At 40.9% G+C, this 117,949-nt stretch overlaps 2 protein-coding genes and 1 long non-coding RNA gene across 13 annotated transcripts; 2 read left to right on the forward strand and 1 right to left on the reverse strand.

Annotated features, from left to right (window-relative positions):
* Positions 1–5,964: 5,964 nt before the first annotated feature.
* Positions 5,965–88,713, reverse strand: LOC124088645 (uncharacterized). Of its 10 annotated transcripts, none has more exons than XR_009226151.1 (6): positions 88,585–88,713; positions 54,264–54,344; positions 52,795–52,903; positions 21,856–21,996; positions 20,405–20,616; positions 5,965–8,066 (listed from the first exon to the last, which is right to left on the reverse strand). It is a non-coding gene; the product is annotated as an uncharacterized LOC124088645 (long non-coding RNA). The 10 variants fall into 10 exon arrangements; XR_009226153.1 differs by having other exon boundaries at positions 54,264–54,347; XR_009226154.1 differs by lacking the exon at positions 88,585–88,713 and adding an exon at positions 54,434–57,112.
* On the forward strand, positions 52,047–69,126 carry E2f8 (E2F transcription factor 8). 2 transcript variants are annotated; one of them, XM_046438381.2, is made up of 13 exons: positions 52,047–52,303; positions 53,481–53,608; positions 55,250–55,528; positions 55,905–56,061; positions 57,833–58,147; positions 58,373–58,534; positions 60,097–60,234; positions 62,026–62,229; positions 62,730–62,817; positions 63,072–63,600; positions 67,176–67,308; positions 67,422–67,822; positions 68,366–69,126. In XM_046438381.2, exons 2-13 carry the CDS (start codon positions 53,594–53,596, stop codon positions 68,546–68,548), a joined length of 2,604 nt encoding a protein of 867 aa, XP_046294337.1. In that variant the 5' UTR covers positions 52,047–52,303; positions 53,481–53,593; the 3' UTR covers positions 68,549–69,126. The 2 variants fall into 2 exon arrangements, with proteins under 2 accessions (XP_046294337.1, XP_046294335.1); XM_046438379.2 differs by lacking the exon at positions 52,047–52,303 and adding an exon at positions 53,025–53,154.
* A 6,949-nt stretch (positions 88,714–95,662) lies between the features above and the next one.
* Csrp3 (cysteine and glycine rich protein 3) lies at positions 95,663–114,299 on the forward strand. The gene is made up of 6 exons (XM_046438137.2): positions 95,663–95,752; positions 104,710–104,849; positions 108,901–109,069; positions 110,939–111,071; positions 112,468–112,561; positions 113,972–114,299. The coding sequence occupies exons 2-6, from the start codon at positions 104,738–104,740 to the stop codon at positions 114,046–114,048; spliced, it is 585 nt and encodes a 194-aa protein (XP_046294093.1). The 5' UTR covers positions 95,663–95,752; positions 104,710–104,737; the 3' UTR covers positions 114,049–114,299.
* Positions 114,300–117,949: the final 3,650 nt, after the last annotated feature.

Genomic DNA, 117,949 nt, shown 5'->3' on the forward strand with positions numbered 1-117,949 from the left:
GGGGAAGGATCCAGAGGCAGCAGAGTCTGCTGGGAAATCAAGACCTGGTGCTCTTTGCAGGGAGGAGAGCACGTATCACCAAATGGACTCTAACATGCCTTTTAGATTGCTTCTGACCCTACAGCTCCTGATTGAAAGTAGTTTGACTTCAGTGCTTATTTGTTCTTGTAAAAAAGTGTTCTGCAATTTCAACTGGAGGTGAAATAAAATGGAGTGATAAGTCTATAAGTAATTTTTAAAGACTTTTCACAACAACATTTTAATTTGCTTCCCAGGAAATCATCCTTGAGGGAAGGGCAAAAGAAATGTAGCTGATTTTTACAGAGGAGGAAAGAAACAGAGGTACATTTCCCTGCCTATGTCATATGGGTTGTTGTTTTTTTGTACAAAAAAAAAAAAACAACCTTAATTCTGCTGGTCCTGAGCAAGACCAGCCCTTCAAGACACAGAGCTTGGCCCCCTGACTTACAGAGAGGACCAGAGGACCACATTCAGGAAAGAGAAGGCTGTTCCAGAAGGGCCCTTTGCCTTCTCTTGGATCCACAGAATTCCCCAAGGACATCCTAAGGCCAACTCAGGACATCCTTGCAACCTCCTTCCTAACACAGGCCTAGGCAGACCAGAGTCTAAGTATAGCCCAGTGCCTCCTCAGTCATGTGGTCTTGGGCAAGGCCTTCTACCACTCCAGGATCCAGTATCCTCATCTGTAAACTGGGATTTTCAGATTCAGGTAGTCTTTGAGAAAATGCAAAGAAAGAGCATCCACAGAGGCACCTTAGAGGGGCCAGGGAATGGTAACCATTGCTCTTATTATTCTTTCTCCCCCTTCCTAGTCTCAGAGCAGCATGATATCCAACAAAGGCTTTCCTCCACCTGAATCTCAAAGAAAGTCTTTCTTCCTCTGGCCTTTCTTTCTGTGCCCTTGGACTACACCACTGTAAGGACAACAGTCTCAAGAGTGCATCCACAAGGATTTATTTCCTGGAGAAGAGTGGATATTTTCTGGATCCAGGGCTGCCCGAGCTGCTCTCTGCTGCCCCCTGTTGGCTCAGAGCCTGAAGCGTCAGGGGACCATTTTGCCCATAAGTTACATCTGTGGAAATGAAGGTGACTCAAGGCCGTTAAAAACAACTCTAAGCATGCTAAAAGCATCCTTCCTAGAGCCAGTCCTGCCCTGTCATGTGTGGCTTCTTTGAGATACTAATGCCTCAGGTGCCCCTCTGATCTGAGTTTTTTTGAGAAAAAAAAAGTGAAGAGCAGGCTTAGTTTTTACCCACTTGTGGAAGTTCAGGGGACTTTCTGGATTTCCAGAGAATGAATTTGATCAAGTTCTACAAGAACCTAGCAGGAGTCTTTTTATTTCCTCCATTCTCAGTGCTCTTCCAGGTATTATCAACCAATCATTTCTTTCCCATTGAGTCACACTCATCCTTGAAATCCTTCTTAATACAACAACACTCCAAGCAGCCAGTCCTAGTCATTGGTCAGGATGGTGCACAAGATGAAAACTGTTTTACTTCTTGGGGTTTCAAGTTCAACTGCTAGATGAGAGGATGTGGATCAAATTCCCTGTTCTGTGTCTGCTCCAGTGCTCACTATCTCCGAAGGGTCAGGATGCTTCCTGGTTGTGATGGCACAGCACTGGACAAGGTAATTTGAGGTTCTCGGTTTCTGAACTGAAATATATAAGCTATACCATTTAGGAAATGTACTAAAGATAAGTCTCACTCAACTGAGACTAAAAATCATCACTGAGCCACAGAGTGGACAGGTATTTTTGTTAGGGAGCAAACAATATTGTTGTTGGGCAGGCCTGGTGCCCAGGCTGAGTGTTCTGGAAATGGTAAATAAGAGGGTATCTGAATATCACCTGGTGTGTGTTCCTCCAATATTTCTTGTTTCCACTTTGGTGTGGCTGAACTGGATCATGCAGCATCCACTGCCTCCTGACTGAGTGATTGCAGCAGAAGAGAGAAGAAATGTGGGGCCAAATCCTGGGTGCTTAACCTTTTGAACTTTCAATGCTTTTTAAATAAGACCTGGGATTTTTAGTGTCAGAGTACTGAGATGGTAAATAACAGATCTGGAAGAAATTGTGACCACTCTGAGTCATTCCTTATCACTCCCCAGACTGATTCCACATGCTGTTTTGAGTAGAGGATGGGCAGGCAAAGCAGAGATCTCAGATGCGAGGAGACCCCAAGCAGGGGCCCTCCATCCTATCCACCTCCCACTGAGGCCCCAGGCCCCAGAGCAGGAGAAGTTGGGTGTCTAAGAGCAGACATGGCTGAGGATCTGTCCTGGGTAAAGCCTGGGCAGCTGAATGTCTGGCTGAATTTTCCCATCCTAGAACCCAGCAGGCAAAGGAAAAATAAGCAGAAATGGTTACAAGAAGTGTAACCTATATATTTTTTTGACATCAGAGTAGCAGATATCCAATCTCAGTCAAGTCAGTGAGATTTTATTCAGTCTGGGGTTTCACTAGCTCTTGTCCATCATGGGGTGGTTCTGTTTTATTCTGCTTGGGGGCACCAAGGCATGAAGGAAGGAGAAGCTGTTCTCTGTCACCATCTCTCCTGCCGTCATCTACAGAGCTTTCCTGGTCATGGCATCTCTGGGTTCAGTGACCCAAGGGCCCCCAGATCTCAGTGTCCTAGTGTGTGTGAAAACTTTCTGTTGCTTTCTGTGCTTTGTGGATGTGTGGGAGTCCTGGGAGATTTCCACTTAATATGAATTCACATGCAGTATAGGCAAATGATCTACATTAGCCCCTCTGTGACTCAGTTTCTTCATCTACAAAATAGGCATAATAATACAACCTACCTCTCAGGATTGCTGTGGGGATCAAATGAGTTAATGCAACAGTGTCTGGAACACTACAAATGTGTCTGCTCATATTTTTATTTGCTATTTACTTCTTTCAAAGGGGTGAGAGTCAGAAAGGCTGTACATAGAAATACCAAGCATTTTCTATTTAGCACAGGCATTTTGAAGTGGCTTTCTGGGTGGGAGAGGAAAGGGTAAGGTAACAGTCAGGGCTTAAGGGAAACACATAGTTAGTTCTTAGATGCACTGATGTTCAACATCAGACCCAAGAGAGCAATCCTGGAGATGCATCTGCGCCGGGCATACCCCTCCTTCAGTTGCTGGATGGTGAAGAGGAAGTCTTGGGATACAAGGGAAGGTGGCCAAGGCAGTAGGCAGAGTAGGAAGGACACAACCCTCCAGGAGCTCAAGACACTGGCTTTTTAACCAGTCAATGGTATGGCATTCTTGACTTTTTTTTAACAGTGTTTCTTCACCTACCTGGCCCTGGGTATCCCGCAGGAGGGCCCTATGCATGTGAAGGATTGTTGTCATGTCATTATGTCCCTGTCCCCCAGTGAGGGCAGGAAGAGCATCTGGCTGGGGTGTTTTGTTGGGCTACCCTTTGGCTGGGTGTCCATCCAAGTCACCAGGTAAAGAGGCATGACCTTGAATCCAGGGGGGATCAGATGTCCAGTCTGATTAAGCCCATTGAAGCCAGCTTACCTTCTCCTTCATGTAGGCCAACCTGAATGAGCTCCTAAAAATAGAATTTCGCGCTAGGCCTACCCTGAATCAGTTGGCCTTAGCTCACCTCTAGAGCTCCTGGACTCTGCAATTCTCAGGCCTTCTTCTTGGACTGAAGCCTGAGGTGCATCACTGGCTGAGCATTACCTTCTGTACTGTAGCTTCTATTTGCAATTGTCCAGGGGTCACATCAGCTTCTCGAGCAATGTCCCAGCCCAAAGATGACAACCAAGTCTTACCTCCTATGCCAACTTGTATCAGTGCCTGCCTGGAATGTAGTGTTTGGAAGGCGGATACTCGGAGGCGGGGAACAATCATGCAGCACTATCTGCCAAAGGGTCAGGGAGCAGAAAAGGCAACAAATATATGTCAACCCTGCCCCAGGCCCATGAGCTTGAGTGGATTCGTTATCTGAGGGGTACAAGAAGTTTCCAGGGGTGGATTTACCAAAATCTGGAAGCAATCACCAGAGCCTTTTGGTGACTATTAACAATTTACAGGTGGCGGCCAAGGACTGTAAATTGTTAAAAACAGGTAACTAACAGTCCCAGTTGACCTGGGACTGTTTCCTTTTAAGCACTGCAAGTTCCATATCCCAGGAACCCACAGCACCAGGCGAATCAGAACTGCTGCTTATCTCACTGACAAGGCCTTGCCTGCCCCTGCTGAGGGCTGACGCTGCAGCTCAGTCACCAGGAACACACACACTCCCCTTCAGAGGTCAGGGGATGCCCAGTGCCCCTCAGCTGACTCTCACCATGCCTTCAGTGGCTTTTATATGAAATATATGACCAAGATCCCGAGGACTTTTGGTTCCCCTGATTCTTCCACATGCATGAAGATTAAGTATTGTTGACAGAGCCATCTGGAGCCAGGGTACTTCATGGCCCTTACCTGCTCAGGAAATGAGACCTATGAGACTGTGTCCACACAGCACATCTGCTAGCAACTGGCTGACCACAGGGACACGCGTGGACTTGCTTGGAGTCAGGCTAGTTTATTCATCCAACACTCACCTTTCTTCAGATCAGCAGATCCGTTGAGTGCCACCCTTAAATTCCTGGTCAACAGCTTGTACCCAATAAAGCCAAGCCACCTGCACCCAAGAACCCTTTTAAGGTACCCAACTGACACCTGTTTGGCACCCCAGGAAAGAAGACACTCCTCCTTGGTTTTCTCTAGAAATTTACTTTCCACAGCTAGAAAAAAAAGGTGTGTGTGGTGGGGGCGGGGTGGGGGGCGGTGGACAAAAGCAAGACACAGAGCGAAATCATTTGCATCAGTCAAACGTTCAAAGCTAACCATCCAAAGGAAGTCAGGAAATTGAAATTAAATGCAGCTCCTTGGCTTGTGTCCTTTCCATTTCCAACTTGCGAAGAAAATCCTCCACTTGCCCTCACTCAGCTATGTCTGCGCCTGGTGACATCTGTCAGCCAAGGAGTTTAATTGTTGGTAATAGTATTTCCCTGTTATTCGACCACCACACAAATAGCATAAATACAACTTAACCACCCTTGCCAGAAATCGCAAATTTATGCCGTGCCTGCTGAACACCAAGGCTGATTAGCACAAAATTTAATTTTCGTTAATATCAGCCCAAGACAAGTAGAGCATGAAATTAACCTGATGTGTTAATATTGTGCTTCACAGTTCCAACTGTATCCTGTAGACGCTGTCGCTGGAGACAGGTGCCGCTCTGCATGGGGAAGAACTCCCATGCACACTGAGAGGCAGGATGAGGCCCAGGAGGTTGGTGTTCCTGAAGCCGTGAGTGTTCCAAGGAGGCATTGGGTGACAGCTCCTGGAGATGAGTGGCAATCAGAGGTGGTGGTGGGAATTGAGGACCAGTAGCCGTTGAGGTCTTTTCTGTTCCTGGGGCTGAGGGATTTTAAATCTTAAAACAACTTCCGCAGGCCAGATGCTGTTATCTAAGAGTGGTTGGCCAAATACCACCCGAAAACTGAATCCAGGCCACCGTTTAGCCCTTGAGCTAAGAATTTTTTTCACATCTTTAAATGGTAAGGAAAAAAATCATATGAAGATTATTTTGTAATGTGAAAATTATATGAAATTCAAAGTTTAGTGTCCACAAATTTTCCTGGGACTCAGTCATGCCCATTCATTCTGTTCTTATCCACCTTCTCTCTACAACAGCAGCCCTGTGTGGTTGCAACAGAAACCTTACAAACTGGAAAGCCCTAAATATTAACTATCTGGCTCATTGCTAGAAATGATTGCCAACCTCTGATCTAAGACAATAATAGTTTTCAAATGAGTTCTTTGGAGAAGCGAGGAGGACAGGACTTCATGCTTTTGCCAAAGCAGCTGTCTTTGTGTCAGTTATACACAGTGTGTTTTTATTTGGAAAAGAAGAAATTATACCTAAACAAGATCCAGGAGATGTACAAGAAGTTAAAAATACTTTCCCTTTTGAGGTGATTTTTGTGATTTGTGAATGGTGGGCTGCAAGGTGGCTCCAGGAAATCTCCAGAGACCTAAGACTCGACCAAAATGCAGTTCAAACAAAAGTTTTGTGTGTGTGTGTGTGTGTGTGTGTGTCCACAGGTGCGCCTCCAACCAAGGGTCTTAGCTCCAGGGCAAGTGTATAGGGAAATACAATCCTCATGGAGCACATTACAGGGATTTTCCTGTGTGTTCAAACTTCCCTTCCCTCTCTGGCAACACATACTTAGTCATGTTCAAATAAATTTGCTTAATTATTAATTAAGCCATTCATAATAGCTTACGACGAATATTTATGACAAATCCTTATGACATATATTTATGACAAATCCTGGGAAACTGTAAGTGTGACTGTGTTGGGGGAAGGTCCTTGCAGAAGTGATTAAATTAAGGCTCTTAAAATCAGGAGATGATCCTGGATTATCTGGGTAGGCTCTAAATGCCATCACAAGCTTCCTAATAAGATACACACAAAGAGCAGAAGCCATATAGAGGAGAAGGTAATGTGACAATGAGGCAGAGACTGAAATGATGTGACTTCCAACCCAAGAATACCAGGATAACCACCAGGAGCTGGAAGAGGCAGGAAGTGGATTTTCCTCTAGAAACTGTCATACATTGGACTTCTGGTCTCCACAACTGTGAGAGAATGAATTTCTGATGCAGTAAGCCACTAGATTTCTAATAAACTTGTTCCAGCTGCCTCTAGAAACTAAGACACAATCACAAAAGGGTTTTCTCATGAATAGTATCCACAATGCTGATGTAATTTTCATTACTTTGTGTTGAATACCTATGTATCACTCAAAAGCCTATTCATGGGTTTCATCTCATAAATTATGCTATAGGGAAAGCACAAAGTAATTTTAAGTCCCTGGCACATATTATGTTCCCAATAAACCAGAGCTCTGTGCATACTTTTCTCAAGGCAGAATCAGTCACCCCATCCTTTGAGGTCACAGGGCTCTTCAGACATGTTTTAATTAGCACTTCCCTCTAAACTAGGCATCTGTGTTTTTGATGTCCGTCACCCCTCGTGGGTAAGCTATGAAATTCTTGGGAGCAATGAATATCTCTCATTTTTTAAATACTTTTTATTGAAATTTAACATATACAATAAGGAGCCTGTATCTTAAGAGTATCAAAGAACATTTTCAAATGTTACGTCTAGGCAGCCACTACCCAAATCAAGATATAAAGCATTTCTAACACCCTGAAGCCTCTTCCATGCCCCACTCCCAGCCAATACCTTCTCCAAAGAGTAGCTACCATTCTGACTTAATGCAGTTAGTTTTGCCTGTTTTCGAATATCATAAAAATGAAATCAGATAGTATATACTCTTTTGAATATGGCCTCTCTCAGACAGCATAATGTTTTTGAGATTTATCCATGCTATTGTGTGTAGCAATAATGAGTTCTCTATTGTATGAAATTACCACAACTCCTCAGATGGACTCTGAGGAGTTTCCCATTTGGCATTATTACAATGTGTGCTGCTAGGAAGATTCTTGAACATAGTTAGCCAGGTAGGAAAGCCCTCTTCCCTGTTAGAGACTGACAGGGGTAGAACTTCTAGATCACAAAGGAGGTATGTAAGCAACTTCAGTAGATACTACTGAATACCTCTTTCTACACCTTATGCTGTACAAATTTGTATTTACTCCATCAGTGGATGAAATTTGCAGCAATGTACCAAATCCTTACCAAACTGAGTCATTTTATTTATTTATTTATTTATTTATTTAGCTATTTTAGTTGTTGATGGACTTTTATTTTATTTATTTATTTATATGCAGTGCTGAGGTTCAAACCCAGTGCCTCACACACGCCATGCTAGGCAAGCACTCTACCACTGAGCTTCAATCCCAGCTCCTCTAGTTACCTTTTAAGTTTAGTCATTTCGGTAGTAACTGATTCATCTTTGTATTCCTCTGTACTAGACCAAAATTTGTACTAACATGATTCCACATTTTTCTTGCTGGCTCTAGTGGGCAGGTAGACATCTGGCCAAAAGCCAGGTAAACCTAGGGCAGCTTCCAACTGATCCTGCCTGGAAAAAAAAAAAAAAAAAAGAGAGAGATGGGTCAATTTGAGTCCCTTCTCTCAGAGATTAAAGCAACAAAAATAAAGAGAGTAATACAACCTTCAACAGGAGCAAATAATGAAAACAGTAATGGCTATGATTAATCAATACAAGACAAAGGCATGAGAAATTGTAAGGAGGCAGACATTATAACAGAAACAATGCAGAGCAGAGGGGAAGGAAACCAGCTGGGACCAGGACAGACAGAAGCAGATACCATAAGAATAGCAATGAACCACAGCAGAGAGCCCAAGGCCCTGTTCTAAGGTCACTATAGTGTCCTTGGATTCAGAACAACCTCCAGCCCCTCCCCTCTGCTCCATATAGCCCTGGATAGGCCTGTTCTTGAGTCTCCCTGGTAGCCTCCACACCTTTCTCTCAGTAAGTACCCTTACCAGGAGCCCTTCCTCACTTCAGTTGTAATACTTTGGAGCCTTTTTTTCTTGCAAATAAAAAAGTTCAACTTCCATGCCTGATATGCAGTATCAGTAATATGCCAGCAAATAGTTAATAATCAACCACCTAGGAATTAAAAGCCCTGATTAGAAAAGTTTGCCAAAATCTTGATGTAAATACTCCCACCATGGCCAATTTCAAGCTATCATGTGACATCATTAAACACAAGCAACTGGAAATAGCACCCCATCATATAATATTTTCACCACATTGGTGCAATAAATGGAAATATAATCTCAAGAGCATAGATAGTTGTAAGATAATTAGTTGAGTATTCCTACTCAATCTGGATGTAACTGAATATTTAATACCTTTGTTTTTTATTGGTGCATCTCAATTATACAGAATGGTGGGTTTCATTGTGACATATTCTATTACCTTTATTTTTTAATATAATTTATTTAAGTTTATATAATCTAATTTTTTATAATGGTGATGCTTAATAACTAGCTCACAAAAAATCCTGAAAATTTAACAATCAGCTGGCAGGGCCAGCTCTGACATGCCACTGAAGTAGATGCCCACCAAATGTTTGAATCCTTTCTGGCCTTCTCTATGTTATGACAAGCTCCTCATTGTGCAGAACCCACCTGCCTGGCTCCTAAGCCAACGGCACATCCATGTATGAGTAAAACCAATCATATGATGACAATGTTATACACAATTTTCCACAGTAGATTACTATTGGTGACATTCAAAACCATGGAAATGGGCACGACATATCTCTATTTACCAAGTCATAGGGCCTGGACCTTTCTGGTTTGGAAGTTTGTTTTGCTTTGTTTTTATTTCATCCAACAGCTCAGAAAACACAAGCAGGTATGCAGGATGTTAAGTGTTCACAGAAAACCTTGACTTGCTCAAGTGGCTCCTGGATCAAAAACTCCAACACATCTGATCTCCTTCCATGTGCCCACCACCCTGCTAGCACACACACATACACACAAAAGTCAATCATGGGTGTAGTAAAAGTTGCAGTTTTTGCCCTTAAAAAGTTTTTAAATACTGATAACTGACATTTAATGCTTTTCTGTGTAACAAGATGCTTCTTTTATGTTGGTAAACCGAGTTAATCCTCACAAGGATTCTTTGTGGTAGGCACTACATTGTCTTCCTAATTTTACTGATATGGAAAATAGGGCACAGATAGGTTAAATAGGAGCCCAAGTTTAACTACACGAATACAAGTTTTTGAACCCAAGAATCCAGGCTGATAGCCACTGGACTACCTCACCGCAGAAGGCTAGAAGATGAAGATAATGAGAGAGTGTGTGTAAATACATTAAGATCAGAGAAGAAAGTAGAAAATATGGGGTGAATTATTCTCAAATGATAACTTGCAAATAGCCTTTAGCCTAAACTTAGACATATATAAAGACATGAATGGTATGACCCTATTTTGTGTACAACCAGAGACATGAAAAATTGTGTACTATGAATCGAAATGCATTATGCTGTCAAATATAGCAAATTAGGATAAATAAATAATTGTTTTAAAAAGATGAGCAGGATTTGGATAGACTTCAAGGATGAGCTGGGTAGCTTTAGGGGAAGAGAGCTGGGTACATGAAGGCCTAAGAGCAGGAATAAGCACTAGGCATATCAGGATGAGTGTAGGGAAATGTGTTCGCGGAAGAGGTAGAGGACACCTTAAGGGTGACGGGTTCATGCACTATATTGATTGTGGTGATATCACAAACGTGTCCATGCACGATGGCTTATCAGATTGCATACTTTATATAGATACAGTATATCATATTTGACTTAGACCTTGGGGATGCTGTTTTTTAAAACTGAAAATATAAAGTTGACATATAGCATGATTCAATTTATATGCCATCCTCTAGACCAAAACAAAAACAAAACAACAACAACAAAAACACCCTAGATCAATAGTTAACAGGAATGGGGTATGAGGGAAAAGAGAATTTGGGGATAAAGGAGTAATAGACATATTCTATATCTTAATTGTGGTGTTGATTACATATTTACATTCTTTTTGTCAAAAACACTTAGAACTGTATGCTTAGCAAGGATGAATTTTACTACATATATCTATATATCAATAAACCTGACTTTAAAAAAAGATTACATGCAAACAGATACACATCTGCAAGTATTTGTAAATGGGGGTCAATAAATAAATCTTTCTCCTCCTGCTGGGGCTGAAATGCTGAAAACCCCAGTGCAGACTTCAAAGACGGACTTCCCCCATGTGTGTATTGCTTTTTATATTTTTAAAGTCTTCTCATATCCATGTGTCATTTGATCCAGTCACCAACTATAGGAGGAAGCGAGGGGACAGGTTTGTGTACTCATAGGGGAATAAGGATACTGTGGCCAGGGCGGTTAAATAATCCTCACACAGTTCAGAAGGGATGGAGTTAGGCCTGGTACTGGCAGACCTTCTCGTTTTTAGCCTGCTGCTCTTCCCATACACTCACCAACCATTCCCAACCCACTCCCAGCTTTGAGGTCCTTCCTCATTGCAATCCATGGCCTTTTTTTGGTACTGGGGATTTAACCCAGGGGTGCTTTACCACTGAGCTACATCTCTAGCCATTTTTGTTTTTTATTTTGAGACAAGGTCTCACTAAGTTGCTGAGGCTGACCTTGAACTTGTGATTTTCCTCCCTCAGCCTCCCAAGCCACTGGGAATAGAGGATGTGGCCACTACACCCAGCACAGTCTATGATCTTGTGTGTCCAGAAAGAAGAAATCCAAACCAAGACCCCCATCCTAGGGTCCCTCCACATTCAACTCACAGTGGCATGACTGATAATTGATACCGATAGCATCTGGGCTCATCACTCAACATGTCCACTCCTTAGAGGGACCAAAGCAGTCTTCCTTCCCCATTCATAACCCCAATCTAGCCATGAGAAAAACAGCAGACAAAACCAAAGCCAGGGTGACTCGGGAAGCTGAGACAGGAGGATCGCAAGTTCAAATCCAGCCTCAGCAAAGGTGAAGGGCGCTAAGCGATTCAGTGAGACCCTGTCTCTAAATAAAATACAAAATAGGGCTGGGGATGTGGCTCAGCATCAAGTACCCCGAGTTCAATCCCTGGTACCAAAAAAAAAAAAAAAAAAAACCAGAGCCAGAGAAAGCCTATAAATTCCTGATTGATACTTCTCAAAACTTTCAAGGTTATCAAAAACAAGTAAAGGTTAAGAAACTGTCACAGCAGAGGAGACTAAGTAGATGTACCAACTAAGTGTAATACATACGGTGGGTGCCCTGAGGGGATCCTGGGACAGAAAAGGGGCATTAGTAGAAAAGCCAGTGAAATCGGAATCAAGACTGGAGTTCAGTTCGTAATAGTCATGTGCCAGTGTTTGTTCCTTAGTTTTGATGAAGGAGCCAGGGTAACATAAGCTGTTAACAACAAGGAAGATGAGGAGATGGGCATATGAGAACACTGTGCTGCCTTTATCTTTCCTGTAAAACTCAAATCATTCCAAAATAAAGAGTTTATTTAAAAGAATCTTGGTGGAGGCCCTAGATGCTTTTGTCCTTCACTGTTGAATCTTTTCTCAACAAACAAAGGGCATATTTTATTTTTAGCCTGGATAATTAATTTTCAGGCCAAGGACAGGAGCTTCTGTCCCAAGGACCCTCCAGGCTCCCAAAGCAGCCTGAAGATGGAGTCATCCAGCACCCCCACCCCCTAGCCCTTAACTTTCTGCCCAGGGGTAGCAACACCTGGCTCTTTGAACACAATAAAATCATCATGGAAACGTATAGATCTGGACTGCTGAGGTCAGAGGGCAAGGGCGGCCTCAAGGCTGCTCTCTTGAAGTCTTGCTTGCTGGTTGGATCTGCTCTGGGCAGGATCACTGCTGGAGGTCGCTAGGGACAGGTGTCCCATCTGAGGCCAGGAGACTACAGTGCTCCCTGTGAATAAAGAAGTGTGTGAGAAAGAGAGACCGACAGGCAGACAGGCAGACAGAGACGGAGAGGGGAACTGAATGCTGAATGCGGAGGTCATGGTGAGTGACCTGAGACAGGCTCCTGGAAATAATCCCTCAGCAGGGAAGTGGCTAGTCCTTTTGGAAACCAATGAAGCAAGAAAGTGGTGTTGACCAACCTATTGTGCAGGCCATTTTTATTATCAGCAAATAAATGAGAGGCTGAAACTGTCCTTTAGTACCAAGACTAATAGTCTTCGTGATTCCTTCCCTCTCCTGACTCCATCCAGCTTCTCACCCTGCATTCTGCCCATCTTGCCTGCACATAATTGTTTTTTTTTTTTTTTTGGTTGCAATAATCACTGTAGCTCTCCATCTTTCTGCAATGGGCTTTCCCCCTTTCCTCTTCTCCTCTCATCCTCTCTTAAAGAATTATTCTGTTTCTCAAATGTGGCCACTCACTTGAGACCTTAACCCTGCTTGCGCCCTTGGTGGCAGCCCGTAGCCCACAAAGCAGCCACACCAAGCCATGCCCCTGGCACAGCTTCAAGGGCCGGTAGTTTGCTCCAACAGGTACTGCTGAATGAGCCTGCCCAGGCAGCATGATAAAGACAAAGCTCCTGACAGCCCTTCTTCAGATCAAGTTCAACACATTTGCTCATAAAATGAATGTTTCCTTCTCAACTGTCTTATTTAGGGAAAGTGAAGTTTTAGATGTGGTATCAGAGAAGATCCAGTCAGGAAACAGAAACCACATCAGTAATGTTAACAGAGATAACTTAGTATAAATAAATGGCTGTTCACCAGAAATTAGAGAACTGAGAAGACAAAAAGGGAATAATGAAGTTTCTCCAAGAAAACTGCAGGAAGCACTATTGTGCCCTGGCTGGAGGACTAAAGGCAGAAGCAAGAAGGAAGCCCCTACAAAAATGGAACCAGACCTCTGAAGAAGGTGTGCTAACTTGCCGGGGCTGGGTCCGTAAGTGTGAGAGAAAGAATGAAGGCCAGAGCCAGTTGCTCTCTGGAAATCAACTGCCACTGCCAAAGTGAGAAAGTGGCGCTGGGGTGATGCTGGCAGGAACTGGAAGTAAATGGGAAAGCACTTGCCCTCTTCCTGCTTCCAGTCACCATGTAGCGCCCCCTAGTGACAGAGCCTAACATGGGTCCCGCTGACAAAGGAAAGGGGTTAGCAGAATCCCAGCTGCAGCACCACAAAAGCTGAGCATGAAAAAAGTAGGTGGGAATTTGAGACATGGTAGCTCATTAACCAGGAAGGAGTCCATGGAAATGGAAGGAACTAAAGACATAAATTTACAATTTCTCAAATGATAGATAAGCTGTGTAAGTGTATGTGCATGCACTGTATATTTTAATGGTAACTCCCAGTTTCTAATAATAACATCTAATGTATACTGAGACTTGGCAAAGAACCAGGCAAATGTCCTAATTCAGCCTTCACAAGACCCTGAGGGGTTAGATACCAAAAGAATCTTAATTTTTCAGATACAAACATTAAGACTTAGGTTAAGTGATTTGCTTATGATGCTCAGAAAGTAGTAGATCCAAATCAAGACTTCATAAAGTTCATGTGTAGTCATAGCATCATCTCTTATCTGCTGAGCACCACAGCTAAGTCTGCTCCTTTTTCCTATGAATATTTTCAGGACTTCTTACAGTAAGAAAGTATTAACAGATTCCTCCACATTCTCTGCTCAGATGTAACATACAGTTCCAACTCCATGGTATATCAAAAAATAATAGCAGAGCATGCATTAAATGAATACACACATACACCATAACACCAAAGGAAAGCAGAAAAGGATGCTTTCAATAAGTGTGACAGTATAATATGCAGCCAATAAAATTATGATATAGATACATATGCATTAACATGTAGAAATTATAATAGCTAAAATTTAATAAGCAGTTCACATAGGCTTAACTTATTTTATCCTCACAACAACCTAATTTAGTAGATCCCATTATTATCATCTCCATTTTACAGATGAGGAAACTGAGGTAACATAAAGGTTAAAAATAACTTAATTAAAGTCATAGAGCTAGTAATTGATAGGGTCAGGATTTGAAACAGGTGATCAGTTTCAGAGCACATGATGTTAACCGTCACACTATTCTGATTACAGAAGAACAGAAAAATTATCATGACATCCTATTCAGTTAAAAAGAAAGCATTTCAGAAAGTGTGTATAGTGTTGTGCCCTGTCTAAAATATTAATATATTTGTGTTCGCATATACATGTGTATGCATATGTATGTTTAATTTTAGTCCATAGGGCAATGTCTGGAAAGAGTCTATAACAAAATATTAACAACAGCTATTACATAGAGACTTTTTCCTTTTTTATTTTTAAATAACTGTGGCTTTCTATAAAAAAAATCTTTATAAGAAAATTTTAAGGATTTCATTAAAGAAATGATTGTCATCTTGGGGGAAATGATCTGGCAATTTGAACAGCTTTGTAATATTTGGTATGGGGAAAAAAAGGAGGAAACTTGTGTCTGCAATAGATATGAACAACAGAAAAGAGATTCAACAGCATCTCCTTCAGCCAGACAAGGTAACAAAACAGTTGTTGACAACCTCTCCCCTACCTGGAGAAGGCAGGAGCCAAGTCCTGTGTGTAGTTTTAAGTGTGTTCCCTTCTCCATTGTGCCACAAGGAGGGCTTGCAAATTTACTGAACATATGTGTAATCATTTCCCTTTGAAACTCATGCCTCCCAGATCCTGATCACGAGGACGGGTCCCTCTGAACAGGGACGTCAGTGTGCTGGAGAACATTGTTGTGGTAGCGGTGATGTTATCCCTGTGCACCGGGAGTATTCGCTCAATCTCCCCAAGCCATGTGTTGCCTTGGAAACATCATGATTCTCACAGAGATCTAAGCAAAGGGAAATAATAAAAATAATACAATCTTACACTTTAAGACTATCTTTTATGCCACCAAAGCACCCTGTTAAATCCTTCCTCTGAATAAAAAGACAGACAGGCAGAGTGGCTTATGCCATGTGTTGTCCCGATAATTAATAATTAGAGATAATTAATAATTAGAGAAAACACATTGATCTCTGTTCTTGGGATAATTTGGGTCAAAGTAGTTTTGCCATCTGAATTAAGTAGATCACCAAAGTCAACATTTTCATCATCGTAAGATTCTGTCCCATATCTAAACGCACAGACATGAAAGAGGCCTCCATGGGAAGAAGCCATGAAACATCTTGTCATCGTGGTATCAACTCACATGAAAGCAACGTCTGACGTAACACAGGGGATCTTCTCTCTGGAGCAATGAAGGGCAAACTTGTTCTGTTAAAGGCCAGATACTAAATCTTTTCAGCTCTGCTGGCCATGTGGGCTTGGTCATAATTACTCAACTTTGCCCTTGCAGGGTGAAAGCAGTCACAGATAATAATATACACAGATACATAAGAGGAATGAGTACGACCGTGTTCTAATAAACTTTGCAGAAACAGGTCATGGGCTAAATTGGACCCATGAGCTGTAGTTGCTATCCTTGCTCTAGAGCATGGGCTGCGTATCCCCAGCCTGCAGTCTTCAAGGACTACCCTCAAGAAAATTGGAAAGTTGGCAAAGTTGTTCTTGCTGGTTCCCTCAAGCCAGACTCCGGAGGAAACCTTGGGAATCAAAAGTAGAAAAACAAATAAAGTCTAGAGTTTATGTTTGAGGGAGGAGGGCATAATAAGCATGTAAGCAAGGAAATAACCTAGAAAATTCTGGTAAAGACAAGGAATTCCAAGATGATAATGCTCTGGGGGAGGGGAGGTCACTTTAGATTGGGTGGTCAGGGTAGACTCCTGAGCAAGGGCCTTTGAACTCACTTGAGAGTGAAGAGGAGCTGTGAATAAAAAGAGCTGGACAAAGAGTAGCTTATCAGAATGCAAAGAGCCTGAGGCAGCAAAGGGCAGGGCGTAGTGAGTTTGAGGAACAGAGACCAGTCCAGCTGGAACTGACCACATAATAAACAAGGAGAGCAGGATTTGAGGGAGGGTAATAAGAGGTGGTCAAGGGTCACTGCAGGCAGCACCTTCTGAGCCACAGAGCTTCACCTTGACCTCTCCTTTCCCCTGTGCTGTAGTCCTGGCTCTTACATTACCTGCACACTCAGGCCCTAGAACTGCCCCAGCTCTTCCTGTATCCACCAAGTGTGGCCCCTCCTTGAGCAGGTCTAAAGGTACTTAAGTAGAATAGGCTCCCTTCTCAAGTACACATAGTGGTTTTGCTTGCAGTGATAGACTTCAGTAAAATAAATTGTTGCAGGAGGAGTAAGATTTTAGACACTAAATCAAGTATCTTCTTAGCATGTACCTTTTTTTTTAATCTATGTTTTAGTTGTAGGAGGACACGATATCTTTATTTTTATGTGGTGCTGAGGATCGAACCCAGTGGCTCACACGTGCTAGGCAAGCGCGCTACCACTGAGCCACAATCCCAGCCCGCTCCTTTCTTAAAATCAATGTTTAAACCAAGAAGAATAAGGAATAAACTAGCTGAGTGATTCAGGGCCATGTTCACTGAATGAAAAAAAAAAAAAAAAGAAAGTAAAACATACTTAACTCCTTTAGCTTCTGCATTCTCTGTCAAGGACAATTAATTTCAAACTAGAAGGCACAGAACATACATGGAAAAGCAGACATCTAAACTCAAGGTAAAGAGAGCTCATGAATGTTAGGGTCTGTAAACAAGTCAGGATGGCGCCTGGCATTTTGCCAGAGGGAGTGGTTTGTGAAGTAACGCCAGTGAGCCATTAAGTGTGGAGATTCCTTATTGGTTGACTGCTGTATCTAGTTTATGTTAATTAAGATAAGCTGTGTGGAATGTATAAATACCCCTCCTGTCCTACAACAAACGGCTCCCACTCCTGCTGTATCAATGTACACAAGTTGTTCGTCACCCCCCGGTTATTTTGCTGCAGCCGGACTGCGGCACATGAACTGGGTTTAAACTATTTCGAATAAGATGTATGGGCCAGGCCCACACCAATGATAACCCAGTGTAGGGAGGACAGGGCGTCCCCAACATGTGTGTGTGAACTGTGAGACCAGGAGAGGAGCCAGAAAAGGCCATGTTCTCTTTTTTTCCTTCATATTAGGGATTGAATCCAGGGGTATTTCATCACTAAGCCACTTCCCCAGCCCTTATTTATACTTTATTTAGAGACAGGGTCTCACTGAGTTGCTTAGGGCCTCACTAAGTTAGTAAGGCTGGTTTAGAACTTGCAATCCTCCACCCTCAGCCTCCTGGGCCTCTGAGATTACATAGTATGCCATCACGCCCAGCAGCAATGTTCATTTTAGAAAGAGTGATGAGTAAAATAAAAAAAAAAAAAAGGGTGATGCGGCAGATTCCGAAACTATAACTCACAAGTTGAATACCAATTCTCTGAAAAATCAAAAAAGAGATAATTAAATAATAATAGCAGTTCAAGAACAAAGGGAAGTGGTTGGTACACACTACAACCAGTGTGGTTCACTAGGAACAGATCTCACAAGATCACCTGCATTTCTCTTGGGAGAGTGTGGTCACATTCATGGAAGCGTATTATACAACTAAGCTCCAGTGCCATGCTAGAGCAGTGCCAGACAGACAGAATTCCAGCCTTCATTAGTGGAGGTCTCTAGTAACATGCCACTGGGCACTGTCCTTCCCCCTCTCCTGTTCAACACTCTTATCAATATGTTAATGAATATGTGGAAGGCATGCCTATCAAATTATGCATCACGCAATGAGGCCCTAATTGGGCTGGAGCTAATGAAAAGAAATCGAATATTAATAAGTCTTCAATCTTTCACAAGCCAACTCTAGAAGTACAGGATGTAGTCTTCTGCTTAAAAATAGTCCATTGACACAGATATTTATCTTTGTTCCCTCCCAGGTAAAGAGAATTGGTAAGGGACATCAGTGGATGTGAGATTTTAATAAATTTTTGCAACATGCCCTACTGATCCTTAGAGAAGCTTAAGACTTAACCAGAACGGCCGTGGGGGAAGAGCCCAGCAGTGCAGAGCTGAGGTCTGTCTGTGTGTGAAATTGGATCTGCTCATCAGTCTTTCCAGGAGACATGCAGAGCACTTCAGCTAGATAAGTACACTGCCCACCACTACCACCTCCCCAGAGAGGAGCTCAGGAAACAGAATCACCCCATATAAAAGACTCATATAGTGATGTTTGGGTTGTCCCTATATCAGTCTCCTTCCCAATCACCCAAGAGCAAAACCTGCTAATTTACATCCCCCCATACCTATATACAGAAGTATCCATCAGATTATTAGATAAAAATGGACACCCATGATCTTTGAAAAGGACCATCAATGTAAAGAGAGGGGAAGTACACTAGGAAAACAAAAGGTAAAGGAAACAGATATAATGCAGGAAGCAAAGACTTGAAAGAAATGCATCCAATCAGCTTCCTTAAAAACGATACTGCATAGCCAGATGTGGTGGTACACGCCTGTAATCCCACTGGCTCTGGAGGCTGAGGCAGGAGGATTGCGAGTTCAAAGCCAGCCTCAGCAATGGCGAGGTACTCTCTAAGCACCTTAGTGAGACGCTGTCTCTAAATAAAATACAAAATACGGCTGGGGATGTGGCTCAGTGATTGAGTGCCCCTGAGTTCAATCCCTGGTACCCACCCCCACCCCCACCCCCAAAAAAGATACTGCACACAAAGTAGGACAGAATATTAAAAAGAATTAGAAGAAAGATTGTAAAATAAAATATATATATATGTATATATATATATATATATATATATATATATATACATATATATAGTCTATTTTAAAGAATAAAGAGTTGAGAGATAAAGTTGATAAAATCTTGAGAAGTGAAACAAAAAGAGAAAAAGGAATGGAAATAAGAAGACAATGCTAAAGATTCAACAGCTGAAACCTGAGGACCAATGCCCAACCAACCATTGGGTGATAATTCCTGAAAAAAGGGAACAGAGGGGAAAAAAAAAGAGAGGAGAAATCACTATGAATAAATGAGCGAATGAATGAATCTCCAGGAGGAAGGACTCATGTGAGCCTTGCACAGTAATGACAAAAGACCACCAAATCCCAGGGATAAAAAGAAAACCTTAACACCTTCAGAGAGAAAAAATGAGCTATTCATAAAACACCACAATCACACCGACAAAGGACTCCTTAAGGTCAAAGCCATATCTTACGAACAGTGCTTCTCACACTATCTGTAACACCCAGTGACTTAGAGAACAAAATAAAACTTAGAATAGAGTAGGAAACAATTATTAGAAAAAAGTAAATTCAAAAAAACATACAAATTAAATGCCCCCAAGTTTTATTCTCAATTTCACCACACACAAAATAACTCAAATCAGGATCAAAATTTCAAAATGCTTACTCTCAACTTCTGTACTTCTTTTCACAAACGGATGATGAATAGTTTGCAGACTGACCCTGGGCCACAACCACACTTTGAGTAGCAATGTGTCTGTAGAAGTGTTTGAAAGAAATGCCTTCAAGATTCTAGCTCTCAGCCGAGGATTCTGTATCCAAACTACTTTTTGAGTATGATGAAGAAAGAAACGTGGAATGTTGAGTCTTGAAAAAGTGAAGAAAATGTATCTTCTTGAATTCTTCCATAGGAAGCTACTAAGAGGTGCTCAAGCACAGAGAGGAAAAATTCATGAAAGTCTAAGATAAGTCCAGGTCCAGGGAGCTAAGAGCCGGAGCTCTTGGGCCTCCAAGTCTACAACCTGGACTATAGGTGTGAGTGTGGCTTCCTGCCCTGAGACATCTATCTTGTAGCCCATGCCTCCTGCAGCGCTCCTTCAAACCCACAGATGTGACCCTGCACTGGGCTTAGGTTACCTGCAGAGAAAGCTAAGGCAGCCAGGCAAGGAAGGTGCAGGGAAAGAGGAAGGGCTTGACTGCACCTTTGCTGGGCTCTTCTTATCTTCTTGAGTCCCAGGGATTCCAACGGGCTTCAGCCTTCCTCTCTGATCAGGCTCCAGTCTCATGGCTGGTTTCTCACAGTCTGTCAGAGGGCATGTGCAAAAGTGGCGTCAGGTTCCCAGCTGGGTCCTGCTCTCTCCTAAGGTCTACTGAATGCAGCTTATTTCACTCTTTTCTTCCCACACTGGCAGTCCTGGAGAACAATAAAAAATCTAAAATATTTGTATTCCACTCAAGTTAACACCACATTTTCTGTAATTATCCCTGCTGCTAAAATCATTTTGTTGTGTGCTTTTTGAGAAAGAGGAGGGGGTAGGGGACCAAATTAATTCCTTGGCAACAAAAATCTAATTAATCAAAAAATGGTTCTTAGTCATTCAGAGCTCAGTGCATGGAAATAGCAGCCAAAAGGGAACAGAACATTTAGCTTAATAATCAAGAAAAAATACTTCAGGTGCTTCTTAAGGTGCCAGTTTCTGTGAATGTGCAGAGGGAGGCAGAGCAGTGTATGGAGACAGGGTCATTAGCATCAGCCTGAGCTGGGCTTCAAGCACACCTCTGCATTTCCTGTCTGCATGACCTTGAGCAAGTTACTTTGTCCATCAGATCCTCACTTTTCCCCTTCTATATATGAGAATAACAATACCCTCTCATATGGTCAATGGAGAGGTTGCAGTGATGTCTGTAAAATCTTCACAATTTTTTGTCACTTGGAAAGCATCATGTTATGATGATTTTTTTTAGCATACCCAAAAACTGCTATAAGTATATAAACTTCAAGTTTTTGGGAGACTATATTTTGGTTTAGTTTTTTTTTTCTTCCCAAAAGCTGTTAAAAAAATTAACTATGTTTTTAGGAATAAATATTGAGGACACAGTAAGAGATGTATGAAGAGATTGAGCTGTAGGAATGTTTATCATGCTATTGATTCTAATTGAAACAATAAAACGATTTAAATGTCCTCAACAGGGCTTAGTAAGCTGCATCATGGTGCACTCATGCAACAAATAATCACTCTTTCAATCACTGCCAAAGGGAAATGTCTATTGACGAAATATGTTAAGTGGAGGAAAGCATAGGAAGCCATGTTCTGATTTCTGAAGTATAAACCATATTTATTTTGTAGAAAATATTTTGTATTGGGGGTGGAAAGAACTTTCTGAAAATACAACCAAGAAATTTTTAGGGGTTTTGTCTTTAAGTATTTTCTTTTTTAGTCCACTTGTACTTTTAAATTCCCTTATAGTAAGCATACTATTTGGGATTTAAACTTTTTGAAATTTTACTTTGATTTTTTTTTTCTTGCAGTGCTAGAGATCAAGCCCAGGGATTTGTGCATGCTAGGCAAGCACTCTACTGCTGAGCCTCACTGCCTTACTTTATTTTTTATAAACAGAACCATAGATACTCTAACTCTGCTCAACTTCATACCTTTTTAAATGTGAATGTGATCCAGAGAGGAGGTGTGCAGGTCTTCAGCGTAGGTCTGATGGTGCTCAATGCCAGACTCTTGCCATCTGTCCAGGGTGCCATATCTGAATTCCTTCTGTAGCAACTCTCAGCAGCAGCACACTCAACAGCAAGGTAAAGAAAGAATTGTGAATCTCCACAGAACTAGAGATCAGGTGGGAGAGTACTGAGCTACAAACAAAACCAAAAATGCATGTGGAAAAGTACAGGAGGAGGAAGGGAAGGAGGGAGACAAAAAAAAAAAAAAAAAACAGACAAAAAAAAATCACTATGCAGGTCCTACCTCTATTCTCTCTACATGATTGGAGCTTAAATTAATCCCACAATAAGCCTGTGTTTTACAGTTTCAGAATCTCTGAACTCCCATGCACAGTCCAGGAAAGCCTGAGAGGAAAAAAATTAAAGGCTTTGAGATGCTGATGTAGGAGAGGGGTGATGCTGACCTAAGAGCTGTGGCTCTGATGGAAGTGTGAAGTCATGCCTGTGAGGCTTTCAAGCACTTTCCTACAGAGACTATTTCAAGACGTAGAGCAGATGTTCATAATAAAATGGCATCCTGTTGCGTCTCTGATGGGAGAAACAAAGATGGGAGCAGCACCACCTTTACAGGAGATGGAACGCTCCATCTACAGAGGTGCAAGAGAAAGTAGTAAAGGGGAAATTTGAAGAATGATTTTGAAACTCTCAACTTGACTTGGATATTCTGTATTTATTTGTTTTTATTCAAATTAGTAATGCTAATTTTATTTCAATGTGCTGGATCTATAAGAGCTACAAAGAAGATTAGGACAAGGCTGATCCCCTTGAGCCCTTCATCCAAAAGATGTGTCCCTCCAGGTTCCTTCCTGTGTTCTATTGCATTTTCCACCTTGCTGCATGGTCTGTTTCCTCTTCCTGCAGGTCTGGATGGCTTTGGGACTGCCTTGACAAGGAGCATCCAGCAGAATGGGTGTGTTCCATTCTCCAAAGCTAAGCCTTAAAGGATGATAGACTTCTACCTGCTTCTCTTTTTCTGGGGGGACCCATACTCCTAGGTTGGGGGAGGCAGTACCTCCATGCCATGTGGAATCCCAGAGGAGTCCATGCAGACAGGCCTTTTGGACTGGCCTATGTAGAGAGGAACTTAGGCACCCAGCCTCAAGCCAGCCGCAAGTGGAAGATCTGGGTGTGAATAAGCCATCAGATGAGTAAGGCCTCCAGCCTTCTAAGACACTGCAGAGGATCTAGACATCATGGAAAAGACCCAAGTCAGGGCTGCTGTACCCTGTCTGAATTTATGACCCACAGAATCAGGGCTTAATCAATGGTTGGTCTTATGCCACTAAAACTCAGTGTAATTTGTTATTCAGCCAAAGGAACTGAAACACCTTAGGTTTTGCTTAGAATGTAGGGTTTTAGAGTCAGGAAGACCAGTCCCAGCCCTGTCAGTTTTAGGGTCCTGGCCAAGGTTCTTAATCTGTGTGAGCCTTGCTCTTTGTTGAATAGGAACAGCATCTACTTCATATGCCTGCATTGTAGGGGAAAAACCCGTTGATGTATAAAGCAGCTAGCCAAGAACTGTGGAAACATGGAGAAACTCCTGGGGTAGTTGGGGAGACTCTAGTCATCAGTAACACCTGGAAATGTCAGACAAGCATCCTTGGATAGGTAAGATGAGCATGTTCTTGAAGTCTGATCAGGACATCTTGTCCTGGTAAGAGACTGTCAGATGCTCTCAGAGGGTGATCTCTGGGCCAGGTCTGGATGGGCTACCTGGCTTCCTGCCCCATAGCCCTGCTATCCCTGTTCTAGGGGCCACTTAGAGTCATCTTTAGCATCTGCTTTGGTGTGAAAACAATTCTAGCCCAGCAAACCAGTGTCTGCATACTCTGTCCAACTTCCCCAGAGCTGCTGAGAATCCAGAAAAATCCTGGCACTGCCTGGGCATGCTCTGACCCTCCCTCCACCTGCTCTAACCTGAGCTTCACCTCTCTTCCCTCCTTGCACCTGCTCTTTTTATTTGTGGAAGTCTCTTGGTTGCCTCTGCCTGAACTTAAATGTTCCCTGAGGCTTTTAGCTTCTTGCCATCTGCTAGAACTTTCTGCCCAACCCCAACTTCAATACCAGGTTAATCAAAACAATAATAAATAACTACCGTTTATTGACTCCCAAGAGCTTCTTTATATTATCTCATGTAAACTCTAGCAATCTCTAAGATTGGTATGACTGTCCCATTTAAGATGAAGAAATAGATGCCACTCAGAGAAACTAAATCGCTTGCCCAAGAACATCGTCAAGCTGATGGTCAATGCACTAAAATCAGCACATCCTTAACCCTGATTCATAATCTAACTTGGCCTATTTAGCACAAGCATATCTACATCATGCAGTTGTCCCAGGTCATTCCCTACAGCCTCTCCACTTCCCTCTGGCCTTAAGTCTTTTCCTGACAGTCATCCAGCAGCTGGCTGAACACAACCCTCTCTGTTGCTGCCTGCTTGTCTTGGCTCCCTCCACAGCAGCCAGGACACCCCTCTCTCAAAGGCCAGTATGCCTGGGATGCTGCAGGTGCTTGAAGTGAGTCAGCTACAGGTGACAGAAAGAAGATGGGCCAGAATGGGGGAATTCACAGTATCTAATGAATGTGGAGGCAAGTCCCAGTTCTGACCTGAGATGTCACTCTGGGGCTTCTGGTAGTCTGTTAGATCTGTAGTCCAGAAACTCCCTGAACTTTGACCTTCTGGGGTGGAGAATGAAAGTGGGGCCTGACTTTCCAGGCAGTCCTTCTCACTGCTGCAAATTATCGAAGCAATTGTCAAGCTGTTTATTGCAAACTTCCCACTCAGTACAACTAAGTTGGAAAGGAAGTCAGCTTCAACATCAGTATTTTTTATTTAACCAGAAAAAGTAAACAAGGTTGGTGCTCAATAAATATTCAATAAACGTTTGTGAATGCATGCACACACAAGCCAGCACCATCCCTTGCAATAAAAACCTTTTGTGAGGTGGGGACTATTATAGGGCAGGGAAAAGCTGATGAGGACCTAGCCCTAGAGGTGACAGAAGGAAGGGGCAGATGAAAGAGTCCCTGGGTTTGGGGGAGCTTGGCAGACTAGGTGTCAGATTTAGTATGAATGGTGGAGGAAAGATAGATTCTGGGATGTCCCAGGATTTAGATCCTGAGATGTGAGAAGATGCTGGGGACTCTGGCCCACCAGTTAAAGGAAAATATGGGATGGTGACTGGAAAGGGCACACACCCAATGTCAATGGACACTTGTTAGACAGGAAGAAAGAGGAAGGAAGGGAGGAAGGAAGGAAGGGAGGAAGGAAGGAAAGCAGGCAGGCAAGCATGCTGAGCTCCAGGAACTGGCAGGATTGTGACAGGACAATGTCTAGCAGGTAACTGGCTAGAGAGGAGCCATCCTCCAGGGAGTCCTCTATGGAGGTGATAATTGAGTCAGGTGGAAGAGGAAGAAGGGTTGGAGGTCCCTGGAGAGGAGATGGAGTGCCAAGGAGGTGGGCATGCTTAACTTGCAGATAAAAATGCTCAGCTGGCATATGGTGGCTACTTTCAGCCAACACAGGGGCTTGCTATGCAAGTGAGGGCATGGTACACTGGGTATAGTCAACCAACCCAGGGTTGCCAATTTTTCTTTTACAGGTACAGGGACACCAGGATGTGCAGAACACATTGAAGCTGCATCTGGGGTGGAGGAGTAAGCAGAGACTTGAGAGGGACCCAATGGATCAAGGAATTTGAAAGGCAGCCAAGTCATAAAGGCCAAGATCAATATGAAAAGAGAGAATGACAGGCCAGGCACAGTGGCACATGCCTATTATCCCAGTGGCTTGGGAGGCTGCGACAAGAGGATCATGAGTTCAAAGCCAGCCTCAGCAAAAGCGAGGCACTAAGCAACTCAGTGAGATCCTGTCTCTAAAATAGGGCTGGGGATGTGGCTCAGTGATCAAGTGACCCTGAGTTCAATCTCTGGTACCCAAGAAAAGAAAAAAAAAAGGAAGAGAGAGAGAGAGAGATAAAGCCAGGGGTCTGAGAAAGACGGCAGAGTTAGGCCAGGGAACTAGGGTCAACTGGGAATGTTAAACCTCTCTCTGGGGTAGAGGGCTCAACAGCCTAGACAGGCAATGTGGCCTCAAAGGGAAGAACCAGGACCAGGGAGATTAGACCACAGCAAACTTCAGCCCAGCAGCACATATTTTTTTTTACTCCCCCAGTGGGACAGAGGTACAGGGAAAATGAATTTCCCATCACTGAGCATATTCTACCCAGCCCTTGGAAGAGACATGCAAAACACATCAAAGCTGCACCTGGAAGACCACGGGAGCTGTAGGATCTGTCCTACCCTGGGACACCAACTCCCATCATCCAGCTTGCCACTCTTGTTTATCTGTCACCCTTCATTAATACTCAGCAAGACCTTATGACCTGCTAATATTTTTTAATATAGTATAACCCTTCCATAATATTATTATCCATTTATTGCAAAACAAATTGTCTAGGGTTGCATGTTGATGTCTTCCAAAAATGCAAATTGAAGCCCCAATCCCCAAGGGGATGGTATTTGGAGGTGGGGTCTTTGGGAGGTGATTATCAGGTTCAGATGAGGTCAGGAGAGTAGAGCCCCCACAGTGGGATTAGCATCCTATAAGACGAGAAAGAGGCGAGGGCTCTCTGTCTACCTGGTTCACCTCCCCACCACAGTGCCTCACACAGTGGGTGTCTAAGACACCATATTTAAAGGAATAAACACAGTAACTACAAGCTCCAGAGCTCCCAGTATTGAACCCTAAAATACATGCTTGGTGCTTTAATTTTATTTTTAACTGCCAAATAATTACATATATTTATGGGATACAATTTCAAGTCCAATATATGTATACATTACGAAATGATTAAAATATCCATAACCTCACATACTTATCATTTTGGGGAAAGTTAGAACATTTAAAAATCTATTCTTTTGGCAATTTTTCCTCCTGTGTGGATAACAAGTTTGTGGTCAGCCTGAGCAACTTAGTAAGACCCTTCCCAAAATAAAAATGTTTTGTTTCATTTTTTATTTTAGTGGGGCAGGGTACCAGGGATTGAACTAGGGGCAGAAGAGAGTGGGAGAGGAAAGCAGCTGAGGGAATGGCACTATGAGACAGAGAGACTAATTTCAGTTCACAAAATAAATGTGCCAAAGGCGCACCTAACCACTGAGTCACATGCCCAGGCCTTAAATTTTTTTTTTTTACACAGCAGTGTGTGAGTTCCCCTTTCTCCATATCCTTGCCAACATTTGTCATTTTTTTTTGTCATTTTGCTTGAGTCCTTCTTTTTCCCCCCATTTTTAAGTTGGTGCATTATAACTATACATAATGGTGGGATTTGCTTTTGCCTATTCATACATGCACACAATATAACAACGTAATTTGGTCAGTGGCATTCCCTATTACTTCTCCTTTCTCTCTCCCTGGTCCCTTTCTCTACTCTACTGATCTCCCTCCAATTTTCATGAGATTCCCCTCCCCCACCTTGCTTTTCATTTTTCCTTTCTAGCTTCCACATATTGGAGAAAACATACTACTCTTGACTGAATTTGGCTTATTTTGATTAACATAATGTTCTCAAGTTCCATTCATTTTCTTGCAAATGATATAATTTCATTCTTTTATTTTTGGTGGGGGGTACTGGGGATTCAACCCAGGGGCACTCAACCACTGAGCCACATCCCCAGCTCTTTTGTATTTTATTTAGAGAAAGGGTCTCACTGAGTTGTTTAGGGCCTCACTAAGTTGCTGAGGCTGGCTTTCAACTCATGATCCTCCTGCCTCAGCCTCCCTAGCTGCTGGGACGCACTCAACCATAATTTCATTCTTCATGGCTGAATAGAACTCCATTGCTTATAGCCATTCTTACAGGAATGAGATGATGTCTCATTGTGCTTTTGATTTTTTTTTTGGGGGGGGGGTACTAGGGATTTTTAAAAACTTATTTATTCTAATTTGTTATACATGATAGCAGAATGCATTTTAATTCATAGGACACATATAGAGCACAATTTTTCATTTCTCTGGTTGTATATAAAGTAGAGCCACACCATTCACTCAGGGGTACTTGACCACTGAGCCACATCCCAGCCCTATTTTGTATTTTATTTAGAGACAGGGTCTCACTGAGTTGCTTAGCAACTCACCATTACTGAGGCTGGCTTTGAACTTGCAATCCTCCTGCCTCAGCCTCCTGAGCTACTGGGATTACAGGTGTGCACCACCATGCCTGTCTGTGCTTTCGATTTGAGAAAACTTCACTGATAAACATTGACAGACAAGATGATGTTCAGATGGCATGTGGGAGCCTCTGGCACTCAATTTCTTCCCTATTTTTATCTCTAGTTCTCTCTAGTTTTCTCTTTTTCACCTCTGAGACACCAAATACACACACACACACACACACACACACACACGAGGCAAATATTAAAGCTCTGAAGAGACTAGATTTATCAGTTAAATCTCAGATAGAGAAGAAAGGCAATCACTCCTGTTCCAAGTATTGCATTCCAACTTTGAAAAAAAAAAAGTTGGGGAGGGAGAGGGGAAGATAATCCCCCCATCAGCCTCTTTATTATATTTATTTAGATGGAAAAAATAATTTTAAACTCTCAGTATTAGTTTATGATTCCTATTAATCATATGTTAATAACTCTCCCAATTATTAAATTATAGAGACATGCATTCACCCAGCCTAACAGAATAATTATTTACTAAAATGAATTAACATATAGAAAAGCCTCCATTCTATGGAAGCTGAAACTTAGCATAATGAGTTTATCAGGCTTAAAAGAAGCCCAGACAGGCTTTTTAGGGGGTGAAATAAATACACTGATTACAGCAAAGCTTATCCATGTTGGCACCGTGCCATTTGCTGTTTCTTTAATAAACACAGCTCCAGTTGTTTATCTGTTTAATATACTTTATCGAGGCTCTGCTTTGCAATTAACAGCAGAGTGGGGTTGGGGGTGGGGAGGACATGTTCTTGCCCATCTCCCCCTTCAGGTCTCCAAAGTTGCTCATTTTTGGTCCTCTTTGTATTTTAATAGGCCTGCCAATCAGTGTGCTGCAGTGCACAGATCTGATCTGCGTTGACAATATATTTGTCACTCGGAAATGCATTTCTAGGACATCAGCCTTAGCAGGGTGGAGGGGGAGCCAGTCAAGGGGAAATAATTATGTAAATTTAAAATTTAAACTCTCCAGAGCCTTCGCCACAACCTGGTAAGAGGATAGAAGTCTGTCTCTGTCTCTCTCTGTCTCTCTCTCTCTCTCTGGGGACAACAAGCTCCTTTGCCACACATCTTCTACACAGAAGGTTTCCTAAGTTATTTAAGCATTTAAAAATGGCCCCATAGACACATGGTTGGGAAATAGGAATTACAGTAGTTATGCCTGGAAATTTTCATTCTTCATGGCACTCATAAAGTCACTCAGTCTCCTAAATTAATTAACTAATTAAATACTTAATCAATTACTTAATTAAGCCCAAGGCCTGTAGCATATTAGGCAAGAGCTCTACCCCCAGTCCCTTTTAAAAAAATGTTTATGTTTGGGAACTGTGGCTCATGCCTATAATCCCAGCAGTTCATGTGTCTGAGGCAGGAGGATTACAAGTTCAAAGCCAGCTTCAGCAACTTAGTGAGGCCCTAAGCAACGTGGCAAAACCCTGTTTCAAAAAAAAAAGAAAAGAAAAATAAGGACTACAAGCAAAATGACAAAAAAAAATGAAAATGTTGGCAAGGATATGGAGAAAGGGGAACTCACACACTGTTGGTGGGAATGCAAATAAGTACTGCTATCAGGGGAAACAATATGGGGTTCCTCGAAAGAATAAAACATACACCTGCCATGTGATCCAGTAATCCTACCACTGCGTATGTATATCAAAGGAAATAAACTCAGTGTATCAAAGAGATCCTGCACTCCCATGTTTACTGCAGCACTATTCATAATAGTGAAGATAAAGAATCAACCAAGGTATCCATTGATGGATGAATGGAGTGAAAAAAGCATTATTGGTACACATGCACACACACACACACATGGAATAGCATTCAGCCATAAAAAAGACAAAATCCTATCATCTATGGCAGTAAAGGTAGACCTGAAGATCATAATTTTAGGTGAATAAACCAGGTTACAACACATAAATACCACATTATTCACTCATACATAGAATATTGAAAAGTTGAACTCAAGAGAGCAGAATAATGGTCACCAGAAGCTGGACAGGGAAGGAATGTCAGATGGGCAGGGAGAGATTTGTTAACTGACATAAAGTAACAGTCACATAGGAGAAACAAGTTTGGGTGTTCCAACACTGGGTAGGATAATTCGAAATAGCTAGGAAAAGGATTTTGAATGTTCTCATTAGAAAGAAATTATAAGTGTTTGAGACAATGAACCAAAATATTATTCTGTATGCCATAGGATGTAGAACTATTACATCAATAAAAAAATTAATAGATAAGAAACATAAGAACAATGTAGTGACTTTTCTAGAGCTCTAAAACACCCAGATTTTAAAAATTCAGGCATCATGTTTCATACAATTGGAATGTTAAAAAATCTTCTTGTGAAATAACAGTAATATCTTGCTTCATCTTCCAACTTGGAAAAGTTAAAAGCTGGCAATGTGTGACCTCTCTCCCCAATTTTTTTTTTTGGAATTTTCAGTTTAGAAATTTACCAGTCTGCAAAAACTCCAGAGTCTCAGAAACTCAGCTTCATACCAGAGCCATCTGGCCTCAAAAGTGCCATGCTGAACCAGAATTCCAGAGCTGGTTTTCTTGGGCGATATTCTGATTTGTTAGGTGGGGAAATGATTGGCCTGCATATTAATCCAGCCACTCAAACCTCTTAGTGAGCATCTGCTCTGTGCCATGAAGTCCTCTTAGCACCAAAGGTAAAGTGACGGACATATTCAAATAGATGATCATCCACTGAGTTGATGCGTGCTCCTCAGAGCCCACGTTGGTGGAGACTTGCTGGGGATGACTGAGGCATGACCTTAATCCCTGGTCCTTGCAAGGGGAAAGGAATATTTGTTGGTTGAATGATGGATGCACTGCAGATGGTTGTTGTGAACTAGCAGAGACGAAGCTTCTCTATAAACTTTTGTGTTGCTGTTGTCATTGTTCCTGCCAGGAAATGGACCTTTCTGGCCCAAATGAGGACAGCCGGAAAGCCCTGAGGTATCCTTGGCCTACCAAGAGCCACATGAACTGGCTGCCCATTATCATATCAGACATGCTGGCTGCCCAGCTCAACCGTAAATGCCCCACCCATATCTACTCTCCAACCCCAGAACCCCTATCTCAGCCATTCTATCTAGACCTGCCCACCCACCCTCCTCCCCTAGTCAGGATGAGCTTCTAGTCCGATGGTCTGCTATCTAGCCTCAGGCAGCTTCCCTCACTGTCCAACTAGAATCTGCTTCTCAGTCTGGTACAAGTTGGGTCTGGGCAGAGGCTAGGCATATACAGGGAGCATCCACCTTCATTCATGCCTTCTTCATCCATTTATTCCCTCAACAAATATTTTCAAAACTCCTACTGTGCTTGGCCTTCTCCCTAAGGCTGGGAAGATGAAGATAATTAAGACTTAGTCTCTGATCTCAAGCCTGAAGAGAACTGGATTACAGTGTAAGATGTTGAGTTATAGTCAAGGCTTACACAAGGAGCAGCACAAGGACAAAGAAAGCCCAAGCTGCAGGGCACGCTAGGGAAAGCGTCCCAGAGGGAGTCTTCATAGGGAACCTCACAAGAGGAGAAGAGGGTCACCAGCTAAGTGAGACTTACTGCATTCTCAGGCTCATTTTTTTTTTTAACCAGTAGATGTATTTGCTTCTGCCTGTGCATGTGATTGCACACACACAGAAACACACACAGAAACAAACACACCTACGCACATATAACAAAAATATACATGCACAAACATACATACACACACAAACATGCACACATAAACATAAACACATATATACACAAACACATACACACACACAGAGGCCATTAACTGTCTTGTTCACTGTTAAAAGAGACAACGAGAAAAAACAGAGCAAAAACAGACCATTGACACTGCACATAATCCTTTCTCCCCTGACAGGTCAAGGCCCTGGAATGGGCTAAAGTGACAGATATGGAACTGGGGAGGCCATTTTTATAGACTTGCTGCTTTGGATAGTAGGGAAGTGAGAAAATAAAGTTCATTTCAAATTCTATAGGCTTAGGCTTGTGACAACCAAATATCCACACTTTTGAAGAAAAGCAAGAAGTCTAAACCTAAATACCACACTCATTACATGGCCAAAAAGTGATCAGGACATTTGGCCTGCAAGTATCAAATAGCAGAGTGATGTTTGACCTTGCTAAAGGGTAGGAATTATAGCCCAAGAATATGCTGTCTAGGTGGGCTTGATGCACTGACTTGGCTAAAAGGAAGAGGAGGGGGAGGAGGAACTTAATTCTCCTCACTGGAGCTAGGGGACAAGGGAGGACAGTCAGTTGCCCAGGTGGCTGAAGACAAAAAGATCAGACTTGCCTAACTGTTCAAAGCTCAGAACAGCTCCCAAGGATGAGTGAGTCATTTACTACAGCTTCAGAGAAGCCAGAAAGAATGAGCAAAGAGGAAAATGCATGTGTTGATTCTGCTCACATCAATAGGCCAAAGGACGTCCAGGCAGAAAGAAGTCTGAAAGTCACTTTCTCCATGGGAACTGAAAGGTGACATTCAGAAGCGGCAAAGCATCCAGCAACAGCATCAAGATGCATTTGTAGATTTAACCAACCATGAAGATGTGCCCACTGAGTAACTTGGTTCCTTACCCCACCCCTCTTCCTGTCCAATCCTCATAGACTTCTGCCTGGCACGGGCTGGACAGCCCTCCAAATCAAACTCCTCATTTTATACCAGAGTCAATAGTGATATGGCAGGAGTACTTTCTTGGGACCAAAATTCTTCCTCTCAGCAGTAACAGGATCCTAGAGTGCCCTCAGCCTCTAAGCTACCGTATCCTCATGGGGAAAATGGGATCACTTGGAGTGATGTTGCGCAGATATTGTGAAGAGGCGTGAGACATTGAACCCAGGATGCTTAACCACCGGGCCACATCCCTAGACCTTTTTTTATTTTGAGACCAGGGTAGCTTAGAGCCTAAGTTGCTGAGGCTGGTTTCAAACCTGTGGTCCTCCTGCATTAGCCTCCAGAGCTGCTGGGATTACAGGTATGTGCCACCACGCTCAGTAGGGGCTCACTTCTCTTGTAGACACTAAGGTCCCAGGAGGTGAAGTGACTAAAGCCCGAGAACCCAGCAAAAGGAAAAAAAAAACTAGAATTCCTGACTCCCTGTTCTGTGTTTTTTCCTACCAAACCATGACTACCAATCTGGAAAGAGCTTTGTTTATGAGTATAAATCTTATTTTCTCAACAAGTTTCCAAGGACAAAGATTACGTACTCTCCTCTCTGGTTCATGGCACTTAGTAACATCTGATATACACAGGGTCCTTTCGTCTGTAGGGCTCGGTTCTAAGAGGTTTTCATGTACAAACTCATTTTATTCACCTGTCAAATTGAAAAACTAAGATATTATTATTATCATCTCCATCATTACAGGGGAGGAAACCGAGCAACCTATTTTAAAAGCAACTCAAGTTCACATAGGAATTGGTGACATTTCTTTCCCAGCTGCGGCAGTCTGACCTGAAGGCTCCGCTGTCACTACTGCTAGTGGTGGTAATGGTGTCACATGGAGCTGGCTGTTGCCCCAGGGGAGTGGTAACCTGCTGGGATGCAGAGGAAGCCTGGCACAGTGCTTCTACATGCCAGGGACTCCATCAATTGCAGTTTCCCTCAGCTTGAAGAAAACCCTGTGATCAATTGTGGGATCCCTAATAGCACTTCGATCTTTTCTTACAAATGACTCAAGCAAGTTTGTCCTGAAAGGTGACAGACAGTCATGAAGGGGCACAGACATTAAGGAGAAACTTCCAACCTCACTGGAAGTAAAAAAAAAAAAAACATATTTGAGAACTAGATTCTCTTTAAATCTTTCAAATTATAAAGTTTTTGTGTTGTTGTTAACAATGGTACCTTGTACTTGTCAGTGTGGAGTGATCTGGTTTTGGTATGTGCTGCTAGTACAGTATAAACTGATTAGACTTCTCTGGAAAACAGTTAGGCTATATGCAGTCGATTCTCGTTATTCACCATAGTTATGTTCTATGAAGTCACCGTTAACACTGAATTAGAGAATTTGGAAACTTTGCTTCCAGGGAAAATACATGGTCAGGTTCTTGTGAGACTCTGGTCACTACATTTTCTTCAGCTCATGGATACATAACCTTGTTTGATGTGCATTTCTGTTTAAAGACAACATATTTAATAGTGGGAAGCCACTCGTGAATTACTTGCAGGTCTTCTCTCTCGGTATGGCAGGCAAGGAGATTTCAGGTTTAACCTTGGGAACTATCTGTGGCTCTCTCACAAAATAGATTTCCCAAGGCACATGACCTTTATCTCTGTTCTACTCTTAGTGGTTCTGGAGATAGGTGTAACCCATTGGGAACTGGACAGCCCACTTTCAAACTTCTGTGGTGAAGAACATTCTATGGAAGGCCTTTGATGTTCCCTGATATAAATAAAGCAAGCATGGGTTCCATTCTGCCTTTTTAGTATAGAAGCTCAATTCATATGATTGGCTAGCCCGTCCTGTCCCTGTTTTTGAAAATATGTTCTGTGTCCTGTGGGGTTTTTTTGTGGTTGTATTTTTCTTAGCTTTTATTTCACAGCCAAACCATTCCACCAAGGGGAACCCCATTCCCAAGGCCTGCGCAGGATGCAGGCGAGAGTAGATTGCTGTTTTAGTTAGCTTTTTCGCTGCTGTGATTAGAAGACCCGACCACAATAATTGTAGAGGAGGAAAAGTCTATTTGGGGGCTCATGGATTCAGAGGTCTCAGTCCACAGAGAGCTGGCTCCATTCCTTGGGGTTCAAGGCAAGGCAGGATATCCTGGTCGAACAGTGTGGTGAAGGAAAGCAGCTTTGGACATGGCCAGCATGAAACAAAGAGAGATTAAGTTCAATTCACCACCAAAATTATATATATATATGCCCAAGGCAAGCCCTCAATGACCCACCTCCTCTAGCCACACCCTACCTGCCTCCAGTCACCACCCCCTCAATCCCTCTCAGGGGATTAATGCACTGATTAGGTTAAGGGTCTCATAACCCAATAATTTCACCTCTAAACCCTCTTTCATTGTTCCACACATGAGCTTTTGGGAGTCACCTCACATCTAACCCATAATAACTGAACATTGCTGATTCATAACTCTGAACTCCAGCCAACCCAGCACTAGAACTCAGGCCTGAACAAAGCCTTTCACACACATGGATTTTCTCCTTAAGGCACACAGCAAACTTACACATAGAGACTCTAGCCAGCACTTCAGCGCAGCACCTGGGTAACATTTCAAATAGCAAAAAAAAAAAAAGAAAGAAAGCACAAAATGCCAAAAATATGGTACTACATAGACCACGAGGACATTGGCTTTCTATGTAACTGAAACAAGAACACAGAACGCCACCTGGATTTGCCTTAGCTGGGAATATACAGACAGGTGATCTGAATTGTCCTACTCTTCTCATGCCCAAAAATGACTGTATTAATTTAGGGGTTACAAATAAACTTTAGTAAGTAGATGAATTCACAAATTCAGAAACCACGAAAAATTCAGATCCACTGTGGACACATAAAGAAAGAAGCAGCCTGTGTACACTGAGAGGCCCAGGTGTGGGCTTGGGTAGAGCTGAGCAGTGGAGAACTGCTCCATCCACAGCACTGTAAGAAAAGCACAGGTGGCAGAAATGGAGACTGTTTTACTAAACTGATCCTATTTTAGCTGAAGCCCATCCATCTGAAGCTCAGGTGGGCCCTATATAGAAGTACTACTGTGCACGCAGGTTAAGCACTACAGCAGGACAGTTAATGACCCTACATGTGGGTTTGGGGTGGGGAACAGCACAAAACCAGACCCAGGCCTCAGACTCAAGGCCCTGCTACCTCCAGAGAGGAAGCGCCATCAAGATCAAGCCTTTTTCAGGGGTCTGCTGAACCCATAGTTCTGGGCATGGCCAAAGGACAGAGCCCCTTCTCCTATTCTAACTCTACTCCTGCCTCCCTTCCCCCTCTAGATTTCTGACACACTGACCTTCTTCCTGTTCCCTTGAACACTGAAGGCTGGGGACAGTCCCACCTTAGGGCCTTTGCATGTGCTGTCTAAACCACCCAGAACACTCTCCAGACATCTGATTGACTCCCTCTCTCACTTCTTTCCTCTCTTCTTAGGGAGGCCCATCCCCACTCATTTAACCCTAACCCTCCCCCTCCTAAGTTTTGTCTCCATAGCAATTATCACCATCTGATAGATTAGTTATTTTGCTTGTTCATTTATTGCTCTCCCTGCCCCCATGAAAACTAGGGGGAGGTTGGGTCTTGTGGGTTTTTTATTGTATCTGCTATTCCAATAAGAAATCCTAGCACATAGTAGGCACTCAATAAATGTTTATTGATGGAATGAATGACACTAGTAATCATAATAGGGGGAATTAACATTTTTGTATCACTGTGTTAGGTGTTTTACATAGGTTACCTCACTGGAATCACAAAGACTTAACAGGTGGCTTTGATGGGCTTTTAGGTCCATTTCATAGGTACAGGTATCAAAGCACAGAGAGATTATGCAACTTAATTAGGGTTAACCAGCTAGAAAGAGACTTAACTGCAATGTAGTCAAGCTTGTTCTCAGTTTAAAGCCACTATGCCAAAACCTCTCAATCTATCTGTGGCAAAGGACAGTGGGTATTTTTGTGTGTGTGGTCCATTGAGATTGATAACAGACACACAAAGTCGGGAAAACATTACAGAATACAGAATGCACTGGGACGTTTGCACTGACCTCCCCAAGGACAGTGGGAACTACTGGGCCCACAGGCTGTGCTCTGAGCAGAACTGCACTGAACCCAAAGAATCAAATGGTCCCAAGTTTCCAGGTCATCAGGAGACTGGAGTTGAAGCACTATGAGAAAAGTTTGTGCTCTGTTTTACTTGTGGAAACATGAAAATTTCACAAATCAATTTTCTTCCTTTTAACTTATGGGAGTGTGTTGTCTCACATTTAGTTTTCAGGGAAGAAAACCTGCTTTTCTTCTGCCCCAAACACTGTTCCCTGGGCTCCTTATGGGGAGGACTCCTTGCCCTTCTTGGGGTCACCTCCTTAGAGTGACCTTTCCCAGTCACCCCATCATCTAGCACAACTGAGCTTCTCTATTACCACGTGCTATTTATTTCCACCATTGCACTCGTCATTACTAGGAATGACTTATTTATTTGCTTACTTGTTCAGTTTCTCTCTGCCCTTTTTATAATAACAAACTCCAGGAGGGCTGAAACCCAGCTCACCAAGCCTCTTCCCAACACCTGGCACAAAAGTAGGCCCCTGCATGACTTGTTGAATGAATGCAGTAAGCAAACAGAAATAGAGTGACTAAATAGCTTACCTAAGGTCAGAAGCAGGTAAGTGCCCCATCAGGGAACCAGTTCCACTGCCATTCAACAGATATGTGCAAGTTTGTCTGGGAGTCATCCTCAGAGTTGGGCACTGGGGTTGTGGTTACCCTGCTAAGTCCTGTGTGTCCTGGTGGGGCTCACAGGACTTAGCTCCAAACCCAGGGTCCTTCCCCTGATTTTCTGGCTCTCTCCATTTTTTTTTTCATCTGCACATACTGTTTTACCTACAAATACTCTCTCACAAGCAATTGTGCTATCATGCAAGCAAGGGTGATATTTGCTTTTAAGTTGCCCATAAATGCCATTACATTTGAATTGCAAAAAACAGTGAGTAATTTTTCAGTATGAGTATGTCCTGTGTAAGACTCAGGATATACTTATACTAAGATATTAACTCCCTGTGTATCTGAAATTAAAATTTAACTAGGTATCTTGGGTTTTTATTTCTTCTTCTCTTTTTTCTCCTAATTATGGCAACTTTATATGTTTTACAGATAAGAAACTGGGACTTACTGAGAATAGGAACTTCAATAACTTGCTCCAAAAGTACACAACCAGTTGGAGAGCTAGAAACTAGAACACTTGACCCCTCATCACTCTCATTACTCCTTTTCTCAAAGACTCTGTGATTCTGAGCCCAATTCCTGTGTGGCAATCTATTTGATGTCTCCTGAGAGGTTTGTCTTGCTGTTGAAATGTCTCCTTGACCACCAATATGGAACAGTTTCCATATATTTAATCACTTTTAGTAATTTTTTTACAATTAAAAAATACCTATTTGCAATATATTCACATAACGGAATACCATACATCAATTAAAAAGAACAGACTCTAATATACATAACCACATTACATCTTGGTTAGTTTTTGTGTATTTGTATTCATCAACTTATATAAATAATATTGAGCCAGAGTGCAGACACAAAGAAGAACATCCTGTATGATTCCGTATACTTTAAGTTTAAAAATAGTCAAAGCTAATCTATGGTAATAGACGTCATAATATGGGGTGAGTGTCATTGGGAAGGCACATGAGGGAACTTTCTGGGGTTTTGGTAATATTCTGTATCTTGATCTGGGTGATGATTATACACGCGCATGAATTTATAAAAATTCAACAAGCTATTTACATAATATTTGTGTACTTTTCCATTTGTAGGTAAAACTTCAATGAAACAAGCAAAGTAAAGCATGTCATCATAACAACAACTAAAGCCAAGATGAGTATAAAACAATTTTTTAAAATCATCTGTATTTCCACCACTGGAAAATATGACAACTAACATTACAGTGAGTATCCTTCCAGATCGTTTCCCAATAGGTTCCTAAGAAAGGAATCCAAAGCCTAACAAATCACCAGAGGTGCTAAGTTAGTTAGGGTCTAATTTCCTGGACGGGTCTTTCACTTATCCAGGAAGCTGTGACCCAACTAGATTTAATTTGACCATTTTTAGAAGAGCATGGAACAATTAATGGCAAATAAATGGAATTAAAATCAAATTGAATACAGCCTTTCAATATGTCTTAGAATTTGATTTTAAGCACAATAATGAATATGAAATGAAAGCTTGGCTTGGAAGGACTCTTGACTCCTGGGACCCCGAGTGCCACCTACTGGTCAGAATCTGCCATGACGCCCCCATCATATGAATCTGTGGCCTTCCCACTAAAAAAAGCGGCAACTCTGGTGCCTCCTTTACCCCTCTGATCTTATACAATTCCCCCAAAAGCTTTCAAGACATTTTTGCTTCTAGGTGCATTTCACAATTCCTAGAACACAGAATCATCTTAATAAATAGCTGATGAATGGATGAAAGATGGTTGGCTGGCTGGATGGACACACAATTTTGTGCCTCATTGTGAAATCCCTGCCCTACCTGCCTCACAGTTCTTTTTGAAAATATGGATAAGACCACTTGTAGAGAACTTATGGATGTAGCAGAAAATTATGACAACCCAATGCCAGGGTTGGAGTCACTGGTGACCAGGACAGACAGTGAGGCTACAGAGACAGGTCCTATGCTACAACTTTTAACTTAAATAAAAGTAAACTATCTTGAGCCAGGGACTTAATAGACACCTGGAAAATGTTAGCTCTTTCCCACTTAAGAGCCCCAGCTCACAAATCCTTTCCAAAATGTCAAAAGACTTGAGATTGGAGGTCTGTCCTTTCCTGGGCTCAGAAGTAAAGTGGTGATCAATGTTCATCTGTTATCAGCTCTGAAACAAGCCAGGGTCACTGTGCTTGTGGATGCGAGCTTGCCCATCAAAGCTCCCCACGCACACCCTCAAGTTAAGAAAGGCGGTTTCTGAACCATAACTGTCAGACTGGCTGATGGTGAGGTGCCCATCTGAGCGTGTCCACTGTTGACAGCGTTTGACAAGCGTCACGCAGGCCTTGCTTTTAGATGCTGCCAGCAGGGGCTCTAGTCTGCATAAAGAGAGCATGATGTGGCAAAAAGTATGAACAAGGGGTCAGAGGCTGAGCTCCACCACTCACTGCCTGGGTGACCTTGAGCAAGTCAATCTTATTAGGACAATGTAACAGAGTAGTGCCAGGAAAATACTATGTAAACTCAAGTGCTGGATCCAGGGTAAAGTATAGCTATTAACAGAACTCAACTGAACATCATGCCCCAGACATGACCTGACCCGGCCCAAAACTACAGAGAGCATCACTGGCATTGATGTGACTCTGGCTTCTACTTATGGAGCCCGATCCCATTTTAGCAGCTACATGAAAAATTGTATTTCACGTTGAGCTTATGACCTACTAAGACCTACCCCTACTGGCTTTTTAAAGCAGACTGTATCCCTTCAAATTTCACTCACTTTTGGTTTGGGTAATTAAAATTTTAAAAAAAAGCAGGCTTTGTATTATATTTCCACTAGATAAATTTAATCCTACTGTTTTGGTCTGTCAAAATAGGCTATTAAAAATATTTTTAATACTATTTTGTCCATTCCATATGTTATCTCACACTGCAGACTTGGTGAGAGCTGAACAATATATTCAACAGGTTTTCATTCATTCCCTACCCATTTATTGAGTACATTTCCGAGATACTGTGTTAGGAGTCAGGAGATACAGAGGGTGTATCTGATGGAGGATGGCAAACACCATGGCAGAGGTCTGCCCTGGCTGCTATGGTCTAAGAGAGCAGGGCACAGCTATTACTGCCAGCGGCAGTGGGAAGGTTTCCAGCTCAGCAAATGTGGCAGAGGCTAACATCTACTTTCCACTTCTTTCCAAACACACCACTGGACCATATTTTCTGGCCATGGCAATTCTCAGTGCTTCCACATTAGTGATCACATCCTTCTTCGTGGGTAGATGAGAAGATGATGTCATTATGAGGGAACTTTCATGATTCCTTGCCCCTTCCAAGCAAAGAAACTGCAAGTAGGAACAGCTAGTCCGTCCTTATCTTTCTGACCTCATCACCCCATCCTCAGCCCTTTGCCAGTGCCCAAGTTCATCCAGTAACTATCAGTAGCATCCCTTCCAAGGGCCAGGCACTATGCTGGGCTCCTCTGCCTTCTCTTAAATCCTGAGTTCAAAATCTCCACACTGGGGAGTGGGGTCTCCTCCGTCTTGGCAAATCCCCCTTCTCTGGCTCACTAATCCCTGCCTACATCCATGTCTGAGTGTCTGTATCCCTAATACCTCTAGCCTAGGACTGGACACTCCAGGGCACTATGTGAGGTACCACGTCACACACAGGAGAGGAGGAACACCTTGGCCACTTGGTCTCTCCATTAGCAAAGCACTGTGGTGAGAAAAATATGGACTGTAAGTCAAGGGCACTGATTTCAGTCCCAGATCTGCAGCTAAACAACTATGTGACTTCAGATACAGCCTTCTGATCTTCATTGTTAAAAAAAAGAAAAAGAAAAAGAAAAAAAAAACCTGAGTAAACTAGAAGATCTTGGAATTTTCTTTTAGTTCAAATACTGTTTTCCATGCTAAACCTTAATTCCTGAATGAAGCCTCTACTCTCTTCTAATCTAGCTTTATAAAGAAACAAAAAGTTTTACAAAAAGAGGCAGAAGGAAGAGAAAACTATATAAGCATTCTTCCTTATAATGACACATCTGCTGGCAATAAGCAGCCTGAAGCTAAAAAGCAATTGCTAAGGGCTATGATTTCAGAATATCCTAAGAGTCTTCCTTGCCCGTCACCTGATTTCTTTTAGGCTCAGACTAATCTTGTCCAGACTCAAGCTCATTGTTATTTGTCAGAACCAGCTTGAATTATTCATGGAATTTCTAGGCTGAGATGGTCTGGGTGATATTCTTTGCAGATGTGTTCATTCTTTCACATCTTCAGGAACTGTTAATAATGGCTTCGTGAATAGGCAAGTCCCTTAATGTCCTTGGGCCTGCTTCTTCACACCTGTACACAAGGAAGATGATTTTTCACTTGTCTTTGTCTCTAGCCATATCTCTGGTTCTGTGACTGTAAATGTCTCAACCTGAGATTCCACAAGCAATTCACAACCAATAGCAAACCACATAGTCATTTAAAAAAAAAAAAATGAAGGATGCCATCTGATGATTAAACTCAAAAGGAATTATGCAATTAGCAAAGGACGTTGATCACACAACATGTGAGTCTAATTGCAGTGCATGCAAATGTTTGCTAAATTAGATAAATATGGGTTTGCAGTCACTCTGGTGCACAGATTGAGTTGTAAAGTTAAGGAAAATATAAAAATTAATTATAAGACAGGAGTGATAAACATAGGGTGCGTGCACTAGACCGATTAGGATTATTAACCAGGTAATCATTTCATGCCAAAGGTGGAGCATTACAGGAGTCCCAGGCCCATAGTCTGACTACTGGGTAATGAAGTTACATTTTATGGGACATGGAAAACATGCTTCATTTTTACACAGCACCTGTCATCTGGAAACATCAGCACTTGGAAGCTGGTTATACTGGCTCAACAATATGCCAGGTGCAAGTTGCTGAAGAGCATCTCTGGTTGACTGGTATGCCTATATATCCTCTTGGTTATAGTCTTATCCATTTGTCCCAATATCCCAAATTGCCTGATGCACATTACTAAATCTATAAGTCCATGAAGCCATGAAGTAGCTCTTTTAAGAGTATGCCTATGAGCCTGCCAGGACCTCCTAAGTGGGAAAAAAAAATTATGGAGAGGTGGCTATCATGGAAACCTGGGTGCTGGAAGCAGACTGCTTAGATTTGAATACTGGGTCCATCACTAATTATTTGACAAGTTAGTTCAAATACATGTGCCTAGATTTCCTCACCTCTGTCATTAAGACATAATATCAACTACCATCCAGGGTTGTTGCAAGGCTTAAAAGAATTACTTTTAATAGCACCAAGAACACTGTCTGATTGGACATAACTTCCTATATTCATGTATGAATGCATGGCCAGTAAAACTCTACATTTTGTACAATGGCAAGAATGGGATCCTAACTAGATTAACTTATACTCCATATATATGTCAAAATATGCTGAACTGTCATGTGTATCTAAAAAGAACAATTAAAAAAAAACACTGGGACATAGTAAACTCTCAATAAGAGATTTATTTTTTACTATTTGTTTTTGTCTTGGCATACAAATAAATACAGTGAAGTAATATGTTAGTCTACTGTTTAAGTGTTACAAAATGCTTGAGGGGGATCATTTTTGCAAGGCAACTGGAGATCCTTAATAGAAGAGAATTTTAATAGGGGAGGTTTGGGTGTGAAGGCGTGTAACATTTTAGGCAAAGGACATGTCATAAGTGAAGATGCTGAAGTCAGCAAAGCCAAGGCAATTAATTATTGCAAGAAGTGATAGACAAGCCTGGAAAGGAGCTTTAAGGACAGCTTGAGAAACAAATTTTGAACTTGAGTGGCAAAGAAGGAGTCATGTGGTCAATCAGAGACTCTGATTCCCAGTAATCTGAGACAAAATCCAAACAAGTTTCTCCATGGAGTGGAAGGCATCTCAAGGTAGGCATTCTGAACACAGGCTTGAGTCAGACTGTGGACAGTAGACAGCAAGGGGTCCCCTCCCAGCTGTTACTCTCAGCAAGCTCCACCCTCCCAGTGCTCTTATTTCCACCTTTGCAAAAAAAAAAAAAAAAAAATAGGGTAAAAATATCAGACTTCTCAGGGATGTTGTAAAGACTCATGAGCCAGCACAATGCTAGTGTGAAGTACTTGTAGAGTGCCTCCCACACACAGGGATGTCTCAGGAAATCTTGGGAGAACAAAAGAAAATAAAACCAGTGCCCTAAACTGTAGAATACAAAAATAAAAAATAAAAAATACTTGCACTAAAATTCATGCTTTAATGACTCAGAAGCTCCTCTAGAATCTTGTAGCACCACCAACGGCCTCTGGCCATGATGAAGCCTTGGAGAAGAGCTTTTCTGGTCAGGATAAAAGAAACCAGCCTACTGTGTTGATGTGGAGCCAGAGGTGGGAGAGTGGTGAGCAACAATCCCAGATGGAATCACACTGTGAATTTGGGTGCATTTCTTCCATGTTTTCATTAAGGATTCATAATTCCCCCCCCCCCCCGCCTCCAGCAAAGCTAGCTTCCACATGCCTTTCTTGATTTCCTGTGACAAAGGTTGTGGTGACATCCTGGGGGCTGCTGACTAGTCAGCTGGTGAGTGAACTTCAAAGGGCTATTGACACAACTGCACATCACTGGCTGGGGCCAGGTGCCAGGGGGCATGCCTGCCTGAAATGCTACAGCTACCCCTGGAGAGCAGTAGAACCCACTCCAAGGAGACAGACACACCACCCCAGCTCTTGGAGCACTACTATTTAATCAATAAAAATTCAACATACAAAAACAAGCTGATTCTACTCAATATGAGCCTTGGAGTTTGAAAAGTATAGACCTGAATCTTGGCTTGATCTATTTTCTATCACTGCAGGGCTCTGCTCACAGCTGACATCTTACTGCAAGCAAAAGCCCTTTAGCCAAACTGCTGGCTGTTTTCAAAAGTACCCTGAACCCTCTGAGATAGTCCTTTAAGGGTCTAGAGACACAGAAAGACAGTAAGCTGTGAAGTAAGAGATTGATACCAGTTCGCTAAACGTCAAACCCTACTCTTTTCCTAGTTTCCAAGGGAAGTTCAGCCTTAGTGTAGAATTACACAACACCCAGAGAATCAGTAATCAAGTCTATTCTCCCATGTTACAGGAGAAATGAATGCAGCGCACAGGAGTTGAGTGACTTGTCTGAGATCACACAGAAAGTCACAGCTCCTTCAGAAGAAACCCAGAAGCCGGCAAGAGACTTCATCATATCAATAAGACTGTTTCTTTATAATAGCAGTTAATACTTTCAAACTGTAAGTTTTACAAACGTTGCCTTGGTTGTCCACACCAGCCAAGTGAAGTCTATGTCACTACTGCCAGCTCCTTTCATGGAGGAGAAAACTATGGCTCCAAGACTAAGTGGCTCACCCAAGCGGCAGAGCTAGTAGGTGCCAGAGTAGGAGCTAGAGCCACCGTCTTCAGATTCTAAGCCAGTTGGCAAGTATTAACCAAATCTAATTCTACGGCCTGGCCTGTACTGAGCAAGGAAGAGATCTGTGTGTTCTGGGAGCAGAGATAAGAAAAGCAGTATTTACCAAGACAGCAAATAAGGAATCCTTAAAAATATATATGTAAAGCAGAACTCTAGTCGCAAGGCTTCTAAAGACAGTGGGCATCCCCGCCACAGCTGAGCACTGAACACAGCTGTGCTTGCAGTAGGGGCCTGTGGGAGGTGGGGAGAGATGGGGAGGACACAGGTGCAGATGGTTGGAAGAAACTATTTCCTGGACAAAGGTTCTTAAACATGATTTGGCTATTGGAAACTTCTCTGGAGTGATTAAAACAAGCAAAATAAAAACAAAATCAGATACGTATATGTCTGGATTGGTTGGGATTATGTTGTATGTAATAATAATAGCTGCAATTGAGTATTGTGCAAAGCACTTTGCATCCATTAACTCATCTAATCCTCCTGAGGACCTTTCACGGTGTGTATTTTAATTCTCCTTTTAGTGAGCAGGGAAAGGGGATGAAAAGGGGTTAAATAATTTGCCTAAGGCTACACAGACCTAATGATGAGATGGGCTTTTCACAAGCAAGGTCTGTTTCACCCCCAAGTCCTAACTGTTGCCCACATCCTTTCCTAGTTCCAGGAAGGATGACTGACCAGAGGTGCCTCTTCATTTTCCAGACCATAAGTTTCTCCAAAAACAGCCATCAATAATATAAAGCAGATACGTCATTGCCATCACAGTGATGCTAACTAGCAGCCAAAAATTTTGGTTTAACAATTACCTTTATCTTTGCTGATTATATATATAAATACATACACACACACACACATACTTCAATTATACATTATTTAATGCATTCAGTTATACATTTTTATTTCAAAGACTGGAACAAATCTTAGCACTACTTAAAAAGCACTATAGAACTAACCATTTTATGGGAAAATTGCAATTCATTAATAACTATAACCACAAGTGGGTAAATTTATTCCAGCCAATTTCCATATTGATAAATGCTGTGGATTTTATTGCAAATCTTCAATTAAGGCTGAGAGGAGAGCTGTCAACTTTTCTTGCAAAGCTCTTTGTCAACACACTAGTTTACATAGGTCGTGTTCCATCTCTGTACTGTAAGACAAAGTAGGACAGTGAGTAGTAAAACTCTACCATAATAAATACATGGGTATTGTGGGGCATATTAAGTCAATTCAGATCCTGAAAACCATGATCTAAGCAGGTTATTCACAAGTGCCAAGGAGCCGGAAGCAACCCATTCAGGTTTAGAGAAAAGTGGGCTCTTGAAGTGTGTGGTAACTGCCTGTAACTTTATGGGGAAGGGATGCCCCAGCCTAAGGCAGCCGATCAGAAGCCTGTTCTGTCATCCCAGTGCTCAACTCGGGGACCTATGAAAGCCTGCTGAGGCTTCACTCCATTATGCTGACTGATCATTCAAGGAGAAACGGGGCTGCCCCCAGAGATCCAAAGAGGCACTCTTGGAGGACTCAGAGAAGCAGATAATTTGTCCAATGAAGTCCATATCTCTGGAAAAGAAAAAGAGGATGGGGAGAGGAAAAGAAAAGAAGAAGGTCATGAGTAAACCAAGAGTTGGCTTTGATGCCAGGAACCCAGAGGCAGCCATCGTGTCTCTAGCTTATGTGTAGCCATCTAGACTCAGAGCAAGTGATCCATACATACGGCTTGAAAGAAGGAAAGAGAACTTCCTAGGGGAGAAAATTACAGAAACTTTTTTAAAGTAGTACAGACACAGGACATAGAAAAAATAATAACAGTAGCTGATGCTTTCTGCCAGGCACCGTTCTAGTGCTTGACTACAAACCCCCAAAAGGCAAGGACTCTGTCTTTCTTGCTCATTGTAAGTACCGAGCCTAATTCAGGGCTGGAGAGCACAGGAGACATGTAGTATACTATTTTTCAGTATGTGAATAAATAAAACAGTCATCTGGCTAAGGGGGAAAAGAAAAACCTGCCATTTTAAAGATTTTTTTAAATTTGATTTAATTAGTTATACATAACAGTAGAATGTGTTTATGCACTTTGATATATCATATATAGATGGAATATAATTTAATTTTTCTAAGTGTACATGTTGCAGAATCACATTGGTCATGTAGTCACATATATACATACAGTAATAATGTCTGTTTCATTCTACGCTTTCCTATCCCCACATTCCCTCCCCCCCCCCTAGTCACTTTCCTCTACCTAATCTAAGGAAATGCTATTCTTCCATAGTGCATCCAGCCTTATTGTGAATTAGCATCCGCATATTAGAGAAAATATTCGGCCTTTGGTTTTGTGGGATTGGCTTATTTCACTTAGCATGATATTCTCCAACTCCAACCACTTACTGGCAAATGCCATAATTTCACTCTTCTTTAAAGCTAAGTAATATTCCATTGAGTATATATACCACATTTTCTTTATCCATTCAGGTTGGTTCCATAGTCTAACTATTGTAAATTGAGCTGCTATAAACATTGATGTGGCTGCATCACTACAGTATGCTGATTTTAAGTCCTTTGGGTATAAACCAAGGAGTGGGACAGCTGGGTCAAATGGGTTCCATTCCCAGTTTTCTGAGGAATCTCCATGCGCTGGAGTGATTATGAGCTCACTTTCCTCATATCATGGAGCATCATGTATATGTCGGGCATTGAACTTGAAACTGCAGATAAAGAGATTAAAAAACAAAGTACCCTGTCAGCTTGTGGGACAACATTCTAGAGTAGAACTTTAAACAACCAACATTCTGTCAAGCCCCTGCTCTGGGCCAGGCACCTGGCTGGCCTCTGGGAGACCAAGACATGAAGATATACCTCTCCCTGCTCTCTGGGAGCTCAGAGGTGTAGGTAGGAGGTGTCTCTAACAGAAGTGTGTTTACAGCATTATCATGAGGAGCAGGATGTGAGGAATCTGCCTGGAGGGGATCAGACAAGAACTTTTCACTGCCAAGCTTTAAGCAAAGAGCAACAATCACTGATCTGACAGGTTTTAGTATTCCTACATTGAGCATTGAGTAGGACTTTTTTTTTTTTTTTTTGGTAACAAATTCCCACACTTACTCCCAGGAATCTACTCTTCTTTAATGTCCCAGGACTTGAAAAGAGTGTTCTTCCAAACTGTTGATAAGCACTAGATTATATGACCCTCAGCTTTATGACCATTTTTAAATTACGCGTACAGTAATACAATGAGGACTGAACTTCTATAGAGGGCCCTCGATATTTTGTATTCTATTATCCTCAAGGGATTTCAAAAATTTAGGAGGGGTCATTGCTCAGTACCTGGCAGCAACTGTTGCGACTACAGCTGAGTCCCTGCCTACAAATATCTATCCAGGGCTACCAGGAGTTTCCCACAGGAAGTATAGTAGACTTTGGGGGATCTCACACACCCTGGGACAAGCTCTGACCAAACCTAGCTCCAGTCAGCATGACCAGCTCTGCCTCTCCCACTTCCTCAGTCTCTTGCGTGTATTCATCCCTTTAAAACCCTGCCCAGAATGGAGCCAGCACCTTTCATTTGTAGGCAGAATAACCAACTTATTAAAAGGACCAGGGAGAGTTCAGATCTCACTGTGAGCAGCTGCAATCCAACCCAGCACCTGGGGATTTGTGTGATTTAAAGCTCTAGACAGCTGTTTTGTCGTGGCTGTACCAACACGTGCTATAGAAGAAGCACAAACCCAAATTTCCCACTGGGTCAGGAAGTAGAGCCAGTGAAAGCAGCACCTGGGAGGCAGGGGCAGTGACAGAAAGACCTAGGAACCCACTAGTACAGCAAGTTCTTTCACGGCCCCTCATCCTGCCCTGATCATAGTGGAAGATCTTGCCTTCTTTTTTTTTCCCCCATACCCATTGTGAAGATAAGGCAAAGGGACATAGTTCAGAAATCCCAAATGTTACCTTTGAATCTAGGCACCTAAAATAATGCCCATCTCTACCTTTGATATCTTTTTTCATAATATCTCATTTAGTGTTAAAGGTGTTACACAACATATCAGTCCTGAGTTGTGAAACCCATAAGGGTGGCAGCATAAAGTGGACAAACTGGTCTAACTTCAGTGAGACATGGATTACACAACATGATGAACAGAACCAAACACAGATATTCCCTTGGATTATATAATTAACAACTGCAAAATATATTTAATGGGAAAATAAAAACAAATTCAAGCCTGTCCCATGGTCCTTCATTCTTGTTTGTGCAGTAAACGTAAGTTTTCAGTAGTCTTTCTTGCCCTACTGGATTGAGGATTGAACCCAGAGGTGCTTTATCACAGAAAAATCTTTGACTTTGAGAGGTCTCACCTAGTTGTGCAGACTGGCCTTGAACTTGGCAATCCTTTTGCCTCAGCTTCCCAGGTAACTGGGATTATAGGAGTGGGACATCACATCCAGTTTTGGTAGTGTTATATCTTTTCTTTTACACTCATGCTGAATTTCAAATTGATGGACTTGTACAGTTTTGAGTAGAATTGTTTCAGATTGCTTTCTTTACTAAATTACCTTTACATGAAAGGGTCATTAAGCCTTCAAAACATATCATTTCACTCTCAACAGGACTGCTTTTCATCATGTTCTGTGAGTTTGATTAATGTGACAAAATAGTCATGACAACTGTCATTGAGCAGAAATGACATATCCCTCCTTTCTATTTTTTAGATTGGAGGAAGGGCTAAAAGGTTAAAAGCTGGCCTAAGGTATTACTGACACTGCTTTCATGGTAACATTTTTTATTTATTATTATTATTAACAGTAGTAGTAATAGTATAGGGGATTGAACCCAAGGGGCTTTTTACGACTGAGCCACATCCCAAGCCCTTTTTATTTTTTAGCGTGAGACAGGGTCTTGCTGAGTTGCTTAGGACCTTGCTAAATTGCTGAGACTAGCCTCAAACTTGCAATCCTTCCTCAGCCTCTTAAATCACTGGGATTACAAGCATGCACCACTGCTCCTGGCTCATGGGAACTTTCAATGGATGTATGAACTGGGAGCAGGCAGGACTGGACTCTAATTATGGTTCTATAGCTAACCTTTTGTGCCTATTTTCTTTATAAAATTGGGCACAACTATTCTGCTGTGAGGACCAAAGCAAGTGAGGACCAGCCCCCAGTACAGTGGAAAGCTCTGAGGAGTTAAAAAGACTCGGCTTCAAGTTCTAGCTCTGTCACTCCCCATGAGACCTTAGATTTATTACCATACTCTGCTTTGCTGACTGAGTCATAACCCATGCTTTAACACCTGAGTATGCAATCTAAGAAATGTCACCAGAGGAGCTATTCCCTGCATTATATGCTTTACAGGTACTTGACACTCAGACATCTGTAGCATGAGTGGCCCTCTATTTCTAAACACCAGGCATCAAATTGGCTACTTCTAAAAAGTCCCTTTAAAGGGAGCTTATGGCCCACTAGAGTCCCGTGGCATAAAAACTTGGGGTAGGTTGAACAGGGATGAATGCAAGCACTGCTATAAGCACTAATTGGGGACAGGTAGAGGTAATCTAGCAGGCAGAGGCTAAAGCAGAAGCACCAACTGCTCACCTTTCATGGATGCATTTATAGTCTCACTTTGCTCCAGAAGAATTAGACCTAACCACAGCAAGAACCTGATATTTACTGCAATACTTACTGGGACCTGCCCAGTGACTCCAGCTATATTTTTAAATCCCAGAACTGCAGGCAGCCAGTCCCCTTTGAAGTCGTTTTTGAAGTGTGTTCAAAAATAAAACCTGCCTGAAGATGGGTGCCCCTGCCAGGGATGGTCCCTAGAAGACAGGCTCAGGATGGTGCTAACAGTTTTGGGTGGCCACTGAGCTCACCGTTGAGGCTGCCTTCCGCAGGAAGATAAGCCAAACCTCATAACCCCTTAGGCCCCCAGGCCTGTGGCCAGTAGCTTCAGCTAAGTAATCCTGGCCTCAGCATCACAGCATCCAAGCTCTTATTTTGTCTAGGAAAATGTAAGAATGTCTCGGACTTAGAGTCAGAAATGGGTGACTCATTGATACACAAGTAAGCAATGGGACTTGGACAGCGTGGCCCCTATAGCCATAACCAATGGAACTTAAAGATGCAAGGTTACAGAACAGGAGGAAAAGCCCAGACCGAACACTCCCCGCTGGGCGTCCTGATCTTGGTGTGGTTGGGCAACACATGTGGTCCAGCAACCGCAGCCGGGTCCCCAGAAAAGAGGAAACGTTTAGAGGCAGAAAAGAGTGGAGCAAAAAATGAGAGCGCAAACAATCTAGGCACAGGCTCGGAACCCGGTTTCCCCCTTTTCAAAATGAGGACTTAGGACTATAGTGCCTCCTAACTCCACTGTTACTGTGGAACTTTACAATATACCAGGCTGATGCCGCCGAAGGCTCGGAAACCGAAAAAAAGAGGGAAAAGCGAGGGAGGACAACAGGAGAAGAAAGGAAGAAGCGGGTAGAAGGCTGAAAGGGAAGACACCGGACGGCACGGACAGGCTTGGCGGGTTTTCAGTGTTACTCTTCCTTCTCCCCACACCTGAGTTCTCCGGGACGCGCCAAGGCCCGCGCCCAACGAGTTTTGGTATCAGTAGCCAAACTTTTCCCTCTGCACACCAGTTTCTGGAAGTTGTGGAATAGATGCTGGGCAGCCCAATAATGCATGCTTGGTATTAAAAAGTGAATGATCCCGACGAGCTCCGGAGGGCAGGTAAGCAGACCCAGGCTAGGCGGTGGGTAAAATAGCCCCAATCTGGGGATCACAGTGCCCAATTCTCAGCCCGCGAATCCTGGGCAGGCCAAATTTCATTCACCAATTTTAGTAAGGGTAAGGGGTGTATGCAAAAAAAGAAAAGAAAAAAAAAGTTGCAGAACTTTTCCCCCAACTCTTCGAGGAGGCAGGACTAAAGGGCGGTACCTGCACCCTGATTCGCAGGCGGCTGGTGTGGAGAGGCTCGGATTGGCGCGCGGGGCCCGGGGCCGGGAAGAGCGGGCGTGGGGGAGGGGAGCGGCCCTCCCAGCCCGCGGGATCGGCTCGCGCCGGGAGCGGGTTAATTTCAAATCCGGGGTTTGACTGCTCCAGGACGGTCACACTCTCTCTGCCCGCCCGCCGACCCGCCAGTCCTGGTCCAGACGTTTCCCTCCGGCACCCACCTCGGAGCGGCGGAAAGACTGACAGACCGCCAGACACGCGGACTCCCGGGCCTGGGCGGGGAAAGGGTGCGGAGGAGTCCCCGCTCAGCCCCTGCCGACTCCAATTGTGAGGTGGACTGACAGGTCAGCGGGACGCAAAGGGACACGGCGCCAGGCCTGCCAGCACCCGGAGTGGGCTTCGGCGGGCGGCGGCGGCGGCCGTTTCCCGCCTCCCGCTCCGCGGGGGGCCGTGGAGGGAGGAGCTGAGCTCCCGCGCAGAGGGGCGGGGGCGAGCGAGGGGGAGGGGCGGGGATGCCGTGGTTCCGGGCGCGGGTTTGCCCGCGCTCAAGCCCCGCGCAGCTAAGGGGCGGTGCCGGCCACGGTCGGGCTTTCCGCGCCAAATTTTTAAATCGAAGGCGGAAGGTCCGGCCCCGCCCCTGGGACCGTCAACCAATCGTAGGCCCGCAGCTGTCCCTCCGATTGGACGGGAATCGTTGCTCTGGAAACCAGGAGGATGCGGTCCGGGAACTGTCGGGCTGGCGGCGAGCAGGGCGGCCTCCAGGGGAGGTGCTGTTGGTCTGCGGGAGGGGGAAGTACTCTGCGCGCGGAGCGGGTGGCGGGCTGGATGACCGTACCTGGTAGTTTGACTGAGCAAACGCAGCCTTCCTCAATGGAGTTGAGCATCGTGGTGTGAACCAGCCACCCGAATAGCGAATACATACAACTCTGCATCTTTAAGGAAGTCTATTAAAAGGAAAAGAGTCTTAACCAGAAGGCGCTCTTTAAATGCCCAGCAGTACCCTTAGAGCTTAGGTACTGAATTTGGAAGTTCCATATCGCAGCGCCCCAAGACTACTGCTGAGCATGTGCACATATGTGCAAGGAGAGAAATTCGGGCATCTAGATGCAGATTCGTGTCCAGAAACTTGGGATCCTGTGTGCTCAGCCGGAACCTGGGCTCGTATGCTCAGTCCGGAGCCCTGATCTGTGGACAGGTGGGTGCTTGCTAGTGAACTTGGGGCCCGGTAGAATGCCTTCTCTAAAGATGGCAAAGAGCTGTCACTGGGAATTTTGTGGGTTACTTGAAAGCTCATGACAGAAGATGGTTTTTACGAAGAAATCTATTGATGTTGGAGTTGTCTACCCCGTGGTGGGGCTATCTCTTCTGGAGATCAAGAATAAAATATAAATCCAGTTTGTCATTTTTTGTAACTCTTTGTTTAGGCGGCCTCTTGTGTCCCTGATGGTGAAGGAATTTTTAGCAAATCTACTGGTGCATATTTTCTCTAATTTTTTTTTCTATTTCCTTTTTTTCTTTAAGGATATTAAAAATTTTAATAGAATTGATTGGACTACTGGAACCATCAGGATTTGGGGAGGAACTACAGATTTTTCATTTTAAAAGAAACACTAAATGTATGAAAAATTAGCCGAATGGAGAACGAAAAGGTACTTTGTAGCTTTGGCATTCATTGTTGCAGTTTTAAATTTGCATTATCATCATGACTGAACTGTTTAATTTTTCATTCTCCTCTGCCTTATTGACATCAACCCTTTTTGGTTAGTTAGCTTTTGCAAAAACCCAGAAGGAAGGAAATTTTTAAGTTTTGAAGAAGGGTAGGATTGCCCATGGTTAAAGTAATCTTTCTATTTTAATGGTTTTATGGAAGTTACAAAGAGAAAAGGTATTTTTAAGAATACAATAAAATTTGTTAGTACATTATGAAATTTCTGAGGATTCTTAAGCAATTGGAATTCAGAAAGGGTATTTGACATAATTTGATATTGGATTTGTTTATAATTTTTTTATTAATTGTCAGCTTCTTTAACTATTAGGGCTCCAAATTCTGTCCATGAGTAAATATTTTGGAAAATTACAGAGGAATTGTCAATAGGAGTATCCCACTGGTGTCTAGCTACTGATAGGTTAAAAAAGTGAACTGAAACTTTACTAAAAGCTTTAAATGTTAAATAAGAGAATTAATATTGTTCTTGGCAGTGTGAAGCAAAGAGCAGTAGTCTTTAGCAAAACTCCATCTGTAGGTCAGTACCTCATGAGTGCACATGCTGGCAAGGAGTCCCCGCCTAGATCCATCATACTAACCGCCATGTGGGAACACCATACATGGAGTGAGAAGGTCCAGATTCCTGTGCTGTGTAACCACCTTCAGCCTTGTGTCCTCTTCTGCTAAATAGGAATGCAAAATTCAGTGAAAATACATATGGAAAGCACTTAATAAATCGTTAGGCGTCTCAGACATGTAACAACAGTACCTTCCGTGTTCCCAAAGTTTATTGAGGAGTTAGTAGTTCTCCCTGTTCTTTCATATATTGCCATTTCAAGTATTTTCTTTAAAATAGATACAGCTAGGAGCAATGTATAAAGTACCTGGTGTCTGAAAGAGGAAGGAACACAGTCTTTATTATTCTTTATTTGTGAACAAGCCACATTTTCTTCATCTGTAAAGTGGAAGGGTGGATCTGAATTTTTCTGGTCAGAAAACCTGCATTTAGGCACTCTGGATTTCACAGATTCTCTGGATTTCTGACTATATGCTACCTCTCACCTCTGTCTGCTTGGCTCTCTTCCATGTCAGTTTTGTTTAATCATCATGCAGCACCCAGTGTAGCCATTATGCTAGCTGGAAAATGGTTTCTGCCTTGGAGGCTTACTTATAATACTGTTTGGGATTATTTAAAATTAACAGGTCTGTTAGGGAAAGATGAGTAGAGATATATGGGAACTCTCTAAACTACCTTTGCACCTCTTCTCTAAATCTAAAATTATTTCAAAATAGAGTTAAAAAGTTATAAGTCCTAATCAAGTTTCTTTTTTTTTTTTTTTTTTTTATTCTTGGAACATAAGATGAAAGCATTTGAATCCATGCTTTTTGCAAACTTGAAAGTGGAAAATTTATTAGAACAGACAGTAGGTGTGAAATGATCATTGTAATATACTCCTTAATCAACTTTGATTTCATTAGATTTTTTTCCTTAGCAGTATTCTATTCATTGTATGATTTTTAGTCAAAAGCCATCTGATAAGTCTTATTCTACAATGGATCTAACTATTTACTTCTTTTGAACCAGGAAAATCTCTTTTTTGAGCCACATAAAAGGGGACTGATGAAAACACCCCTCAAAGAATCCACAAAGGTGAATATAGCACTGGCCGAGATCCAGCCTGACTTTGGCCCTTTAACCACACCCACCAAGCCCAAGGAAGTGTCCCAGGGAGAGCCATGGACACCAACAGCCAATCTGAAAATGCTCATCAGTGCTGTGAGCCCTGAGATCCGGGACAGAGATCAGAGAAGGGGATTGTTTGACAACAGAAATGGATTACCTGAGGCCAAAGACTGTTTACATGTAGGTTTTCAGAGGGCCAGTAGAGACTGGGGATTAATGGGGGGTTTGGATCTTCTGCAGAAATATTGAAAATATGAAGATCACTATCCTCAGGCTGTTCATAATAAATCCCAGAGCATCAGAAAGGTTTGAACCCCATCAACCACTGGGAATTGTGAACCTTTGAGTGATTTTTATTTCAGGCTTCCCTTTCAGATTTGCCAAGTATTCTACTGGGTCCCCCTTCCCCACCCCACTTTTTCTTCCATCTCAAACTTCGCAGCTGTCCAAGCTAAGCATGTAGATAAGTGGTGTTAGTCATCAAACACAGATGCCCTTAATAAATCTGTCAAACATTATCTCAGAATGAGATGTTATTTACCTTTTCCTTTCATAGGAACACTTATCTGGAGATGAATATGAGAAATCCCAACCAAGTCGAAAAGAGAAAAGTTTAGGATTATTGTGTCATAAGTTCTTAGCACGATATCCTGACTATCCCAACCCTGCTGTAAATAATGACATCTGTCTTGATGAAGTAGCAGAAGAACTTAGTAAGTATGCAAAGAGTTTACTGAAATGGTTAATAATTAAAATAATTTCATGGATTTAACTCCTGCAAATGCATGGTTACATAGCCAGTGTTTGTAATGGACACAAATAAGGTAACAGGGAAATTGTAAGTCTCAAAGTCCTCTTAATTAAGGAATAAAGGTGAATAGTTTCTAATTTCAGTGAATCTTAGAAGCAGGTAGGTTGTCTCTGAATCTGTTTCAAAAGCAGATACAACTCTGAACTTTCACCTTGGCCCTGTCCTTGAAGGTTAGATGTCTTCACAGTTAACAGTAAAGGCCAGCTCCTGTGAGTGGGACCAGGGTTTGTGTAAGCGCTGCCACTCAGCCACCATTAGTCTGAGGACTGATGAGTTTTCAGAATATTTTGTGTTTCCAGGAGTTACTGTGTTATACACCCTTTTGCTCTACTCTTCATAGACCTAAAGCTAGTTAGAGATAAAAAAAAGGATCTGTGGCAAATATGGGATCTCTTTGGAGTTATGTAAATATCTTCATCTAAAACTTGAAGAGATATCCTATTCTATCACTCCATAAAGAAAATTTTGCTCTTCTAATACATGTTTATAAATATCACATTTCATGAATTAATGAATATGTCTAGCTGGGTAGTACGTGCTCTTTAATTCAGCAGATATCTGTTGATCAGCTAGTATGTGCCAGGCAACGTCGAAGGAGCTTGAGATACATCAGTGACCAAAAAAGGGCAAAATCCCTTCTATGAGAAACCTGCATTCTACGACAGGGTAAGAGGACCAGGAATTGTGGAGGTGTGCTTTGCAATTTTAAATTAAGTGGTCAGGTCAGGCTAATTGAGAAGGTGGCATCTGAGTCAGGACTTGAAAGATGCCAGACAGAGAGCTATGAGAACATCTGGGAGAAGGGATTCCAGGCAGAAGGAACAGCTCAGGACTGAGGCCCTCAGGCCCAGTGGACTTATCCTGCAGGTCCAAGGAACAAGAAGAGGCCACTAGGGGGCAGCCTTTTTGAAATAGATTTTTAAGCACTTTCCCTGAAAGACTAGATTTCATACAATATTTGAACTTAAATCAATACTAAAAGTAAAATTCCAGAACAAAGAGAATCCTAACATTGTAGAATACTTATAACTCAAGTTAACTAGAATTATGAGAGTCAAAGAATTACTCATATGATAGCTGGAATGTAGGCAAAATTAGACCCAAAAAGGAATATACTTTTCAGTTTTTTTTTGTTTTTTTAAAAACCACATCATGGTTTCTGCACTTTTCTGAAATCTCAATGCTTTGTACCTATCACATTATTGTTATAAACAGGCTGGGTGTGTGTGTGTGTGTGTGTGTGTGTGTGTGTTAAGGGTGGTAGAATAAATGGGTTAGAAGGTGTGGGATCTAGAATATTAGAAACTTAGTTTTGCCATTTCCTGGCTGTTCTTTGGAGGGAATTACTTAACTGGTTTGATCCTCATCATTAAAGTACAGATAATAAAACCTACCTCATAGGTTAGGACAAAAATTTCCTGGAGCTGTATGGCACATTTTAGGCCCTCAATAGTTGTTGCTTTCCTAATTTGTATTAACTTATTTGTACCCTTCGACAGCAGGGACATGTCTTTCTCACCTTTGCACTGTTTGTTAAGTGTATGTGCCTCCAATAAATAAAATCACATTATCCAGAACCTTCTGACAAAAATATATAGAATAAATGATTCTTAAATTCTAAACACATTATAAAAGTATAATCCTAATAACATACAATTGTGCATTCTTTGTAGATGTTGAGCGTCGACGAATTTACGATATCGTGAATGTACTAGAGAGTTTGCACATGGTGAGTCGCCTCGCCAAAAACAGGTACACGTGGCATGGGCGACATAATCTCAATAAAACTCTTGGGACTCTAAAGAGTGTCGGGGAAGAGAATAAGTACGCGGAGCAGATTATGATGATCAAAAAGAAAGAATATGAACAAGAGTTTGACTTTATCAAGAGTTACAGTATAGAGGATCATATCATCAAATCAAACACTGGCCAAAATGGACACCCGGACATGTGTTTTGTCGAGCTCCCTGGAGTGGAATTTCGGGCAGGTAAGAAATGGTACTGAAAAGCCCAGGCTGCATGGTACTTTTCGTGGGTCTCAAGAAGAGACCCCACAGAGAACATTGCTCTAAATTAGCTACTGCAGCTTTGAATGTTAAAATACTGCAGTTGTCAGCTGGAAGATCAGGTGGTGGTATTTTTAGCCTTGCTACTTTAGAAGTCACTTGTCCCTTCATGAATTTTAATTCTCTAATCCTCATCCTTCTCCAAAGCTTCTGTAAACAGCCGCAAAGACAAGTCCTTAAGAGTGATGAGCCAGAAATTTGTGATGCTGTTTCTGGTGTCAACGCCTCAGATAGTAAGCCTAGAAATTGCTGCCAAGATTTTAATTGGGGAGGACCATGTGGAAGATTTGGATAAAAGCAAGTTTAAAAGTAAGTGTCATGACTACCAGGGAATTTTGGACCTATCCATACAGTCTGAGTTACCAATTGATTTCCAAATGTATTGGGCATATACATGTCTAGTTATGCTTCAAAATTTTCACTTCTCCCCAGGATCTGTGATGGTACTGCTTTAGCTAAACTGCAGGATTCAAAGATATATATATTTAACTATTCTTATTTGTCTGACACTTTTGCTTCATCTGATACTATAACATTGTCCCTATTTTACATAAGTAGAATTTGTACTGTCTGGGGTCTAAATGAGCAATAATTTGTAAAGTAGGATCAGACCCTAGATCTCTGCTCTTTCCACTGATGCTGAAATACAAGGGTATATTTAGTTTAGAAAATTGTCCCCTGAAGTGACCTGCAGTACGGATGGCATTTGAAAGAAGGATCTTAGATTACCTGCTGTCAGTTTGAAAGGGACCATAGATTCGGTTCCTGACACAAAGCTCTGCCTTCATTGCAGAAACCTCCTTGTGGAGAAAGAGTAGAGAGAAGATATGGAAAGAAGAAGTGGTCAACAGATGTGTATCTTTCTCAGGGGCTGGCCTGGATGTGGGCCACTCTGTATGGGCCCTGGCTGTCTGGTGGGGAAAAATCGCCCCCAAGTAACCTCAGGCAGTGGTGATTGCATGAGAGCTCCCATACAGAAACAGCTTCCCATCCTGTAAAGTAGTCATACTCCTATGGAAGTATATTCAGGATTGATACTGTATAAAGACCAAATTACATAGAGAATAAAGGTGATAATGCTGGCAAATTGGCTTGGGAGGCCTACAGCTTGAGAAAGCATACTGATACTACTGGTGGGTTGCCTGCTTTTTCTGAGTCACCTGATGGTATTCAGCTCTCTATTTGACTGGTTAGTCACAGTTTTGGAAGCTATTCCAGGAACTGCAGATGTGTAATTTGCTGAATCTCCAGGAAATTCAGAACCTTCTGGCATGGCTATGAAGGAGAATTGATTTATAATTTTTTATACTATCAAGATGGAAGGGAACAGAGAATTGTATTGTAGCAAAACTCTTTAATAAAATACATGAGATTTGTAGAATTAACAAATCTGTCTTTACATATAAGGATGACCTAAAAATTTATAAATTTTGTTGGGTACAGAATTTTCCATGTTTATGATATTAAATAAATCTTATTATAAACCATCACATGTAGAAAAGCAAAACAATACACTGATGCTATATTTCCATTTGTTCATAAAATTCTTCTCTTTAGAAGTTTCTGAGGATTGCTGATTTTTTTCATAAGTAGGGTGATCTCATCAAGTTATTTTTCCTTTTGCAACTTGTACTATTGTCATTTCAAAATTCAGGGCCAGCAGTAACTGTCTTTTAAATATTCAAAACTACTCTTTTGTTTTAATTAAAGCAATATCACTAGAATAACTTAAAAGGAGTTAGATGTTTCTATCTGACATTGATGGTTGGGATAGCTCTTAAAATATACATGAATTTCTTAGGAAGCAAAATCCTTTGATCTTTCATTATTCTATTAAGTGGCATATATGCTTTTTTTTTTTTTTTTCCTAGCAAAAATTAGGAGGTTGTATGATATAGCTAACGTTCTGAGTAGCCTGGATCTTATCAAGAAAGTTCATGTTACAGAGGAAAGAGGTCGAAAACCAGCTTTTAAATGGACAGGCCCAGAAATCAGTCCAAATACCAGTGGTATGTACTTTTCTTTCATTCTTTGCTTCTTTTTTGAATTAATGCACATCTGGATAGATTCTCCCCCTTCCTACCCACACCCCACATGAAAAAGGTCATAAATAAATAGTTAAACAAAACAAAGATGAGTGCTAGTATAGAAAGTTGGCTACTGGTTTCATCAGCAACCTGAAGTCTATAACCACCCTCCCACCCTGTGTACAGGAAGTAGAATTTGTGTGTGAAAGGATTTGATAAATTTAAGGCACCACAGAACATACAGTACTACTGCTGTGTATGTATGTTTGTTCAGTGACCACAACAAGACTTGTACATCAAGAATACGAAAGTAGGGGCTGGGGTTATGGCTCAGCAGTAGAGCACTTGCCTAACATGTGCAAGGCACTGGGTTCCATCCTCAGCACCACATAAAAATAAATAAAGGTATTGTGTCCAACTACAACTAAAAAAAAAAGTTAAAAAAAAAGAATATGAAATTAATGTATTCTGATTTCAATGTAGAAATAGTTCTCCTTTCAACTCTGTGAGGCTGACCTCACATTTTGGATTCTACCAAAGATCCTCATCCAAAACTGCTGGACCTTGAGACCTTTGGAGTTCTAGCAGGGAAGTACAGCTACTCATATGCCCTTGACTAAAGAACCGTTCTCTATTAGGGAAGGTTGCCCTCTTTGACCAAGCTTCAGAAGGGATGTATATGGAGCAGTGAGGGAGGAAGGGTCACCTACCTAGCCACCAGATCAGCTTAATCAAACCTGGTGATGAATGGGGTGACAAATGTCACAGCCAAATCACCCTCACATCCCAGAACCACTGGAAAATAGCAGGAACATGGGCCATGAGAGGAGAGGGAGACCTAGGTTGTAGTCCCAGTTCTGCCACTCAATAGCTGTGCGACTTCAGGCAAGTTACTTCTCTAAGACTCACTTTCCTCCCTGTGAAATGACTTTGCCTTTGCAGGCTTCTTATAATTTTGGCTGTGATCTCAAGGAGAGGTCTTTTGGTGCAAGAATTTGGAATAAAGGCTCTGGGGCCACACTGACCAGGAGAGTCAATGCCAGCTGAGAGACCTGGAGTCGTGGGTTAAAATCTGTGTGTCTGTGCTCCGATCTCTGACAGGGATGCATTTCCCTAGAAATACCTGCCTCCTGGACCTCATGTGAGGATCACTGTATTTCATGAACTCTTAACACACCACTCATTATAAGACACACAATTTTTTCATGCACTAAAAACATAAAAATCAATAATGATTATATTCTAGCACACCACTTGTTGTAAGGTACAGTCTCAGTATCTACAGGTTCCACATCCAGGGATTCAACCAATTATGGGTCAAAAATATTCAAAAATAATTTTTTTGTCTGTACTGAACATGTGTAGATGGTTTCTTTATCATTATCTCCCAAACAATATAGGAAATTCATACCAAATTACTGCACCAAATATAGTATAGTTATATAGTACAACAAATATTTATATAGCATTTATATTGTATTGGATAAGTAATCTATAGATGATTAAAAATATCCAGAAGGATGTGCATAGATTATATGCAAATACTATGGCATTTTATGTAAAGGACTTGAGCATCCATAAATTTTGGTGTCTGAGAGGGATTCAGGAAACAATGCCCTGGGACATTGAGGGAGGGCTGTAAGGTATAAATTCATTGATACATTATGGAATAGTAGCACATTATCTGTATTCTATAACTGTTGCCACCTTTATTTCATATCACAAGAAAGCCAAACCACCTGTACTTTAATACACTGAACTTTTCCATTTCAGGCTCCAGTCCAGTCATTCCTTTTGCCACCTCTGATTCGGAGGTAAGGCGGTCTGCAAAAGAGAACTGTGCCAAAAACCTCTTTTCCACACGCGGGAAACCAAACTTTACTCGACACCCATCTCTTATCAAACTGGTGAAGAGTATAGAGAATGATCGGAGAAAGATAAATTCTGCTCCCAGTAGCCCTGTCAAGACCAACAAAGGTATGTTTTCCATAATATCAGGACTACGATAGAAGAATTCCTTTTTATCTGATTGCTTTTAGCTTACTAGATCCTTGCAATAAGTGTTAAAAGAATTGTTTCAATATCCATATGTCCAACTCCTCTAACTCATAAGCCTAATTTATATATGAATTCATGAATAAAAAGTAATTTGTAGCCGGGTGCAGTGGTAAATGCCTGTAATCTCAGTGACTCAGGAGGCTGAAGCAGGAGGATTGCAAGTTTGAGGCCAGCCTCAGCAACTTAGGCCCTAAGCAATTTAGCAAGACCCTGTCTCAAAACTGACAAAATAAAAAAGGCTGGGGATGTGGCTCAGTGGTAAAGCACCGTTGGGTTAAATTCCTGGTACCCTGTGCTTATTGTTTAGCTGCCATGCAATATTGGGGCAGGGGCTGTTCCTTTGACTTCAGTGAGGTTTCATTTGCCTGAACATTTATTCTTTAGATTTACCCACCTTCTCCTCCTTTTTGTTTCACCAGCTGAGAGTTCTCAGAATTCTACATCCTTCCCGAGTAAAATGGCTCAGCTTGCGGCTATTTGCAAAATGCAGTTAGAAGAGCAATCAAGGTAGGTTGGCAATACTCTTTAGGAACAGGATGGATTATTTTTGCATTGCATTAATAGAATTGCTTACTTTATGTGAGAATAGTCACTCACCTTAGAAAATGAAGAGATAATCATTTCCCTATCTCCTACTCAGTCATTACAGGAAATATGACCAGGTTCATAGAATTGCGGCTTCAACCTCAGGCTCAAAATGGTAGGACATTTAGGATAAAAATGTATTTCCATTGTGTCATGTTTTAAATCTTATCTTTTAGTGAACCCAGAAAGACAGTGAAAGTACAGCTAGCAAGATCTGCGCACAGCAAAACAGGGACCCCTCTGGACACCCCAATGAATGCTGAGCTGGAGCTGACGACACCATCCCTCATCCAGCCCCTGGGAGTGGTCCCCCTAATTCCTAGCCCATTGTCACCAGCAGTGCCTGTAATCCTACCTCAGGCCCCTTCAGGCCCATCCTATGCCATCTACTTGCAGCCCACCCAAGCCCAAACCATGACGCCACCCCAAGGGCAGAGCCCAACAGTCTGTCCCATCCACTGCTCTAAAGCTACTGGATCAAAAGACTCCACAGATGCCACCAGTGAGCCCACCAAAGATGCCACAAAGTCCAGTGCCTCCTCCAGACCTGGAAGCTTGCTGCCAGCACCAGACAGACAAGGGGCAAAGAACCGAAACAGGGAGGCGATTGGAGAAAAGGGCTCAAAAAGGGCGAGCCTGCTTGAGGACAGTGGTTCCAAAAAAAAATTTAAAGAGGACCTAAAAGGACTTGAAAATGTCTCCACAGTAAGTAAAACCTCCAATTGTGCTTTAAAATGTGAGGGACTGAGAAGAATTTGGTGGCTTGTGAAATTTATCAGAGCAAAGAGCAGTCTTTCAGAAGATAGGGAACTATTCTTCAGCATCCGTAATTCAGATGAGGCCCCAGACAGTTAAGCCCCTGACTGGGATGACGGCAGGGCCATTTTTAACTTTTGGAGGAAGGAATTACTTACTCTCTTTTTAAAGCACCACGGGTGGTTGTCCTTAAGTCCATTTCTCCATCACACACTGGAATGCAAACACCTGTCATGAAGGTCATAAATAATTTACAAGCAGACATAACCCTGAACGGATGGGTGCCTAGGGTTCCTCTAACTCCTGCTTTCTGAGTCATTTCCAAATATTTGTTTGATATCATTTAACTGGAATCTGTTGCCTAGAAAATAATGTTACTCTACCTCAAATTTAAACCACCTTTTCTATTTTGTATAAATAGAAAAGTCAAGCTGATCTTGACAAATTGTAGGTATATTAGATGCATTGCTTTCTACAGGTATTGACATTCTAGATACTTTTTTCCTGGGTGGAGATTAGTACAGGAAAGAATATTTATTGAATGCCTATCCACATGCCAGGCATCATAGGTATTACTATTACCTACATTGTCTCATTATCCCCTCTTAGGACATTTATATATGAAAGACATTATCATCAAATAAATACCATTAGACATAGAAGTAGAAGTTAATCTTTCATTTTGCTCCTGCTGTTAATTCAAGTTATTTTACTTCTCTATGTCTTATTTTTCTTCACCTATAAAGAATTTATTCCACCAATTTTCCTGCTCACCTACTGCGTAGAAAATGCTCTGGATCAAATCTAACCCAGCACCTGCCTTTGGTGGTGGTAGCTCCTGAGTATTTGCCCTGTGGCCATATTACAGTTTTTGTGGGATTAAATGAATTTATTACATGATGATATTCATAAAGGGGTTTGTGATTCTTTTAAGACATCATATCAGCTGAAGGGCATTATCTGTAACTATTGTTATTAAGGAAGCTTTAGAGTTTGTCAAATCTTCCCTGAGGATAGCTTCGTGGAAACCATTCAAAACACCTATTATCTCACACATTATCGTTTTGCTTTTAATGTGCATACTAGGGGAAAATCACAAGGCCGCCTTGATTCAATTTTCTGGGAGGTCCATAATCTCTCTGGGCCAATGGGTATGATTTAATGTTGGGCTCCCGTTGCTCCCTGAGTTATTCAGGATTAGTGTTTTCAGTGTGTAGGTCCCCTGCTTCTTTTTGTTTCATCTCTGGGACTTCATTTTGAACCATTTCTTTTTAGCATGGACTGAACAGAAGAAAAAGAAATTCATCTGTTCATTTGTTCAGCAAACATTCACTGAGAATCTGCAGTTGTGGGGGTAGATGAAGACAGTATGCAAATAAGGACAGATGTATTAGTGAATGATCAGAAGGAGAAAAGATGAAGCAGAGGTGATAGGAAGAGGGGTGAGAGGGAGGCTGTGGCTAGAAGAGATGCGGTTCAAATGGAAATATGACAAATTTGCTCGTTCTGCTAAGTTAATAAGATCTGATACTTTTTGAAAAGTAGAATTGCCATTATAGGTTAAACAATTTTATAATAAATGTAGTTTGTTAAAAATCAAATAGTTATTATGAGAGTCCTACAGGCTTTACTGAAGACTTGAGAGAGTTAAACCAGCAATCATAATAACTTGTGCCTGAGAGAATATGACTAAAGATAACAGCAGTTATGTATGTGTAAAAGACCTAGCTCTACCCCTTAAGAATTCTCTAGGGCTGAGGGTGTGGTGTCATGGTAGAGGACTTGTCTCGAATGTGTGAGTCTGGGCTCAATCTCCAGCCCTAAATTTTTTAATTTTTTTTTTCTGCAGCTCAAGGTACCAATCAATTAGTAATGATTTTGAGCACTACCAAGCATCTAAGAAACAAAATTTAAATCTTGTGATATACTTTCAGCTTTGTAGATTTTTGAATTCACTGGTTCCCCAGGAAAAAACCTATTAAGTGCCAGATCAAAGTGTGGTCTGTTGTTTTGACAACATAGAGAAGAAAGGTCTGAAGGAAGACAAAAGACGGCCCCTCCTTGTAAGAGCTACTTTTTAGCTTTCGTCAGCATGGAGCACAGTGAGGCTAAAGCAGACTTTTCAGGCAGTTCAGCCACCCATGGAGACTCTGTGTTCGGTGAGGTAGAGCGATCTAACAGGCAGAGTGGGAAGTAGATGCACCCTGAAACAGGGGCCTTTTCTATTTGGAGTATTATTGACCTGGAGCTTTTGGTCAATGATATTTGGGCCTCTAATATGAAATTAATCTGTTTTCGTTTTCATCTGTCATTTTTCAACTGGTGTGCTTTAGTTTACATGTTATATAAGGCTACTTGGCATCATCAGAGTAAGCAATACTGCAAAGAAGTACCAGAAAAAACTCTATACTCATACAGTTCCTTTGTTCTAAATCAGGGGTCAGCAAACTTTCTGTAAAGGGCCTGACAATACATTTTGGTTTGGGGACATATGGTCTCTGTTGCACCTACTCAATTCTGCCACTATAGCAGGAGGGCAGCCATAAAGACAATAGACAAATGAATTGACATGGCTGTATTCCAATTAAACTTTCTTTACAAAAATAAGAGGGTTGGATATGGTCATAGACCATAATTTGGCCACTCCTTTCTCTGACTTAACATTGCTTAAAATGTTTTCTTTGACTATTAGTCCCTTAACAGCTTACCAAAAACTTTATTGCCAAATAGTCTGGGAAATGCTACATGCAGTATACCCCACTTGGAGATTAATAATGCATGCTATCATTAAAGTTTCTTGAAAACTCTCTTTGTTTAATTAATTATTTCCCAAACATATTTGACCATGAACCAAGTAATGCCTGTTTGGGTCCCCAGGAACTAGGGTTCCTCAGAATATTCTTTGGGAAATGGTTCTACATAATTCAAGATCAATCAGGTAATGGCCCAGCAGTGCCATATGTGGTGTTCACCTGCATTAAACTGGGTCCTGACAGCACCACATCATAGCAACAACCCTGATGGCAGGTGTTAGGATGTCAGTGTGGAGTGTTATGTGAGTCCTACCCCTAAGCAGGCTCAGATGGCATTCAAGAAACAGATGCTGGGTGCTGTGCTCTACACCTGTCATCTCAAGCTACTTGCTAAGCAAAGGCAAGAGGATCACAAGTTCAAGGCTAGCCTGGGCAACTTACCAAGACCCTTTCTCAAAACAAAAAAATTTTAAAAGGGTTAAAGATGTAGTTAAGTGGTAGAACTCATGCCTAGTTTAATCCTTGGGCTTAATCCCCAGCACTGCGAAAAGAAAGAAAGAAGGAAGGAAGAAGAAAAAGAAACAGAGGCTCTACATTATTCAGGACAAGCATTGGAAAGGTGGGAGGATACTGTCCTCTAGGAACAAACCACCTGAGGCTTGATTTGATGAGAAAAACAACTACCGATAGATATTAACCTGGAAGAGTCACATGGCCCTTTTCTTCCTATAGGATTTGTGTAAGACTAAACGCTTCCTCTTTGTTTTCTAGACCCTGTTTCCATCAGGATACCTAATCCCCCTCACCCAGTGCTCATCCCTGGGGGCAGAGTCCATTTTGTCTAGTAAAGAAAACTCAGGTGCACTTTCCCCGAACCACAGGATCTACAGCTCCCCGATTGCAGGTGAGTGTAGGCAAATGACTAGTCAAACTTGAACCAGTCTCAAGTTCACTTATGCCTTGTAAACTTCTCAAATGCCTGTGCTTCTAAGATATCTTCCCCTGTTTTTCCCCCAGGTGTTATTCCAGTGACAACCTCGGAACTCTCTGCTGTTAATTTTCCCTCTTTTCATGTCACACCTTTGAAGCTAATGGTCTCACCAACTTCTGTGGCAGCTGTTCCTGTTGGGAACAGCCCGGCTCTCGCTTCGACCCACCCCATTCCCATCCAGAACCCAAGCTCAGCCATTATGAACTTCACCTTGCAGCACCTGGGACTCATCTCCCCCAGTATGCAGGTGTCTGCCAGCCCTGGGCCTGGAACCAGTACCATTCCTGTGTCCCCAAGGATAGAATCAGTTAGTGTCATACCAGAAAATGCAGGTTGTCAGCAAGGAAGGACCATCAGCTATGACTCACCAGTTCCAGGCCAGAACCAACAGAATGGACAATCAGTTGCTGTGCCAGGGGTACAACAGGTGAGGGTGTTTCTCTTTAATTTTATTACTCCTTGAATTTGTCTCTTTGTTTTAGTACTGGAAAGTCAACCCAGGGGAGCTCTATCACTGAGCTACATACCCAGTTCTTTGTATATTTTATATTGAGATAGAATTTCACTAAATTGCCCAAGCTGGCCTTGAATTTCTGATCCCCTTGACTTGGCCTCCAGGGTACCTGGGATTACAGTCGTGCACCACAGTTACCTATTAAGTCCCATATATTTATATCATAGGAGATTTATTTTTGCTTTCCTTCTTTGGAGAGGGAGAGGATGAGAGTTGAAAGCCTACCTTCTTTCCAGACCCATATTATGGGGTTATCATGAGATAACCCAGTAAGATTTGTCTTCCCTTAGCAAAAATTATTGAGAATATATAAAACTCATCAGGCTTCCCTAGCCAATTTTAGAATATGCTGGTTTCCCAACATATGACATATCCATCCAGTCCCATCTTCCAAGTCTGCAGGTCATATGTATTTCTGTGTGTTTAACTCCTTTCTCCATCTCTCTTTCCAATCAGCCCATTCCTGTGACACCCAAAGGGTCACAATTAGTAGCCGAAAGTTTCTTCCGTACCCCAGGTGGACCAACCAAGCCAACCAGCTCATCCTGCATAGATTTTGATGGTGCTAATAAAATGACCTTTGGAGCCCTCTTTGTCCCACAGCGAAAACTGGAAGTCTCAACAGAGGATGTCCACTAATTGACAGACGTTGGCTTAATTTAATTTTCTAAAGAGTTATTTAATGGAGAAGATGTACAGAGACTGTTTTGAAGAACATAATCTCTGAAAATACTGTGAATACATTGGGCTTTCCTCAATGTCAAAGCAGATACTTGTTTTCATACTTACATATACATCCACACACAACCAAATATAATTGTATAATGCCAAGTTCAGCCATCAGTCCTATAAAATAAAAGTAAATGTTGAACTAAGGTATATTAACTTTGGGGTAGGGAAGATTCATTACTTCAGTTGTGCCTATACTATTATGCAAAGTAACTGTATTAAAGTTTACTTCCTTTTGAGTAAATGTTTAATATGCCTAACACAGCGTTCTCTTAAACTTTTTGCACAAAGACAAGGCTGTGTAATGTATAATGTTGTATTTTTACATAGGATGACTATAGAGATATTTTTTGTAATTCCTTTAATCCATGTTGTTGTAGTATGTCTTTGTAGAGTTTGCAACAATCCTCAATCAGGTCTATGGAAAATTATTTATAAAATGTATTTTTAATCATAAGTTGTTCAAATTAAAACTTTTCTAAAATGTAGTTAACATTTTTATTTGGCCACCTAGGGCACTGTTGGGATAAAAAAAAAAATCTAAGAGGCAGATTCTTGATAAGGAGAATTCTGGGTTCCTTTTGATATTCAAAGTTTGATATTCAGAGTTTCTGCATTTCTCCCCACTTCCTTCCTGTGACCCTCAATATTGTTTAGAATTGTAAACTTGGCTTTGGAGAGGCTGTTGCTTGGCCAAGGACACCCTGCGAAGTCCCATGTCCTTCCCACCCTGCTGAGGGAGATGAGAGATGAAAGGCGGAAGCTGGGCTACTTCCTGGCCTGGCATGACTAGCCCCTATCCCAGCCTCCTGCTCCCCACTGAGGAAGGTCTGCCTCCAGTCCTCTACCACACTTCTGGATAGTCTCTCTCCAGGGAAAGGAGAACAGCAATAAGGACCCTGATTTCCTCCATATTATGCCTCCATGAACTTCCAAGAAAAGGAATGAGCTACAATGTGTTCTATATCTGCTTGTTATGGGACAAACTGCATCTTGAAAATTGACAAGAGCCTTTCCTGGGCAGGGTTGTGTATATGTGTGTGTGTGTGTGTGTATGTTAGTTACTGGGGTCTGAATCCAGAGGCACTCTACCACTGTGCTGCATCTCCAGCCCTTTTTATTTATTTAAGACAGGGTATCATTGTTGCCTTAAACTTGTAATCATTCTGCCTCAGCCTCTCAAGTACTAGCTAGGATTCCAGGTATGTGCCACCATACCCAGCTAAATGGCCCCTGCTTTTAAGGTACTTAGTTAAGAAAGACATGAAAAGATTAAGCCTTTCCATGCAATAAAGAGAAGTTGCCAGTGGTCTATATAGACAAAAGAGCTCAATAGAGCTACTAGGTTTAATTTCATACAGAACAATAAGAAACACCAACCCAACTACAGAAATAATGCAAGGCCATTCTGCTTCTGTAGCTATGGCTCTGAGGAGGTGGGGGCTCTCATTCCCCCTCCTTTGGCAACTAGAGAGGATAGAGGTCAAGGTTCTGTTCTGTTCCCTTCATCAATTCTCTATGTGAAGAAACCTCTTTGGGAGAAATCAGATGCACAGGAAGAAAGAAGGTATGTTAGATGCTGAGGCAGCAATGCTATCTGTCCCACCCAGTCTTCCTCTCTGACAGATTTGTGAGGCTTCCCCTCGATCACCACCTTCTAGGTCCTCACCCTCGTGTGATCCCCTTCTTGTGAGTATGGGTGGGACCTGGCTTGCTTCTTATCAATAGGCTATAGTACAAGTGGTAGGGGTGTATGATTGTGTGGTTGTGTGATTGCATTAGATGAGTTATAGAAACTGACCCACTGGAGTCTCTGTCCCTTGCTGGCTTCAAGGAATCAAATTATGTGAGAGAACCCATGGTCATGGACTGTGAGCAGCCTGTTGGAGCTGAAGACTGCGTACTGCCAGCAACCAGCAAGAGACTGAAATCTCAAGTCCCACCATTAGCTCCAAGAATGGAAATCTGCCAATAACCTGAGTAAGCTTAGAGCAGATCTTTCCTGAAATCAAGCCTTAGGTGAGATAACAGCAACAACTGCCACCATGATCGTAGCCTTGTGAGACACTAAGCCAAGGACCTAGGGTCTAGGCCCTGCCCAGACTCCTGACTCACAGAAATGGTGAGATAATACAGGAATGCTGTTTTAAGATGCTGTTTGTGGTAATACTGTTAAGTAGCAATAGATAACAAGTACAGCCACATAATCCACCAGTGTCCACAAACATCTTCTTTCTGTTTTTTCTGTTATTGTTCATTGGTTTTATAGGCATTCATAGAAGGAAACATCACTGGGACATGGTAACTAACCCCAAAGACTTAAATGAAAGAACATTCCATTCATTTTTACAGTTGGAAGCAACTGTAAAGATGCGGGTAATAGCACAGTAGAGGGCAAAGTTATCTACCCAGCATGCGATTTCTTTTCCCAAATCGCTTCTTCATTTCCTCTTCAGGAATTTCATTTTCCACACTGGATACAGCACAGTAGACTGTAACTGGGGGCCCAACCAGTGCCTCGCAAGAATGATCTTTGTGTTCCGCTCAAACCAATCTCCCTGGAATTGGATGCTCCATTTCATGGTGGTCTTGCATTCTATTTCTGTAGCTGGGGTTCCTACTTTGCAGCTTCCACAAAGGCATCTGCCCATATTCACACCTGAGTTTTTGCTATTTTCTAATTCTCTGAACCTTTGCTATCCTTCCAATAAATATCTTTTGCTTAAAGCAGCCAGTCATTTCTGTGACCGACAATTAAAAGACTTAACCAGATCACAGAGGAAAATCCAGGACCAACACTTCCCAGTTTTCAAATCAGTTAACTCCTGCACCCTGGGCCCAATAAAAGAGTAAACAGAGGAGGACTTCAGAAATTCTTATCTCTCCAGAAAATGCAAGTAACTCACTTATGTTCCAGTGATGTAAAACACCATTTCAAATACCTGAAGGGGAAATAGTTGAAATAAGAGAAGGAAATGAGAGCAACAGAATTGATGCAAAAAAAAAAAAAAAAAAAAAAAAAAATTCTAAACCTACTTTAAAGCAAATTCCTTCATCCTTGTCCTTTTCAAGTGATTAGTGTTCCTGCAGATAAAGGATAAAGAGATTTTCAGAACTTAAAGCAGATAAGCTGTCTGAGCAATCCTATTAATTATATAAGAGCATGTGGGTTGACTGCTGATTCTTTACAGTATTTATCAACGACAGGTAGTTTTCAAATCTTGAGGGTCTAAAATAAAAGACAAGCTCAAAGAAAACCATGTCATTACTTTGGGTTGAAAAAAAAAACATCAATCAATCTCATAATTGACTTTTAAAGGAGTGGTTTTACATCTCAATGTCCCACTTGAGTGAACTCAGTCAATGATTTTCTCAATTGCATCAGTAGCTAAATGAGGACTTGTCATGATTGTCAACATTTTGTAGAAAAATATAGGTAGGGAATATATTATCAGTTTCCTCCAGTAGATCAACAACATTTTTGAAAGACACTTTATACAGATAATCTTCAATTTACAATGCTATGGCTTAATGACTTTTTCACTTTCTTACGGTATGAAAGCATTACACATTCAGTAGAAACCATACTTGAGTCTTGATTTTTTTTCCTGGGTTAGTGACAAGCTGTATGATACTTTCTTGAGATGGTGTGCAATGCAGCAAGCCACAGTTCCACTCAGTGATGAGATTCCAAGGGTAAACAACTGGCGCCCTGCACTGTACTGTGTTGCTAAGCTATAGTATTTGGCAGGGATTAGGAAAATTAAGTGCATTTTCAATTTACAGTATTTTCAATTTATGATAGATTTATAGGGATATAATCCCCTAATAAGCAGAAGAGAACCCTTATGTTGAATTCTATTTATAAAGTATTTATTTTGTTTTTATACACAAGGAACACTGTGTTGTACAAAACAATGTCTATCATCCTACTTTGTTTAAAAAAATCCTCCATAAGTGACTCTCCTAAAAGTTTATCCTGAATGAAAAGCATTCATTTCAATTACTATGGATTACAATCTTTCTAAAATTATAATATACATTTCCCCAATTCCTGAACAAAATACATTGAATATAACCTTTTTGTTCAAGTTTCAGAAATTCATGAACATAATTGTTTTGTTCAAATTCAACCAACACTTAAACCATCCAGCATCCAGGGGCTACTAAATGTATAAGTCTATATTCTCCTACAATTAATGGCTCAGAATGTTATTCTTTTTAATCTCATTTGTTATGGCTCTTGGTTTCCAACTTTGATAACAGCTTCTAGTTGCCTTGTTTTTCTACCCTCGGGATAAATATCTATCTTCTGACATTGGAAAACTGAAGGGTTCCAGAGGAACTCAGGTCACCAAACTCACTTTTATAAACCATTCCAAACCAGTTGGTGTCTAACTAACCATTCAAGGAGAGCTCCCTTCCTCTCCCATGGGGGAAAGGGCCATAAATTCATGTCAGGTGCTTCCCTTGGCAATCAGTGGCTCTCTCTCTGTACACACAAAACAAAGCTTCTTAATGCAGGGTATCTGTGACCATGATGGAATATCAGGAATGCTGAATATAAATTATATACCTTATTTTTTAATCAAAATTCAACACTTGGACAATAAGAGCATTTCTGCACAAAGGTATTTGAAAAACAGGATGTGTTCTAGGGGAAGAGAAGGACTTGGGAGACATAAGGAATCATTTTTATTGAGAATCTACTATTATACCAACTGCAAAACAAAATTATGAGGTATTTATCATCAGCCCCACTTTGAGGACTCTAATTTCAGAAAGTGAGAGGATTACATCTCAATCACACAGGAAAGCACAGGGCCAGCATGGGAGTGCAAACATGCCTGGTGACAAAGTCTATGCTGATTCCACCACTTCACACTCTAGAGCCCAGTCATCTGGGAGCTACTACTCATTTAGAGACTGAAGAAACAGGCTGATTCCAGGTTGTGCATGACAAATGGGAACGGCACTTCATAGCACTAATCCCAAGGCGTGACAGCTATTGCTATTTCGGGCTCTCTACCTGTGTTGATTTATTCTAGATCAAGTTGCTTAAGTTTGAACAACATTTAAAAAAACTCTTTATGCTATGCTTGTGATTCTAAATTGGTCCAATGAGGAATTTGCAGTAGGTGTCGAAAGAAAAGTGAAGCAACTACTATTACTCTCTGGGGTTATTACAATTTGATGCAGTGACATACACATACCCAGAGGCTCCAGCTTGACATTGCTGTCTTCCTCTTCTTGTCCACCTCCTCTTCCTGAACACGGGCTCTGCTGCCCTATCACCAGAAAATTTGTTATTTCTCTACTACCAGCCCCTCTTGGATGGCTGGGCATACTTCTCAGATTGGCTGGTTCATGACTCCTCTGGTCCTTCAACTTGCCTTTCAAACCTTCCCTTCTCTAGCCCCTCCCACAATTGTGTAAAGTCTAATTCCTATTTTTTAAAAAAGCCTTCTCTTACTTCATAACTCATGGTGGTTCTGCTTTCCTAATTAAAACCTGACTATACAATACCATGTGGTACTTTTGAGAGGAAATGGAGGAGGGGGATTCCAGAGATACCCAGAAGCCACTCACTTTCCAGAGCCCAGAGAATAGAATGAGCCAGCAAGTTGGCACTTTGCAAGCTGTGGGTCATTTTAGTTGCCTGTACTTTCAAAGCTGCAAATCCAGGGGCTGAATCATCTTAGGTCAAACTGCCCTTTACAAATGCACATATGGAGCTCAGCCACTACATACTGCACCTCTCTGCCCCAGCTCATTTACAATGCCAGGAGATTCTGCATCCAAGATCTCACTTGACTTAGCTCAGTGCATGGTCTATGAGCTGAAATCTGGCTTCTAATCCCAGCTCTCCCTAAATAAGGCACTTAATCTCTCAGAACTGGATTCCTCCTCTGTTGTTACAAGGTGATCTCAAGGAGATGATTTCGGAGGTGTCTCAGAAATAATGTTTCATGAAAAGTAAGTTCAAATGCACTAGTGATTCAGAGCACATAAGCAGAAATTGCACTTAACAAAAAGAATTTTATCAAATACATGGGAAAAGGCTGATCCCAGGGGAAAAGGAGACTCTAATGATTAAACCACTAATCCTCAGACTTCAATGCACAATATTCCTCTCAGCTAATATAACATAAAACAGATTTAGATTTTATTGCTGCTATTATTGCAAGAAGTTGTTACTTCTATGAAATTTAATCTCACAGATCAGGAGTCTGTCCACCCTCCTGTTGGTTTTAATATCTTGACTTTGCTTACCAGTTCTATATTTTTTTGTCCTCTAGAACATTTTTTTTTTGAGATGACCTATATGATCTTGAGCTTCAGCTGTAAATCTGAGGACAGTGAATAGACTGGCACCTTCTTGACAAGAAGCTTTGTGAATGAGATATTCTGAATGACGGAGATCACCTCATCTAGGGGCTCCTAAATTTCCAAATTCAACCCTAACTTTGGGCACCTGAGCCAGTGCCATGTTGATAGTATCAGAAACACCAAGAAAGCATCTTCTACAGATTCGTGGGCTCCCATTCTCAGAAATGAGTCTAGGGCAGAGTTCTTGAATCTCTATTTTTAAAAGATTCCTAGGCAATTCTGATATGTTGCTAGGTTTGAAGAACAATGATCTAAGAGAATCTTCATCCAGCATTTAAATTATTAAAGAACTTCTGGTGCTAGTTAAGACAGAGTAAGTCCATTGTAAGCTATCTGTTCACTGATGACAATAATACCTCTTGACGGAACACAAAAGTGACAACCAAAAGAACAATTGGTACTACAGTGAACTTACAGGGGTTTTCTTTCCTTTTTTTAACTCTTGGCTTTGATGTTAAAACCACCAGCCTTCAGATGGTAAGATACAACTCCCGGTATGAACCTAATCAGGCTGATTGCCTGTTAAAATAACAAATCCTCAGATTACAACTCACTAACCCAACATAAATTAACAGTATTCAGAGGATTTTAATAGGACCTAGAATTCTCACAGCATATTATTCAAAATTCTAGGAAGTTACTTGACTTGTAAGAAAAAAAAAAGAAGAAAAAGAATAAGAAAGAAAGAAAATATGCCCAATTCTCAAAGGAAAGGACAATTAACAGATACCAAACTAAAACAAATTGAAGATGATCCAGGTGTAAGGGTGAACACTATCGAAATGATTGGAAATAGAGAAGTTCCCATCAGAATAACAGAAACTATAAAAAAGAACCCCATGGGAAAGAAAAACTCATTGAACGGGCTCAATAGCACACACAAAAAATTTAGCATTCTCCAGAAGTTTTTAGTAGGACCAAGAGTCAACAGAATGGAACAGAGAGTCCAGAAATAGACTTATGCAAATATGGTCAATTGATTTTTGTACAACAGTACAAAGGCAACTCAATGGAGAAAAGCTAGTCTTTTCGTCAAGTAGTGCTAGAATAGTTGAGTATCCATGCACACAACAAACATGAACCTCAACCTACACCTCACATCACATATAAAAATGAAATCAATAGCAATAATATCCCTAAATATAAAATGTAAACCTGTCAAACATTTAGAAAAAGACAAGAGAAAATTTTGCTGCTTTGAGTTATGCAAAAAAGTCCTACATACTACGCCCAAGGCATGATCCATGAAATAAAATACTGTTAAACCAGAATTCATCCTAATGAAAAAATTGCCCTCATAAGAGGCACTCTAAAAAATGAAAACACCAGTCACAGACTGGGAAAAAATACATGCAAATCACAATCTGATGTAGAACTTGTAATTCAACTACTTAGAAACTCTCAAAAACTCAACAACAGCCCAATTTTCTAAATGAACAAAATATCTGATCGCTTTACTCAAGAAGATATATATGATGTTAAATTAGTACATAAAGATGTTCAACATCATAATTCACTAGAGAAATACAAATGAAAATCACACTAAAAACACCATTACACATCTATTAGGATGGATAAAATTGAAGAAAAACAAAAACAAAAACAAAATTGGCCATACCAAGTGCTAGTGAGGATGCAAAGCAACTGGAACTCACTCATAACTTGTGGGAATGCACAGACACTAGAATATAAATTGGTAGTTTCTTATAAAGCTGAAAATGAACTTATCATATTATACAGGCATTTAACTCAGGTATTTACCTTTAAAAAATGAAAGTCATGTTTAAAAAAATTCTATGTACAAACATTTGTGCCATATTTATTAATAATTGCCCTCAAGTCAGAAACAAACCAAGTAACAATCCATTTATCTTGCTTGATGTTCTCTGAGTTCTTGTATCTGTGCTTTTGTGTCTAATTTTGGGAAATTTTGTCATTAGTACTTCAAGTATTTCTTATTTCCTTTCTCTCTCTTCCTCCTGGCATTCTTATTTTGTGTAATTGAACAATTTTGTCATTGTCACATAGTTCTAGCATATTCTGCTCCATTTATTTCCAGTCATTTTTTTCTCTGCTTTTCAGTTTGGGAAGTTTCTATTGACAGGTCCTCAAGTTCATTGACTGCTTCCCCAGCTGTATATAGTCTACTAAGGGACCTATCAAAGATATTCTTCATTTCTATTACAATGGGTTATTTTTTTTCAATTTTTAACATTTGTTTTTGATTCTTTCCTAGAATTTCCATCTTTCTGCTTACATTATTGCCAGGTTTCTCAAGACTAAAACACTCAGGGGTCACTCCAAGGGAACTGGGCTAATTGGGTTGTGCGAAATAACCACACAAGAGACAGAAATACCTTTTTCTTTGGGGGGTGCTGTGATGGCTCCTCTGACCTTAAGGGTCCGCAGAAGAGAGAGAGAGAGAGAGAACACATACACACACGCTGACCCCTTTTATTGAGGAGAAGCTATTCAAATGAGGCAAAGGGTCAGGTTTCAGGGGGCTGAGTCTAGCTTCATGATGTCTGCTGTCAGCAGGTTGACTGACATCTAAGTAGGCCACACCCAAGGGCAGTGTAAGAGAAGGAGACACACAAAGGGTATTTCCATGGAACATTCTATCCCAAACAGGGCAAGGGGTAATATTACAAAGGAACAGGTGAGCCTAGTTCCACCCATGGGGATGTAGGAAGGCACACCTATGCACAAAGACACAGTCGCTTGCACTCTAAAAATTGGGGTTATCATCTGGATTGACCTACAATGCTGCACCAATCAGAAGGGAAGACAGACATAGTCACATGCTAGTCAGCCTCCCCCACATTACCAATCTGTTCTTACATATTGACATATTGTCTACCTTTTCCATTAGTGCCCTTGGCATATGAATCATAGTTATTTTAAATCTCTAGTCTGATAAGTCCAACATCTCTGCTGTAACTGATCCTGGTTCTGATGTTTATTCAGTTTCCTCAAACTCTGTTTTTTATGCCTATTAGTATGCCTTATAATTTGTTGTTGAAAGTCTAATAGGATGTACTCTAGTTAAATTAACTCATTACTGGTTCCCAGAGTTTTCTCTCATTAGTTTCTGCTCCAGTAAAGCGTGTTATTTTAATCTACCTTCCTGTCTTTACAATTGGAATGCAGCAGCTTTTCCTGTGATATCATTCTCAGATGGAACCAGGAGGAGTTATTGATTTTAGTTTGTTCAGCTTTTTACTTATTGTTGGATGAAGTGATAACTTCCAAATTCTTTAAATCCCTCGCTAGAAGCCACGAGTCCCCTAAATATTCTGCAACTGGTGAATGAATGGATACTGTGGTAGATGCATAAATCAAATACTGCTCAGCAACAAAAGTAAACACACATGAGTCAACAACATGGATAAATCTGGAATATTCTATGTTAAGTGAAAGAAAACTGATTCAAAAAGCTGAATATTATCTTTCTATTGATATGAAATTCTGGAAAAGGCAAAGCAGTTGGGATGGAGGACAGATTACTGGTTGCTCAAGGTTACAAATGGGAGTGGATGTGACTTCAACAGAAAGCACAACAGAATTTTGAGTGGTGGTGGAGCTTGCTCTGTACCTTGAATGTGCTGGTAGTTATGCAAGTCCATGAATTTGTTAAGTTGCATTAACTGTACAATAAGAGAGAGAGAGAGAGAGAGAGAGAGAGAGAGAGAGAGAGAGAGAGAGAATATGTGTGTGTGTATATATATATATATATATATATACATATATATATATATATATAAAATTATATGTATATATTAAAGTGTTTTTTTCCCATTACGATGCCTCACCAGGTTGTCTACAGATTATATTTAAAAGTTTCCTGTGGTGGGGGCTTTACTTTTTTTTGGAGATCACTGACCCCAATCACTGTACTGGGAATGGGATATAGGTTTCCAAGATATTAATCATCTCAGCCTTCAGGCAGGTGGGAGCCATTAGATTTCCTTTATTTATAGCAGACTGTAAAAATTATTTCATTTTCTATCATCACCATAAAATGAAAAATGATATACCTTATTAATACAGCTCAAAGATTTTCTTTTACATTGATACAATATCAGCCTGTCTGCCATTCTACCCTCACTAATCTTAGTTCTTCTTTATCTTGGAACAAATTTACTCCCTCTTTATGTAAGACAGTTCATCAGATATTTGGAGATTTTCTATAATTTTTCACTTTTCAACCATCATTAATTCTTCTCTGAGTTCCTATGTTTGGTTCCTTGAGCTGTGTCTCACATAGCATATATTTAAGATTATCTCTCTGTAGAATTTGATGTTCATTTTCAATATTTCTTCCCAATTACCACAACAGAGCATGACATTTAATTTTAGCTTAGAATCTACAAGGAAAGTTCTTTAAAAGAAACTCGAACTCACTCTTATTCTTACACATTCAGCAAAGTATATACATAATGTAGACTTTCTCTGCAAACTAAAAATATTACAAGGTCTCATGGCCATAAAATTTTGTGATCTACCTCTACTGGTTCCATAATGTCTGAGAGTTCTTTGACTATTGTTCAAATTCTAGTACTGGGGGGATTATTCACTAGAAGGAATTAATAGACTTGAAACTTCACCAAATAAGTCAACAATAACCATACCACAACTCTTAGCATCATATCTCAGCATCTATAAAAGGATCTACATCTATAAAAAGATCCACAGCTGTCACACACACTTGGCCCCTTTGCAGCACTGTTATCCTGTGACCAGAGCTCCTTATTACCCTGACCGCTTTCCTCTCAAACAGTCATGAGGTAAAGTCTTCCCATCTTTTAGGAAACAGGAGATCTTTCTTATGTTCCAGTTAATCATCATAAGAAACTGTTCCTCACTGACACAGTGTCTCATCATCTATGTAGTCCACATTCCATTTGATAGACCCTGCCATAACAGTGGGTATACTCAGTAAAAAATGAATTTTGTCTTCTGAGGGTTTATGGGACATTAGTTGAAATCTTTTAGTCTATGACAATACAAAAGTAGGTTTCAGAAGTAGGGCTGAAATTTGCTAACCCCAACATACCCCCTCAATGAATAATTGAAACATGTTCCAAATTATAACAAATTTGATTTCTTAAATTCTATTCCTACTAATTCCTAAGTGAATGAAATATCTATAAAACAAAGCCTATTACTGGATGGAAAGAAATTTCTGGGTAAGTGAGATTTCCACAAAAGCAACAGAAAAGTAGAATTTTATTTGAGCAGGTCTACTAAAAATTGGAAAAACTGCTATATAGTGTTCTGAAAAAGAAACTGTAAAATTTCTTCAAAATAAACTGTCAAAAATAGATATCAGAGTCAATATATAGATGAATCTAACAGAATAATAGTCAAATAAAGGAGAATCACATCTGAAGTAAGCATTGAAAATATGCCAAAATGACAGGAAACAAAAATCATATCTATAACAACATGAAATGTAAATGGTTCAAACTATTTAATCAAAAAAAAAAAAAGATTGGCAGAATGGACTAAAAAAACAGAGCCCAACCATATGCTGATTATGAGACTCTCCTTACAGGTATAGACATCCCCAGACTGTAGGTGAAAAAATAAAAAAAATAACATGCAAATGGAGGCTGAAAACAAGTAAGAGTAGCCATTCTAATATCTGACAAAGTAGAGTAAAACCAAAATTAATCAGAAGAGACAATACTGGTTAAAGGAATTATCCAACAAGATATAATAATTGTAGATAGTAAATATTTATGACCCTAATCGTGGTGTGTCTAGGTACATAAAACAATCTCTACTAAATGTAAAGAATCAAACAGACACCAATACAGTAACACAGGGTGCTTTTAACACATCTCTCTCACCAATAGATAGGTCATCCAGACATAAACTAAGTAAAAAACTAAAAAATACTCTTAATCATATGGACCTAACAAATACCTATAGGATATCTCATTCATTAACAACAGAATTCACTCTCTACTCAGCTGCACATGGAACCTTCTCTAAAATAGACCATATTTTAGGACACAAAAAAAGTTTTAGCAAATTAAAAACATAGAGATAATTCCTTGTATTCTCTTAGATCATAATAGAATGAAATTAGAAATCAATAATAAGATAAAAAACAGAAATAATATTAAACCTGGAGATTAAAATACATTTTTGAATGAGCAATGGGTTAGAGATAAAATTGGGGAAAAATAAAATTCTTAGAAACAAATGAGAACAGAGATACAACATACCAAAATCTCTAGGACAGTATGAAGGTAGTTGTAGTAGGAAACTTTATAGCATTGAGTACCTACATTTAAAAAATAGAAAGATCCTAAATAAATAATATAATTACATTTCAAGGTCCTAGAAAAGGAAGAACAAACTAATTCCAAAATTAGTAGAAGACAGGAAATAATTATGATCAAAGCTAAAATTAATGAAATTTAGAATAAAAAAATACAAAGGATCGATATAACAAAGATTTGGTTCTTTGAAAAGATAAAAACAAGATTGATAACCACATAGTCAAAGTAACCAAAAGAGAGAAAAGACCCAAATTAACAAAATTAGAGATGAAAAAGAATATATCACCACCAATACTTCTGAAATCCAAGGTGGAAACTGAAAGAACTAACAAGGCTTGTCGTCGTCGGAGAAAATGCCCATTTATTGAGGAACAGCTCTGCATATTTATAGAACCGGGGTGGTTTAACAGTTATGACAGTTTAATGGTTGAAGGGTTTGACAGTTGGCATGGGTAAGGATCTGATCTTTCTGATTGGTGGGTAAGGATCATGTGAGTCAGCAGGACTAGTCTGATTGGTGGGTAAGGATCATGTGAGCCAGCAGGGCTCACCATTGGACAGCTCTTCTCGGGAGGATGGGGAAGTTAGTCTTTGGAGCTGGGGCGACTCCCACCATTCCCCCCTCTTTGGGAACCAAAGGATGTATGGGCCTAATGGAGGTGTTGATGAGTCGTAGGTCCTGAACTAAGTGATAGGACCCATTGGGCTTTTTTTACGGCTAGTATGGGAGTAAGGGGAATGAGCAGAAAGTAGGCACCCCTTGCTAAGAAGGTCCTGAATAATAGGTTGTAGGCTCAGAAGAGCTTTTGTGGACAGGGGGTATTGAGCCTGATTGGGGAAGGTGTTAGGTTCTTTGAGATGAATGTTAACTGGTGGGCAGGAAATGGTGGAGGGGGTGGGGTATCCCATACAATCGGGTCAATCAGGTTTGTAGGTAAGGGGTCTTTTTTAGTATGGTGTTTCATGTCAGCTTCACAAATGGAGCAGAATAGCCAGTCTTCTGCCAAAAGGGCCAGAAAAGATGAACAGGCCGATTCTGGGGCCTGACTGATGCCAGGAGCCCAGATGTTGATTGTCGGTCATATTGAATTTAGAAAGAATGTCTCGGGGGAGCAAAGGAACTGTTGGCTGAGTCAGAGGGAGCACCTGAGGGGCTAGATGGAGCCGAAGGGGGTGGTCAGTAGAGAGGGGGTTCATCTGCCGGATAGGTCGGGGTGAGAACAAAGAAGAGAAAAAGCCTCAACATAGGGGATCTCCTTCCACTTTTTTGAGCACTCGCAGAAGTTAAACAGATCTCTGAGAATTGCAGGATCTAAGAGACCCAAATAGCTAAAGCATTCCTTAGCAAGAAGAGTGAAGCAGGTGACATCACTGTACCTGAAAGAACTAACAAGGCTCCTCATCATCGGAGAAAATGCCCGTTTATTGAGGAACAGCTCTGCATATTTATAGAGCTGGGGGTGGTTTGACAGTTATGACAGTTTAATGGTTGAAGGGTTTGACAGTTGGCATGGGGTGCTTTCTGATTGGTGGGTAAGGATCATTTGAGTCAGCAGGGCTAGTCTGATTGGTGGGTAAGGATCATGTGAGCCAGTAGAGCTCACCATTGGATGGCTCTTCTGGAGGGGATGGGGAACTTAGTCTTTGGAGCCGGGGCGACTCCCAACAGAAATTGTTTTTAAATTTATACTTCAAAAAGCAGAAACATCTAGAATATACTGATAGATAGTATATTCTTATAGAATATAAGACAAACTTATAGACACACAGGACCTACCCTAATTGAACCATGAGTATATAGAAAATCTAAAAAGACCAGTTTCAAGCAATGAAAGATTGAAACAGCAATTAAAAGCCTTCCAACAAAGAAAAGTCCAGGATCAGAAGGATTCTCAGCTGAGTTCTACCAAACTTTTAAAAAATTATTAATGCCAATCTTTCTTAAATTATTTAATAAATTAGAGAAGGAACATTCCCAAATTTATTTTATGAAACCAGTATCACTCTGATACATGAACCAGACGAAGACACATCAAGGAAAAAGACCAATATCCCTGATGAATGTAGGTGCAAAAATCCTTAATAAAATATTATCAAACTACACTCAAAACACATTAAAAAGATGGTATACCATGATCAAGTGGTTTTCATCCCATGGATGAAAGGTTGATTCAACATATGCAAATCAATAAATGTAATTTACCACATAAATAGAACTAAGGATAAGAATTGTTTGATGGCCCCTTAGTAGACTGGATACAGCTGAGAAAACAATCAGTGAACTTGAGGACCTATCAGCAGACACTTTCCAAATTATCAGAAAAATCCTTTGAAAAAATTCAGCACCTATGCATGATAAAAATGCTGGGGATATAGCTCAGTTGATAAAGTGCTTCCCTTGCATGCACAAGGCCCTGGGTTCAATTACCAGCTATATATATATATATATATAATGGAGAAACTAGGTATAGCAGAAACTTAAGTCAATATTACAAAGCTGTATACAAAAAAAACCCTAGAGCCAACTTCATACTGAATTAGGGAGAAAACCTGAAAGCATTTCCTTTTTCAAAATCAGGAACTAGACAAAGATGTCTACTCTTACCACTCTTGAAACTAGCCAGAGTTAATCAGACAAGAGAAGAAAATTAAAAGAACATAAATAGGAAAAGAGTTAAACTAGTCTGTTTGTTAATGACATGATCCTATATCTAGATCCAAAACCACCACAAGAAGACTTTAAGCACTGATAAAAGATTTCAATAAAGTAACAGAATATAGGATCAACATACAATGATCAATAGCTTTTCTATATACCAATAATGAACCTGCTGACAAAGAAATCAGGAAAACTATTCTATTCATTGTAATCTCAAAGGAAAAAAAAACAAAATATTTGGGAGTCTTTAACTAAAGGAGTAATTGAAAACTATAGAACACTTCAAGGAAAAAAATGAAGAGGACTTTAAAAGATAAAAAGACCTCCCATGTTCTTGAATAGGCAGAATCAATACTGTCAAAATGATCATTTTATCAAAAGTATTGCGCATATTCAATTAAAATACCAATGACATTCTTTACAAAACTAAAACAGTCCTAAAATTTATTTAGAACAACAACAAAAAAAAAGATCAGAATAGCCAAAGCAATATTGAGCAAGAAGATCAATGCTGAAAGCATCACAATATAGGACCCCAAATTGTACTACAGAGCTATAGTAGAGAAACCAGCATGATCCTGGCATATAAACAAACAAACAAACAAATAAATAAATAAATAAATAAATAAATAACATATAAACCAATGGAATAGAAGATAGAGAGAAAAACACACATAGTTAACAGTAATCTGATACTCAACAAAGATATCAAAAATATGTTGAAGAAAAGATAGCCTTTTAAACAAATGAAGCAGGAAAACTGGATGTCCATATGCAGAAGAATGAAAAGAGAGCCTTATCTTTCATCTTGTACAAAATTCAACTTCAAATCCATCAAAGACCTAGGAATTAGACCAGAAACTTTGTAACTTCTAGAAAAAAACACAGAGCTGATACTCCAACATATTGGCTTTCTTAACAAGGCTCCTTAATAGGCACATTAATGTTTATAGAAGTGCAATTCACAAGAGTCAAGTTATGAAACAAGTCCAGGGTCCCATCAACAAACGAATGGAAAAAGAAAAGACTGTATATATACACAATGGAATTTTTTTCTCAGCCATAAAGAAGAATGAAATTATGGTTGCTGGTAAATGGAAGGAACTGGAGAACTTCATGCTAAGTAAAATAATCCAGACTCAGAAAGTCAAGGGTTGAAGGTTTTCTCTCATATGCAGAAGCTAGAACAAAATAAGAGAACAAAAGGTGGTGTGGGGGTAACCCCATGAAGACAGAAGGGAGATCAGTGGAGTAGAGGAAGGGAATTGAGGGGAAAGGAGGAGGGATGAAAAAAGGGAGGAACTGAGGAATGAAACTGACCAAATTATGCTATGTACACATATGAATATACCATGGTGAATTCTGCCTCTATGTATCTTTATAAAGCACAACTTTAAAAAGAATAAATATCCCACAATTTGGGAGGCTGATGCAGAAAGGTCACAAGTTTGAGGCCACCCTCAGCAACTTAATGAGGCCCTAAACAACTTAGCAAGATCCTGTTGAGGATGTAGCTCAATGGTAAAGTGCTTCTGGGTTCAATCTTCAGTACAAAATTTAAAAAAAGGTAAGGAATACATAGAAAGAAGACTAGCAGATTAGAGGTAGGGGTTCAGGGGCTGGGAGAAGGGGAGGGAAAGATGAAGTTCTGGGGACTCAAATGGAGCAAATTATATTCCATGCATGTATGATTATGTCAAAATGAATTCCACAATTATATATAACTATAATTTACTAATAAAAACATAATAAAGAGAAAAACAACTGTCAAGAGAATGATAAGTCAACCCTCAAATTGGATAAAATGTTTGTAAAACACCTATCTGGTAAACGTCTGTGATTCAAAATACACAACCCTTCAAACTTAACAATCATAAAACAAAAAAACCCAGTTAAAAAAGTGGACAAAAGACACCTGACCAGGGGCTGGGGTTGTTGCCCAGTGGTAGAGTTCTTGCCTAGTGCAGGTGAGGCACTGGGTTTGATTCTCAGCACCACATAAAAATAAAATAAATAAAAATAAAGGCATTGTGTCCCTGTACAACTAAAAAATATTTTAAAAAAGACATCTGACCAATAGTTCACCAAAGATATATAGATAAACAATTAGAATGTGAAAAGATGCTCAATATTATATGTCATTAGGAAACTGCAAACTCAAATAGCAAGGAGATACCACTACAAATGCATTAAAATGGACAAAATCTAAAACACTGACAACACCAACAGCTGATGAGGATATAGTGCAACAAGAAGTTTCACTTACTGATGACAGAAATACAAAATGATATTGCCAACAGGAAGACAGTTTCTTGCAAAATTAGTCTACTCTTACCATATGATCCCGTATTTGAGCTATTTTGTATTTACACAAGTGAGTTATGTCCAAATAAAATGTGTACATAAATATTTATAGCAGTTTTATTTCTAATTTCCCAAGCCTGAAAGCAACTAAGATGTCCTTCAATAGTGGAATGGATAAATGATTTATGGCGCATCCAGACAATGGAAAAATTTTCAGCACTGAAAAGAAATGAGCTATCAAGCCAGGAGAAGACCTACTAAGTGGGAGAAGGCAATCTGGAATGGCTACATACTATATGACTCCAACTACAAGACATTCTGGAAAAGGAACAATATTTTTGAAGAGGGTAAAAAGATGAATGGTTGCCAGGGGTTAGTGGGGAGGAAGAAATGAATAGATAGAGCACAAAGGATTTTTTAAGTCAAAGAAACTAGTCTGTATGATATTGCAGTGGTGGATACATGTTCTTATATGCTTGTCAAAACCCACAGAATAAACAACAGAAAGAGTGAACTCTAAACCAGGTGCAGAGGCACATGTCTGCAATCTCAGTTACTTGGGAAGCTGACACAGGAGAACCACAAGTCAAGCCCAATCTTAGCAACTTAGCAAAACTCTTGTTTTAAAAATAAAACAAAAAGGGCTGAGGATACACCTCAGTGGTAGATGCTTGCTTAGCATGTGTGAGGCCCTGGGTTCCATCCTCCATACAAGGGTGGGAAGAGAAAATGAGTGAAGTCTAATATAAACTATGAACTTTGGGTGGTGATGATGTATCACTGTGGGTTCACTGACTATAACAAATGGACCCCTCTGGCACTGAATGCTGATACTGAGGGAGGATATGTGTGTGCGGGGGGAGAGGGTAAGGGATACATGAGAATTCTATATCTTCCACTCAATTTTGCTGTGAATCTAAAATTTTCCTGAAAAAAAAAAGACTATCTTTAAGAAAAGAGAACATCATTTTGAAATGTTGGAGGGCTTTCTGTTTTCTTCTTATATGAAGGGGATTGTCATGGTATCTGGTAGGAGTCAGTGACACAGTGGCACACACCACTTTGAAGATTCTAATACTCTTTGGACCCACGTCAGTTTGGATTCTGCTTTCCCTAAAGACCTGGCATTTATTCATTCATTCAGTGCTGGGAACTCAATTACTACTGAGTCACATATCCAGGCCCTTTGATTTTATTTTTGAGACAGAATCTGACAAAGTTTCTTAGGGCCTCACTAAGTTGCTGAAGCTGGCCTCAAATTTGTGATCCTCCTGCCTCAGTCTCCCCATTTGTGAGATTACAGGCATACACCACTGCACCAGACAAGACCTAAGTTTTAAATTCAACATCCAAGCATCATCTTCTTACTATTGAAACTATCTTCAGGTCTGACCTGACCACTTTACTCTCTTTTCCATCTTCATGAACCCAGTAGATCAACTAATCTTTCTGAAACCTTTTCTCCTGGTCTGTGGCTTTCCAACTTCAAAGGAGCAGAGCCCTGAGGTTTTATCATTAAGGAGAGGTTTGTTGGTTGGCTGTTTTGTTTGTTTTTGTTTTCCATGTGTCAAGAGCTCTTATTTCCTAAGGTATCTTGTACCCTTCATATGCCCAAATTTTATGTAATAGGGCCATCATGGGCCACAAGTATTTTTGTAATAGACTATTTGCTCTTGTTGAAAAAAGGCCATTCACACTCAAAGGGTAATAAAAATTTAGTATGCCTAATTGGAAAATAAGAATCATGAAATTAGAAGACACCTTAGAAGTCATTTCATATAGCATGAGTATTCCATAAGTAAAGAAACTAGAAAAGGCACACAGGTAGTTAACAGCAAAGCTAAGACCAGTTACCTCCCACTGTCCATTCTAATCCAGTATTATTTCTACTATCAGCACAGAATGGACTTCTTGGTAAAGTTAATAAAAGTCTTCCAACCATAATAAAAAAGGCATCTATCTTTATTTCAATATTTTAAAAATGAAATGACTATATTTTTAAATCAAAAATGTTATTTTTTTTACTGAGGTTGTGCTTTATCTCCTGATACTCTATCTTATATATAATAGGAATTTTGCTCTCCCCAAATTACTCAGATATGAAAATAAATTCAAACAAAAGATTTCAAATGCCATCAGGTGTCAAACCAGAGGACTCACACATAAATAAGATTCTCATTGTCTCTAGGTAATTTATCATTTAATGAGCCCAAGAAACCTGTGAACAACCAGCTGAAGTTCCCTATAATAAGTGTAAAGAGAATGATTTGGGAACCCAGGCAGAGAGTGGCGCATCCTACCTGGAAAGAGCAGGGGTGGAGGCCCTCACTGAAGAGGCAGCATGTGAGCTGCTTATTGAAGGATGAGGAAGATTTCAGGAGAGGAAGGAGGTCAAGGAGGTGGAGAACATTCCAGGCAGAGGACGGAACATGAGCAAAGCAGAGAGGCATGAAAGCGCTGGCTATTTTTGGAGAAGAGAGATTAGACTGAAGAGCTTGGAAGATAGGATAAAGGAAAGGAGAGGGGGAGAAGAAGTTGGAAAGTTAATTTGGAGTAAGATGAAGAAACTTGAATGCCGTGTCAAAATTTGAGCACGATATCAATCTAATGGGTACCAACAGAGGTCATCAGCTGCTTCAAAAGATTCTGGTAGTGGTGCCAGATTAGAGAGAGGTAGGGAAACTGGGTAGGGGGCTTCTGGAAAAGTCTAGCAAGACATTTGAACCAAGGCAAGAGGAGGAGCAGGAATAAAAAGGGCTGAACTCAAAAGATGTTTAACATCTGTTGTTGACACAGGTGACCAGTATAAAGTCTCTACTCGATCCATGGAAGTATCTCCTAAGTTGGTCCTGCTTTTTCACCTTCAAGCCTCTGTGAGTTGATTTGCATTTATTACTTTGCTGGTCTGTGATAGCCACCTCAGGAGCTTGTACTGCTCTGGGCTTCTAAATGTTTGTACTGATTTGAGTAGTAAAAGAACAGCCTCTCCTGAACCCAAGGGACTATTTCTGTAAAGCCCTGCTAATCTCTCAGAGCAAGATGAAGTTGAGTTGGTGCTTTGGCTGTGCAGATGCTCAGACCAAAGCATACTCTTTGCCATTTATATAATAACACTAGATGAGCTAAAATTTCCATCAAAGCATGGGCTCTGGAGTACAGAACCTGGGTTCACGTCCTGGCTTTATCATTTACTAGTTGTGTGACCAACCCTCTTGAGCCAGGTTCTTTATCTTTCTCCTCTCTCTGGTCAGGAGAGAGAGAAAAACTGAGATAAAGGGACTAAAAGAGAAGCGAGATCTCAAACCCAAGAGAGAATTAAACTTGGGACAGTTAAGCTGAGAAGCATTATGTAAGGAATGCTGTTATCCTAGAAAGTGACAAATGGCCACAGAAATAAGAACACTAATTTTAAAAATCTGGCTGATGTGAATAGGTAAGATATTTGGTTCATTAAGCCTCAGTTTATTTCAGTAAAGATGATGATATTTGTTTTTATTTCTTGTGAATAAATAAATAAATAAAAGAACTATCTTGATGGGCTTAGGAGTAGCTTTGCCCATTTCTGTGCCTTTCCTAGATGAGACACATAGCCAGGAGCAACCTTTGAATGGTAGGATAGAGTTAGTTCTCTTTTTGAAATAAGAACCAATGACAAATGTCAGATCACTGGTGCGTAGAAACAGTGAGAGGCCCTAGTAACTCTGAAAATGTGGCCGGCATTGAATATATTATAGTCCAATTATGTTTCTTTTAAGAGTGGTTTGGATGAGCAGATGGAAGCTGAGCTTCCTCAGCCTGCAAGTTCTTCTATAAAATATTCCTTCTTTTATTCAGCATAACTTAGAGCAGTGGTTTCCAAAGTTGGGGAGAGGGTGGGCAGCATTTTAGGGAATATGCAAGATAATAAAGCATAAGGGAAAAAATCAGGACTTTTATTATATTTATTTTTAACCTTTTTAGTGCACAGTTTAGAATGTTTCATAATGTACATAAAACTACAGAAATATCCTTATAATTTATAAGTAAGTACATATATAAATATATACATGCAAACATGTGTGTGTATTGCCCAAAAATGTTTACCGTGAGGACTGTGATCAAATTTACAACCAATGTTGTAGAAGAGCTTTGGAGTTAAATCTGGGTTTACATTTCTTTGTCACCTTTGTGATGTGTACTTCCCAAAGACTTTCTAATTTTTAGTTATTCTAGGGGAATGAAGAAGAGGAGGAGTGGATTCTAATCTAACATTGCCACTGACTTGCTGTGGACTCAACTATGTGGCCTTGTGGCATTTACTTGGTTTTCATGAGTTCCACTTATTTCATTACTCACTGATGCAATGAGTGCAATGGGGGGAAAGATAATAATGTGTTCTTGACAAAGTTATTGTGAGGAGTAAATAAACACGGTTTATAGTTTAGATCCCACTTCTTTCTGATTTTGGATATAAAGGCAATGTTTCAAGGCCTGTATGTTTCGATTTCCCTCACTGTGCCCCCTTACTCTCTTGCCTGGTCTCCTTCGTGACCTGTTCCTCAATGCTTTACTCATTTCTGGCTTTCCTAGGGGAGTGAGGCAGGAACAGTCAGTTGAATTTTAGCATCCATTCACTTACTATGGGATGAATGATCAGCTAGTATCAAGTGAGACCCCTGCTATGTGTTCAAAGCATGCTTAGTATACGCTATTCTTTTATCATTCCAAAATGAATTTGGGGACTTCTTCGTTTTTTCAGAGGAAGAAACTCAAGAGCAGTGCTGTCCAATAGAACTTTCTGTACGACACACTTTTCTCTGTCTATGCTGTCCACTGTGCAGGCACTAGCCACATATGGTCATGAAGCACTTGGAATGGGGTGACTGAGACAAGTTTTATCTAATTTTATTCAATTTCAATTTGAATAGCCTCATGTGGCTATTGGCTACTGTGTTGAATAACATAACCTAGAAATTGCCAGCAGACCACAGGAATCCAGAAACAACTTTAATAGAAAATAAATTGGAAATAACACTGAAGAACAAAAGAAGAGTGGCCATCAACAAGTGAGAAGCTTTGAAGGATTCCAGAGAGAAAGCAGAAAGACACAGATTACCAGAAAGAGCTGTGATCACATGCAGCAGAGCACTGTGGTGAGCTTAGAGCGGTTTCTGTGACATTCCAAACTTGAAATTGGTGGACATACGTGGGAGAGGGCCCTGGGCAATCACCAAATGATGCATAAAAAAAATGGATCCTGGGCTATTAGCCTCCCTCTCTTCCCAGTGTGGTCCAGGCTAAGGCACTGAAAAGCCTGTGAAGCTTTCGGGAGAACCAGTGACCTCCAGAGGGACTGAAAGATTCCACTGGAGATGACAATCCACCACAGAAGAACACTTGACAGCCTTCTCTATCCACCCCCCAATCACTGTGGGAAAGCTCCTTTAACCCACCAAGAGATGAACAGGAATTCTCAAATAAAATGATAATCATATAACTAAGAATCTGAAATATATTTGACAAGAAAGCACCCCGAAAGAGAAACACCGAATTCAATGAAAGAACCAACTCCAAGAAAACAGAATTATTATAGCAAACAAGACGTTTCCTGAATTCATATAATTAATATCCTCAAAGAGACTCAAGATAATATATCATTCATAAAACAAGGAAAACTTTAAAATTAAAAGTGGAATTATTTAAAAATTAAAAGGTGAATTTGAATAGAAGAATATATTTGGATGAAATACATATTAGTTCTATGTAAGATTGATTTAAGGAATTATGTTTTGATACTGGAGATTGAACCCAAAGTTTCTTCACCACTGAGCTACATCCCAGTTCTTTTTTTTTTTTAATTTTTTTTTTGAGGCAGTGTCTTGCAAAACAGTTGAGGCTGGCCTTGGACTTGCGATCCTCCTGCCTCAGCCTCCCAAGTTGCTGGGATTACAGGCATGTTACCACTGCACCCAGTTGAAATTCTTGAATATACATAAAAGGAAAAAGAAATTCTAACTTTTAATAGGAGTTAAATACAGGAATGACTGAAAGAATTAACCAAAAAGTTTTTCCAAACTCAAAAAATATAAGTTTTCAAGTTGAAATGACCCACTAAATTTTAAGCAAAATAAATCTCAAAGACCCTGAGAAAATTTTTGTGAAATTTAAGAAAAAAATCCTAAAATAGAAGTTTGTAAAATGGAATAGGAACATGAACAAGACTGGAACTAGAACCATTATCTACATTACTAGAAGAAATAAAAACAGTTCTTTCAAGTTCTTAACCAAAATTATTTTGAATCTGTATTCCTAAATTTGTGTGTGTGTGTGTGTGTGTGTGTGTGATTCTTAATTTTTCTTTTTTCTATCACTGGTGCATTATAGTTGCACATAATAGTTGGGTTCATTTTGACCAAATCATTCATGCATGTAATTTAATTTACTCCATTTCAGTCCCAGGTGCCCTCCCTCTCCCTTTCTCTCCCCTTCTTCCTCCCCTATCTTCCTTTTCCTACTCTACTGTTCTACCTTTCACTCATTTGTTTATTTTAAATTGTGCTTTATACTTATACATAAAAGTGGAACTCACTGTGGTATATTTATACATGCACACAGTGTAATTTTGTCAATTTATTCTGTATTTCCTCCCTTTTCCCTCCCCCTCAATCTCCTTTACTCTGCTGGTCTTCCTCTGTCTTTATGATATCTGACCCCCACCCTTACCCCCTTATTTGTTCTAGCTTGCTCATATGAAACAGAACATTTGATTCTTGATTTTCTGATTCTGGCTTATTTCACGCAACATAATGTTCTCTGGTTCTATCCATTTTCCAGCAAATACCATGATTTCATTCCTTATGAATGAGTAAAACTCCATTGTGTCTATATACCACATTTTCTTAATCCATTCATCTACTGATGGGCACCTAGGCTGGTTCCATATCTTAGCTATTGTGAATTGCACTGCTACAAATATTAACGTGGCTGTATCAATATAGTATGCTGATTTGAGTTCTTTGGATAAATATCAAGGACAACTTCTAAATTTAACCATACTAGCATTCAAATGGAAGGCAAAATTAAAACTGAATTGGGTCTCCTTCAAATTCACATGTTAGGTCCAAACCCCAAGTACCTCAGAATATGATACTGTATTTGGAGAAACGGCTTTCAAAGAAGTAATTAAGATAAAATGAAATCATATGGGTGGGCCCTGAACCTGTATGAATGGTGTCTTTAATAAGAAGAGATTAGGAGCTAGGTGCAGTGACCCACATCAGCAATCCTAGCCGTTCAAGAGGCTGAGGCAGGGGGATTGAAAATTTGAGGCCAGCCTCAGCAGTTTAGCAAGAACATAAATTTTATTCTATTTCAAAAATAAAAAAGGTGACTCATTGGTGGAGTTCCTGGGTCATTCCCCAGTGATAGAGAGAGACAGATTGATTAGGACATAGACACATAGAGTGAAGACCACATAAAGACACAAGGAGAATATCTATAAGCCAAGCAGAAGAAAATAACACCAATAGCCCCTAGACTTTTAGCCTTCAGAATTGTGAGAAAATAAATCTTTATTTTAAAAATGCTTTAAATTTTTGGTACCAGGGAAAAAATTCCGGGCCTCACACATGCTAGGCAAGTGCTGTACTACTGAGCTGCATGACTAGCCCTTTTTATTTTGAGACTTGGTCTCGGTTTGTCTCAAACTAGCAAACCTCTTGCTTGGTTTCCCAAAGAGCTGGGATTACAGACATGTACCACCCTGTCTAGAATAAATTTTTTCTGTATTTAAGCCACCCAGTATGTGATATTGTGCCAGCAACTTTAGAAAACCAATACTAAGACCTTTTCAATTATGAGAGACGTTAGTAAGTTTCTAACACAGACTCAACGAGTTCATCAATAATGTATTCTATCATACACAGAGAATTTAAAACGTAAGATACAAAAAACATACAAGAAGCACTTGAATGAAGAAAATAGTAAAATTTATTATATTTAAATAGCTACTAATGTATGATGACCACAGCTAATTACAATCTGAAACTGAAATCCAGATGATCTACATGTCTTGCTGTGGGCAGGGGTATAAAGGCAAGTCAGGGTGTGGTAAGGGGACATGGCAATGATGGTGCCAACTACGGGCTCCTCTGTCTTTTAACTTTTTATACATTGATGTTTATTTATCTATGGATAAAATGTTGATAACATAAACATACACATGCACAATTTTGAAAGCCACTATTCGAGAAGACTTTTGAAGTCCTTTCTAGCCTTAACCTTACAAGGCAATTATCATTGCCTCATTTCTAAGACAGACACATGCTGTTCTATGAGAACACTGACCAAGGACGGCTCATGTGAAGAGTGCCATGGATGCTATCTTTGTGAAATCACAACCCTCCTGACAGTGAAATCTCCCATCCCTCAACCAATTGCTTTGTGGAGAGGTAACTGAAGAGCTAAGATGATTGAAGGGCTACATTTCAGAAACCTCCTGTTTGAGTCCAGCTATACCCAATCTTGACATCCAAGTCAACATGAGTAAAAAGTGATAAGGAACAAATGACCTGAGTTCCAATCTAGACCCTGCCATGCTCTGGGTTAGGTGCCTCAGTTTCCCCATCCATAACATAAAAAAAAAATTGTTCTTTAAGTCTCTGATCTTCTTGCCAGCTGTTAAATTCTATGATTCATGTGGATCCATGATGCTTGGCCAAAACCAAACTGTGCATTCCAGACAAAGAGAAATTCAACCTCCAAGGAAAATGTGGGTCTATCTCTAACTTGTCATAAATACAATGTTTTGATGATAAAAATGATGAACTGCTGGATCAAATTCTTAAACAGAAAAAGATGATGAACAAAGTAGCTCAAAACTTGAGAGAGAACTTTTCTTTGTAAGACAGACAGGCCTCTGATGATCAGCTGGCTTTCCCCACCATGCTTCCTTGAAGTGATTAGCTCAGTGTCGCTTCAGACCCCCATCACTCTTATTTTTAGCTCTGAGTTCTCCTCACGAGCACAGTGACCTGTATCTCAGAATTCCAGAGGATTCCCAGACATGGCTCATGAGTCATTGCAGGTACTTTGTGTCCATTTCCAGGACATTCAGTAGTGTGGGGCCTGGCGAAACGACTTTAGATATAAATTCTTAGCTCTTTCCATTCTAACCAATTGATCAGAAGATAAACATTCCACAAATTGATCTCTTGGTACCATAGGCAATTGACAATTGAAACAGACCCCAAGTGATATTGTTCTCCAAGAGCCTCCCAGCTGGCGTGAGGGGAACAAAACTCAGGGCTGTGGTCACAGGCTATTTTCAGCCTCTGATAGCAGTTGTGTTACTCATGTCTCATTCATCCTCTCCCCTCGGCCTCCCTCCTACTCTTCCCTCCACAGGCCAAGCTGGTGACAGCCTCTATATATTTAAAGAGGACGAGAGCCCCCCTCACTCAGTTGAACTGACAGAGACCACACGGGCAGGTAAGTGGAGTGAAGCCGGCATTTGATCTGGGGGTGGGCTGGCTGGGTGGCGGTTGGGACTCTGATTGTGTACAGGGACATTCAGATTGTATAGTTGTTAAAAATTCAAGAAGCAAGATTAATATTTGGTTCAAGCACTGAAGAGGTACCTCAGTGATAGAGCATTTGCCTAACATGCAGAAGGCCCTGGGTTCAATCCTCAGCACTAACACACATGCACTAAAACACAAAGGGTGTTTAAGACAAAGAAATGTTTAACACAAAGATATGAGTAAGGAATTATTTTTTCTAAAACCACTTTCATGGAGGAATTTTTCCTATTGTCTTAGTTGGGGTGGCAGGAAGCAGAAGAAAATAGATCTGCATTCTAGTCCCAAACCCACTACATAACTAGTGGATGAACTCTAAGGAAGTTCCCACTCATGGTCTTGGTCTCCTCTTCTTCAAAGATCCATAGAAATGTGGTGATATTTTTCTAAACTATGAAGTACTCTAGAGTTCCAAGGCAGTTTTAATAGATGCAGCATCACTGAAGACAGATCTTCATGCTCAAAGTACATTGAATTATGCTACTCAAAAGGTGGGAGTGAATGACTGAGATTTCAGGTTTGTTAGTTTAAAAATAGCTTTTATATCTCAAGGATGTTCAGCTTACTTTTAATCATTTAAAATTAATCAAAACTGATCCCAAAAAAGAAACTGCCAAGTTGAAAATCCATTAAAAGCTCTTATTTAATCAGATGATAATTCCCAGCTAGGGGCAAGGGGTGATTCCCAGTGTTTCCTCTAGGTTTTGTCAAGAATTTCTTTTTAATATGTGAGTGACAGGCATAGCTGTGATTGGGAAGTGGTTTTAACTAATGGCCTGAGTGGAAATGCTGCCAAAAGATCAAAGCTGCTGCTTCCAATTTCTGCTCCTTCCCTGAGCCAGGGTGGTGACTCCTCCAAGAAGGAGGAGTTGGTGACCAGCAAGAAAGCTTTGTCTAAATGCAACTGAAAGCTATTGAATGAGCAGGTTTTGACCACCTCCTGTTTCAAGGTTGGGACAGGTAGAGGCAGCACCAGTCACGGAAGGAAGGCAAGAACAGCAAGGAGGAAGGGAAATGGAGACAGCTGGTACCCTCAGCTTACTTTTGGGATTGGGTATATCCAATGTATGTGAAACTTCTTTATGACCCAGAAAATGTGGGAGATTTTTCTGATGTGGCTTTGGTTCCTTTCTGAACAACCTAGTCATCTGTGGTCAGTGGAAATAAGCCCGGGCTGTTAGGCAGGAGGTACAGCAACCCAGGGTTTGGTGAGTGTTCCCCAGGGCCTGGAAAGACAAATATTCTATAATCCCACGTACAAGCCATCCATCAGAGATGGGGAGGCAGGACACAGAGTGAGAGAAAGAGTCGGGAAGAAGGAGGGCTAGTGATTAGCAGCATTCAACAGGCAATTAACGAAAATCCTCTCAAAAGAGGTAGAAAACAAATTCAGAAATCCCAGAAACTTTGAGAAGGGAAGAGAACAAAGGCACCATCAAAGAGTCAGTTTGAATTCTAACTCTGAATATCATTTAGCTTCTCAGTTTCCATTGTCTGAACAGTAAAATTAAGGTAAGGCCACCTATCTTTCCAGAATTTGACAGAATTGAAAGAGATAAAGTATATACAGTACTTTGGAACATTTAATTAAATTACACAAATACCCAAGGCCTTTTAGAAATGGCCCAGGGCCACGCCTGATGGAGTGTGGAGGGTTTCCTGCTTTGTACAAGGGAGAAGATAAAAGTCCAGGGGTCAGAGTGGGTAAGACACTGATCAGGCATTGGAAGATGATTAATTTGTTTACAAGAGGAAGGACACAGGCCTAGGGATATAACACAGGAAACACAACTAGGCATGCAGCCTTCTAATTACAAGCATGCTGCTCAGATATCTGAGAATAGGATTTGGACTGTTAGGCTTCACAATCAGAGGGAGATGTGATGCCTGCAAATGTGAAAAAATGTGCATATGTTTTTCAGGGAAGGAAAGCAGAAAGGGAAACAGCAATATTCTGAAGGGTCAGGAAGGATGGAAGCTGTTTCTGAGCCTCCATGAGCAATGTCTTCCTGGGCAAGGGCTAATTGTACTTTGGCGCTTGGTTAATTGCACTAGGAAGTCTCAGAACAAGTATTAACTTATTTAACTATCATGCAAAGTCCTGAAAATGTCATCCTCTCAAGGAAGAAACTAAAGTTCAAAGCATAGTAATGGAACAGGGTCACATGTCCACAAAGCAACAGAGCCAGGATAAAATAGGATACAATGTTATCTTTAAAAATAAAGCATCAAGGTCAACTTAGAACAAAGAGGGAGTTTCTGACAGTAACAGTGGGTCATGACTTGGAGATAATTTCAGAAAAGGTGTAACATGACCATGTGTTGCCACCTTAGTCTGAGGGTGTGACTACCTTGCCTGCATTTTAATTGAGCGAGAGCCTATGTTTCCGGTTATTTCCATGCTGGGAAATAATGCAATTTATGCTTCTTAGGCTTTGTGAAAGGGCCAATGCTGGGAGAATTTGTATATGTATCTGGGTTCAGCAGCTTAGGAGGAAGCCGCTGACCTTGAGTGTCCTACTCCAGGGCAGATGAGTGTATTTTCCCTGGGCCACAGGGCCACTGTGTGGGACAGGCACACTGCTTCCCTTCAAACTGCAGATCACCAGCAAGGTGAGCTCAACCAGAGCTGCCAAAGAGGCAGGGGATGTCTGGGGCAGAGACTCAGGACCTTGTCTGATTTGTAGCCAATGATGTCAGGCAACCTGCTCTACCGTGAGGGGACTGCCTCACTTCTGGTCTGGCCACATGTGTGTGACACATTCCAGAGGCTGAGAAATAGTTGGTTCATGATCTGCACCAGAAGGGCCATGGAAAAAAAGCAGAGAGAGATTTGCTTGCTTTTTGAAAATAGGTTTGAAAGCTGGAGATCAAGTAATAATACCACCATCAACAGTAGAAATAATGAAAGTGACTAAAATGATCAAATAACTGTTGGGTATTAAGAATTTATATATAGCATCTTAGATATTATCTTATTCAACCTGAAAACAGTCTTCCCATACACGCTCTCTCATCCTGCCTTTACATGCTTGAGGACAGGGCTCAAGAATTTGAGTAAGTTGCTAAGGTCCACCATGATACTATGTCATCTTTGTTACCTGAACTAAGAGGGAGTGTTTGAGAGGGGACACTACTGGGCAGGATTTCTACAGGGAAAGGCTTCATTCACTGTTCAGATCCTTAAATCTGTCTCAGAGCTGTCAAGAACCTTTGAAAGGGCCTCACGGCATCATGGCCACTTGGATATCTATTACCTAAAGAGCTGAAAATCAATAGCTAGAAAGACCTCTCCAGTCCCAAAGGAGCCCTTTCCATGTTTGAATAGCACTGACTCTTAGAAAGTCCTTTATTGAGTCAAACTCTCTGCTACTTCTCCCATGAGTGCTGTGTCCCATAGGGAGAGGATAGATCTGTCAGGACTCAATTCAAATCAACTAGAAGTTTGGTTAATGGAGATGCCAACTCTTTTCCCTCTCCAGTTTGTTGGATACAGAACCAGCCTAACTGGGGTTTGAATTGCAGCTCAGTGTTCAGTTGCAAAATGGGGATAACAAAATTGGCTGTGTGGAGCTGTTTTAAGTACTAAAGATAATATATGTGAAGCAACTTATGAGTAGTAAACAAATAGTAGCTAATGTTAATGTGGGAATACAGCTTTGGAGTCAAGAGATCTGAGCTCCAATCTAGTCTTGAAATACATCCCAGTCATGTGATCTAATTTCCCTAAGACTCCATTTACTTTCTCTGAGAAGCCTATGTTTTAGCAGTACGTGGCAGCTTATGAGATGTGCTTAGTGTCTGGCCCAAGGGCTGTGATCCAGACCTGTCAGCTTCAGTAATGTGAGCATGTTAGTAATGATATGAGTATCTCCTAAATTCCAGATATGCATTCCTATGATCCAAGATCTTTATCTCAGCCAGTGTAAACAAACAAAACACACTGTGTAGAGTCAATAGGGTGACCAAGAGAGCCAATGCTGAGCTGAAAACATTGTGGCACTGTCATTTGAGATCTCTGCTCAAAATCTTGATCTAAGGTTCCCTCCAAAATTCTTCAACTGATCCTTAGAAGAAGAAACTGAATCACTAAGTGGCCATTTTATGTACCATTTCCACTTTTGACCTAAGATATTGCCTTTCAGTTCATAGTTGGAGAAGGGAAGGAAGAAGTTGGATTAGGAAGAATGTGCTCAAGATTGGTTATTCTTTCAAAAATTCAGATGGAGCTGAGTAAGTGGTGCATACCTATGATCCCAGAGACTGAGGCAAGAGGATCTGAAGCTCAAAACCAGCCTCAGCAACTTAGTGAGGCCCTAAGCAATTTAGCAAGACCCTGTCTCAAAATAAAAACTAAAAAGGGGTTGGGGAGTGGCTCAGGGGTTAAATACCCCTGAGTTTAAACCCTAGCATAAAATTTTTTTTTTCAGATCAATACATGACAATTTCACATTGTAGCAGAGCTCATTAGCTCTTAAATTTAATAATACAGTTTACAAAGTGGTTTAACAGAACTGAAGCAATTCTCCAAATAATAGTGATGGCAAGGACTATTGTCCTGTCTTTGAACTACTGTTACAGTTCAGAGAGGTTGAACGGTTTTCCCAGATTATACAGCTTTGAAACAGCAAGAAGGCACAGAACTCTGGCCTACGCCTGTCCCTCACCCCCACTACTGCACATTTCCAGGCACTCTCTTCCACCTCATTACCGGCTAAGAAGTCTACACAAGGCTGTCTCTCACTGAGCCCTGGGTATCCAAGACTGTACTCCAACCTGTCCCAAGCTGACACAGGGACCCTGCTTTGTCATCCTCATAAAAATCCAACTGCCTCATTTCAGTTCTGATCCATGGCTTGTCTGTGACCAAACAGCCATCTCAGGGTGGGCCCCAAGGGTAGTGCCAGGTGGTGTGATGGAGATTGTGACACAGGTGACAAATGGGGCTGAGTGACGGGCAAACCTATATTTGGTGTCCACCTTCAATGACCCTCACCAGTTCCAGGCAACACTGGTAAACAAATGGCCCATCTCTTGGCACCTTGCCAGGATACATTTACATTCCAAGCCTGGCTAGGAGAGTGTTGAGACACAGGAATTCCGAAGCAATGTGGAAGATGAAAAGGTTATGTTTGTGAGCCAGGACCTAAATGTACTTTCAAATCATTGGGACTTAATTAGCACATTGGTGCTGTTTGAATAACCTGAAATAAAGTGGGTAATGGTGCCTTGCTGTTTTGGCTTCTCAATACTGATTTTGATTTCATCCTTTTTCATGATCTTCACAACAATCCTGTGCAAGAGATAATATTATCCACATTTTCCACTCAAGTTCAAGGTCATAAGATCATGGTTAGAATCCACATCTTTGGATATAGGATTCTTTAAAACAGCCTCTGACTTTTGCTCTGTGAACACTGGGAGAAGAAATGTGACATTTTCTGTGTTTAGCCTGCATTGCTATGCTCCCATCTTTAGAAATGGAACCACTAATAGCATCTGTTAATAGAATACTCACAGATTTCTATTTTGGGTTTCCAGTTCTGATATGTGTATGTCAGATATTTATGATCACTTAAAAACAAGCTTGCAAAGACACATTAGCTTGTGAAGAAGGTATTATCTGTAATCTTACCCTCATTTTGAAAAGTATGCCTAGGCAATTACTGAAAAAATATATATCCCAAAAGGCAAATATGTCTCCCATTAACTTGTAGTACATACCAATGATATCTCTGAAGATATGGAATGAGAAATTTGACCCAGAATTGTTTTCACTGAAAATTTCTACATCCTTAATTTTATAAGTGTCACTGTCATGTTCCTGGATGACATATATTGACTTTATCCTCTATTTGATTCTGTTCTTTTTAGAACATGTATTATCTTTCTTGAGAGGAGGCATCTGGGAAAAATAAATTAGTTAAGAAAATACCTCCAAATGTTTACTTTTTTGTCACACCTTGGTTATAGGGGGCATGGGATTAGAAATGATGGTGGAATGTGACAGACATTATTATCCAAAGTACATGTATGAAGACACAAATTGGTGTGAATGCACTTTGCATACAACCAGAAAAATGAAAAGTTGTGCTCTATATGTGTAATAAGAATTGTAATGCATTCTGCTGTCATATATAAATAAAAAAATTAATTAAAAAATGAGGAGATGAGACAATCTTAAAAATCTATTCCAACTCTGAAAGTCTATGGTTAAAATGGAATCTAAAGTAAACTATTTAGGCTCTTTTAAGTATATCAAGATTTTTTTCTTTCCCTGAAATTTCCTTCCCCCTTTCTCTATCTGCTGAATTCCTATTCAACCTTCAAACCCCTAATTGAATGTAATCTCCTCTGTGATCTCACAAGACTCTTCTCTGGTCCAGAGTAAAATGGCTCCTGCCTCTGTTTGTCACTAGAACATGAGCTTCTCAATGCCAAAGGACACAAATTACTCTCTTGTTCCTCCTTCCCTCCCTCCTCCCTCCTTTCCTCCCTTCCTTCCTCTCTATACTGGGAATTAAAGCCAAGTTATTGCACATACAAGACAAGTGCTCTACCACTGAGATATACTCAGCCCTTTTTAAAGTCTTATTTTGAGACAGGGTCTCACTAAGTTGCCTAGGAAAGTCTTGAAAGTGTGATCCTCTGGCCTCAGTTTCCTGAGTAGCTGGGTTTACAGGCATGTGCTCCTATGCCTGGTAAAATACTCATTTTTACAAGTTCTTCACCTCCTTGATCTGCTACTCAAGACCTAGTACAATGCTTGACACATGATAGGCAGGTAGCAAATGTATGGAGGAGGGAGGGAGGGAGGGAAGGACTATAGGCTTGATTCCAAGCTTTTCCATTCAAAATCCATTACTCTTTCTCTTATACTAAACAAACTGCTCTAAAGAAATAGGAATACCATATTTCCTGTTTTTATTTTTTTAAGAATTTAACCTTTATTTTATTTATTTGTTTGTTGTCATTTACTTGTTTTTATGTGGTGCTAAGGATTGAACCTAGGGCCTCACCTGTTCTAGGCAAGAACTCTACCACTGAGCTACAACCCCAGCCCCCATTTCCTGTTTTTAACACTATTTTCTAAAATTTTACTAACTAAACAGAAGACCCTGCTTCTATCAGAGGAAGGATAGGATGTTCCCAGCTAACCTCAGTTATTCTGAGCAGGAAAAGCTCTTCAGAAAGGTATTTAGACAGGAACATTCCCTTCAGTCCTAGTGTCAGGCTCAGTAGTCTGTTTGCTATTTACTTTCTGTTTCTTAGCAAAAACTGTCTTTGTTGGGAGACTGTGAGATACAATCCCGAGCAGTTGACCCAGGAGGGCTTAGCATTAATCGCCAACTATTATAAGAAGGTGACTGGATTCCCAGAAGGGAAAGTGAAGGTCAGAGAAGCCACTTGGAATGACCTGATAGTGCTTAGTGACAATGACAAGATGACACCCCTGCCTTCTTAGAAACCAAAGGATCCCTGTAAAAATTCAGCCCTCTGGGTGACTGGCAGGATTTCAGAAATTTCATTAAATATTGACAGCTTATTTCAGTTCTGCTTTTGGAGAACTGAAAACTTGGAGTCATACTTAAAGATATGATATATGAAAATTATTTTTAAAAATCCTCTTCTTTGGTTAATGTCTCATAAACATAATCCTCTGGCGAGAAGACAAGGACAGCCTTGGCTGTGCCTATAAGCAGCTTCTTGCAACATAATGAGCTTCAAGGGTGCAGGGGGCAAGTCAGTATCGTTGTCAGGCTCCTGTCAAGTGCTATGAACTCTGTCACATCCCTTCTCGTGTATGGTGTCATTTGTTCCTTAAAACAATACTGGGAAGCAGCAGGGAAAAGCATGGCTATCTTTACTATGCAGGTAGGAGGAGGTAAAGAGAAGCTTTATAATTCTTCCATATACACAGAGCTAGTTAAGGGGACCTGAAAACATAAGGTAGATTCCAGACCACTGACATCATTTCCTTGTCTGGGAAATGATATTCTTAAAAAGGGGTGTGTGTATGTGTGTGTGTGTGTGTGTGTATGTGTGTGTGGAATAAATATAGTGTATATGTATATATGGAATAAATCTGAATAAAACATGTATTTTTATCAGCAAAATAAGCTAAGTAAGGCCTGGTTATCCAAAGGGTAGTTCACTATTAGCAGCATCAACTTTGCCTGTTACTAGACTCACCAAATTAGAATCTGCATTTTAGCAAGATTTGGGGTAATTAAAGGAACCCTGAGCTAAACTCAGTGTGATTGTGCACGCCTATAATCCTAGTCCCTTGGGAAACTGAAGCAGGAGGATTGGCAGTTAAGTCCAGCCTGGACAAGTTAGTGAGAGACTGTCTCAAAATTTTTTAAAAATAATTTAAAAAAGGACTGGGGATATAGCTCAGTGGTAGAGTGTTCCTGGGTTTAATCCCCAGTACGGGGAGCATGACAGGGGAAGACCTGAGCTAGACAAGAAAATAATACTATTTTCATAGGTAACTCTCTTTCCTGATGGAATAACTTTAAAAAAAAACATTTTGTATGGAAAATAGTATTTATATTGGTACATATTTTATATAATCAAAATTAGCATCCATCCCTTCTAGGAACACTGTGAGACAAATAGGGAAAGATGCTATTGAAATTTAAAAGAAGAGGAAACTGAGTCCTAAAGTGATAAAATGACCACTCAAAGCCTCCTGGGTATCTGAGCTTATTCAAAAACTCGCACATTATTAGCTATTTGCTTAATGAATGAATGAACCACCAAACAAATGGACTGGATCCTGGTTCTCAGATTGCTGCATTACTTGAGATTGATTCACTTTTGGGGCCTCCTAAATTAATAGTATTTGCTTTATAACCTCTTTAGACTTGACCTTGATCAGAGAGTCTTCAAGATGCCAAACTGGGGTGGAGGAGCAAAATGCGGAGCCTGTGAAAAGACTGTCTACCATGCGGAAGAAATCCAGTGCAATGGAAGGAGTTTCCATAAGACCTGTTTCCACTGCAGTGAGTTGGGTGGATACCTTGGGAGGGCCTTCCACATCCAGAGGGCATTTCAAAGTTCTCCCTAAACCACTGGTACTGTAGGTTGATGTCAGTATGTAGGAGCCTGGCCCAGGAACATGTGAGGAATATAACCCATGGGTCCCACCTAGAAGGAACAGTGCTCTCCTGAGTACCCAGCACCCTCTTCCAACCACGCTCCCAACTCAGAGGTCGTTTTCCTGCAGCTCACAGTCAGGACAAGCTGGCCTGCCTCTGCTCTCTGTGGCAAAACCCTTGACCCAGTGGTGACATTTACAAAATGTGACTTGGCAGAGATAGGAAGCCAGCACTTATCTAAAGCCAGGGTGGATTTGGCTTTCTGTTTTGTTACCCCTGCTCCCCCCCCCCCAACCCCCCCCCCCCACCACTCCTCTCCTCCCACACCCCCACCACCTCCAGCCAGCTGTTACTGAAGCCAACTGTGACTAGTTTTTCCTAAGAGAGAACCTATGTAAGGTAGGAGGCAACACATGCTATTTCTGTAAATTCAGGGCCTGGGAACCAGTGACTTCATGAAGGGAATCCAGCATAGATGCACAAATGTCAAAACCAGAGGTAGCTTCAAGCCCCTGAGGTCCACGGCCAGACTCTTGTGACTTTGGACAAGTCATTTCCCATCTGTAACACACATTTGGTCACACACATTTGCCATAGAGCCAGTGCTCTCTGACACCATTGCATTCTACAGTTTCCTAGTAGCTAGTCCTGTTCTGGGAGAAAATAACCAAGGCTTTGAAATGGCCACTTATCTTCTCTGCTTTCCTTCTATAGGTCTGGCTTAAGAGGTGGCTTTGCTGCATATTTGGCAGACTCCCTCCCTACATCATCCCCCATCCCCATCTCACCCCCATACCTCAGCCCAGTGGCTGCAAAGTGTCCATACAGTTTGAAACAGAACTTCAAGGGCTGGGCAGCATGTATTAGGGCAGGGAGATACTCTAATCTCAAATTGCTAGAAATAGTAACATTTTATCAGATATAGGAGTTTCATGATCACTTAGCTCCCACAGCAAATATAATTACCATGGAAGCAAAAGGGGAAGCACTTCTCTGAGTGTTTGGGTTGGAGGAATTACTGATTGATACTTTGGGTTTTAATGATGGTTAATTATTTTTAATTCATCTTACACATTCCTCAGATTCATCATTATTATTCATTATTATTATTACAATTATCCAGGATCCATTGATTATCAAGAGAGTTCATTCCATAACCCTCTGCTTAAAAATGGCTATTGTTATTAAAAAGAGTGGAAATGAGAAATTTTAGAAAGAACACTGAATTGGAATAAGAAAGGAATGTGTGTGTGTGTTTATGTATATACATATAGATAGATAGATAGATATAGATATAGATATTTAAGAAATACATATATATGTTTGAGCCTGGGTTTCATTATGTATTACTTGGGCAAGTCATTTCACCATTGTGAGCCTGCATTTCCCCCGTCTATAGGAGGTTGTTCATCTCTACTGCATAGTTTATTATGAACAGGAAACTGGGTTCTTGAGCTGGAAATACAAGTTTTCCAACCTTTCATTATGTCTGGGTGAGAACAGGAAATAATTGGGAAGCTATCTGTGGTAGGGGTATCTTATCTTAACCAGGTAGCAGGAAGGCACCCTGTTCAATAGAGCCATGGAAGGATGGACTTGAGCATTTGCTGTACATCCCTTTTTAACCCTTTGTTGCTTCTTTGGAATAGGTGGGAATGGGGGTCTGAGAAGTGTAAGTTTCAGTAGTGGTGAACAGAAGGGCTCCAGAGAGGGGCATACTTTTCTATCTTCATAAGACTTACCTGTCCACAGGCAAACCTCCAGTTGCTGAAAATAGAATTGAAAGGGGCAGAGTCTACTTTATTTGCACCTTGGCCAGCGTTCTCCTAACTTCTAGATAAATCTTCATAATTAGTTTCCAGACTAATCTTCTATACCAGTGCTGTCCAAAAGAGATATAATGTAACTAATATATAAATGTTCTAGTAACCATTATTTTGAAAGTATACAAAAAAGGTAAAATTAATTTTGAAACATTTCATTTCACCTAATATATTGAAAATACTATAATTCATATGAGCTATTAATGGGGTGTTTTACATTCTTTCTGTATTTGTACTAAGTGTTTGAAATCAGGTATGCATCTTTTGCTTACAGCATACCATGTGGCTATGGTACTGGACAGTACAGCTCTACTCTATCTGTGTACAAAAGCTAGTTGGATACTAAGAAGCCACTACAGAAGTGGCCAGGTCACATAGGGTATAGCCTGGGAAAAAGCACAGCACTAGGAATCAAAGAATTTGAGGTCAGCTACGGTTCTGCAATTTACTCTTGTATAGTTGTAGATAAGTGGCTGATCTTCACTGACACATGCATTCATTCATTCATTCATTCAAAATACATACACAGGATTAACTCTGGCCCAGGCCCTCAGCCATGTTCTGGAGATATTAAGGTAAAACAGCTTTGCCCTCCAAGACCTCAGTAGCTAGAATATCAGCAAACATGTGAGCAGTTTTTGCCATGGAGGGTGGTAACTGACAGCAAGAAAGGCAGAGACAGGTCTTCTATGCCCCAATATACAGCATTTTCTCCCCCCAAAATTATTCTTTATAAAAAGATTTGCCTTATATTCAAAGCCTTATATATTTAAAACCTTTTTATTTTAACTGAGAACATTTAACCTACACAATATTGACAGACTAGTTGGATGGACTCCCTCCCATCAACTGCCTGTCTTCCTAGACCTTCAATCAACTCCCGGCCAATCCTACCTCACTTCTTTTATGTCTGCATTCAATTACTTTATCTTTTTTAAACAACAAAATGGCATTTGAGGAAGGATGTTAGCCTGAAACAACCTCATTCCTACTGGATTGATTACAGATATTACTCAATGGAAAAAGGTTAAAAAAAAACAAATTTAATGCACATTTTATCGTTACTGGGGATATGATCTTCTTATTATAAGCACTTTAAGGATCATTGTTGCAGAGCAATACAGAAAATTGTTAAGCTGAGAAATCCTTCATTTATTTTAAAATTGCCAGAATGTTATGCTAATAGGCCTTTGTAAGATACAATTTCCAGGTGACAGCTCCTAGTTAGGTACAAAATAGGACTGCCTTGCAAAGGAAGCAGACAGAAGTGAAGGGGAGCTGCTTAGGGACACTAGGGCAGCTGCCCCCAAAGTGATTTTCTGGCTGTAAGTAGGATGCAGAGAAAGAACTGGATGCAATTGTTTCCTGAATTTGTGTGAGACGAGAAAAAAAGTAACATTTCCAAATCAATGTATTATTGATGTACAATGCAAATTAAATAAGATATTTGACATTTTAATTTAAATCTTTAGAAGTTTTTGCCTTCAGATTTGTTTAAAAAAAGATCTATAAATCTTCTCCTTGGAAAAAAGGGGACTGGTGGCCTTGTAATTTGGGGATACTTCATAGGAGGTAATATATAGTGACCAGTAGACTTGAGCCAATGTAAAACTAAGGAGTCTGTGGACCAGGTCTGTTCTTTCTGCCCCTCCCTGGCTTCTAGAATTGGACCTAAATTGATCTCAATGTTGACTATCTCCTTGAATCTCACAGTGCCTTTCATAGGCCAGGGTAAGTACAGAAACTGCTCAGTCCTGATTCCTACATGATTAGGGAAAAATAAGTTCTTCTTCTGCCCCAAACTTCTCCCACCCCCACAAGCTCACTCACTTCTTGGTATCATCTAACATGATTTCTTGTCCTGGGATATTTTCGTAGCCGGTTTAAGACCACACACCCATCTCCACTGCTGGCCTCTGCCTATTTCTACCTAGTAGATTAAACACATGTCACTTCCCTTTTCTGTGTACCAATAATTTCCTCATCTGTGAAACTGGGACCCTCTTGAAGTCTACAGTTTAGGACAGATGCTCTGTTCAGGAATCAAAGTTGTGTTCTTGGACTGTGGGTACAGGAAAGGGGAGAAGGATCTCAACTCTAGATCCTTCTCTGATCCTCCCTTTCTTTGGCAGTGGCCTGCAGGAAGGCTCTGGACAGCACCACAGTAGCAGCTCATGAGTCGGAGATCTATTGTAAGGTCTGCTATGGGCGCAGGTATGGCCCCAAAGGAATCGGTTATGGACAAGGCGCCGGCTGTCTCAGCACTGACACGGGAGAGCACCTCGGCCTGCAGTTCCAACAGTGAGTTACTGCCCAGTTTCCTCCCGCCCCTTAGAGTCTCCAATTACCAGGACAGTTCATTCCGTTCCCATGGCAACGTTTTCTGGAAGTGGGAGAATGGACTCTATTGTTGACTTGCCAACAATAGGAATACTCAGTCTGACCAAGTTCTAACAATGTGTCATCTCTCCAAAGACTTTCTTTAAATTATCTGCCTTTCTAAAGGGCAATTAGTTTTACACCATGGCTCTTGGTTTGCATGTCAAGAGAAAAACCAGAATGTACAGATGTTCGATTGTTTGACCTTTGCAAAACTGCATGGAGTCTCTTTTCTTCCCCTTTGAGAGTTTCTGTGTAAATCACATAAATATGGCAGGGAAGCCAATGGCCATTCTCTGTGTGCTTGTCACTAAAAAGATTTCTTTCCTTTGGGTGTAAGATGACTAATGTCAACCGTAGGAGGAGGGGTCAACAGAGATGGGATGAGCCTTTCATAAATAAATAACCTATTAAGACTGTTTGTGGGTCTGCCTGGCTGCCGATTGTCCATATACTGCCTGATTTTCCCCCAAGTCAGTCTAAGAAAGTAGTATATCACAAAGGCCACCTCCATCTACGGGTCTGCTCCTCTGGGTCCACATCCTTAATGATCACACTAATCCCCTGGCCCAGAACTGTTGCTCTCCAGTCAGCTGGTGTCCCTGCTCAGTTCTGCGGTGGTAGCGTGGGGGGGTGGGTGGTCCCAAAAGACCCAGCCCAAAGAGGAAATGTTCTCTGGAAGGCTCCCCCAGAGAGCAGGTAAGCCATCTGAGGAGTTGTTGGTCCCTTTAGAAGAAAGTAACCACCCATAGACCCAGGAAAAGTGTGGGAATGTGTGATTACTCATTCTAACGTTATTACTATCCCAGCTAGAGACTGTTCTTAAAGAAGATGAAACTAAGGGCATTCTCTGCCATGGGTTATCTACAGCTCACTTTTTGGCATTAGGGTTTTCTTGCAATGCTGCCCAAAGAATGACAAGAATCTAAAGACCAGGGGTCATCCCAGCCCCACCAGTTGGGCAGTTTCTCTCTGATCCTTGCTCTCCTGCAGATAGCTTTGTCTTTTTAGAGGGCTTTGGTGAGGCTCAAGTGACATAATATACAAGGGAACACTAAAATACTAAAACAATAATAACAACAATTACTACAACAACAACAAAAACGGAAGCAAAACACAAGGGGCTATTATTGTGCCTCTAATTTGGACATTGTCCTCATGGGGACAGGTACCCCTTGGATGCAGGCCTACAGCTTGAATGGTAATAAGGAATGCCTCATCAGTCCATGGAATGTGTTTGTATGAATCAGCACCAACAGTCAAGACCCCATTTGACTTTCTCTTTCTCTTTTTCTTTTGCGGTGCTGAGGATTGACCCAAGGCTTTGTGCATACCAGGCAAGCACTCTGCCACTGAGCTAACACCTGAGTTCTTGACCTAGAATTGTCACAACTCAGGTAGAGAGCAGACTGGTGGATTTCTGGAATGTACAGAAAAACTTAAACAAGCACAGTTAATAATCTGTTACACATAATCACAGTAATAATAACAACAATGATAATAGCATACACAAACATACACGGAACACTTGCTAAGTGCTTTACAACAGAAAGGATGGATTTAAACCCATTATAGCTAACATTTATTAGTCCATACACTCCAGGCAGGTACTGTTATCAGTCCTTTTACATGTTACCCCATTTAACTCTCTTAACAACTCTATGAGTAAGGTGCCACTTTCCAGATGAGGAGACAGAGGCTCAGAGAAGTGAGGCAATTCACTCAAGATCACATGGCACATGCTGTGTGCCAAAGGATGTTTACATTTCATTAACTTGCTATTTCTACTAGATCCCCAAAGCCAGCACGCTCAGCTACTACCAGCAATCCTTCCAAGTTCACTGCAAAGTTTGGGGAGTCCGAGAAGTGCCCTCGCTGTGGAAAGTCAGTCTATGCTGCTGAGAAGGTCATGGGAGGTGGCAAGGTAAGGCCTTCTGTGTGAGGCACATGGGATTTGTTCATCTCCATCAGATCAGTTGGGGGGAATGAGAGACAGAGTTGGAACTTTGGGAAGGTGGGGGCCAGACTCTTCATTTCTTAGATCCCACAACCTCTTTAGATGATACACATCCTTGCCCACTGTAGGGGGGCTGTGACTGTCACCTGACAGTTGCCTTGGAAAGCTAGAACTGGTGTGGTTTGCTATGACACGAATTACTCTACTAAGGGGAAGGCACCCAGTTAAAAGATCTGGGGAATACAAAGGCACACAAGCCCCTGCCTATCAGTGTTCACAATCCTTCCAGAAAGTTGTGAGCCCTGAGAACCTGTAACCACCATGTAACTCAACCTGCTGCTGCCATCACACAACCACTGCCTCACATCGGTGAAAAGCATCCTCACTTACAAATGTCCTGGCTCTCAGGAAAGTCATTGAATATACAAGACAGTAATGCACACTGCTCTATAAGCTCTAGTTTCAGGCCCAAAGCCAAGTTATTCACCAAAGGAGGTGGACCTAAGAAAAAAATCCTGTTAATACTAAATGCAGAGAAGAAGGGATATGGAGAGAATCTGGCTTCAAACATAGGGGCTGTCTCCACACAAAGACTAGCCCTTTATAGACATATGAGGACCAATGGGTGATACATGGTAGACAAGCAATGTACAGACTGCTGCTCTCTGCCATCAGAATTATAGAGTTAAAAAAAATGCTGAGGGCTCGGGATGTGGCTCAAGTAGTAGCGCACTCACCTGGCATGCGTGAGGCACTGGGTTCGATATTTAACACCACATAAAAGAAAATAAAGATATTGTGTCCACCTAAAACTAAAAAAAAAAAAAAGGCTGAATGAGGGCTGGAGTTGTGGCTCAGTGGTAGAGCACTTGCCTAACAGGTGTGAGACACTGGGTTCGATCTTCAGCACCACATATAAATAAACAAATAAAATATTCTGTCCATCTGCAACAAAACAAACAAACAAACAAAAGGAAAAGGACTGAATGGCCTGGATAATTGCCAATTTCTTCACCCATTTTCTTCTCTAATTTTATATTAAATATAAACATTACCCACTGCCCCAAGCCCGAGTCCTTTCTTGTCCAGTTTGTTCCCTGGATTTTTTTTTTTTTACCCTAGAGCAACACTCTATTCTTAAGGAATACATGCAAATCCTCATGATAAATCCATTTACAGGATTCTGAGAACTGCTAGCTATGGCCATTGCATCTCATTTTTTTCAAACCTCTGGAAAGATTATTCTGGGGCTTCATTCAGGAAGGGAAAGGTTATTCCTTTGTATGCTGCTGGCCAGGGGACTCAAAATGGAATAAACTGCATTGCTCACTTTCCTCATATGCAACTCTTCTGTGCCCCTCAGCCTTGGCACAAGACCTGTTTCCGCTGTGCCATCTGTGGGAAGAGTCTAGAGTCTACAAATGTCACTGACAAAGACGGGGAACTTTATTGCAAAGGTGAGTGGTCCTGGAGACTTACTTTAGACTTGTCTTCCTAAGGGACCTTGGGAGGGAACTGTGCTCATGAGTGGAGGCCTGCCTGTGTCTGTCAGGAGCAGAGAAGCTCAGGCCTGTCAGGTTTTGGGCTTTCAGAATGGAGAGTAAAATGTATTCATCTCTGGTCCTCTCCATTGAAGCACAGGCTTGTAGATGCTCAGTGATTCAGGACAGCTGGTACCTGTGAGGAGAGAGAAAGAGGAGGAAACTGTGTCCTGTGTCTGGTCTTGGAAGAGGTCTCAGGCCTAGACAGTTTCAGTCTCTTCTAAAAACACTGTCTACCTGAGTGGCACACAGGGGTGACTGGGAAGAAGAAACTCAGTCTGGTCTCATTTGAATTTATCAAGACATCTCTCTCTCCTTCCTATAAGCCTCCCTCCTTCCTTTCTTCCATCATTACCTTCTGTCCTTTCTCTTCCTCTCTCCCACCTCCCTTCTGACATTTCTGATGCTGCATGTCACTTAGTGATTACAGGGATAGAACTGGCTTTCCTCCTGGTCCTTGCAGCTCTGCCTTTAGCTTCCTCCACAACCTTTGGTCTTCTGTAGGGGATAGAGAAGCTCAGCCCTTCCTGACACTATGAGGAGATGCCCTAGGGCCAGGACAATGTGTTTTCAACCTCAGAGCCTCTCCAAGGTCTCTTGGGTTGCTCAGTGGTACATCATCACTTAACAATGTCTTAATAATCTCCACGTTTTGGGAGTGGGAGGAGTGATGGGTAGGGGGTCAAGGGGGCATTGTTAACCAAGACCTTAGGTTACCCAAGCTTTTCCCACAATGAGACAGGTTGGGAACTATAGGCAGTTGCTTTCTCTGGGTTGTAGGAGACAGAGGGTCTTTAACATTTATAGGCCATAGCCCCCTAAATCTTAGCCCCCTAAAATCTTCATAGTGTAGTAGCCTATATAGAGAAAAGCAATCAGTTTAGGGTAAAGGGAAAGTCTTCTTGAAAGACATGTTTCTCTGGGCCTGAAGGGTGAATGTGGGTTTGGGAAGGGGCATTCCAGGAACAGGGAGTATTGAGACCTAAGCCTGGACATCATGGTATAACCCAGGGATTGCAAGTAGTGCTATGCACCTGGAGTTTAGGGAAGGAGGCAGAGGCAGGGAAATGGCAGGGCTCAAGGCTGGGCAGGCAATCAGAGACAGATTATGCCAATTCCAATAAGAATATATCCATGAATACAATGTGCAAAAAGGTCTAAGCAAGATTTTTTATTAGCAGATAGAAGTGTAGTATATTTACAAGTTAACTCATGCACAAATTTATCAAAAGGTTGTCTCAAGTAAAAACACTGTCCAGACAGCAGGACCTGGAATAATGTTGGTAACTAATGCACTCTCTTCCCTCATCCCTTTCTCATTCACAGTTTGCTATGCCAAAAATTTTGGCCCCACAGGCATTGGATTTGGAGGCCTTACACAACAAGTGGAAAAGAAAGAATGAAAAGATGCACCTTCTCAGATCTTTCATCAGCAGAAAGCATTGCCAAGCAATCCTGCAGGGTTGGAAAGCTTTTCCTGGACAGCCTCATTTGAAGCTGGACAGTGTGTCTCTTCTGAAATAAACATAGGCTTTACCCAAAGTGAGAAAGGACCTCTGGAAAAAAATTATGTAAAATTTAATTTGCAATAAATGCTTTATTATTTACGATTCTTGGGATGGGAAAAAAACAATAAATAAACATTTTAGTGGTACCTTGTATGTCTTTGGATTTATTTATTTATTTATTTATTTATTTGAATAGAGGGGAATTTTCAAAAAGACAGAGCTAAAAGCTAGTTCAAAAACCTAGCTGCAGAAAATGAATCTGGATTTCAACTGGGAAAAGACTGAGAAAGAAGAAACAAAGGGCCAAGGAAGACAGTCTTCCAGAATCTGTCAGCTGAGTGTTTTCTAGTTACTGCTAGTGAGGAAGAAATAGGTGGTTGGGGAGGAACATAGAGAACAGGATAACATTCTAAAAGGAAAATCAAAACTAATGAAATTGCTGAAGAGTTGATCCTTTTGTCCTATCCTGGGCTTTGCAATATTACACACTTGTGAAAACTAAAAAGTGACAAAAAAGCATGGCATTTGCTTCTGTATTATAAACAACATGAAGATGATTTTCTTTTATTCTAGGACAATTCCCTGGGGTTTAGCAATTTTCTTAAAACTTCTTCATCAAATTGCCAGCCTCATAAATGAAGCACAGCCAATTAGAGATGTCTGTCTCTGCCTCTTCAGCGAATTTCAGCAGCTCCAGCATTTGTATCTCTTGGGCCCCTTCTTTTAACAGTCACACTATTTCTCCTGCTTCCATGTAATTCTGAATTATTTGGAGTAAATAAAAATTCATTTATGGGCTGGGGGTGTAGTTCAGTGGTAAAGCACTTGCCTAGCATGCACAAGACCATGAGTTGGATCCCTAGAACCACAAAGAAAAGAAAAAAAATCTAGGCTAAACCATGGGTTTTTCTATGCTCCAAATCCCAAGAAAGCCTGTTTTCAAAATAAGCATTTATTCAGTTTTGCTTATGTGGTATCTTGGACAATGCCCTGTGTGGATTTTAAAAGCCATATACTACCTTGGTTCTATGCTAGGGATTTCCAGCTTGCTGAGGGGGTAAGACACATGTGAAACTAAAACTTTCAGTTGTCCTTAACTTTGCCCTCCCCCTGGCTTCACTCCCCAAGCCTCCTTGATTCTGACTCCAAATTACCTCTAGAATGCGTCCTCTCAATTTCCACTCTTTGGTATGTATATTAGTTTGTCAGGGGTGATATAACAAAGAACCTCATATTGGGTAGCTTAGATAAAAGAAGTTTTCTCACAATGCTGTGGGCCGGAAGTCCATGATCAAGAGGTCGGCAGGATCTTTCTTCTGAAGCTTCTCTTCTTGGCTTGTAGATGTCCGTCTTCTATGTTCACATGGTCTTCCCTTTGTGCGTCTGTGTACTAAATTCCTCTTTTAATAAGGACAATAGTCATTTTGGATTAAGGCCCTTCCATAACCTCCTTTAACTTTTAATTGCCTCTTTAAAGGCCCTACCTCCAAATAGTCACATTCTGAGGTATGTGTGTGTGTGTGTGTGTGTGGCGGGGTGGTGGTGGTTAGGACTTCACATTGTGTATTATGTGGAGACACCAATTCAGTCCGTAACAGTACGTACCAGGACTTTCATAAATTTACTTAAGCCTCACCCCTTCAACTTAGTTTCAGACAAATCTCTTCTCTATAAGCTCCAGCTACACTCAAAAGACTTGAAGCTTTCTTAATACTCCTAGTACCCTTACGACATCATGCTTTTGCTAATGTTTTTTTTTTTTTTTGCTTGGAATTCCTGAAAGACGGATGAACACCTCCATCTTCATATGTAACTCAACTCCTTAGCTTGATAAACTACTGTTAAGCAAGTCACAGATCAAATATCATCTCTTTCGCCAAATCATTTCTGTAGTACCTGAGAAAGAGTTCACTGTGTACTTCCACAGCTGGTATATAACAGCCTGTCTCATGGCACTGAATTTTTAATTCCATCTGTCTCCTTACTAGAATGTGACAGAGGTGCATTCACAGTGCTCAACAAATAGTGGGCACTTAATAAACATTTGTTGAGTGAATGAAGTGGGAGAACATAAGCCAGACTAAACACAAATTCTGCCAAAATTTTAAAGAAAAGATTATATACTACAATGAAGGAACTTCAAAAGTAAACAATAGCAAGGAAAAACCTGTGTCCAGTAATATTAGAGTTTTTCCTGAACACACTGATCTATTACTTTTCTTAGTCTCGGCCATGAAATTAGGTTTGGCCAAAGTCTCTGGAAGTCTACATTCTCTCTATTGGTCTCAAGAGAGGGTTCAGTAGACCCTGAGGCCCTAGTAAATGGTGGAGCCAGTAGTTGGGAAGAAGCTTGGGTCTCTGCATGGAAGGACACCTGCTAACAGCTAAATAGACTGTGACACAAAGAAAAAAAAAATTAGCTTTGTTTTGTGTGTAGCCACTGAGATAGAGAATGTTTAGTCACTAAGGGGAGTTTTTTGTTTTTTGGGTTTTTTTGGTGCTGAGGATTAAACTCAGGGCCTCAAACATGCTAGGCAACAACTCTGCCACTGAGCTATATCCCCATCCTGAGGGGATACTTATTAATAATAATTAATACTTGATTAATATGCATCTAAAATATCCAATGTGCCACAACCAAATTATTCCAATTTCCACTGATTTCGGGGCTACCTTGTTCTAAACAGGTGTGTATGTGTGTGTGCATGTGTGGTGGTGGGATTGAACCCAGTCTTGAGCGTGCTAGGAGAGCACTCTACCACTGAGCTATATCCCCAGCCTACCATCCTTTCCTTTTAAAAATCTTTCACAAACACTTTCTTGATTACATCTACTGAGGCTCTTCCAAACCTCTAAATTCCAACAATATTTTATTTGCACCCTCTTAATGGCTTTTAATATTTTCTACCTTATACTATAGTTTTCATTTATATTAGTTTTCCCTCTAGACTGCAAGCTCCATGATTAATATACCCGATTAAGTGTTTAATGGCCTGAAAGACTTACCATGTGCTCAATAAATATTTGTAGAATAATCAAAAATTAAATTCATCTTTTCTGGCATATATCAATTAGAAGCAGTGGAATATATATAGTGTTTTGAACTAATTTAGAAGGTCTGAGGTGGGGAATTTGAAGTTTTAAAAAAGTAAGATCTGGATTCCCACCTAGTCCCTGTGATTCTGATCTAAATGGTCAATAGACCACAACTTGAAAATACTTATTTTGGTAGAGGTTGCTAAAAAAGGGAGAAGAGAATAACTCCTTAAGAAAAATCCTTCCATCCATCAGTTGAGAATCAGATTCTTAAAATACAATTTTGATTATACCATGTGTTCCTTAAAAAAACAAAAAAACACCTTTATTTCATTCAACAAATTAATTCAAATATTTATTGAATGAACGCTATGGGCTATATTCTAGGTGACTGGTACTGTAGAGTGGCAATCCCACTAAGTATCTATGGGACCTTGGAAGAGACACAAATTTCTTTTGGCTTAGTTTCTGCAAAGATTCTGTAGAAGACAGGTGAACGGATTCTTGAAGAACTGAAAGTTCAAAGGGATTAAGGTACAAAATGTGGTGTAGAGTAACACTAGTTAAACAAAACATGGTTGTATCACTTGGGGCCTTGCTGGTCATGATGAGAATTTAACTTTTACCAAGAGCAATGGGAACATATGAAAGGATTTATAGCAAGAAAGTGCTATGCTCAGGGGAGCATATACTATACCAAGAATTGAAGTTGAACCAGCATTTCCTCCAGAACAAAGAAAAAATAGTAGTAACAATCACA

The sequence above is a fragment of the Marmota monax genome, unplaced genomic scaffold (genome assembly GCF_021218885.2).
Source record: "Marmota monax isolate L192 unplaced genomic scaffold, Marmota_monax_Labrador192_F-V1.1 WCK01_AAM20220418_F8-fsc00061, whole genome shotgun sequence".
NCBI classification, from domain to species: domain Eukaryota; kingdom Metazoa; phylum Chordata; class Mammalia; order Rodentia; family Sciuridae; genus Marmota; species Marmota monax.

What these genes read in the sequence shown, in the direction of transcription:
- E2f8 (XM_046438381.2), top strand. An exon ending in GACTTGAAAATGTCTCCACA is followed by an intron (nt 63,601 to 67,175) that starts GTAAGTAAAACC and finishes TTTGTTTTCTAG; the next exon opens with ACCCTGTTTCCATCAGGATA. An exon ending in CTACAGCTCCCCGATTGCAG is followed by an intron (nt 67,309 to 67,421) that starts GTGAGTGTAGGC and finishes TTTTTCCCCCAG; the next exon opens with GTGTTATTCCAGTGACAACC.
- Csrp3 (XM_046438137.2), top strand. Translation starts at nt 104,738, where the DNA reads ATGCCAAACTGGGGTGGAGGAGCAAAATGCGGAGCCTGTGAAAAGACT. An exon ending in CTCGGCCTGCAGTTCCAACA is followed by an intron (nt 109,070 to 110,938) that starts GTGAGTTACTGC and finishes TATTTCTACTAG; the next exon opens with ATCCCCAAAGCCAGCACGCT. An exon ending in CGGGGAACTTTATTGCAAAG is followed by an intron (nt 112,562 to 113,971) that starts GTGAGTGGTCCT and finishes TCTCATTCACAG; the next exon opens with TTTGCTATGCCAAAAATTTT.